Source organism: Nesoenas mayeri (genome assembly GCF_963082525.1).
Source record: "Nesoenas mayeri genome assembly, chromosome: 5".
NCBI classification, from domain to species: Eukaryota; Metazoa; Chordata; class Aves; order Columbiformes; family Columbidae; genus Nesoenas; species Nesoenas mayeri.
This window is the reverse complement of record NC_137548.1, coordinates 37,282,408-37,388,060: the sequence shown is the minus strand read 5'-3', so window position 1 is coordinate 37,388,060 and position 105,653 is coordinate 37,282,408. Positions and strand designations below refer to the sequence as shown.

At 43.3% G+C, this 105,653-nt stretch overlaps 3 protein-coding genes across 7 annotated transcripts; 1 reads left to right on the top strand and 2 right to left on the bottom strand.

Annotated features, from left to right (window-relative positions):
- Positions 1–14,870: 14,870 nt before the first annotated feature.
- On the bottom strand, positions 14,871–42,076 carry PLEKHD1 (pleckstrin homology and coiled-coil domain containing D1; the record flags this gene model as incomplete). The annotated part of the gene is made up of 13 exons (XM_080346174.1): positions 14,871–15,031; positions 15,632–15,781; positions 17,722–17,866; positions 18,446–18,578; positions 19,339–19,517; positions 20,824–20,917; positions 21,850–21,944; positions 23,900–23,952; positions 26,532–26,623; positions 31,727–31,803; positions 32,299–32,388; positions 33,339–33,432; positions 41,928–42,076. 13 exons carry the CDS (start codon positions 42,074–42,076, stop codon positions 14,871–14,873), a joined length of 1,512 nt encoding a protein of 503 aa, XP_080202300.1.
- Positions 42,077–52,374: 10,298 nt separating this feature from the next.
- Positions 52,375–75,444, bottom strand: SLC39A9 (solute carrier family 39 member 9). 5 transcript variants are annotated; one of them, XR_013922190.1, is made up of 8 exons: positions 74,763–75,444; positions 70,258–70,366; positions 64,169–64,360; positions 61,828–61,896; positions 60,567–60,652; positions 58,560–58,694; positions 56,148–56,665; positions 52,375–53,089 (listed from the first exon to the last, which is right to left on the bottom strand). XR_013922190.1 is itself a non-coding variant. In XM_080345505.1 (7 exons), exons 1-7 carry the CDS (start codon positions 74,856–74,858, stop codon positions 56,435–56,437), a joined length of 918 nt encoding a protein of 305 aa, XP_080201631.1. In that variant the 5' UTR covers positions 74,859–75,444; the 3' UTR covers positions 52,375–56,434. The 5 variants fall into 5 exon arrangements, 4 of the variants coding, with proteins under 4 accessions (XP_080201631.1, XP_080201633.1, XP_080201632.1 ...); XM_080345505.1 differs by having other exon boundaries at positions 52,375–56,665; XM_080345507.1 differs by having other exon boundaries at positions 52,375–56,665; positions 61,828–61,875; positions 64,247–64,360.
- Positions 75,445–75,642: 198 nt separating this feature from the next.
- Positions 75,643–83,481, top strand: ERH (ERH mRNA splicing and mitosis factor). Its single transcript, XM_080345732.1, has 4 exons — positions 75,643–75,772; positions 79,033–79,120; positions 80,300–80,420; positions 82,994–83,481. The coding sequence occupies exons 1-4, from the start codon at positions 75,770–75,772 to the stop codon at positions 83,094–83,096; spliced, it is 315 nt and encodes a 104-aa protein (XP_080201858.1). The 5' UTR covers positions 75,643–75,769; the 3' UTR covers positions 83,097–83,481.
- The last annotated feature ends 22,172 nt before the right edge of the window (positions 83,482–105,653 follow it).

Below are 105,653 nucleotides of genomic sequence, written 5' to 3'. Positions count from 1 at the left end.
GAAGTGATACTTCGCTCTCATGGGGCGATTTCTGCAGCCCTCATCCAGACACTAAAAGCCTCTGCACCTTTTTCTGCTCCCACCAGCTTGAAGTTGTCCTTATTTCCTAGTTCACACCTGCAGCTTGGTACCTGGGGAGCCGGCCACAAGGTGCAGCCAAGTCTCCACTTGCCTGTAGAGGCTTCAAGCTGACTAATATGTTCTGTTCTTCCTTAAACGGAGGCATGCCTGTGCGTGGGCAACTGCAGGAACTGTTTGAAGCTGAGCTTTGGGCAGTGTAGATTGAAAACCTACAGAAGGACTAAGGTATTGTGGCATAGCAAAGGGATGCTACTGTCTGACTTAAATAGCAGCGCCACTGCTAATTTGCTTCCCCTGCATTGCTTTCCTAGACTGTGTAACATGAATGGGGTGAGCACTAGCAGTACTAGAAGAAATCAGGTGTTTGCCCTCCATGGTTAGACCAGTGCTTGGCATGGGAAGTGGTGCCCCTTCTTGCATGAGAGAGAAGCTTTCCTTTCTGCAGTCATCATTGCCTGTGCTTTGGGGTGGGGTTGCAGTCTGTCTGAGATACAGACACCGCTGCAATGACTGACAGTGAGGTGTGGATATAACCAAGTCAGTGTTAAACAGGCTAGCTCAGTCACCCCTAGCAGTTTAGCAGTGCAGAGCCTAGGATGGGCTAACTGGTCCAGTATCCTCCAGCTTCTCTTTATGGGCTTTTCAACCCATCCTGAGCTCTACCAGGAAATTCATAATTAGCTTATATAGGCATGCATGACTTGTCATGATAGGAATTTTAGACATATCATAACAGCTCTCAGTTGTGATCTTGCTTTTTCTGCTAGAAGTTTCACCTGCTGCTGCACCAGGGAGGATTGTTAGAAAACCAGAGCTGACCTGCTTGCTCTCAGAAAATGCCAGGCGGGTGGGCAGGCCGAGGGATGCTTCAGGGCTTTATGCAACAGTGGATAGAGCACCTGACATCTTAGGTTTGCTGTGGATACACTCCATATCACTTTGCAGGGTAGCTGTCACTCTGACTCACATTTCTTGGGTGCTACGAGTCCTAATATTTTCCAGGCAGAAGGCACTCTGTCTTGTAACAGTTGTTTTCTCTGATTCCTACAGCATTTCTAAGAACTTGCACGTACTTCTTTGCAGTCAGGTATTTCAATGCATTTTATTTATGGTTTGATCAAAAAATTGTGGAAGTAGAAAATGATGGCAGTGAAGTTCGCACCCAGGGCTACTGTCCTCTCCAAGTGTCTCTGAACAGACCACACTGTCCTACTTACTCTATATAATTCTCGTAGCTCCTGTAGTCTCTGGGAACCTGCAGATCTCTCCCTGCAAAGACACTGTGCTATAGCACAGATGCCACGTGATTCAGTCACAGCCTATGAGTCCTCAAATGCACAGAAAATTTACTGTAATGCAGCTACCAGGGGAATCTCTGCAGAGTCTCCTGGAATCTGCAGGGGACCTGTCCTTCCATCCTGATGCCAGCACTTTATAAACTCGCATACTGCATGGCACCAGCTGACCTAGCAACGCTGCCTGGATCCTCTCCATGACAACACACTGCAATGTTCTCAGGTACAGGGAGGCATCCTGCAAGCAGGCAATGCTGGCTGGGGAGTCAGTGTATCAGATGTATAGGGTATCATGCTGGCAATGTCTTTTGTCTGGAAGAAGCTGGAGGCACAAATCCAAAGGGATAAAATGTCTTCCCAGAGGAAAGGAAAGAATTGGTACATGTGAGAGAGAAGAAAGAAATGGCAAAATGGGATATTTAAATAGCCTTCAAATCGTAGGTGATGCAGTTTCTAGGTCTCGTGCAACAGAAATGTGCATGGCAAACAGCTTCTTTCGCACATTTCAGATACCCTCAAGGAATGAAGAAAGGTGGAAGGTACTTAGGACCACAGGTAAGAAAGAAGAGGTGTTTTCCAACAAGGTTTGGGAGTGGCTGGAAAGCTGAGTGAGTGGAGAAATGTATAAAAGCTGTTTTAGACATCTCCAGTGATGATGGCTCTCATACCACTACAGCAAAGAAATAATCCTGAATGAGTGGTGAGAGTAAGGAGGAGAAAGAGAAACAAGCTCCATGGAGCTGGCTGGGATAATTGCATGGAGGAGTTAAACAAGTGGACAATTTAACAAAAATAGGACCATGATCCTAGATAAGAGTCACAATGAATTTTGCATTTTTTGAGGTCTCCTTCCTGTCAAAGACTCCTCCCATAACACTAGCAGGGACGTGTGTTCTGAAGCACCCCAGCTCAGTGCCTTCCCCCACCCAATGCTTGTGTGGGTGCTGCTCCGGTGGGGCTGGCAGGCAGCACCCTGTGACAGTAGAGCAGGAGGGAGCCTGAACTAACCTGCCATTTTTTGTGCTCTCAGGCAGCAGCCACGGGTGCACAGGGGGCTCCTGTGAAGCAGAGGGTGATGAGAAGCCTTTCTTAGTGTTTGAATGTGAGCTGGCATTAAAAGGATTTTATGGTGGGTCCGTGCTAGGATCAGGAGGGCGAGCTGCAGGAGAGTTATCTAGCTCAAGAGCAGAGGATGAAGCAGCACATTTCTGTTGAAGCTTGTTTTAATTCTGTTTTTTCTATTTTTTTCCTTTCCTTACATACCAAATCTAACATCACACTGACATGGGCTGGTAGAGATCCATGACATGCTCATTAGGAGATTGTGGGGCTGGCTGGCAGTTTCACACAAAGGCCAGATCCATGAACAGCTTTATCAGCAAGCAGCCCTTTCGATTCAGTCACCAGACCACAGGGCTGCGTTTATGCCTGATAAGGTCGATTGCCCAAAGGCAAGCACATGGTGACAACTAGCACATTCCTGTGTCCGAACAGAGGTGACGACACACCCAAAGGCAACCTGAGGCTGGGGCTGTTTCCAAGGAAGGCAGGGACCTTCTGGAAGGGAAAAGATTGAAGGCAAATCATAATCCTCAACTATGTGGTAATGGCATGGGAAGAGAGGCTTGCTCAAAAAACAAGAAAGATAGTGCCTCACCAGTGACAGGCTGAATGTTGGCTCATGTCCCCATTTTCTCCTTCTCTGGCAGGGGCAAGAAGCAGACTCTCAGCAGGAAGGGGGACAGACAGCTGGCTGGGAGGATGAAACCTCCTAGGTCAGACCTTGTCAGTCAAACCTCTGACTCTGGTTTAACTTGCAGGCAGGACCCTAAATATCACCAGGGGACTGGACTTCAACCCTTGATGACTTGTACAACCCTGAAACCTTGTCATGCTTCCACATTCTGAAGCATTTCCTGCACTTGTTTGGGCATCAAGGCAGGCTTACGGGGCTCTCCAGCACGCCAGCCATGTGCTTCACAGCCACATCCCAGACACAACTTTGAAGCAGCAGAAAAGGCTGTATCTCATCCTTCCCTGGCTCGAGTCAGCAAGGGTTACTTGGTTATTCAGGAATCCCTTCCCCCATTGACACAACAGAGGAAAAATAATTATAAACCTTCTTTTTATATATGCCAGCTAGCAGACAGGATCAATACACAGAGAGACTCCCTGATTTCTGATGTGCCTAAGCCCTCAGATGGCTGCGGGTTTTTGCACCATATGGCTCTATCACTTGATAAAATAGTGCCCTAGATAGGCTGGTTGTTCCTAGTCTGCCACCAAATTAACTTAGGAGGATGGGCATATACAGTCACAGTTTCTGTTCTGTTGCCACTGTTTCTAAGGTCTCCAGACCTATTGCAAGCTTCTGTATTTTTGCAGCCCTTTCTGCATCCCCCCCTCTTCCTGGGACCAGTTACTAAAGGGATTAAACATAGTGTGTTATCTACTGCAGTGGCTTAATCACTAAGCAAAGCGCTCATCCCCCGACCACAAGGTCAAGGAATTATCCTCCTGACAGATAACACAGCCAGGACTTGGAACAAAATGAGGAGCTTAACTGTCACTGCAAGCCCACAGGCCACTGCTTTATTACTGTTTCTGGGAGAGTAATGCCACCAAGATGCTATGAAAGTGCAGTGTGACTTTTCCCACCTGCCCTGAGGTGCCTCTTGGTGGCAGGGGAAGACAAACACAGGAAAAATGGTATTCAGCTTTGTGCACACATGTCCCCCCGCCATAAAACCCCCCTATGCCAAACCTGTCCCTCTGAGAGCAAAAGGTTTTCATGGTTGGATATATTTGGCACCATGTACTAAAGAGAGAACATTAACACAGGAAGAGCTTTTAAGTGACTGTGAAGAATTAACCAAGCACTAAGTCTGGGCCAGAAAAGAAGTGACCTTGGGTGAAACACATATGTCTTGGAACAGGGTTTCAGAGGGTGCTGTGCATTATTTTCAGCAGAAAGTGGGGGGTCTCATTCCCACGTAAGCTGTTCCGTTGGGGCAGAGCTGCAGGGCCTGCCAGCCCCACAGCTCACTCTATACAGGGGCAGCCCTCTGAGCTGCAAGAGAGCAACGTAAGGCATTGGTGAAAAAACTCTTCTTTCAAGATTAAAATATAAGGAGTCCAGGTCTGCTGCCACCATAATAGAGCAAGGAGAACTCCTGGCACAGAGAGCTGTGAAACCAGGTTCTTATTAGGACTAGCACAGGGCATCAGCTCCGGCAGTTTTTCTGTTAGCACCTTGGGACCTTCTGTGCACATCCAGGCAGGATGAGCCACTGTCCCCTGCCTGGTGGCTGCCCAAGATCATGGATGAGGAAGGTATAAAATGAGATTACAGAAAAAGGCTGAGAAGATGAGGCTCTCTACTGAAAGCTGGGTGATACAAATAGCTCACAATTCCTCAGGTGACTCCTTCAAGATCACATATATGAGAGTAACTGCAGAGGAGGAACCCTCAACTCTCCACTTCAGTCAAGAGGCCAGGTTCCTAAGACTCTGGTTGAAATTACAAATGCACTAAAGCTTCCTCGTTGTGCCTTTCAAAAGCAGCTAAAGAATTAGAGGACATTTTCCCACCTCCCTTGGTACATCTTGCCTTCTGCAGTCCAGCTGCTCCCTAAAGACCATGGTTGTTATCATTTGTCTGTGAACTACCCAAACCCTGCCAAGTCCCTGTGCCTTACCTGTGAACAGCATGGATCACCCTGCAGCCAGAGGCCCCACTCTCCTCCATCCTCCCACTGAAAGACATTTCCTGAAGCACTGGCGTGGGACATGAGAGAAGCAGCTCCCACCTCGAGGCACAAGATTAGCCCAGACCCTGCTTGGCAAATTCCACTGTTTTTCAGCTATAAATTTAAAAAAAAAAAAAAAAAAAAAAAGTTTATATTACTTTCAGCTCTGAAACATAAAGGGTCAGATCATCTTTGATATCTCTGTGTCTCTATTAAGCTCGGTGGACAGAGGTCACAACTGGGGAGAGGTGGGAGAGACAGAGTAACTGTCAACACTTTATTTCATAGGAAAGCAAGCCAGATGGGCAGTGGGTAGCTGAAGCTTCTTGAGCTGAATGTGTTGCATCCAAGGAGCACATGTTCCCCAGAGAAGGGCTTGCTGAGGTTACGTGTGTGCCAGGGGTGGTTGAGTTGGATATTAGGAAAAGGTTCTTCACACAGAGGGTGGTAGAGCACTGGCACAGGCTCCCCAGGGAGGTGTCATGGCCCAATGCGTGATAGTGTTCAAGAAGAGACTGGACAACACCTTCAGACACATGGTGTGAACTGTGGGGTTGTCATATGCAGGGACAGGAGCCAGACTCGATGATCCTTGTGGGTCCCTTCAAACTCAGGACATTCTATGATTCTGTTAATCGTCCTGCCCTTTCCACACACTCGCCTCTGACAGCTCCAGTCCAACAGCTAGGGCACAGCAGAGACACAGAGATATTTAAGCAAACTACAGGCAGGACTGGCAGGCAGAATAGATAACCTGCCTGCCCCGCAAGGCACCTGGATGAGCTAGCTGCACATAAAGGCTGCTGTTCCCAAACACCTCCTGGAGGGTCCGTGCTGGGGCATGCTCAGTTGTGTGTCAGTCCAGGCAGCATTAATGCAGGTGGGGAAATAGCCAGTAAGTTCCAGCGACAATGTGCCGCAGATCTCATTCCCGAACCTTTCTCACCATAAGATTAGAGCAACACTAAAATTCACCCAGTGATAAGCAGGTAAAACATACTTGTCTGTGAGAGACAGAAGAGATTAGAGACTGTAGTGGTCTTTCCTAACCTTAAGCTTTTCAGTAAATCTCTGAAGATTAAGGAGAGAGGAGATTCCATGAAATAAAATCTGATTTGTCTTGGGCACAGCTGTCTGCCCAAAGATGAATATTCACATTCCGCTTCTGCATAATTCACGTTTCTTCACACACAGCCTCTAGAAAGTGAGCTGAAGTAATGACCTCACTACCAGAATTAGCATCCATAACACGTCAGGCTGTGATATCTGGGCTGTAGGGATGGCAAATACTGACCCATTTCTCCTTAGAAAAGGGACAGGATTCATTTTGTATTACCTTGGGAACTCACACCCTTCCATGGCAAACATCACCTGGGCAGACAGAGAAAAAGCAGAATATAATACCGTCTGTCCTCCTGTCTCCTGACCTTATACAGCACATCCTCCTTCCTCCATAATTGATGTCTCCTGCTGCAGTAGCAGCTACAGCCTCTGCTTCTCTGGCTATCCTGTTACAGCTGTAATAAGTGCAAGCCAATTATTCTGCAAAATAATTAAAATGTATTCAGTGCCTTAAATCAGGAAGCATTTCTTTATAACACCACCTCTTCAGTTATAAGGCACATCATGTTTCACCTGAAAGTAAAACCTTCCAGTCTGCTCTCTGCCCATGAGGATAGAATATCAGAGGAAAAATTAGAAATTATTTTCAGGAAAAAAAAAAACCAACAAGTATTTATCTTATACACATTTGAGGTGTACATTAAACACACATTATCCTTTCACATATGTATGCATGTGCACAGATGTATATATGCGTGTGTGAACACGTGGCTGGGGAGAGATGAGTCGGATTCAGTGCTAGTTAGCAGCTTTCAATGGACATATGTTGTCAGCAAACTCCCCAGAGCAAAAATTCAGACTAGTCTGGCAGCAGCACCAGTTCCCAGCCTGCCCCATGAAATACACTGGGCACAGACCTCAAAAGGGTCTGTGCTGCTGGGTGTGCAGTGAGGGGGTGCCAGGCACCTCCCTGCACACCTTTGCACCCACGGGAATTGGCCCACGACCGCCTGTGGGGTGAGATGTGATGGGGAGGAAAGTGCCTGGTTAACAGCCCGGGGTGTTCACTGCCCATCTCTGCGCATTTTCTGTATGAAATGCTCAAGTCTGTAAGAGTTTTGAAGTAGGATGCATAATGTTTTCTAGACAGAAAGCCAGCATTATGAAAAAGGCATGAGCAGCTACGGTGGTCTGCAGGCCATGTCTCACCTCCTTTGCACTCTCCGAGGGAAGTGGATGCCTGGCTCCACCGCAGTGAGGCCAGCTCCCTCTTCCTTGGCCAGCTCCTGCCCCACATGCCAGGGTGACACTAGTTCCCGTCTCATGGAGGAAGCCACAATTAGCAAATGAAGAGCCAAACAGAAAGCTGATGGAGAGGGCTGGAGGGGAAGGTGGGAAGAAGCTGGCTTGCCCTTCCTGTTTGGGGCTGGTGAGATTGGTGGACCAGGAAGAGAAAGGAAGAAGACATTCCTCATGTAAAGCAATTTGTTTGCTGACTTTGTAACTCTGTTCAAGTACAGACAGGACCAAACCTCCTGGTACAGAGAATGCACCAGAACTGAGGCCTAGAGACATCTTATCAGAGTGCTTTATTCCTTTGCAGGGCACTATCCACAACAGCTATTACACAGAATCACAGAATGTTAGGGATTGGAAGGGACCTCAAAAGATCATCTGGTCCAATCCCCCTGCTGGAGCAGGAACACTTACATGAGGCTACACAGGAAGGTGTCCAGGCATGGTCTCCTCTTCCTTTACAATTAACCTGGAAAACAGCTGTTCTCCCTTCCCCATCTCTTCTGTCCAAGTCTGGGAATGAAGCAGAGCCCACGTACAACTCTTCTGACAGTCAACTGCTGGGTCCTGCCTGCACTGTGCTGAGAAGCCAAACAGAGTACTTGTGACAGAGCACCATGGGGACAGGGAGATGCTCTTGTCCCTTTAGGAAGTGGATGGGATGGCTCTCACACCTGCTGTCAATGGCCTTTCCAAAGGCTGGCTCATTAGCTCTCCTCCTTCCAGCTGCTGCTGCTGGATGAAAGCCTGGTGGCAGAAGTCTGCCCTGGCATGTGGGGAGGCTGGAATGCAGGAGCAGCTCAAGCAGTGGGCACAGGGCTCTCTGCTCCTGTGTGCCAGCCCAGACCTGCAAGCTGGGCTCGTGTTTACTCGCAAGGGCAAGCCAGTGGCTCCCGTGACATTGGGTCCCTGTGAGTTTAGCTGGGAGAGGTGGGAGGGGTGTCACACTTGTCCTTTGCTGCATACAGGTCTGGGGCTGGTTCCTGAAGCCACAACCACCACTACAGCTTTGAAATGAAGCTATTACTCAGCAGCAGCCCATCACAGGTGGAGGCATTTTCTGTGTAATGAGCAGCCACCAAACCTAACCCCTTGCCCACAGCAGGAGCCAGCTACAAGCTAAAATGAGAACATGGGCTCGGTGGACACTTTCTCTTCCAGCTCCTTCAGCATCAGCAAAAGGAAGGGGTTATGACATCTCTCTCTCTCTCCAAACAAACTCATTTTTCCTTTACTGCAAGCTAGCTTCAAACTCTGAATACAGTGTGTCTTGCTACTCCTTCCCATCCAAGCTTAGCACATGTGATAAGTACACTTACCCATCCAAGATACCTCTGAATGGCTGGGAATTTTCTGTCCTCATTTTGGAGCCTTCATTCACCCTCCATAAGGAAGAAAGCCAGATTTGCCTGCACAGGAAGCCTACATTGTTTCTCTTAATCTGAAATAAATTCCACATTAATCCATACCTACTCTGTATTTGGGTTTGAGGAGAAAACTCATGAAATTTAGGAGCAGAAGCAGAAAGAGAGAGTGTCTGGCTTCACTGCTATTCCCTGCACCCCATTATGGGTCAGAGCATCTGTTTGAAGTACTGCAGACTTATCAGAGAGGGATCTAGAGGGCTGCTGGCTCCAGGCTAGAGGAGTTACTGAACATCGAAGTCCGTTGAGAGTTGCAGGGATATCCAGCCTCTGCCAGGCAACACTCAAATACCCAAAACTTTTCCAGCACGAAAACACTGACCTCTGCCCCTCGAGCAGCCACTGCATACACACAGCTACCTGCAAAGGAGAACAACCATAAGTCACATCCCTGTATCACCCAGCTGTGTTTTCTCACCACATCTTGCTCAGCAGCAGTAAGCTGGGAAGAGGAAAAGAGGGCCTTAGCTGTAGATCCCTTTGTTCTCTGAGCACCTCCTACTTTTCAATCTCATTCCTGGTGAAGCCTCCTTACCTTCTTCTGGCCCGCAGCAAGCATGGGTGTTGTGCCTCTGGCAGAATTGGGAATGGAAAGGAGAAATGAAAGCAGTAGCTATTTCCCAAGTGAGTTGCAGTCCCTTCTTTCTGGCAATCTTTGCAATAAGCCTGCTCCTCTATCTTACTATGTAAAACGTAGCATTCATGCCTTCTTACCATGTGGTTTTAATTCTTCTCACTGACTCACATGCCACTGAGTGCACCTAAGAGCACAGCTTGCCTCTGTCACCCAGGGCCCTTGAATGCCTATGAACCCTCCCAAAGACGGAGGGAGCTCTGCCACATGTGCTATTTCCACGTTTGTGGCTGTGCTTTAAGCAGGGACTCTAACAGAAGCCTCCGGCCATATGTCCATCAGGGCTGGGAGAGCCAGTGTGTTTTGAACAGGGCCTAATCCCATTGCACGAAGTCAGTTTTCTCACACTCACCATAAGAAACTTAATTTCAAGCCCCCTTATTAAAATGGAGATGTTAAAAATATTTACTCCTATTTTGTAGAGCTTAGAAAACCCAAACACCAACAAAGCCCTGAACCTCTTTTCCTGATCCTGGAGGAGCAGGAGTTGGCATTCCCTACAGGCAGCCACTGACATATTGAAAAAACCAGGAGCTCTTTCCTGCCTGCAGAATTAACAATGTTCCAGAATTAACCTGTTCCTCTGTTTTTGGGTTATTTCCAGAAGGAGGTTAGAGACAGGGGTGCAGTCAAAAAGAACTCAAGGGTAAGCAGAGTTCATTTATTATTTTAAGCAATGTGAAGTTTGCACTTTTCATAATACAGCAAAGTAAGAACATGTGATCATGCTGAGTTATTTATTGCAACACCTCTGAATTAGCAAAAGGTGCCTCTGCTACCCCCACAAAATAGCCTTTATAATTTTTCTTCCTCTGAAGTGCCAGATCTGCCAACATTTTAAAAAGTTGGTTCCAGCACTACAGCGTATCCTGCAGTTAATACTGGTGGAAAAAAGGAGCAGAAAGGACTCACAGACCTGAGTACTCAGTTGGATCTTTCTCCATTTCAGATTTAGAGTTAAGCCTGCACTAAGAAGTAAATTAATTACTTAATATAGAAGAAGGGGGCAGAAAAGTGGGCAGAAAAGTACTGCAGGTTTTCAACAAACCACATGTAGTTGCCGACCTCGTGGTCCCACCTGGCCCCTCTCGTGGTGACTGTCACCCTGACGGGCCACCTCAGACCCAGCTCTCAGGTGACTGACTACAGCCCATGGCTCCTTCATTTCTTCCATTCATGGCCACCCTAAGGCCAGGTAGATAGCAAATGATGCATGGACGAGGTGTAAAACTGCAGGATTATCCTTGTGCCAAGGATATCAGCTGGAAGATGTTAAAAATAATGGCATCCTTTGCAGTCACAACAGTATGTAAAACCATGGGGTTTCCAGACAAGCCCCAGGACCTGCCTGAAACTAAGCCTTGGACAAAACTTTCAGAGCATGGACACCTTTTCTCGAGAGCAAACTTCTCCTTACTAGACACAGCAGAAGCCTGCTTCCCCACAAACAAAGTGACTGCATTGGAAAACATTAAAAACAAACTTCTTCTGTGAAAAGCTACCATCCTAAGTAATGCACTAACTCCCAAAGTAGAAAGCCTGCCTACCATCTTGGGCTAAAATAAAGCCACACACCATAGCTGAAAATTGCTACCATCCTATGTCCCTTGAGTGCTGTGCACAGCAATGCATGTCACGCACCAGCAACCGTTTACCTTTTGTTATTGACTTCTGACCCTGAGGGCAGTTTCCATTTCTTGTCCACTTTCTCTGCTTTAGGAGCAGCACACATGGGAGGCAGCGGGGCTGGCACTGCCTTCTGTTCTCTACAATTTACTTCTGTGCGAGAGCAAAGCCTTGGGGCTGCGAGCACCAGGGGAGCCGCCAAAGCCCTGTCCTTCAGCAGGAGCCACTCTTCTACACCAGGGACTGAAACATCCTGGAGGCTTCGTACATCTTATGCAGAGGGCAAACTTAACCCTTAAATTGACCTTAGCAAGAGCCACTGTTCACATTGTGAAAAGCAGGCAAGACAACACAGAGGAGAATCAGCAGGCTTCACGTTTGGCAGTGTCTGCAAATGAAACTGTATTTTAAGTTGTCTTTGAAGGGCACAACAGGGAAAGTCTCTGAAGGGAAGAGAAGTTCCCAGATGACAGCCAGACAGCAGAGGTGGTGGAAGAATGGCCACAAGCTTTTCAGAGCCAGTCTAGCTGTTCTGCAACTTCTGAAGATTAATCTTAGAGGTGCAAACCATCCTATATCTTCTCCTATTCTCAGACATGATGGAACAATTTAAGGAACTCTCCTCAGCAGAGGGAGTTCTCATCTCATTACCCACTTTCCCAGTGAGATAAAGCAATCTGACCCAGGACTACTAGTGGAGGTTATCTGAACAGAGGAGGGTTGCTCCCTAAGCCATCGTCCTGTTACTGTATTGCATTAAAAACATACAGGTAGCATTGGAATTAGTAATTCTGTGTCACAGAATCACAGAATCGACTGGGTTGGAAAAGACCTCAGAGATCATCGAGTCCAACCCTTGGTCCAACTCTAGTCTGTTTACTAGATCATGGCACTAAGTGTCCTTTCAAACAGAACAAGGAGACAGTCGATTAAGATGCTACAGTGCATAGATCCAGCTCTGTGTTGACTCTGGCAGGGACCTTACGTGGTCAGGGCTGGTAGATTCCTCTGCAAGACTAATATATACAGCAAGGAATGACTGATGACAAGCACATCACTGCAGGTGGCTTAGGGCATGTCTTGGTGGTTACAGAGAACTGCTCACTGGCTTCAGGTAAGCAAAACGGGCATTTCTTCTTTAGATTTTATACATCCTGGGTTTATACACATTTTAAAAATGGAAGTGGGTAGCAAGGGTAAATCATTTTACATACAGCCAGTCCTTTTGAGAGGTGATGTTCAAGCACATAATGCAACAACTCAGTGAAGCAGAGGAAGCGCACTGGCAGTAAATGAGTATGTCACAATGATTTGTCTCAACTCCTGCAGAGGCAATTTAACATCATTTCAGTGACAGTGTATCAAGAACAGACAGAAATTCACTCTAGTGTCAGCATAACTTTTATTTATTTATTGCTGTCAATATGCACAGTAAAGGAAGACTTGATGTGGCTACCTCCGGAGTACAATACTTCTGTAAAGTCTGATATTGTGGCTTTTGATGGTAATAGATCAAAAGGTGCTGCATTCCCTAGCCACAGGGTGATTTTTTCTAACTTGCCTGAATTACAGATATGCTCCCTGGCTGTCCTTTTTTCTGTCCCTTCCAGCATCACATAGTATAGGCCTTGTAACTGGAAAATAGCCAGAGATTATGTGAGGACAGTGTCAAGGGGAAAAACCAGCTCTGGATTGCTTTCTCACAGCCATTCACCCTTGTAGGAGCAAGAATTCATTTGTGGCTTTCTAGCACACAATCATGAGTGGAAAAGACACATAAAGATCAGGAGAGATGCAAATTATTTTTTCCGATTTTATCATCTGTCATCACAATAATGTCAGCCTTTGGTGCTGGACCCTCAGATTATATAAAACCTTCCATTGCCTGGCAGAAGTATACTGGTCAGTAACTGCCTGAAATGGAAAACACAGGCTGTGCCTTCAATGCTTTTCCTCTGGTCTCAGCAGAGTTACTCTCTCTAGGAGCATCACACCCTCTCAGTACACTCCTCCACCCAGCATCAGCACCTCTCCTGTGGCTGGCAAGCCAGGGCTCCCTTCCCTGCCTCATGCCTGATTTCTCCCTAGAAACAGCACTGAATTGGTAGGGAATGAGTTAGGTGGCCAGAAGTCAAAGCCTGGGACCAGACAGCATCACAGTCTGCATGAGACATGAAAGGAGCTACCCCAGAGTCACTGGACATATGCAATACCCAGGAGTACTGATGAGAGGTACAGGCCAGAACACCCCAGTAAATCTGCACTTGAGAGCCCCTGAGACCTAACTGTATCTCTGCTGGTAACTGCATCACCTTTGTGTCGTTTATACCTTTGTTTCCCAATTTATACCCCAAGGATAACAGCGTCGCTCTGAGCATTCTTGTCACATACCCTGTAAGCACCCCGCAGCCAGCTGCGTGCTTAAAGAAGGTGGGAGAGGCTGCAAGGTTTCCACAGAAAGTGTTTCCTCTCCTGTGACATACATGATGACCACATGCAGGACAAGCCTCCCCTGTGATAACCACATGGTGAGCACCTGGGAGGGGACAGAAGCCAGCCAGAAGCCTATCACTGACAGGGCTCTCCATAGTGTCTCTCCCAATCCAGCCTTGACTTCCTAAAAGTCCCAGTTTGACCAGGATAACCTGGATTGCAGTTAAGTGGACTGGTAGAGAGCAGTACAAAGCCTTGGACATAGGTTATTGACAGCAGTACATACAGAAATTACTTTCCCCACCTCCATAGCCCTGACAGCTTGCTACTGCCAAGGTTTAATTCTCCAAATGCTGATGGGGTTTGTTGCTGGACACTCATCCATGTGAGTTTTAAACCCATCAGTGTTTTACAGAGGTGATGAGGAGGCCATCCGAGCTGAGTTAAAGGCTCCTCCACACTGAAGTAGCCTATAGATTGCTCCTCTGTCTGTCAATGACACAGCCAGATGTCCCAATGCAAAACAAGTACAAAGGTGGTTCCAGGATGTGCTGCCCACAGTCAGCACAAAGCAACCCTCCCTCTCATTTGCATTGATGTCACTGCATTACCTATAAGCTTTTCTCTGCACATGATCATCCTTGGAGCCAAATCCACAGCACCCTCAGCTTATCTTCACCTTGTGTTGATAATATTTGCTTGAAATGATGTAGCATCAAGAGATTGCTTTGTGTTTGATACTGTTGCCTGTGCTTCGGAGGCTGGAACTGCTGCAGTCTTTAGGAAATGTGTCCCACTGAAGTGCCGATGACTAGGGGTGTGCAGTGAGATATTTCCTAGAGGAGATGAGGCAGAACAGGGTAAGCTGTGTCCAGTCGGGGAGGTCACATTGGCTGGAGCATAGGCTGATAAAGGGCTTTTGCAGAAGCACTTGTGTTTGGCAGACAGATTGGACAGGAAAGGAAAGAAGAGGCACTTCCTAAGCCACGGTCTGTGGTTCACTTTAACACTGACCGTGGTATCTTGGCAAAACATGGCTTAATGTAAGCAGCTGAAGCAAACAGATCTGGAGTGATCAGCAGAGGTCTGCTAGGGTACAGGGAGTGTTCAAACTAAAGCAAAGCCACTAACTGAGGGAATTACCTACACACAACCTTCCCCCACTTTCCCCACCCAGAGGTCAACTCTCCCTCTGACGCTATCACCTGACGGTGTAACTTTTGAGGGGCTGAATGGCAAGTTGAGATCAGAAGCCCCTTTCCACCAAGAGTCACTTTTCATCCCCTGAAGCAGAATCCTTTTGCGACCTCATGATTTGGTAGAGAGTTTCTCTGAAGTGCTGGTCCTGGCTCAGTCTTTTGGCCGCTTCTTTCAGCTCCTCTATGCTTTCAGCTTCTGAATGGGAGAAGATGAAGGACTGGGACTGCTTCACTGAAACAAGAGCAGCACAGAAAGGTCAGCACTCTCCATCAGGAACACAAACAGAAGACAAAGCTGCACTAGAGCACAAGCCATGTGATCAACACGACTGTGAACCTGGCAAGGGATAAGCTAAGCACTGCACTTCAACAGCTTCATTGTATTGTTTGCAGAGGAGGAAAGTGCTGACAGCATGGAAACACACTTGTCTTCTTGACAGCTATCTCTGTTTTAGGGTTCCATATAGAACCTGATCTAACCTTGCAGGTAGCCGCTCTGAGCACTAGATTGGATTGGACAATGTCCAGGTGACCCTTCCAACCTAACTCAGTTGATGATAAGCATTCAGATGAAGTCAGCTTTGAGCACATGTTGTTTTTAGGGGCCCAGGACCACCACAGCAGGTACCTTTCAGCCCACATGAAGAGACATGTAACCAGTACATAGACTCTGCTCTCTGGTATAAGGAAGTTCCAAGTTTTTCTGTGGCTCCATTCTACTACTAGGGCATATGAAATATGAACCACATTTTCAGACCCTACTGGTCTGTCAGCCCCATCTGCACATATCTGCTCCTGCAGGATGTAGAAGCAGCAGCTACCCAATACCTACAGTCATTCCATGAAGTGCTGGCTCTCCGGCGGTGGAAGCGGCAGCTCTTTATGCGACGAGTGGCAGCCTTGTGGAGGTACACAGAGTTCTTCATGATCACAGGCATCTTGGCCTCCAGCTCGGCATTGCGGATGCACTCTTCAAAGAACTCTGAGAAAACACTACTGTGAGCAGTGACAGAAGAGACACATCAAGCAATGAATCAGTCACAAGGAACTGTACTCACTGATGGGCTGAGCCAGGTAATGACATTTAACACCTCCCTAGATCTTCACAAACAACAGTCTGTGAAGCTCTGAACTATCATCAGAATTAACAAGTTCAAAGTGACAAACCTCCAGTCCCCAACAAATGCATATTCAAATTATAGAAAGAACCACAACCATCCATACCCCATCAATCATTCCCACAGCTGCTCATGGTTCAGCTTCCAAAAGCCTCTGATATTACGATAAAACTTCTCAACTCGCTTGCAATACAGGGGTCTGAAGTCTTGCTCATTGCACTTTCTTTGAAGGACACTTAAAACTCATCAAGTTTAACTGCAGACAGGGAGGTGTTGGTGACAGTGGCACAGGCAGACACACACAGGCCATACATGAGCAGGGATTTCTAAACAGCATAGCAAATACTAGCACATATATGCATATATTACAGGCTCCATAAGAAGCCCTATGTCCAATCTATGGCAATGTTATTCTATTCTGATCTGCCACACAAGCTGCTTTTCCTGGTTGATTTCCCCTCTCATGGTCTAAAACCAACATATCTTCTGCCGTTCCAGTCTTGCTGTCCTCCTGCCTGTCACTGATCCCTTGCTGTTCAGAGGGCTCGCATGTCAATGAGCCGCAACTCCTACATGAAAGGGCAGGGCAGAGCTGCAGGAATCACTTGGAAGGACTGAGGCAATCTGTGCTGGGTTCTGACGTTAAAGGGAACATTGCTGGTCCCTCACATTCTCTAGGGTTTTGCTCATCAGTACACTTTTACTCTTTTGAAGAAAACATCCCCAAAATTCTGAGATGACAAATGAGTGTCAGGAGACATTCAGTGCCAGAGGTTACTCACTTATGCCCTGTGCAGGCAGCTCAGATCTAGTTGAACGCTGTAGCTCGACACATTCACTTTTTCTTACCATGGCTCTAAGCCAGTGGGATGAAGTTCAGAATCATGCCCTTTTGTCTCAGTTTAGAAATCTGATGCAGAAACTGTTGAATATACTTCCATATATTTATATATAAATTATAAATATGTGTGTATATATATAAAAACTATTTAGATGTGTATTTATACTTGTATATGTAGCAGTGCTCAGAATGCCACAGGACTTTCTGACTTTTCTATATTGGCCCAATACATCCACCTTTCACTGAAATGAAGCCTTAACGGCATAAATGCAACATCTTCATAACAGCTTTCCCCTGCACTGTATTTGAGGATAGAAAACGAGGAATATTTCAACCCGTCGAAACTCCTAATGTCAATTCCTGAACCTGAGTCAAGCCAGATGCTAGGGTAATGTTCCATCTTACAGAAGAGAAAGGGGGGGGAAGAAGAAAAAAAAGGCAAAGAAACAGAGATAAGCTGCGAGGACTTGAGTCTTACACCTGACATGTGGACTGCAGTTGTTTCAGCACTGCAGTGCTGCAGCTCTGAGTAAGGATCCAAACTTCACCTGCTGGGCCACCTACCAGCATGTTCCTACAGCAACTGATATTCTTGTAACCAAGGCTGAGAAAACAGTTTATCTTGAGGGGAATCAGAGGATTCTTTATAACTCAGACCCAGTCAGTCTTTACAGCTCTGCCATAGCTTCCCTGTTTGACATTTTGGAAAGTGTTTAGTTTGTTTTCCACTCAACAGGGTGGGGTGGGATAATTTTGCCCTCCTTTGAGGGCAAAACACCAAGTGCCTGCAAAGCACATTCTGACTCCTCAAAAGGGAGATGTGGTTGAGGTACAAGGAGTTGGGAGAGCACAATGGTGCAGTTTTGCTAATTTGGGAACTTATTTTGTGTCTGGGAAGATGGGTAGAAATAGTTCCTCTCTCAGGACTTGCTCATTAGTAGAGGGGGTGGATGACTGACTTACTTCTCAAGTTACTGACATCTGCTTTCATCTTCTCCTCTTTCTCCTTGTTGCGATCCAGAGAATTTAAGCCTTGCTCTAAGCTCTGCAATGCTTCCTCAGCTTCTCTCAGCCTCTTCTCCAGATCCATGCGCACCTTCACCTCAGCCTGAGAAAGAGAATAAGCACTGCTGAAAAACAGCTTGTGTCTCAATAACCATTCTGCTAACTCACAAGGTCTGTGAAGTACCCACAAGCAGATAAAAAAATGAAGAAACAACAGTAAGGAGAACCAATAGAAATACTGTAAGAAAACAAAAAAGCTGTTCCTCATGTCTTCAGACGGAATCTGAATTTGAAGTCAAGCTTATCTTAGTAATTCTCCTTTACTCTGCCTTTCATTTTCATAGCTTTCCTCTCATTGTATGAGCCATGTGGAATCAAAGATGGTATTTCAATCTGTGAATTTGTGCTTATGTGAGTACTTGCAGCTGAGCAGAAACAGGAGGACATCTTTCCAGCTGAGATGGACTTGAGATAAAGGCACTCAGTTCCCACAAAGGGATGCACAGTACTTAGTTTCAGAAACAAAACGCAGGTTAGAAGAGGAGAATAATTTCAGTAGTAGCTTCACAAATGAGAATAACTAATAGAGCTCAGGTCAACTTAGCTTTAATTTGGCCAAGTGAAAGGTTCCAGGAGAACTCTGGGCCCAGGAACAGCAATATGCAACATAGGCAGGGGATACCTTGAGGTCCCTCTCCGTCTGCTGCTTCTCTGCAGTCAGCTCCGAGAGTGAGTTCTGCAGCACTTGTGACTGGGAAGAGTAAAACTCCCGCTCCTCCTCCAGCGCTCGAGACCGCTCCTCATTCTCCTTCATCCTGGTGCAGGGCACAGCAAAGGAAGACAAATGAAGATGACCATTCTCACCTCAGCACATCTCACAGGAGGGAAGGAGCTCAGTATCGTGATGGAGCATGCTTAGCTACCTGTTTGCCCTGAGCGAAGAGGCACTAACAGGAGCACTGTCTGTGTTTCACCTCAATAACACAAGTGTTGCTGGAGAAAATCAGGTGAACAGTTCTTGAATGGAACATTCTCAACCTCACATAAGGTCCAGGAGCACCAGACATTTCTTATGGACAAGTGCACAAACACCACATGGATTCGTGTTCCTGAGTCCTGACATGAAAGGAGCAGGCCCAAGCAGCAGCAATGAGTTCAGCTGCCCTGCTTCACTGTCTCCTCTGAAGTATTTATAACCTGAACTCCTGCCATGGGAACCAGACGAGCTTCCAGACTTGTTTTTGTGCTGGCAAGCAAAAAGCAAGTCAGCAGATAGCCACGTCATTTGGCACCACTAAGCCTGAGCAGGACCGAAGTGTCCTTTTCCTTTTACTGCACCCAGGAAAGGAAATTATAAAGGATCTTGCCTCTTTGCAGGTCTCAGGTGAAACAGGGGAACAGTTTTGAAGTGATACTAATTTTAAGCCTGAAAATATTTAGCCATACCTTTTCTGATTGCCTCCCACCCGTGAGGAGGAAATACTTCTTTTCCAACCACCCTCTTCACACTGGATCACATCTTATCCCTCATCCCTGTCTCTGACACCACTGTAAGACCCTCTGTCCCCACTTCACCTCTTCTCTGCCATGAGTTTCTCCTCCAGAAGTTGTTGCATCCTCTCTTCAATCTGTCGCAGGCTGCAGCGCAGTCCCCAGATGGGGCTTTGCTCTTTGCTGGGGCTGATGGGAGGTGGGAGCTGACTCTCATTTTCTTCCAGCATCTCCAGCATTTGCTGCTTTTCCAGGGAGAGCTCCTTGAAGAAGGGCAAAGATTGTATCAGCCAAGTCTAACATTTCTGCTTCTGTTCCTACCTGTTTCCTCCCTATTGAGTCCCTCCATCCTTACATCCACATTCTTCATTCAGGTTAAAACCAGGAATAACAAAATGTGGTCTTCCCTTCCTACCTGCCTCTTCAGGAGCAAGCCTCCACCATAGCCTTCCCTATGCAAGGTGTGATAACCTGTGGCTCCTTTAACACAACATGCTAGTAAGGACCCAGACCATGGACTGGAGCCTGGTGCTTCCCCAGTGCATCATTGATGCAGGCAGCTTCCCTGCCTTCCCCTCTCACCTTGCTCCTCAGTGTGAACTAGAGGCAGCCTCTTGGTGCTACTTCTAACTATGGGGCAATAGGACATGTCATGCTGCTTTCCTGTGAATTGTTCAGTCTGCTGTGCAGACTCCTCCTCTAGCTTTCCAGTTCTTTTTTTCATACCTATAACTGCGAGCAAGGAGAAGAGCTCAAACGAACATCACCAACAGATTTTTGCACAAACTTGCAGGATCTGACATGAACATTAAGGATGACATTGAAGCTTCAGAAGGTCAGCTGCGTGGAAATTTCACAAAAATACACATCTAGAAATTTCCACCAATCCACCAGAGTGATACCAAGTTAGGAAAGGGTTTAATACACTGACACTCCATTTCCTAAATTCCTGTGTTCCAGGAATTCCATAGTTCCCTGGGAACCATGCTCCATTCTGTGAAGAAGGAATACCTTTCTCCTGCTCCAATTTACAACAGGACATAGGGAGTTGCAGTTTTAAAAAAAAAAAAAAAATCAGAAAGCTATCACAGACTTACAGCCATGTTGGCTGGAATATTCCTCTGGTAGGCTCTAGTCCAGCTCCCTGTTCAGAGCTGGTCTGTCAATACAGCAAGATATGGTCATCTGTGGCTTTCTAGAGCTGAGATGTGAAAACCTGCCAAGATGGAGGCTCTTCAGCCTCTCCCACTGCCTGCCTACCTATCCGGTGAAAAGTCTCTCCCCAGTGTTCAGCCTGAGGTTCCCAAACTGCAACTTATGGTCATTGTGGTGCATCACATCACCTGGTTTGGTTCTGCTGGGCCCCAAGTCACTTCTAGTCCTTTTCTGCAGAGGATTTTGGTCTTGATATCGGCTAACGAATGAACTTGTTAATCTGCACAGGACTTAACTCCAGCACTAGCAGATGTTTGATTCATTTCCACAGGACAGCATCGCTTTCAGCCCTGGGCAGTTCTCATGGATTGTTCCCAAAACACTGTCACTCAGAGGGGAGAAGTGGTCACTCACCTCTAGGTTTTTCTGTAAGGACTGTGTCAGGCTTCGCAACTCTTTCTTTTCTTCCTCCACTCCTTTAAGGGAGCGGGCTGTGAGCTCTAGCTCCCTAAAGAAGCAGAAAGGGTGACAGCTATTGCAGGGGAACACTATCCCCACAGACTGCGCAGGCTGTGGATCTCTTTGTGCAGGACCTGCGAGCGGTGGTTGGCACAGGCAGTCCTGGAGAGCCAGGAGCCTGCCGAGAAGCATCATGCCTTAAACACACTATGGGTGTCCAGGAGCTTTACTGTGCCTCCTGATCCTCAAACCAAAAGCAACTGTTTGTGTGCTTCTCTAGCAAGGGCAGGTCTATGGTTGCAAGTGGCAGAGCTCAGACAGGGCAGTCATATCTAAGCAGATGTAGGTCTATGAAAAGAAAAATGGTTTACAAAAATCAAACTGGCTTTTCTGAGATGTTGTTTAGGGAGAGGAAAAGAAAAAAATAAGGCAATGGCAAAACATACCCTTTCAACTAAGGGCAAAGCATTTGCATCCTTCCCCTTCTAAATACATTTGCTGTTCGTATTTTGCATAGTGTAACTCTTAAAATGACAATATTATTCTTGATAACACAACTTCATAATCCACCCAGTGTCATTCAGCTGATGGTGGAAAACAAGATTCAGATGTCTGGAGCTGACATGGCTGGTCAGTCAATCAAACTAATTGCCTCTCTGAAATCCTCTAGCACCTGTACATTGCCATGCTACCCCAACTAATCTGGGGTCTGCTCATGTCCCAGCCCTTTGAAAATTAGGTTGCTGGAGCCCTGAATGCATAATGAAACTAAGCTGAATTCTATTGGTCACACAAGTGATAGCAACTGCAGATAAACTCATCTCAGCCATTCCTGTTCTGGTCAATACAGCATCGATCTCCTTCTCACATGCACAGAATAGGTGGATTTCACAAACTGTTTTGATTGGCCACTGCAGCAGAACTTCTCCCCAGCACAGAAGTTTGTGTCCTTTTCGTGCCCTGCGTAGTTTGCCCTCTTACCGTCTGATCTGCTCCTGCTCCAGCCGCAGCTCCTGTACCACCTCTTCAAACCGCTGCTTCTCTGCTTCCAGCACCTGGTTCAGACGCTCAAGTTCCTGGACCAAAACAGAAGACAGAAATGTACTCTGCTGGCCCACAGGTGGGAAAGGCTTCCCTGTTAACGGTGACTGGGACTTTTAACCTGAGCTATGTAGAGCCATGGGGTTTCCAATTCCGCCACACTTCTGTCCAGGGGCAATTAGAAGGGACTGAATGTTGGTGGAGGATTTCCAGACATCCAGAAGTCCCAGCCTCATTACCAGGCACCTGGAATTCCCTGGCATGCTCCTTGCACAGATCAGCTCTGCTGCACATATACAGAAGGTCCTAAGCTCCCTGGGAAAGCTGGACTCAACATGCATGTACCATTTCCAGTCATCCACGTGTGCAGATACAGAAAGCCCAGACAGGAATGTGACAGCCTCAGCACTACTACACCTGGAGTGTGATATTTCTACTAGCTTGGCCTTGCTTACCATCCCCACTGGGACAGGGAAAGACAAACTGCACAGCTACAGCTTTGCACAGTCTAAATGACCTGTCACTATCTTCATACTAATAAAACCATGCTTAAAGAGCGTGGAATACCACAAACTGTCCTCGAGCAGTGGAACAGTCTCTTCCCCTAGTTTAGGGAAAGCAGTGGTATAGAAAGACCTACTGCTGATGGAGAGAGACAAGGACAAATCACAGTGAGGGTCCTGCTCCTGGTCAGGTCCCCTTGCAGCTTTAGCTGCTAAACAGAACTCCTGCTGCAAGCCCAGACAGGTCACAAAACAGCACTGACACCAGATTAATTCATAATAAGACTCTTGCTCCATGGTGCAGATACATGCTTTGAGCTGCTTTCCCAACATATTGCTCTGAAGCCTTCAGGCTCACAGCAGGTCACACTGCCACAGCTCAGCAAGCTATGTATTCGTTCCTTTATCAGTACCAAACTCCTTCAAACTAAACTGGCCTTGTTTGCCCTTTGTGGGCAATGAAGGCACTGTGCACGACTTTGTAAGAGCAGAGATGTGTTCCAGGGTCTTTAGACAAGGGCATTTCCCTCCCTATGGCTGTGGGTTGTGCAGCAGGCTACCTCACCAGAAAGGGATGTCTCCCTGCAGAGGCAGAAATAGCTCAGCCCTAAAGGAGTATCCAAGACACCTCTGAATTTTAGCTCTGCAGAAATGTACAGAGGAAAAACATAGGAGGAAGAAGCCCAGGTTGGTATTGCCATCTTTTGCTAAAGAGGGGCAATGGTGATTTTGGATTAAATGTGAAAGATAACATGCAACAGTTTGCAAGATTGCAATGTAGTGGTCTACAGCCATGCAGGCTTTCCCAACATGTAACAGGACAACCCATTTGCAAAGCTATCTTGCAGCAGCTTTATGGTGATGCTATAAAAAATCTGGTATAGATCTGGGGTAAATAGGAGAATAGGTTAGTTTAAAAATATTAAGAAAATATAAGTTAGGAAAAGTTTGGAAAAAAATAATAAACTTCATAAATTAAGGTATCATAATTACATCTAAGGGAGTGCTCTCAAGTCTTCCCCAGTGCAATGTTTGTTCTCCCCATCTCTGGTGTGTCCAAAGAGCAAAACATGTTGCTTTTTGCTGCTCCTTTTTTCTCACTATGGTATCTCTACACTAGAACAATGTCAAGTCTGTTTATTTGCTTTCTAACTGTGGAGACAGACAAGTTGATGGCCACAGTCTTCTTGAATCTGCCAAATAACAAGTGTGTAAGTCAACCCAGTGAATATTAATTTAATCTGATCTTTGTCCTGGAGACATAATCACAAGCACACTGCATGGAAGAGGAGCAGGGTTACATCTCCAGGATCCACCTCATGGCACAGCTCTTATTCCTCTCTTCATCCACATGGCCCAGAGGTTGGCTGAAGACTATTTTGGCTCCACAGAATCCCTACCTGAACCCTGAGATGCCTTCAAACCAACAACTCCCAACCTCCCAGTCCTGTCATGCTGAAGGAAATCAGCTTGTGATGAACACTCACCTCTTTTTGCTCCCTCTGCAGGCACAGCTCTTCTGTTTCTTCCATTAGCTTATCTGCAAACACACACATACACACACACAGAGGCCAAATGCAGAGAAAAGCAAAGAGAAATGCAATTTATATCCTGGGGATATTTATGAGTATGAAACACTGGCTGTTTGAAGCCTGAAAATGCAGCGTTCCCTATTGTTCTTTGTGTATCTGTCTGGGAGGCTCCAAAGGCTGAGATGATGCTAATGGGATGTTCTATAGTTTCCCTTCTGCCAAATAACTTGAGAAACTAAACAACCATATTGCTGTGTACTCCTTCTAAGGTTTTCTCTCTGTGTTCTTAAAGAGCATTAACAAACTAACCTTAGCAATCCTGTAGCTGAGTCAGGAAATATTCTTATCTCTGCTTCACACATGAGGAAGCAAAGGCACAGAAAGGTTAAGTGGGTGCACAAGGTCGCACGCCGTGTAGCAGCAGTCAGTCCTCCTGCAGCTCCGTGCCCCATCCCTACCCGCCTAGCACATCACCCTCTCCATCAGCCCCCTGGACATCACTGCCAGCTCCTTATTGTCACCTTGGGATGTCCCAAGCCAAGCACAGAAACAAATCCCCTAACTTAGCCCCAAAACCTCTAGCTGTTAATAATAGTTCCCCTCACCATGAGTTGCTCTTGTCTACTGAGGACACGTGCCCACCAGAGACTGTGACCCGATGTACCTACATTGTGCTACCTTAAACAGAGGCCCTGCCTTAGGCAGCTCTTAGTCATGCTCACAGGGAACCAAACAGAAACACATTCCTTATGGATAAGCCTGGGGTTTAGCTCTCAGCTCTGCCACCTAGCTGCCATGTGAGCAGGGGCAGATTCACTGCAGCACTTTATGATTAAGTCTTCTCCATACCAGGTGATGAAGATGCTACCAGTTTCCTTTGTACTAGGAATTGAGGAGATTACTACTGCTGGCAGGATTACTACTGCTAGGAGGAACGCAGACCTCCTACTCCTGCCCACAGCAGGGCTCCTGGATCCAGAGCAATAGGGTTGTGTTACTGAAGTTCTGCTGCCCACCACTGCTGCCTTTCCTCCCCACTCCAGCCCTCTCCCTCCTTGCCGGGACCCAGCGCAACCTCACTGCAATTACACAGAGGTTGTCCCACCTTCCCTCTTCTACCCCTCTTTGGGGGGACCAAGCTCAGGGCTTGATGGGCTTCTGCAAATTCCCTGCCTGAGAGAGAACCTGCATCTCAGCTGTTTTTGGGACAGGTGGAAGGTAACGCCGGGGGATTCAGGGAATTTCCCAGAACATTGTTTCCTTCATCCACAGAGCCTTGAACTGCTGTAAGGAGCAGTTCCTGACCTCAAAGCTTCAATACAGGATGGACACAGATCATTGAAGGTCAGGCTAATGAGGTAGAAGCCTCAGTAGTTATATAGGAATATATAGACAACTGCTGTCAGAAGAAAGTAACCAACTGTGACAACTGACCAGCTCTGAATGTTCTTGTCATGGACCAAAGAACCCAATGAAATATATATTTTATTTATATTTTATATTCCAGATATCTCCTGTTTGCCATAGAACATGCATTCCTCTGTGCCTCCATTACCTTTTCTTTTATCATACTGTGGCCCTCTTTAGTTTGTTATGCTCTTCAGTCTGCTCTGATGGTTGCAAAACAATGTTTTGACAAAACATTCTTGTTTCTAATTTTCCTCCTATCTCTCCATGTCCTCTCCTCAGCACTCTGTGTTGTCACTCTGTCAGGTATGGAACCATTCCTCCCTGTCTGCCTCACATACGAGCACATCCATCAGTTCATATGTGCGAATGGCACTTAGGTGGCAAGATGAACATGCCTTGATACTTGAATTTTGATCCCTGTTACATGTGAGACCACATACTGAGATCACTGCTAATCAACATGGATGCAGAAATGCAAAAGGCTCTTCAAGATTCCTCCAGTGGCTTGATGATTCAGAGTGGATACCACAAGCCCCTGCTTGTGATTTCTTCCAACCTAAATAATTCTTTGTTCATTTGGAGCAACTGCTCTCTCTTCATTGCCCACAGAGAGAGCAATGACAATTTAGCCACTACCATTAGACAACTCAAACGAGCCCATGCAAATGTTCCAACTTCCAATATGAAAAATGTGAACAAAGGCAGACAAAGACCAAGTAGAATAAGACCAAAAAAAAAAAAAAAAAAAATCCAAACCAGCTAGAAAAGGAAAACCTGGGCACAAAAAGTTGTGGTCAGCCTCTGAAATACCAGTCCTGTGCGATTCAAGGAGACAAAGGTACTGGCTGTTTGCCTGGTGAGCAGCTGAAATCAGCACATCCAAGCTTCTCAGGGGCAGCAAACATTTGTGCAGTCCAGCCATCAGGAGCTGCAGGACTGCAGCATGCTGGCCAAAGCACATTCTTCCTTTCACACAGATAGCCAGATCCTACCTTAGCATTTTCATGTTTTGACTCCTTTCAAAACCTGAATTTCAGCTGCTGACTGCTCAAAAGCTTCAACCAGTAAGAGTCAGCCATAAGAACCTGTAGCTGCTTGGCTTGATGACACTGACAACTCCAGAAAAGCAAAATGGCTATTTTGGGGCTTATGGCTTTTGTAAGTAAGAGTTTCCTACCTAAATACTCCTGTTTCTCCTTGGCCAGCTGCAGTCCTTGGGCTTCCAGGCTCTCAATCATGGCTTCTCCCAGCTGGGCATTCTTCCAGGTCCTGGGGAGAGCAGACACAAAGCAAGCAATGTAAGAGAGCGAGGGGTCCCACCGAGCCAGGCAGAGGACTCAGCCCAGCAATTGTTCAGTTCAAACATGGAGACTTTCATCAGTTGGGAGAAAAGTTCTGTAAACTTTTCTCCACAAATGAATGGAGAAATTTCCCTGGAATTCAGTAATATTTATATCTATATATATTTCTTTATTTATTTAAATACAGGAGCAGTATCTCAACAGTTGGCAGCTATTCAAACTTTTTTTTCCAGTGTTTTTGAGATTTCTACAGTGAACTTAGTGTTCAGGACTCTCCAGACTGGCACAGCACATGCACAGCCTCCAGCAGTACCTGGAAACCATTAAATGAATCCTGACAGACTTTAGAACTAGATTTTAGCTTTTAACTCAACTAGCTTCCCATCTGACAGTTACATTGTCTTCTGCGGCCTTTCCAATACTTTGCTGCTATAGCCACTCTTTCCCTTCAAACACTAACTGATTGACTCCTTCCCACAGCCTTCTATCATCAGACTTTCTGGTATCCATCATCCAACCTGAGACCAATCAATCCCTCCTCTGCTAAACTTGTAAGCCACTAGGCTTTGGTGCCTGCCTACACTGTGAGTTAAGTGCCTCTCCCTGTAAAACAAAACAAAACAAACCAACCAACCAAAAAAAATCCAACAACCCAAACACCCACAGCAAAACCAACCAAAAAAAAAAAAAAAACCACACCAAAAACAGAGATACAAGCCAAACAAGATGCTGGCAAGTAGGAAGAGTAAAAGGAAGCAGACATATTCAAAGAGTACCTTGTGCTATTGTAGGACCATTGGCCAGGGAACCTCAAGGTCTGTTGAACACATTATAAAACTAAGCTGCAAAAAGGCCTGTGGAGCAGATGCCCGTTACCAATTGAGTTGATGGACAGGGTAGGCTTTAATATACGTCTTAAATACCAAGGACAAAGACACACAAATCAAAAACAGAACCAGAAATTGAGTTTGCTGCTGATGTCCATTCATGTTCCATTAGAAAAAACTATCTACACACATCAAATACATAAAATGCATATGTAAAATGAATCCAAATCTATTTATATAGATGCACATACAGGAATAGCAATTACTGCCGAGAAATTCTGCCATCTTTGTTAAATCCTAAGGGAGTTCATTAACATTAAACACCTCTAAGCCTTTCTGTACCAGGCCTCTTTGAGAGCCATTTGAAATTGTAGCTTTTCGGAAACCATTAAGTTGGCAACCTCTTATAAAACAATTTCAAGGCAACCTGTACTTCATCTCTTACAAAAGCCAGACAAATATATTAAACACACATCACCCCAGGGACCAGGCAGATCACAGCTCCAGCAGCCCAAGCACTGCCTTGTGCTCTTTGCAAACAGCTGGATTTCTTTTCAGCTAATGAGCATCTAGGATATTTCTAAAGTGCAGAGGATATTAGCATGCTAATTAAAAAGGTGATTGTTGTGCCCACAGGTAGACATCTTCATCTTGAGTGAGAAGAAGTAGCTGTGAATGTGTTTTTCCCCTGACATCCTCTGATACAGGATGAATCTGATTATAAAGAAACCAACAGCAAACAGCTCAAAGGTGGAGACACAACAGAGTTTATCATATGATCACTAGGAGAGATTCAAAATAGCTGTACCCTTTAAGGTGTCTGTTTATCGAGTTCCACTATTCCAGAGCTCACTTCCTTCTGCTTTCCCAGCCTATCGAGATAATTCCCTCTCCATAACTCAAAGTTTCTTACACTCACTACTGTATAACTTAGAAGATGAACCCTTATCACTGTGTAACATTTCAGCTTTTATTGCCTTCATCTGCTGGAACCTGTGCCAGTATGTAAGTGCACCTGGAGGGAGGTACAGGCTCTGACTGCAGCTGAGGGGCAAGCAAGTGCTTTTCTTCTGTACTTCTTAACAATTAGTTTCATCAGAAAAAGCCACATTGCTTCAAATACTGGAAAGTGCAGGGTCAGGAATGCCCTTGAGACATGTAGAAAGTGCCCTTATAATCTAACTCTGCAAAAAAACCCCAAAGCTTTATAGTATTTTCATTTGCTATACAGCTCAAACACCAACTGTTCCAGTCCTTTCACAGCACTGGGAGCATCCTTCTAGCTTTGCCTGCATTTTACCTTTCTGAGGAGCATCCACAACCAATTTTGAGACACTTAGCACATACATCCTGTGGATCATGAAGTGCTATTTTACCTAGTTCATTCTAGGTAAGAGCCCGGGATGGATAATCATCTATAGTTATGGGGATTAGGAGAGAGGGGACACTAAAGTATGGCCATCCAAGGAGACAGGCTATATGAAGGTAGAGTTGCATAAGTAGGGAGTGTGACGGTCAAGAAAGGAAGGAGCGTGGTTTTGCCAAGGGCCTAAAGGGATAGAGGTATAGAACAGATTCTTATCCAGCAGCAGGCACAAATATCTTCCAGAAAACAAGAGAACCGGGACAACCTATTTTTTAATCCTTCCCCAAATGTCAAGTGACTTTTTTTTTAATGCCAATCACAAAATGTTCCCAGCAGAGTGTCACAGATAGGCATGCAATGTGGCAACTGTTTGCATGTTTCTCAGAACAAGCGCTCAGCATTATTCTCAGCTGGGCTCAGCCATGCCCTAGTTCATGCCTTTCTCCTGACAAAAGGAGTTGGTGATGTGGTTTTTCTTACCCATCGCCCACCAAATCTACTTTTAACTAGTGGAGGGGATGCCGCTATGGACATAGTGAGAGCACGTGTGCCCCCTTCCCCTACTTACAGCAGCAAAAGCCTCTGGGGTGGGAAGAGAGCCTGGTCAGCTGGGAGTCAGGGTTTTGTGCATTGCCCTCCTTTGTGCACTTCTGAAAAGCTTTCAAGATCTGGTAAGTGTGGTAAGTCCTAGCCACAACACATTGGAAGGGTAGAAAGATCATCCCCTCCCCTCCACACTGAATAAGCAGCTTCCCTATTAAACCAGGAGGGTTGGAGAGGAGTGGAGAGCTGAAGGCATCACTGAGCACACTGAGGGTAGAGGTAATAAGCTGTTGTGCAGGCATTGCCCATTGCCCCCCACCTCCCCGCTCCAGCCACAGATGTCAAAAGGCAGCAGAGGAAATGGAAACAAAGAAGAAAGGACAGAGGACCCTTTCCACCCTGGATTCATTTTTAGCTCTTTCCCTTATGTAACATAATCTCAGTCTGTGAGGTTGGGGGTTTTTTGAGTGTGGTGTGGGGTTTTTTATCCTTTGGTTGAGCTTAAAGAATGAGGGAGACTGTAGGATGATCACAATAAACTGGAAATTCTGCAGTGCCATCAGCAGTACAATCTCTGTCTAGGAACAGGGCAATAAAGCAGGCTGCCTAGATTTCAGCTGCATAATTTTAGCTTTCTCATTCATCGCAGTTCAATTTACTGGCCCCTGCTGTGACTTTCTGGCTGCTGCTTGGCTCCCAACCTGACCTTTGGAGCATAAATCTGTGCTTTTCCTCACGTACATGTTATCATCAGCTCTGATTAGGCTGGCACGGGAACTGCATCACTCTCCTCCTCTAATGCAAGAACAGAAGCAGAGAAGGGAGGGAAGGGGGTGTCACGAGTGAATTTTCAGCTAGGTGCAGGTGGTCTTCTGTATGACAGCAGCCACTACCTAGCTCCTGTTTTAAACACTGGTGCTGGAATACTGGAGCAAGGACTTGCATGTGAGAACCCCTCTTGAACTGTGCAGTTAAGTCTAATGTTGGTAAAGGCAAGTGGAGACCTGTGCTATTGAAGAAAAACCTCTGAATTACTCAAAGGCTAAATCTGGATTCCTCATCCTCTGCAGTGGCCAAGCCTGCTCATGCTGAAGGGGTGACAGAGGTCTGCCTTGGGTCTTGTGTCCCATGGGGCTCATGCTCCCATCAAGCTTTAATGGACAGCTTAGTGTTGCAGTGCACACAGTACTGTGGAGGTAGCTGAGCTTGCCCCCGCACCAAAGCCGGGCTCAGGCTCACTGCAGCAGCACAGAGCTTGACTCAGCTTGATCCTCCATAACACTGTGTTACCCATTAACTACAAACGAAAATTTTCAGCCTCATAGAGTTGCAATTAACCAAGACACCTCCTTTATCATGCATACATGCATGCATACATTGGTATTACAAGTTCAAGTTGCCTGAAAGGGCAGCTTTTGTCCCTACAGTCACAAGAGATCATGTACAAATGCTGTAACACAGCTGCGAAGGGCAGAGTAAAGTGCTTGTTGCTTTAAGTCTCATAGCTGAATAGTAGGCTCTGCTCTACAGCTCTGGAAGTTTCTACTTGGCTTAGGAAAGTCAAATCCCTGTTTAAGGGTTAGTTCTTCCTGCATCTGGTGAAATTTAGAAAAACCCTGCTCTGGTTTCACGGGACAGCTGCTCATAGTACCGTCAGGATTCTGAATGCTGAGGGATTACAGAGCTGGTGGCCAACGAGCTGCAAATCTCTCCAGCTCTCTCGGACTATAAACTCTATTGTACACACACAGCAACCAAAGCCTTTCATCCATCTGGGTGGGCTGGAAATGCTTGACTAAAACCTCCTCCCCTGGGATTTAGCCTTCCTCTGCATTTCAGGATTAAACTGTCTCAAGAGTCCAAATCCTGTGCAGCCTGAGCACCCCAGATGTGGGCACGGGGATACACACAGCACACGATTGCCTCGGGGCTATTACTGACACCTCGGTGTGGCAGGTCATGCTTGGGAGAGCAGGGACAGGCTGGTGAGGTCCCTGCTCACCAGCAGCATGTAGAGCCACACAGGCAGCTGCCCACCAGCATTGTGCCTTGCCTGTTCTGCTCTTACCCCAAATTCATACATCTGCGGTGTAGGGAGTTTTTCTGCAGATGACAGCCTGGGCTTGTTATCAGTCATACTGCAAACTGACGTGGAAAGTTTTGTGTCAGCTTTTTCATTTAGGGAAGAAATGGGTCCAGAAGGCAACTGAAGGTCTCACTAGCCTTGAGGAGCTTCTCTTCCTCCCATTAGTCCTTCTAGTGAGGCTTTTTCCTCTTTATCCTTTATGCATCTACAGAGCAGACCAAAGAGAATATGGGATAGAAAGCAGCTTACACTTTTCCAGACTCCTGTAGCATCTCTAGCCACTGAGCCTGCTCAAACTCTGATTCGGCTGCTAGAACAATGTTACCCTAGAAGAAAGGAGGGGAAAAAAAATTGGTTAGAGAGGCTGGTGGCTGACATGCCTCTGTGCACAAACTGGACATAGCTAACATCTGTGGCAGGAGGAGAGCCCACCGCAGGCTTCCACCTCCATGGGAGCAAATATGACCCATGCCTACCACACATTCTTCCTTGGAAAGAGATGCACACAGCAAGCAGCCACACTAGGAATAAAATGACAGGGTGACATGAACTGTAGGGCTCCTGAATATATGTCCACTGGTCTGCTAGTGTCATAAGACCTGCTGTCAGAAAGAGCATGTTCCCTTGTTGGTTGTAAAAGCAGGAGAAGCAGCAAAACCTTGAGGTGACTTGAGATGCTAAGCCACCCTCTCTCACAGGATACTGTGCCCAGAGAGGGAAGGCATACCTTGGTGGGTTGGGACAGACTGTCAAGCCAGCTCTGCTCATCAGCAGTAAATGCTTCATTTATTTATTTTTGAGAAGAATAAGAGTCTACTTACATGGAAATCTTCATGAGAGATCTTTATGGCATAAGGCATGTTGGGCTCTTCTTTGGGCTCCACAATGCAGCCTCCCAGGGGTATGACACCCTGGGGATGAACCAGAGCACTCCATTCAGCAAAATAAAGCAAAAATATTAACTAACCAGGAGATGAACTTTCACTTTTGGTCACAAGTGGGTCCCTGCTCTGCCTTGGCTATTCCAGGAGTGGCAGTACACACAGCTGCTGAAAAGCAGAGGGACTCTCACCACCACTAGGAGACCTTCAAGTGGAGAGGGGGTAAAGATGGGTCTCCTGCATTCAGCTTGGAGGGAAGGCTGCTATCTAGAACATGAAAGTGGGAGCTCTTTTATCAAGCAGGAGGTAATCTCCCAACAGGGGCAGATGTTGCAGAGTCACAGTGTGGTAGCACGAGAGAGGTTCTGCATCCATTACCATCACCATCAGTAGGTCAACAACCCACGTGTGCTGTGTGGGGATGGATGGATGGCCTGCTGCCCCTGACCAAGCTGGGAGAAATCAGCACCTTTGGAAGTACACATGCTTCACCATCCTTCAGTGACTACAGAGGATAAAAGCAAACTCAGGGCACAGAGTTCCCCCCGAAAGCTCCAGGAGGCAGAGCTACAGAGCGTGCTTCTCAGAGTTGAGGGCACAGGGGTTAGCAGGGGCTGGCTGTGATCACTTCCAAGTGCAAATACAGGTTAGGAACAAGCAGCAATCAAAGCTGCTAGCCCCACCACTGGCTTTGCCAACTGTATTCTCATAGCCACAAGATTAGTTGATTGAGAGATCAAGAAAACAAGAGGAATACATGTACTATCAGGTTAAAAAACAAAAACCAACCAAACAAAAAGTCATGTACCTGCTGAACCATTAAGGAGCTTGAAGAGGTGCTGACATGATCTTGGTTTTTTTTGAGCCTTTCCTGGATCTGTGAGAAGTTTGTAACTTACCTTGTCTTCACTTGCTGGGCCCGAGGAGAGGGTAGGAGCTAGAAACAGAATAACCCCCTCTGCCATGCAAATGCTTCTCACCTTGGGGTGGATATTGAAGTATTTATTGCTTTCAAAACTCTTCTTCTCACTCTCAGCATAGTAGAGCAGGAAACTCTCCTTAATGATGAAGAACCTTGAAGACAGAGAAAGGAAATAATTTATGTTAGAACAGAGGTTGTCCTTCACAGCACAAGAAAATCTCCACCTAACCAAAGCAGCTTTCTGAGCGGAAGGGTTTACTATTCCCATGCAACCCTAAGGTGGTTCCTGACTCCTGTTCATAGCCAAGAGCTACTGCTTAACACTGAGCATCAAATTCGAGTGCTTCAGGCTTCTACTTTATCACAGTGTGCACACGCCAGTGTTGGAGGCAAACCATAGCATCGTCGCTGACAGGGGAATGGGGCAGTGGTCTGCATCCAAGACAGGAGCACAGCCAAAGCCTTTTAGCATCTCGACCTGTGCATACTCTATCTAGCCCATATGTTGGATTCACTCTATTGGAAGAGAGCTGCTCCTTTTTTCTCTCTCATGTGCTAAGAGCAACTAGAAGCTTATTTTTGCAATCTATTCCCTCCCACCCTTGGCATAAGCCAGAAGGGAAGAGTTCCTGCTGTAACACGGAGTCATATGTCAGGAACAGTCACAGGCTGGCACCCCAAGCAACTCTCGAGGCAAAAGCTTGACCATGAGAGCACTCAGGAGCAGAAATAAATTTTGGGGATATTTTTAAGCAGACCTCCTGGCAAAGTCTCCTGTCATTGACCTTCGTAAATACAAAAGAATTTATTTTTTTTTTCCTCATATGTATCACATTAAAATGTTCCCTGTTTGGGTCAGTTAGCCCTAGGTATGCTCTGATGAACACTCTATAGTAGCCAGAAAATATCACACTTCTGTAAACCAGCCCTCTAATTTACTGGAGCATGTCCTCAAAATTGTGATTAAAGGAGTACCACTTTGTAGCTTATTTGGATGTTCAAAATACCCCTGTAAGAGTCCCTTTTTGAAAACTGAGTTCCAATTTACCCTGCAGGCAGTGGTACAGGGGAGATATGTCCAACTTAGCTTAAAATCAGTCTGAATCTCTGCAGCACTCAAAAATGCTGAAGAGAAGCTGAAAAAACAGGGATGAATTTAGTAGGGAGGTTTCAAAAGAGTTAATGACAATGTTTGCACTGTTCTGTAATGTATTTTCTCATATGAGAAAAGAGGGATTTGGAAGGCAATAAGCCGAAAATGAATAAAGAATGTGCTTTTTGCACTGCACAAAACACTGCTGTGTAAATCACTTTCATGTGGTTCTGAGGACAAGAACTCACGAGGAATTTGGAAAGGATAAGGCATTTCTGTGGATCATGAGAACATCCCAAGGAAATCCCCCTGCTTCTGGGCAGAAAGCCTCCGCTCTGAGGGGTCAGGAAGAGACTTCTCCGGGCAGCGCGTTCCAGCTGTGCACCCCAAAGATTCCCACACCGCTCTCCAAAGCCAGTGTTAACAATGGGCTGTGGGCTGAGCTCTGATCCACAAGAGCAATTCTAACACCTCCACAAGCCCATCCCACCCCAGTCCTCTCCTGCAAAAGAGGCCCCATCAGATGGAGCTGAGCACTGCCTCCAGCACAGACTAGAACATCAATTGATTACCAGTTTAGTTTCTAAAGCTAAAGAAAGAAGTGGAAGCTGGCAGAGAATTACCAAGTGCAGACTGACTCAGGGGAAAGCTTTAGCACTTCCACCAGTTCCTGTTTCTTGCTCTTCTGCTGTGGCTCTGGCAACACAGATGAAATTGCCACATGCCACAGGAACATCATCATAGGCTTGCAGAGGGAAAGGCACAACACAAGAGAGCTAAAACTTCTGAAATCCTGCAGCAAGCTAGAGCTCTGGACCTACTGTGCAACTCCTCCAAAATGTTTAAAAGGGACAGTCATTGAAAATCTACATATTTCTATCCAGAAATATTCAGAACATACAAAGATCAGCAGCAATTCCTGTGCCACAATTTTTTTCTTCTCCTTGTCCACTCATCTATACCTGCTCATGTTGGCATCAGAGGTGGGGAGAAGCAGCCAACTCGCTGCCTCAGCAGGACACTGTCTTCTCACTTGATACTCCAGGAACATCACAGTTGACTGCCTAACCTCATCTCTTGTTCCTGACCACAGCCTGGCAAAATCTCTGTAAGCAGAACAGCATGACTGAGGGGAGGGTGGGGGGGAGAGGGGGAGTTAGGAGAAAAAAAGAGGGGAAAAAAAATTTCTCTCTTCTTCATTGACCTCATTTAGTTGGTAGAGGACTGAAAAGGTGCTCATTCATAGTATAGCCTGTCCAGCAAGTTGTTTGAGCAGGAACAATTACGACTCACCTTCCACCTGGGGGATGCGTTTCCCTCCCAGCCATCCTTGTGTTCCAGTGCATCTCCTGGAGCAGTCACAGCTAATGTCCCCTCAGATGGGAAAGCAAGGCATGACCCCACCTGTGGAAGAGGTGCCTAAGGTGCACAGGGAGATGGATCCAACTTGCTTTCCCTCTGATGGGAACTGCCATCTTCAAAATCTCTTGCCAGAGTCCCAGATCAGGGACCAAAAGGGTTTCCCTGTGGTGGCAGGCAGGGATGGGAAGGAGTGTCCCAGAGAAGGTGGGGGGCTGAACCGCTCATGCAGCTTTGGCCACTGGCCCATTTAGCAGATGCATTAGGCACATCTCTGTGGGACACACTCCCAACAGAGAGGATTCATCAAGGCCTCAGGGTCTGTGTGAAACAAGGATTGGTATTTTCTGATATATTTGCATTAATGCCAAAGGCAGCCACAACCCACACAGGCTCAAAGCTGACTCTGGCCAAGGTGGGTATCAGAGAGACCTTCACAGAGCAGACAGGGCTTGTTCCTGGTTCCTCCTGCCAACATAATTTCTGTGAGCAGCAGCGTTTTGTCTTCCTGCTTCATTTTTCCTTCTACTCCATAATTAGCTCTATGACAAACTTTTCTTATGACTTCACTTTGTATCTCTAATGTCTAGTTCAAGGAGGACTTGATTTTTTAGAGGGATATGTTACCCCATCTGCACAGTAAATACAGAAATAACATATTTAAAGAACAAACAGATCCTGCCTGGTTAATGGGCTTTGCTTGATCCAGTGGGACAGAGTGAACTGGATACTGTGGGCACAAATATGTAACTAATTAATAAAAAACAACACACCATATGAAATGGAGAAAGTCTGTCCAGCCTTTTCAACAGTCTTTTCAGTCTGAACATCCTTGAGAAACGTTTGCAAGACACATAAAAATACTGATCTTTAACCAAGTGAGATTTTTAACCTAAATGCCAACCCACAGTTAAATCCAGGTTTTAGTTTGTTACACACTTTTTGTCTGTTCAGTGCTACTGATAATGCCCATAGTATAAATTATGCTGCAGTGGAGGAAAGACACACCACCCACACCACCCCATCCCACCTCCAAACCCCAAACAAACAAAAAACCCCAAACCAACCAAGCAACCAAAAACCCCACACACCACAAACCAAGATCAGAGCACAGCACAGATGACTGAGAAATGATGTGTCTTTAGCAGATTGATTAATTTTTAGATACCTGAGCTCACAGATGTGGAGAGAATCTCTGGGGATTTGGAAACAAAATATAAAAAATAGGAGTTTTAAACTCCTGTTACAAGAATAATAAGTATCAACCCCCCACAGGTAAAAATGAGGGAAAAACATTGAAAAACTGGTTAGCTGGTGTACATAATGTATTTATGCTCAGATCATATTGCCTCATCTATCCTCTACTAGAAGGCAACATCTAAGAAACCAAGATCACCACTTTAACTTTGACTTTCAGGACAATGTCTCCACACAACAAAACAAGGACAAGTGATGCAGCATGATAGAAAGAGGGACAAAGTGAGAAAGAAAAGAAGAAAGAGTTGCACAACTCAAGAGCAATGTAAGGATCGAAGCAGGAACCAGGTGAGAAAGGGCAAAAGCCCAGAGGAGAACAGACAGAGACACCCAGTTAGGGCTGAGACTGAGGGGCTGAAGATACTGAACACATATCTGAATTACACCCAGATATGCCAACAGAAGTAAAAGGAGTGTGGAGAAGACATGGGAAGACTTTGAATAAAGACAATAAACAATAACAAAAATTAGAAACAGAGCAGTATTCAAAAAGCCTGGAGAGCAGCAACAAGCATGAGAGGTAAGAAGACCATCCACACTCACCTTGTGCAGCACAAGGAATACAAGAGCCATTCACACATGGTTAGCTCCTTTGGGTCACTCACCCTGTCCTTAGATCCTGCACTATGAAACCACTGAAAGTTCAGTGTAATTAAACTGGAATAGAGGAGGAGCAGTAAGAGACTGACTTGGATGAAAATCCAGAGATGTCATCTGCAAGGATCAGACACAACAGCTCCATACTGGACAAGTAGAAATACCTGGTCTCTGGTATGCTTTCTTTGTGTTGTAGAGGGCTAACGAGATTAATCAGCTGATCTTTGCAAAAGTTTTTGAAGTGACAATGGCCCACGTTCAGTATTTACTTCATAAAACTTCAGCAGTCTCACTGATCCTTGCTTCCAAGGAAGGTTTTCTGGGCACCAGTCCAGGAGCACAGGAAGCAAATCCCAGTTACTAGGTCAGCCCAGTTCTCTCTCCCTGGGGACAGCTCAGGAAAACCATGAGCAAAAGATCTTTATCAGCACATCAGCTCAGAGACCACAATACTCGTCCCTCACTTTTCCTGCCCCTCTGCCTGGCAGCTGCAGCAGCGCCCAGCCAGGCAGGGAGCGGGAAGAGGCGCATGCTTCCTGACAGCAACCAGCCAAGTGGGAAATGCACAAAGAGACATGAGGGAAGCACAAAGCACACGGTCTGTTCAACTCAGCCCCGCTGCCTCGGCAGTGCCGGCTGCCCCTGTGCTGCACACTGGCACGCACATGCTGCTCAGCAGCGGGAACCATGCTGCCTATTTTCTAGTCTTTTTTAGAGCAGAGAACAGCCTTAAACAATTACCCTTTCCATCTGTCCTGTGACTGCATCCAGTGACCGCTGGCAACCACTCTGCTGGAAAACAAGGTTACGTGCACGCTTTGCAGTGCTTCAGCCAGAACTGGTCCAAGAGAAGAGAAAATCTCTCTTCACTGTGCTGTGCTTCCCTTCTTCCAGCAGCAACCTGATGGATTTACTTGGAAGCACAAGCATATTTTGTGTTTTCTTAGTCTGCTCTTTTCAGTTCTTCATGTTCCACCTTGCTTTCTGACTCCGTCTGGCCACCGAGCAAATGCCCTCCTGGAACTGTCCTCCTTAGCCTGGGGTCTCACACCTGAAGGCTGACAGTCAGCTCAGAGTCTGACATTTCTGTGTGGGGCTGGGATTATTCACAGCAGAGAAGGATTTGTCACCTCCTACCTGCAAAGTTGCAGAGCCCCATTCACGCCACGTCCAGGGCAGGTACGTACCTTGTGCGTTTCATTCCAGACCCCATGCCAGGCTGATGCTGTTACCAGAACAACTTTTGTAGTAGAGAAGAGGCTAAACTGCTTGTTGTTAATTGGAAGGAAGAATGAAGTGCAGCTTTGGGGAATAGGAAGACCGGAAGTCAAGGACAGAGAGTATGACTTGCCAAAGTCACTCCAGCAGTGACCCAAGCTTAAACTGTGCTCACCAAAAGTGCCAGTAAAATCAGAAAATGGTTGCATGTCTCCTGGAAGGATATTACTTCACAAGGAAATAAAATTCGCATTAGCCAAAGAATAAAACTTCTTCTTCTGGAGAGACAGAGACATGAGCTAGGATGCTGCTAATGGCATTTCAAAATAAATCTCAGGCATTTTGGTCCCATGCAAGGAGCACCCAGCCCACTCTTGGTCAGTACCTGAGGCAGCATACAGTTGCTAAGACTGCAGAATAGACCATTCTGTGGGCAAGGGAAAGGGCTGAAAGTGCTCCAGACAACTGCTTCATATCAAGTCTTGCTGTCCTCACAGGTGCCACCAGATGCCAGCCCTAAACCAGGGCTCTGCTACCCCTTCCTGCATAACCTCTACTGCTGCAAAATCCCCAAACCTGGGGTTTCAATCACCAAAGCTCTGGACACCATGCCTGGACTTTTTTTCCTTGATCCAGTCAGCCTCCATCCTCACCTTAAACATTTGTTTTCCTTCTCAGTGTCTCCAGCAGCACTGTTGCTACATCTGAATGAATGGGATCAAGCCAGAAAGTATCATGCATCTCTGAACAGCTACACAGACTCATTCACACGGCTGATGGCCTGATGTGATTAGTCCTCCCCTTACAGGCTGGCTTATCTCCTGAAGCTTGGAAAGACTTTTCTTGGGACAAGGAGCAGTACAAGGAGTAGTACAAGGAGTAGTCTGGTGCAAAATTACTTCACGGCAAAGGTACTACCTGTAAATACCAAATAGATAAAAAGGAGTGATCCAAGATTTCAGAACAAAATCTACATTGCTCAGAGATCAGATCCTCAAACGTATCTAGCAACAGTCAATTTTTTCTCTTTATTTAACCAGAGTGGGAAACATCTCCTTTTCATAAAATAATCTTTTTTCTGGGCACGGGGGATAGGTGGGGGAATGCATGAATTGCTCCTTATCCCCCCAAAATGACTGACATATAACATGAAACATTTTTTTACTTAAATCAAATCTCTTGTCCGATTTAAAAAAAGACTTACCAATCTTCCTATTCCAGTCTTCTTACTCCATAAACCCCTTCCTTCCAAACCCTACTGATTCCCTGTGTTTGTCTCCTACTGACACGTCTCTGGTCCCCCAGGACCCTCAGCCGCCGTGCTTGCAGCTAACCTTCCACATCACCCTGCCCCACTGTCACCTCCCCCACCTCTGCCCGCCTGCTATCACTAATATATTTACCACTCGCTGAAGATGGCAGTGACTTCTAGGAATAGAACAGCACTAAATAAATAATGACAGAGAGAGCAGAGATGGGCCATTTGCCTGCAAGAAATTTTGATTAGGAGGAAAGCCTTTTAAGAATGTTTACTCCATGGCAAATTACATTCCCCTCCGTCATTCTGTGCACTTCTTTTCTATAACAGTCACATCAGTTTCCAGACATAATTCATTTAAATATCAATGTCTGGGAGCTGAATAGGGAGCATCAGCACAAAGTCTCTCTGGAGTGAAAAAAGGCCATTGTTTTCAGGGGGAGAGGGGGAAAGTTCAGAATAAAACACGCACACATGTCAAAGATGGCTACAAACAGAAAACTGCTTTCCAAGCAACATTTAACTATTTTTTCAGACTCTGCTGTCTTCACAGATTTAGACTGGACAGCACTGTGGTTACACAGAGCAGAACTGGGAAAACTGGCTTTAGGAATGGATTGCATGTGTTGTGTCTGCACTGCAGACTGCAGCAAAGAGATATCCACAAAATGTAGGTACCAGAGGTAGTTAACAGACATCGCTCATGTGCAAGTTAATTTATCCTTCCAAAAATCCTTGAGACACTATGCTATAAAGGCTACAAAACTGCCTCTCAGCTCCAGAGGTAACCAGGCTTCCTGTGCTGCCTTTTGTTGATGACTCATTTGTGCCTTTCCCCAGTGGAAAGGTGAGGGGGGCAAAGAAAACAACATTATGTTGTTTTTCTGGCAGACTTTTCCACCTGCAGCTATCAAACTACTAACACCGGGTAAGTACTACTATCTGTCTTTCATAGATCACAACAACAAATCCTGCAGTAGGGTGAAAATGCGAGTTTCTCAGCTGCTAGTCTTTTGACTGAGTCATTTGCCAATGATGTCTATCAGCAGTGACATTAACCTGCCATCCAGGAATGCTGGAAGGCTTAATCCATTGGATCATGTATCTCCAGTGAGCAATGAGAAAGAGCCGTGCCATGTTTCTGTGCGAGTTCCTATCCATAAACAGTCACGTCTTATCATTTGACAAACAGCAAAAAATTCTCCTATGAGATTCAGCAATTCACATAAAGAAACTGCATCAACTTTAAACCTCAAACTGACCCATCACTTCAGTATTATAGAACATACTCTCATCCTTGGTAAAAGGTTATAGCAAATGTTATCTGACTCCAAACTTCCTGGGTGTGGATACACAACACACAGCAGCTTACAGCTCCCTGGCACCACACAGGAGAGAATTCAGAGCCACCTTCCTGCCAGGGAAGGGAGTCTGTATTTGCTGTTCCCAGTACTGATGCTGGTCCACAAACCCCTGCAGACCACATACACACATTTCAACTAGACATCTCATACCCAAAGAACTCAAAGAGCCTTAACAAGCACTATTAAACAAAGTCAAGCTGTTTAGGGGCAAAATATATGAGCTGACTCTTCCTCTTTCAGGAAACAATTGCAGGATGATTATCCAGAGAAGGCAGCCAGTCCCTATTCCCACCTGGAAGGGCCTGTGGCACAGGGTCTGGGTGGATGAAGAAGACAGCACACTGGGCTGCCATGTGTGTAAAGCAGACTCAGAACAGCAGGGAAGGTACACCCGAAGTTTCATTCCCCGCCCTTGAAGAGCTAAGCACTCAGGCTCTAACTCACCCCAGCACCCTTAGGCTCTGTATTTCACCAGAGCATCCCCAGGTGACCGTGGCTTACCTCCTGGACCATTTGGCCGACTGCCTCCCAAAGGGTCTCTTCCAGAGCACGCCGTAGAGCTGCACCTTGGTGCTGATGTCCAGAGCATCTGAATCTGCCTGCTCCATGGATGGAGAAGGGGAAACGGAGCTGGATTTTGAAGCAAACATTATAGCAGGATCTGGTTCTAACTCTCTCCCTCTGCGTGGCAGCTCAGGGAATCCGATTAAATGCAATGAACCAGAAGGACGTAACCAGCCACTCCAAGCGGCAGACGGAGAGACTGGGCTACGGTTTGAATCAATAACTTGACTGCTCAGCACTCAGTCAATAATTCTCTCCCTGATGCACAGATGATGAGAGTTTCCTCATTGCGTATTACTTCCTGATGCATTACAGACAGAACGCATCCCAGGCAAAGAAAAAAAAAAAAGAGCGAAGAGAGCCAGAGATCAGGAACGCAGGGAAGCAGAAAGAGCTCACCAGAGAGAAAGCGCCCAGCAATAACATAAGCCAAAATACCGCTGCACCGGAGCCAGCTTGGAAGGTTATGTCACTCGACAATGCAGAACCCTGGGCAGAAATCAGGGCGAGACAGACGTTTTAGTGTCAGGCATCTCTGACACATACTCCCAAAATCTTGTGCTTGGAGACAAGTTCTTCTCATTTGTCCTGAGGAAAAGAGAAGCAGAGGGGGTGGGAGCCAGCAAGTTCCATCAGATACCCCCTGCCAACAGGAGGCTTTTGCTGTGCCAGACTGGCACTGCCCACCCAAGTCCAGTTCACGTGGCTACTGGGTTTGGACTGGGCAGTGTCCATGCTGCACGCCATTCTCAGCCTTAAAGGGCCATTGCCGATCACTGTTAGAGCACAAAATTCTGCCTGTCTCTGTGCCTTGCTGCATCTTGGAGATGTGACAAGCACAGCCTCTGCCCTGCCTCTTGGGTACCAGCTCCCTCTTGGCCACAGCATAGAGATATAGGAATATGTCACATGGCACAGGTGAGTCTCCATCTCCTGTTTAGTACTCCCACAAGAAGCTTTTTATTCTGGTTCTTCAAGTCCTTGTTCCTCTTTTGAAACCCTCCCTCCCTGAAGAGATACAAACACAGTCTTCCAAAAGAACCTGACTTTTGTTATGCCCAGAGGACAGTATATTAGCATCATATTGTTCCTTCCTGCATCCTGCCTTCCCTCCAGGATTAGGATTTGGGGAAGAACTGCCTGCATTGTGCCTGGTAAAGCATCTGGAATTTTGGGGTATTGTATACAATACAGATGCATACAGGCTGTGAGGCTTCTGCTCCTGTTTTAACTTGTTCCATCCTATGCAAATTGATTTTGATGCTATAACTGCCCTTCCAAGGCAGATGTTCAGAAATGACACACTGCGGACACATGGTCCTTTCTCCTTCTCGGAGATTAGAAAGCCAGGACATACCGTAGGCTGGATCACAGCACCAGACACAGGCTCACCGAGCTTTATGTGGTCACAGGCACTTGCAAAGCATCTTAAACAGAAGAAAAGCAGACAGTCTGCCTCAAGCTCACAGGCTGCATGTGGTATTAGAGAAATTATAGATGCAGGTCCCTGAGAAGTGTCAGTACTGGCCATTAGATGAGAGTCAGCAAACTCAGTGCTATGTTACTTTCTGTCACCCTGTCTGTGACCAGCCTTTTGGTCCCAGAAAAGACATGTCCTGAGAAGCATCAAAGCCCATCTCAGAATGACATTATGGGAGACAGTGGAGAATGGGGGAGAGCTGCAGATACTGCATCTATCTCACCTGAGCCCCAACTCTTGAATAAAACACTGCATTGAAAAAGAGAAGTATTAATACTATAGTGACCATTCCACACACTGCACTGAGAATAAAATATTACTTATAACCAGGAAAGGGAAAAGCTTCCCCGGAAATACTTTGCATAAAGGGTAAAAAAGATTCTGGGCCCAACAGCATCACATTAATTTACAAATGTGGAGCGAAAAGTCACAGAACATGGGGAAGTAAGGGTGATCCAGAGTCCCTGCCATTGTACTGAGCCAGCAATGCAATATCCTATAGCAGTGACTTGCAAGTGAGGAAAAGCAGATTTTCATCCTTTGCTTCTTTACTTATTTTTATCTTTCACAGACTAAGAGAGAAACCAGCCTCTAGTTGCCAGCATCAAAAAAACTGAGATACTGTCTCCTCTGGAGACCTCTAGGACAAGCAAGGGCCTGGATAGTCACAGCAAATTGTTCAGAGTGGGCAGCGCCAGGAAAGGAAAAGAGCAACTTGCTTTTGTCAAGTGACCAAGAGTTAAACATGGGCAGGAGCCAACAATATGAGGGTAATAAACAGAAGCAGGGTGAATTTCCTAACTGCTGGTGTCTTGGCAAATTAACTTGTAATAACAGTGGTTATGTTAATGTTTCCATGATGTGTGTACTAATCTAAATAAATCAGGGGCCTGTCTGAAGGAAAGAACAGGAGAGCAACACAACAGGTCCAAGCAACTTCTCTGTCTAAACCAGAAGTTAACGGCATAATGGTCAGCTTAAAGTTCTTCAATGTTCTGTCAGATACAAAGCTTTCTTCAGCTGGCCAAGATCTTCAGGATCAAAAGAACTCTGTCATAAAATGTAGCCAAGAGAAAAAGGTTACTCCAGGGTAAGTAGGGTCCTACAGAAGCACCTTCTCCAAGTTCCAGGAGACAGAAATCCTTAGGGAAGCACAAGCAAACAAGCAGATTTGTTTTTTGCTGCAAGATCTTGGTGAAACCTAACAGCCCAAAAAGCACATAGACATGTATACAGAGATAATAAATGTGTATTTAATCTGGGACTTCATCATTTCATAAGAGCAGAGAAGAGACTCAAGTACATGAGACCTTAGCAGGACAATTGTGTGACACCAGGGCACCAGAAGAATGTACCATTGTCTGCACCAGAACCGAGGGCAGACATAAGTCCTTGTACCAGACCCAGACCTGATCCCTTCTGTATCATTCTGGCAGAACAGATTTCCTGGCCCTGAAGAGATGCACAAATGTACTTGAGAGATGATCACAGGTATAGCTACTCATAGTATGAGAGGAGACTAAAAGGACTTAACTTGTTTAAATGAGAGCAAAGGGGAAAAATTGACCGCTGTCTAGTTTCAAGTATTCTTTACCCTCTTAATGCATTGGTAAAGGTCGATACATGCAATAAAACAAATGGGCCTAAATTGGTCATGAATAAATGAGAAGATGTGTAACCATCACAGCAAGCAGGTTGTGGAATTGCCTCTCAAGGAGAGCGGCAGAGGCAAAAAGCCATTACTTGGTTGGACCAAATACACACAGAGCAACCTGAGGTGGCCCTGCCTTCCAGGGATACAGATCAGGCTCACTTGCTTTCTCTGGAACAGTTTTGTTTCAGAATAATAATCTAAAGATTTTAGATGGATGTTTCATTCTTGATGGCTTGTAGGGGAAACACAGCTGTACATCCTGGAGAGAAACCACCGGAGCTTCACTCACAAAACCTTCCTGTGGAGAGGTGGGTTGTATTGATACAGGAATTATTTGCTAGTATGTTGACCCTATTTTTCTTACACATCAAGCCAATAAAATTTTGCTAAAAAAAACTTTGAAGCTGACAGTAGTGCAAGCTGGTACAGAAATAACACTCTATCATCACAGGCCACCCCTCAAATGGAAGGTGCACCCTTTCAGTTTAAGGATACAGATACTGGCTAACTGCAGCCAACAAAGTGGTTTGGTGGGTGTTTGTGTTTGTTGGGGTTTGTTTTGTTGTTGTTGTTTTGTTTTGGGTTTTTTTGGTGAAAAGTTATACTATTGTAAGGCTGCCCAGAACAGAAAGGTACTCTATGCAGAAAAGAACAGCCTAATACTTGGGCTGGGGCCAGGAAGTTGAGATTTAGATCAGAGTTGCTGCAGAGTTGGAAAGATTCAGATCTTGCCTTCCAGTATAGATTCCCTTTCCTCTTACAGTTTCTGGTAGGCTCTGTAGCCATTTTCAACCCAGAGAACCATTAGCAATTACGAGAGGTATTAGCAGGTACCTGGAACACGGAGAAATAAAGAGGTTCCCGCTCAGGTTTCATTTATGGTGTATCATTCTTGCAAAGACAAAATGTCATGTGTACCTATCAAAATGATGCTCCAGCTTCCCAGATGTACAGTTGTGTACAGAGGCTATTTTAAGTAGAACAAAAGCAACCGGCATCAATCCATCTCTAGTGTGATACATTGACAAATGAGGTTTCTTTCGCATGTAATCATATTTTTAGTGCTAGATGGGGTCAGACCTGTCCTGCAGAGCTCAAAGAAAAGTTATTCAGCAGATGGGGCATTAAAGTAAAGAGCCTCTGTAGATTTATAACCCCATTTGACATCATCCCTTGGTGACAACCATGTGGTCTCAGTGCCCTGTTCCAAAGCCCTCCACCAGTCCCACCCCTTCAAACGCACACAGATCCACGTTGGATGGTCCATGAGTCATATTAATCAAACTATTCGCTGTGGATATAGCACCACTTCAGGAGACTTACAGGAAGACAGAAAATAAGATGCCAGTTTCCTGAAGCAAAAGGATTAGACAGCAAACAGCCAGCCCCATAGCCTTATGGGCAGTAAGTGCTCACAGCCTGGCTTTGGGGGGGTGGCTTCCTCAGGGACTAGCACCATGGTCAATCAGTGACCATTTCTCTCAGCAACTAAAGGAAATTTTTTATTTGTTATTATTTAATCCTACTAAGAGATCTCTTCTGAAAGAAGACTCATTCCCTCTGGTGGTTTTATTTGTTTGATTCTGTTTGGTTTTGGTTTTTAAGGCATTTTTAGGGACTTTAGAATACATCAGAGTGACTAGCTACCTTTGAATAAGGTTCCTCCAGAAGACAGCCCATCGGCTTCCTGCGAGACACTGGTTTTCCTCCCATTAAGCCTAAATACAATTAAGTGATCACATGGCTTACATAAACAGAAAATGCTTAGTACTGGAATAGTTAAACAGGCTGCTTCCAACCTTTAGTGCTTGTTCAACAGCACTAAATAAATACAGGTCTGCCTGCTTGATTTCTTTATTTCCGTAGATGATGAACCCCCAGCCCTCCTCCCTGCGCAAGGTGGTGTGGCCTGCCCGTGGTGACCATTGCCAGACCAGCCCCAGCGCCCAGCCAGTCCCAGCAGCCCCATCCCAGCCCCATTTCTGCGGCTGTGGGAGGGCGTAGGAGGAATGGGAACCCTCTTCACTGCGGGGAGCTGAGCCTCCATGCATAGGGACAGGGAAGAACAAACCTTTCCCCAATAAGGTTTTGTAATGGTGTTCAGCACCGGTAAGCTTGCTGCTGAGCCTGCACACCACCTGCATTGCTATTTACCTTCCCGACAGCATTGCATTCTATGCATGTCTTACCTGCTTGTGATTGACATTGTTCAACCCAATCCCAAACGTGACAGCAGTGAGAGTTGACAAGAGTCACACCAAAGACGTGGTCAGACAAGGTGACACAGCTCAGCAGTGACACCTTAGTTGGCTCTGCTGGAAGCCTTCTACACAGAAAACAGAGCCAAGTCAAGGACTACCCACGACACAGATGCCACATGAGTAGCATGGGCTACATAAAGGCCAGCTCAGCAATTTTAAAAGCCTTTCTTGCCTTTTGCATCCTGTGGTGCCAGGACACTCAGAGATCCAGCAACATATCGGAGACAAGGTTTACAGCAGTTATCCTGGGGGTCAGCGTAGAGATCCAAGGCGCAATTGCTTACTCAGTCCTGTTAATTTTGAGCACAGGAAAAGTGCTGCTTTTGTAATGAGGGTGTAGAAGCAGAGTTTAGTACACTGAGGCTTAGTTTCCAACCCTGGCAATGTTCCTACCTGACTTAAATGTGTAACTTGATTTCTCACAGCCGCAGTTCCTCACCTATGACACTGATACTAAATCGCCAAAATCACAAGAATACATATACCCATGCGGTATTTTGGGTACAATGGTCAGCCAAATCCTGCATAACAGAAGGATTTGTTAGAGTCTCCTTGGCAGAATAACAGAGGGGAAAAATGAAATACCTCTATGTATTAAACACAGGCACACAACTGGAGCACTATCAACACTTTTGAGATGTGAGAAAACAGCCCAGCAAGAAGTAAACAAGATCCAGGGCGGATGGCTGCCCACTCTGGAGAAGCACACTCCTTCAACACTAGTCAGTAGGTCTGAACTTTCACTCCAAGTTTCTGAAACAGGGTCAGGTGCAGGACTACTTCTTACAAGGTGTTTCTCAGCTGTGAAAGTTTAGATATTGATTGCAGTCCACTAGTTTCCACCCACTTTGTTCTCTGTGGTCAAAAGAGGGAAAGAGGTCATAGGCTTAATTTTTAAACAATAAATACATATCAAGAATACAGGATTGGCTAAACTCTGTTTTTATTTAACCTAGAGTCCATAAAATGCCCAGCACAGGCACACAGAAATCATATTTGCTCTTGCACACACATTCAATGTTTTCTTTACCCCTACAATTATTATGGTCATTGAATATAAGGCCTTGAAAGCTAAGGACACTATACAACTGGGACATAATTCAGGAGTGGAGACTGCAGGGACCACAACACCAAAATTCTTTACATCCTTCACCTGTACGTTCTGTTATGATATGCTATGATCAGCTCTGATCTGCAGCAGCCTCCACTCCGAGTTTCTCACTTTCCTGGTCCTGCACCCAGCCAGTCACTGTAAGGTCAGAGCTTGTGCTGTATGCAGACACAGGACAAGAACAAGACATGCATCTTGCCTCCTTCCCATCCACATTCTCAGTGGTTATCTAAATACAGAGGCACAAAGATCTGCTGGTGCCATCTATCATGGCAAAAGACCATGACAAACTTTGTGCATTGAGGAGAATGGTCAACCAGATGGAAGATAAACTGCCTGGCAAAGAAGGACATCAAAACACTGTTCTCCACAAAATACAGCAGGCTAAGAGGGCCACATCCCTCACCCATCTCCATGTACCCTCCTGTGAGCCATGCTGCCACACAGCTTTTGTAGATGAGGCCTCTTTGATACTGCTGAAGCGTAGACTGCAGGGACAAGCACGGAAAACCTCACAGCCAGACCCATTGCTTAACCTTCCATGTGCACCAAAGCATGTTCACATGAAGCATCTGCACAAAGCAGATACCAGGAGAAAAGGTTTTGTTAAAGATCAGCCATCCCTCAGTTTCTCTATCAAACAGAGAAAACAGAACATGGGAAATCCATTGCAGTTCTAAAACGTGATTCAGCCTATGTACAGCTTCACCCTCCAGACACAAGCAAGGAGAGCGTGACTAAGAGGTGTTACAGCAAGAGTCATTCAGATTAGTACTGTAAGCAGGGTTTGTAGCAGCCCTTATCAGCCCAGCGCAACAACGAGTATCTCATTTAAAGTGTTTCTTCAGATAGCAGAAGCCCATTAACTTTCAGACTCCAACATAACTGTGATCATGTATCATAAAGTAATTGCCACTTCAGACACTGGATGTACATTCAGATACCGAAGAAGCAATTTTCCCCTACTAATTTCACCTCGCCTTTTAGATTTTCTAAATACTATATAGCTTTAGTGTCAGTCAGCAAGATAGAGCTTACTTTTAATTAGCTCTACAAGTTTTCTGAATGAGGCATTTTTCTTAACTCGCCATCCACCAGAAGGGTTGGTTTATCTCCAGACATCTCAGACAAGAGGCAGAAGTGCCGTGATAAGGAGGGTGGAATGTTGTGCAAGTCTGCCTGCAGGGATGTTTGGATAAGGCTTGCGCTTATTGGTAGGAGAATGGCTTAATTTGTAAGCTGGAACAATAGATGACAGCTCATCATCTTCTTGCTGCTGTGCTCATCCCTAATGAGCCCCTGATAAAAATGCTGATGAATTTTTTTTTTTCCTTACCAAATGAAGGATCACTCTACAGCCACCATCAGGAAGCCTGCAAAACCACAGCTCCTCAGTATTTTTTAGCGGTAACTCTTGTAACATAAATGCACTCAAAGCACCTCCTCACATCTACAAAAGGATTTAGTGCAGTGGTTAAGGTCTCCACTTACTAAGACGACATTTTTATTAAACACACTAAAAGAATGCTGGTATACAACATAATGCTGCACCATTAAAACTGAATTTTACTTGCCAAAAAAACAAGAGCCTATCTGGCAAAGTACTGGCTTCCCATCCTGATTGTCCTGCATCCACCTGTGCTAGCTACAACAGCAACATTGTCATTTGCTCGAGTTCTCCTACTGACTTTATATTAACCATACTCTCTTGTGATTAGGCCAGTATCAAGAGATTACACTGTTTTGTAACCACACAACTCCTACGAGTTACCAGGAAAAAATCAAAAGTAAGAAATTATGTGAGAAGATTACTTATTTCTTGTGTGAAATAGCTAAAACACTGTTAAAGTGATAGAATCCTAGATAAGTCTGTAGATAGCAACTGAAGAAAAAAATAAATCATTTTAAAATGAATTGCTTATAAATCCTCTCCCACAAGAGTATCTCTTAAATGGACGCATGAAGATTTCAGGAATGCATACATCACCCATCCTATAAGAATATCATTCCCCTTTTCCTTTTCTGAACATCTATGCCTAAACCCCAAACCTGCTTGCAGGGCAGCTGGAGAGTACAGAGAGCAAGAATCTCTATAAACACATCAAGTCGGCAACTATAGGAGTGATCTCATAATTGTATATAAATCTCTGAAGGGAGGGTGCATAGGGGACGGCACCAGGCTCTCTTCAGTGGTGCCCAGTTACAGGACCAGATGCAATGGGCACACACTGAAACAGACGAGGTTCCCTCTGAACACCTTGTTACTGTGGGCATGGCTGGGCACTGGTACAGGTTGCCCAGAGATGCTGTGGAGTCTCCATCCTTGAAGATATTCAAAAGCTACCTGGACATGGTCCTGAGCAACCTGTTCTAAGTGGCCCTGCTTAAACAGGGGTGGTGTTAGACCAGAATCTCTCCAGAGGTGCCTTCCAGCCTCCACCACTCTGCAATCAGTGCTCCAGGCTGGATTCAGCCAGTCCCTTCCCACCATGTGCTATGGAACTTGGCAGGCTGGCAGGTACTATCCCCATATCAGGGAGCTGAGGGCGAGTCTTAAGTGTCCTATAGGAAAATAAAGACTGTCATGCAACACTTTGCTCAGTTAAAACCTAATTAATTTTCAAAGCTCTCCTCATAAACTGCCTGAGCAGCTCTTAGAGACCACCACTGAAATTTAATTTCCAACTATTCTTTGGAACTCGCAATTACATTAGAGGCAAATAAACCCCTTCCAGATAAATTCAGGTACCACTACTAAAATTTAATTTCCAGCTACTGTTTGCAACTCAAAATTATGTCAGAGCCAAATAAAACCCTTCCAGAGATATTCAGGAGCCTGAGAAGACTATTATTCTTCACAGCAAGAACACAATCCACTCTAAGTTGCAAAGACCACCATTAGTAGCATTAGAGAGAAAACTCAGGTAGCTAGGGATTAACATAGGCTTTCATTTCATCGTATGCTGCAGGAAGAAGGCAGCTGCCTTCGAGAACAACTGCGCCAGTTGTGAAGACAGAGAACAGCGAGGAGCTGCAAACATGCAAGCAGTAGGATCACAGGACAGTCAGAGGAAAACTGAGCTGCAACTCAGTGCCCGAAAACAACAAAAAGATGGTAGGAAGAAAAATACAAACCACAGAACAAGGGCAAAAAAAATTTCACCAGTGTTTTTTCCCCATAAGACAACAACAAAAAGCAGGCTAGGCTTTTCTTCACATCTTTGCAAATGTATTTCAAGTTGACTTTTAATCCAAATCACCAAGATACCTATCTATCTATCTCTGCAAAAAAGCTACCTTGTCACAAAGCCTCCATAAAGAATGAAGCTGATATTTGCATTTCGGTTTGGGGCTGACAAGATTGTTTTCACTCCATCCTGTGCTCTCCATTTTCTTTAGCCCAAATGTGTCCTCCAGCCTTTTAACTGTGGCCTGGAGTAATCCCAAGGCCCTCCAAAGAGGTCTCTGCCTTGTAAAGCTTCAGAGATGGCCCTGGGAGTGAGATGTGCAAGAGAGAGCCTCAGGGCAATGCCAGCTCCTAAACACTCTGTGGGAGACAGTTGTCAAACCCCTCTTCTCCAGCAGAGCTGTCAAATCCCTTCTGCATTTACCTGTAAACTCATTCATACCCATGTTCAAATTAACCTGCTAGACTGCCTCCCAACAAGCAGTTTCACACTTCATGTTTCCAGGAGGTGCTCAGACGTCACCAAGAAAAGCAGCACATACATAAAAAAATAAAATGTACTGTCTGCACCGCTTGCATCCCATTTAAGAACAGGATTTCTTTGTCAGAGCTGTCACAAAACCCCATGCAGTAAATGACAAGCCAACTCCAAAGCACCGCACCTAGTAAAAATTTAATATAATAAAACAAAATTGAAAACAGCAACATTATTTTAACCATTCACAATTTAAGTGGAAAAATTATAAGGCAGCCATTCATGGAATGATTTTGTGTACAAATGGTTTGGAAAAGAGACGAAATTACAGTTCCATACATGAGAGTCAGGTAAACAGAAATGACCACGCAATGTTTTTCCTTGGAAAGCCAAGGCTGCTAAGAGATGTAATAAAAGGACAGTAAGAAAAAAAAATATATTTATTTTATTTTTAAAAGAAGATCGAGGTGAACAGGAATCTGAAATTCATCATGAAGAATCTGAAATACATCATAAACGTTCTCCCCATCCCACAACCACTCTTCCTCCTTCCACCCCCAAAAGAACACAAAGACACTGACCTCCTCTTCTTCCCAGGTCGAGAAGGGAGCAGCAGCAGCATTTACCCCACAGCATCTCTCTTATTCTGCATAGAGCTGATACCACACAGACACATCTGCTACTGTCAAAAGTTTCTTGAAGACTCTGAACTAGTTCCTGAATAAGCACAGTAGTTTTCCTGGGTCTCTTGGATAACATGATCCTTTCAGACACAGAACCATTTCCAGGAGGACTGAAGTCAACAGTGAGTTTCTCTGTTTAACACCCGGCCATCTGACATGCCATAGCTATCAAACATTCCTATCTTGGTGGGACAGCTCTGCCCTCCTCAAGTTAAGGTCAGTGCAGCTTCCACAGCTAACACCAGGTGCTGAAAAAGAAATATTTCCCTTCTTTATATAAGGAACAATAAAAGAATTAAACAGTAGGGAAAGTACCTGAACGCACTGGGATCAACAGAAATGGGCTTAGTCCAATTCCTATTGCCAATTAAGAAATCATTAACTGAAAAAGCAGCTGATGAGAAGATTATGGATCTCCTAGAGGGGTTTATAGAAGGAAAGTGCCTGGCACTTGGTTAATTACCTACTAGACCTGCTGCCACCTACCTCACAGGAGAACAGAGGCAGAGATGGCTGTTACAGAAAGAGCAAGAGGAATTTGTTTGCACCAAGGTCCCCTGAGGAGTAGAAAATGATACCAGATGGCCCTGACTACATGCAGTGCTTGGATTTACTGTGACAGATGGGGAGATAGGTTAAAAAAAGGAGATATTATAAAATGGACCATTTTATTTAGCTCACTAAAATATTCTCCCTCAAGAAAATAACTATATTCTCCTTCTCACATAACCAAAAGCTTTCTTAGTTACTGCAGTTTCAGCTACAGAACTGAAAATAATAGTTCAACACAGATATAACAGAGGCAGCCAAAAGAAAATGCTGTCATTACTTATAACAAACCAAACAACCAAAACACAGAAGTCTTCTATCACTTAAGCAAGTGCCAAAATGACAAGTATATGTTATCAGAATTTTGGTACCAATTTTAAGCTGCCAATGTTTTTATTTAAAGTCCCTCACCTGCTGCTGTAACTTGGCATCTATAGTTCCTGCACCAATAAACTAAGTATTACCATTTTGGTGGCTGCCTCACAAACTGCAAACATGATCTGAGGGACAGGAGAAAAGAAAGACAACAAGACCTCTCAGCAGAGGTTCTGTCAGCAGTGACAAGGCTGGTTGCCACCTCCTCATCAATGCACAACCATCCATATGAGAAGGTACGATCCACATGCTCCAAACACTAGAATACAATGGGTGAAATATGACCTGACCTCGATGCCTCCCTAAACTGCTGCAGTTGTTACACTCAGGAGGCTGCGGCAGAACACAGTCCAGACGCCAGCTGACCTGGGGAGGTGGGGTGGACAAGCAAGTAACAGGTGACAATTCAACGAAAAAACCCAACTGTTTTACGAAACAACCAATCTCCTTCTTCTGCTGCAGACCCCATGAACTCTCGAGTTTTGGGTAACAAATCATTTATGTGGAAAGATTAAGCAAGGTAAAGCAGTGAAATTATCAAAGAAGAATGTAATTGGGGGCAATCAGGAAGAACACTGGGAACTCTGGTGTAAACATCCCTGCGTATCATTCTCATCTGTCAACAACCTGTATCACTGAATGTTTTAAACAGGTAACTTCATAGTTGCCTATGTATGTTGTAAAAAAACCAAAAAGTAACAATATGCAGGAGAGGACCTCATCCATGCCACTAATTTTGCAGTGGCTTTTCAGAACAGAACTAACTTTTGAAGGTCTAATGTCAAAAATGCTTGTTTATGCCTGAAACACTAACTACATGTGAAAATACTGCCTCGTGGGAAAAGTGGATTTCTAATAATTTTGCACTGATTTGTTTTAATTCGCCTGTTATACAATAAAACACACACATGAACAAATGCTCCTGGGGATCAAGACTAGGTTCAGTCTTGGGATACACCTGTATTGTTACAAAGCCAACAGACAAAGCAATCACCAGTCCAATAGCCAGGCCATACTCATTGGTAAACTAGTAGACAAACAGGACAATGACAAATATGTGAAGAAGTTAAGAGGCACAATCGCCTGTGTAGTATAAGTAACAAATGTCATGAAAAACAAAACACACTCATTCAAATAGAAACAAGAAGCACTTCAGTTAAGAAGATATTTCAAGCCATAAAAATAAAAAAAAAAAAAAAAAATCAAAAGAAAAATATATTTGGCAATATCATATTTTAAAAGTGCAGACAGAGTATAGCTTAAAAAGGGTACGGCATTAAAAAGTTTCCCCCTAAAGAAAGAATTTCACGTTCAGTCTGTGCACATCAAACATTCCTGACTTTTCAATGCACTACAGTTATTAGAGTATGTTTTGCATAAGAGAAATGGTGCCTGACAGGAAAAGGCTGTTCCTTGGAAAGGGAGGGATCTTTAATCACTCTTCTGCAATGAGACATCAGCACTTGGCAGTGAGTCCTCCCGCAGATTCACCAAAACAAACACTTATCAGTAACAGGCGAATGCACAATTCCCAAAGGAAAAGCAAAATGTCTAACCAGTTTGGTTTTGTGTTTGTTGGGGTTTTTTTTGTTTAGAACTGCTTTAGAAACACCTTGTACTCTATCTACAGCATATATTTAACTAAACATCAGTTTTGTTAGCCTTAATAACTTTCAATTAATGAAAAAAAACCAAAACCACACCACCACCAATTTCAGCAGTTCACTTCTGAAAATGAGCTAGTGAAGTTCTCTGGTGCAGCTGTCTCCATCAGATTTCTACTCCTCAGAGCCCAGAACTGCTCGTTTTTGAAGGACACTATGGATCTCTCTCTCAACAGTAGCAGGAGTATAATCACAGTACCCAATCCTTAATTTCTGCTAAAATTTTTGGTGCCTGTGTTTCATTGACTCGGCTGAAGACCAACTCCCAAGAAATACTGCCTTTTCAAAATGTATTAACAATTGCATACAAACAATCAAAACAATATTCTCCTTGCTTCTATCCTTTGTCTTAAATAAAGGAAGACACTGCAAAAATCATTTGCACTTTCTTAACCAGCTGATTTCCTACTCTAATCCTACACTTTGTTTACCTCACCTCTTTCCTATCAGTGACACTTCTGTGACAAGAACAGTGTTGTCCAGAATTCCAAGTGTAGACCGTTTTTCAATACAATAAGTGACAAACATTACAAGGACCAGTCGCACTGTCAGGACAACACAGAACTGATTGGGGGAGAGCCCCCTTCTTCATTAGTAAGACTTCAGCCTCTCACGAGGCAGCCATCCTTTGTCTTTGCTCTCAGCTATGAAAGTTGAATTGCTGGATACTTTGGTGATCGCAATTCCATGACGAGTCGCTAGGTTCTTCCCCGCTCACCTTTCTTAAACTCCAAATTCCATCTTCCCTGAGAATAGGGCCAGAAGTAACAATTAAAATAGCAAATGTCTTCAGAAACAAAAGTTATACAGAATTTATGTCCGGCTGCCAAAGTACATGTTGCTACACTAAAAACTTTCCCAGTATTCCTCATTTTGCAATCAATGTTCCCTCTGAACTCCATAAAGTGGATGGGATGGATGATGAGTAAGAGACAATGATAAAGGGAGCAGCTGACATTTACTGCTCACGTCAGATCAAGGAGGAGAACCGTGAAATTCGAGCGTTTAGTGATGGTGTCCAATGGACAAAACAAGAGGAATAAGGCACCCTATTACTAGGGCTGCCACCTCCAGGCGACTGAGTCCTTTTCCTCCAGTTGATTCAGGTTTGTGGCTATGAGCAATTCCTCCTACTTCTGGGAGGACATGAACTGTGGCAACATAAAGAAAAGTCCCAGCAGAAAACAGCATAGCAACTCCGGTGGCATTGACTTCTGAGAGGGCTTCTTTGCTGCTCTGAAATTGAGAAAAAAAAAAAGACAAAAAAAACCAGAATAAGCAGAAGCCCTTTAACCAATACTAAAAGAAATTCTGTAAGTGTCCAGACACAGATGGATTTCTGCCAACTCTTGTTCTCTCACAATGACAATAGTTTAATGAGTTGGTTTGTGTTTTGCACTTTCCGCGTAACAACCAGCATTCTGAAGTTGATGTAGGGGCAGAAAGACATATCTCATCCTACTTAGTTCACTTCAGACTTCTAGGAACCCTTACAGAAGAAAAGTCACAGTCTGTGCAGAAGCATCCTGTTTGATGATGTCACAGCAACTTCCAAATGGCAAAATGACAAAATGTGCTTTGCAACAAAATAAAATTCATATTGCAAAGCCACGAATTTTAGGAAGGACATTCAAGACTGACTTTTTTTTTCCTTTTTCTAAACAAGTAGATGTTAGCCTTTAAATATCTGGTGGCCTGCTGGTCAGAGAAGATTTGCTAGATTTAAGTCCAAAATCATCACTCTTTCAATATTTCATTTGTATGTACAAGTAAACATGGAAAACTGTTCCAGAATTTCCATGCAAACTTCATAAGGAAATTCATCTTCTGCATCAAAACTGTGCACCTCTTCACACTCATACTAGGATCAAGATCATATTATACTACACATCATTCAATGTAATCAAATGCAAACACACTTGTATCAGTTTCAAAATGGTTCCTGAACCATTTCCAGCTCAAGTGTGATGTTAGTTCTCTGGTATACTCTCAGATTAGTTTTCCAAAGAACAGAGATACACCTTGTGCTCTGGAACTACACAACCACCATGACAGCCCTTCTGGCTTATCTATTCTGTTCTTTCTGAAGTGCAAAACGTAAAACCAGCTCTTCGTGAGTCTACATCTCACTCACGTGAGTCTACATCTCACTCACGTGAGTCTACATCTCACTCACGTGAGTCTACATCTCACTCACGTGAGTCTACATCTCACTCACGTGAGTCTACATCAAAAGAATGCTCAAACAGCATTCTTATATCTGTTTACAAACCCCACCTTTTCTGCAGTGTCCTGTACTGCAATATCAAATATAACTCCTTTCCAGAAAGTAAAGGGATTAGCCCAGGTGATTTACTTCATCTTTACTCTCATAGAGTTTCATGAAATCATGTTAAAATTCTTTACAAAACAACACCATAGTCTGTCACCAGCATGGCCCACAGCAGTTAGAAACACAGGAGTGTCATAGGAAATGCTCTGAGAAGCAGAAACATTTAATTTGGATAGAGATAATACAATTATGCATAGTGGCCATTTGCAGTATAGACTCAAGACAAGAGTACACTTTAAGGAGTATGAGAAGCAAAAGAGGTTGTTCTCGCTGAGGATTCAACTTCTGACACAGTGTGAAATGGACTTCGAACACATAGGACTGATTCTGGGGTGGTGGGGGAAACTACTAAAGATTATTTTCTACCTGCATATTAAAGTCAGAATGCACACAGCAACACTGAAAATTACTCAGTTATACAGTCATCAGATAAAAGCTGGTATATGAGTAAACTGTTAAGTTCTCAGTGGGGAACAGCAGAAAAAAGACAGCAAAGAACCTTCTAAATAAAGCTATACAAAACTCTATAGTGGAGTTGTATCACTGGTTCTGATGGAAAGCATGGGTTATTTTTTGTTTCACACATTCATATAGTTACCTTTTAATCCATTTGGTTTTGTTGCCTTTTTTTTGTTTGTTTTGGTTGGGATTTTTGTTTGTTTTGGTTTTGTTTTTATCTCCATTCTACTAATTTTTTCAAGCAGTTTGGAATTATGTTTCATGAACCTCTTATGATATTCTTTGCCCCAAACCCCACCACTAAGCTACATTTTGGGCAGAACAAAACTGCAGACCTACCTTGCTCAGCCCTAAGTATGTCACCATGGACATAACAGGTGCTGCCAACGCAAAGACCAGCAAGTGTTTCCTAATTCGATTCCGTTCCAACCCAGCATGCATCAGGAAGGAAACCAGGCCAAAGGCAGCTGGTGCCTGCAAAAAACAATATTCACTGGTAATACAATGCCTTCTAAAATCTCCTGAAATCTGAGATGAAGTTGCAATACGACATACTACACTGAAATTAATTGAATTGGAAGAAATTCAAGGAGAGTATGAGTATGCCACAGTTACCCCAAATCAACAGAATTCCGCAGACTGCCCTACCTTAATAACAGTACCTCATGGAAACCCATGTTCTGGCTATCAGAGTAAAAATATTTGTGTAGTCATTATAAATACTAAAATGCTTACTCTGACATAAGTCATTGGTATAATCCCTAAATCTTCATTAACTTATGTAATTTCTTTTTCATCCAGATACTACTATGCATCATTAGATGGATGGTTTATTTATTTACAGCAGAAAAATTCTACAATGAACATGGAGGGGGAAAAAAATTCCCAAAGAAAGGTAATTGTCAGCCTTCACATGAACAAAGACTTAAAAGTTCTTTTAATTAGTTCATCATTCAGTTTCCTTTCTGTTCCCACTGGGAAGCAAACAAATACTTCCTTCTCCCTCTGCTGGCATCCAGTCTCTTCTCCACTAGTCATTGCTGTTCCACTACTCAAGGAGTTTACTATATTTTCGCTTGCATAAAGACAATAGTAGTCTACCCTGACATTTTTAAGATAAGATATAAACTAAAATATATTGAATATTTTCTATACACAGAATCTTTTTTTTTTTAACCTAGAAGAAGGAAACCATGATTGTAGGAAACAAGATAAGACAAGAGCATCAATCAGTATCAGAACACCAGAAAAATAAGACACCAAAGAAGAAACAAATTTCTCTTTCAATACCAAATATTTCTTGATAGTCTTTCATAGGAGAAATTAGTAAAACTTCAGAAGTCAGTTAATTTGAACATTAAGAATAATAAAAAGCAAGTTTCACTTGGTAATAGCCATAAACTAAAATTCACAGCAAGATGCAACATTGACTTTGACACCTTTGAAGAGAGTTATGTAAACCACAATTTATTGTATGAACAGGGAAAAAGACATGCTAGATCTGGATTTCCTAACATTTTCAACATGCAATTACAAAAGCAAGATTCTGGATTAATGTCTGTCTAATTATGGTAATATATGCATGTGCTACTATATGTCAAATATGCATCTGCACACATTTAGCTAATGGATACCTTTGCACAAACATTAAGGAAAAAAGATCTTCCTATTGTTTGCTTGTTACCATCAGAAAAACATTGAAAATATTTTCCTGCAGAAATGGCACATGACTGATGTTGAAGTTACTACAATAGAGGTAACCAGAAGTTGTAATTTAGTACTTTGATATTAAGTGGTTTCAAAAGGCTAACCCTTTACAACAAATATCCCTATTTTATTAATACATCACAGAACCAAAATGCTGTTATAATCAGCATAAAACTGCTTCTCATCCCTGAATATACTAGTACATACTTCTGTGCTTCACCCCCTAGAACTTCTCTGAATACATCTCTTACAGCAGTAAGAATCTTGGGGGTTTTTGTTTTTCAAAAAAAAGTCCCACACCACCACACTAGCTTCAGAAAAAGTCAGTGTGAAGCTGTCACATTTCTTCACAAGCTTCTCACCCTTCTTCTCTCCCTACTTTTAAGAGACTTTTCCCAACCATTGCAACAAGGTAGGCAGCCAAAATTCTCTCTCATGTGTACCCCATTCAGACTTAGCATCCATCAACTGCTGCTCTGTCGCACATCATACCATTGAAGCTATACTGCTAAACTGTTAATTTCAATGGTGTTACAGATTTCCAGTTTACATCACTAGGGAAACTTAAAGCATACAGAAATTACTGAAGATGTTAAGAGTCTTTTAAAGAAAAATAAGATTTTTTGGACGATGACTTACCTTGTGCAACATAATCGCAACAAACACTATCAACTGGACACTAGTCTGAGAAGTAGAAGCTGCTGCACCCAATGCAACACCATCAGCTGAAACAGGAGCACAAAATCATGGATTATTCCTCCACATCAGTTTCAGCTTTCCCATCACCCCCCTCAACGGCTGAAAGCACAAAACATGCTGATTTGATAAGTCGTGCTACTCAAAATGCCATTAACAATACCAGCCTAACACGTGGTTCATTCCCCTTTGTTCCTTCAGCCACACCAGTTTCAGGATTTCAGACAACCCTCAACAGGAGCTGTCTCATATTTCCCCAAGACCATAAAAACCAAACTGAGAATCTACTCAGTACTGACACACTTTCGACAAATCAGAACCAGGTAACAAGTTTAGTTATTTTAGTTTTCTGTAGCAAAGTGGCTTCCTTGTCTAAATTTTAAAAAATCTGCTTTAGCTTCTAAACATTAAAAGTTTTAATTATTACCCTGCAAATGAATTTTCAAATATAATTTTATCGTTTAATATTAATATATTATATATATGAAATAGGAAATGGATATTATATTAATCCTAATGTATAGACACCTTGTTTAATGAAGGAATATCTTTCCATTCAACATCTTATGACTTATCTAGACAAAAACTTTGACCAGGAGAGATTAAAAAGCATCATATTTATACCATACTTATACAGCAAAGAATTACAACAAGAACATGGATTGACTGCAACACATGCATAACTTTTTCTGTCCTTGCAGGTCAGCTCAAATGTGCTTCAGTCAAATCTTTGTGCTCCACCCTATAACATACTTTTTTCCACAAGATACATTTTTTAAAAACTTTATATTTATAAGGTCAACTGACAAGGAAACCCAAAGGTGTTTCATACTACTCATGAAACATGTTAGGATGTACTAAAATTTAGTAGCTAAAGCAGCCAGCAAAGGAATTGAAGAGGCAGAGAGTGAGCATCAGGCAACTTTTCAGATGGGAAAAATAAAGGAGTGAAAATCCTGTACCCAAATAAAATTCCACAGAACATTCTGAGCACTGTAGTAAGTTTTTCCACTAGGTTATGGGGAAGATCCCTAGTTCTCCCGATCCTGCCTTTTTTTTGTTTTGTTTTCGGTTTTTTTGTTTTGTTTTGTTTTAATAAAATGCCGCCTTCAAGAACAAAACCCAAGTGTTTCTATCACATCTAAAGTCGGGCAACACAGCAGCCAAAGTCCTTGTCAGGTGCTAACAACAGGTCCCACATTACCTGCAGCATGGACTACTAGTCCCAGTGTTGTGGTGATTTTGGAGTTGCCTGATCTTGCAGCTTCTGGATCTGAAATAGTCATGAGGCAATTTAGGATAAAGAGAACAAATACATAAATTATGCTGGAAGAAAATTTTTAAGTATCACTGCACATGTCTCTACCAGCTGCTTAGGCCGTTATCTTCAAAAAGTATCAGGTCTCAGATTTCTGCATTAGATTTACTTTAAAGTAGTCTGATACCCAACACCTTCAAATCACCCGAAGTTCTGCCAACCTACAAGTGGCAGAATCACAGACAATTCTTTGCAATTTACAGGAACATTGATACAGGCAGAAGCAGTTGTTTCTCTTAACCTCTTGAAACCAAATGTTAAACTTCCGTGCTACCAAGGGGAAGAAAAAGATAGTTTTGCATCCCCAGAATCCAGAACTACTCCGAAAGTCAAGATTATTTTTCCCCACATAGCCCAATGTTGGTGTTCTCCTTCAGGTGATAGTCTAAGGCAGTTTCTATTGCACCGATTCTCTGGAAACACCCAGTAAGCAATAAATTCTACTCATCATGGCACCAGTAGTAAAGATGCCCCTTCAACATTATGCACTACGGAAGAGAAATGCAGCCAGTACTGCCTGAGATCCAGTGTTTTGACTCCAATTGTTTGACAGCCCCTCTGAGGACTTTTACAGGTTTGCGCACTACACAGCTCAACAGGGCAACCACCACCACCATGCAACCAGCAATGAAACTGTTACTCAGAATTACTGCAAAGGACAGGGAGATAAGTCCTGCACAAGCAGACAAACATGTTATTACTCAACTGTTTAATTCCAAACAGCTGAACAGCTGTTTAGTTATACCTGTGGTCAGTAAGCTGACTGTAAGCACACTTACCCAGGGCCACCAATACAGAAAGTCCAGTCCTGCTCCTCTCCTCCTGCCTGTTCCCCTGCCCTCCAGCCCCTCTCTTCATGCCCAGGCATCCACATAGTTGCCCAGTGAATCAGGTCAGCAAAGTGAGCTGGTTAAAAACTGATGTATTCTCTTTGGTCAGATTGACCTCCTGAATCAAGGGGAACCTATCTGAGCAATTGCATAAGCTGCATTTGGATGACAGTGATAGTATACTTGTGTCAAATAGGAGAAATTCACAAATAATATTTCCATTAAATTGGTTTTGAATTGACCAGAACTAAAATTGTTCAAAGAGAGAGTTCACATTTAATTTCATATCACCATTCTGGTCTACAGAATTTTGCTAGTTTAGACAAAAGTAAAATCTAGCCATTTAGGAGATAACAAAACTACCAGATATTTATTCAAAGAATAAAAATGTTTTTCTTCAGTAGCTTTAAAGAACGTTACAAAAAACACTACTACATTTCCTGTGACAGAGGTACAGACTAGATAAAACTTTATTTAATATTCTATTTTATAGTGTGTATCTGTAATGCAGATCATAACCAATTTTCTCCTGGTATTTGCTCTGATCAGAGACACATGAAAGGGTCATAACCTGTACAAAACAAAGATTTTCCTGAATGTTGTTCACCTGCATCCCCTTGTCATTCTCACTGCCCCTGTTTCCTTTGAAAAGCTCCATTTCTTCTCCAGGAACACAAAGGTGACACAGCCCGTGCACCGGCCTCCCATCTGTCCCCACACACAAGTATCTAAACAGCCAGATCCACCCAGAACACATTATGTGTGTGTTCTACTCCTTTTTCAAGATCAATTCCTTAACTTTTGAGGGCCTGACACAAGCAGGAAACAAAGCAACTGTAGGCATTTTGAGAGTCTTGCAATGAAGTTGAGAAGTTTTTGGACTAAGCAGGAAGTATATGAAGAAAGTGAGACTTGAGGCCCGTGTGGGAATCCAACTGTGCAGTTACAGTAAAGGACCAGAGCTCAAATCTAGTCATTTCTGCAGCCCTACTTAAGAGAACTTTATGTTCTTTGCAAATTTTACCTACATGTATGACAATTAAGTAGGAAAAGTAAACAAAGATAAGACTAACCTGAAGTTTTTTGGAAAGCCAAAGAAATCCCCTATGGGTGATACTGTAAAACAGACAATAACTCAAGTGTCAAGTCACCCTCCCCCCCCACACCATACGTGCTTGTACAGTGATTTCATGTTAGAGAAGCAAGCTCTTAAATTATGCTGAATTCCAGGACAAATTTCCAGCAAGAACATTCCACACAGACCTCGCTTACGTTTGTAAAGCACCTACTGAAACTCTGCACAACTGGTAAAATTGAGTCTCAGTAGCCTTCAAAAAAATTCCAATGTGTTAATTAAAACAAATTAGCAAGTCTAATTTAAGTGAATCTTTACTTACCATCTGTAGAGTGCACATGAGAGCTGCCAATCTGATCCACCAACAGCATGAAGACAAAGCCAAGGACAAGGGACACACCGATGTAGGCGTGCAATCTGGAATGGTCATGGCCATACTCATGGACAGCTGGGATTTCCGCTGCCTTCTCAGACTCAATCACACGCTGCATCTCGCTCGCTGGGTGATGCTTCCCTGTGGCAGGCAAGCAAACGGATTAGGAGACAGGGGACTGAACATGGCATGGTCACTTTTCTCCTCCTATGCTGAAGGTATTGCTCACACTTTCTTGGACAATACAGGTCTAAGATCAGTCTTAGACCATTTACTTAGGGAAGCATGCATTTGTGTGGTTGGCCTCACCCCACACATTTTCAGCACGGAAAAGTAAAGAAAGCATTAACACTTGATAAGCCAGGCTACTTCATTTAAATGCTACATTTTAAATACAAATTGATTGATAAACATTGCTGAATAATTCCTTTTTTAATTTAAGTTGCCAGGTGTGTCAGTATTCAAAGATACTGTCAAGCAGTTGAGTCCTAATTGTCATTGAAATGCAAAAATACAGGATGAGATCAAATAGGTTCCATTTACTAAGAGATCTAATTTAATCTCTAAGAAGATGAAGTTTGTATCTCAAAGCATCAGTGTCTAGTTAAACAATATAGAATTTATATATTCCATTGATAAAGACTAGAACAATAGTCAAGTCATCACATGGCCCTATAAATGTCAGTACCATCCTAGAAACCCAAAGTCCAAGCCCTGTGGTTGAATGTTTTGTGGTTGTTCCCTTTCCTTACACAAGCTTTAATTCCATAACTACCACAAAACTTTTACTTTGTCTCACTGAGCTACCCTGAAATTAGATGAGCTTGGAATGACTCTAAAACTGCAAGAAGAAGGAAGACAGCTGGACAGGTTTTTAGTTAAGTTTCCATAGTATAAAATGCTTTATTTGCTGCACACTTCATAATTTAAAAACATTTTCAAATATTTCATAGGTTAGTAAGTAATAAATGTGTCTACCTACAATGATTTTAGAAACCAAAGATGTAAAAGCTTTACCAACTTTTACAGGTTGCCTTTTATCTTTATCACAAGCAAATACTCACCATGCACAAAATTCCCACCCATTTCAACAGAAATTACAGTCTTGCTTTGAATTTACACAGGCTTGAAGAGAAAGAAGGCTTTTCCAGCACGTGTATTTAACATTTCCAGTAGTCTTCAGCCTAGCAGCTCCCTAAATTGATCCATGAGATCCTCTAACCTTGCTCATGACCACAGGAAATTATTACTTCTGCAATCCCATCTGACACAGAGAACAAACAGTGTCCAAAAGTACATAACTTTTTCACCAAAGACTGGCAAGAGTTGCCTTAGTACATTTATGTAAAAGAGACTGAATAGAGCTGGTTTTTAGCAAAATTCTAGGTATTGTTTCCAGCTGATACTAGCGAAGACTCACCTCTAAGCTGCCTTCTGCCAACAGCATACAGAAATACTGTTAGAAATGTACAAGCAAAGATCAGGAATAGGGAATTTTCAATTAAGTTCCCAGCTACCATGTAGAGCACAGTAAACATCTAATCTCTTGGTTTCAGACTCTGCTCACCTGAATAAGATTTTTTTTTTTTTAATATTTCCCCTTACGGCCTCTGGCAGAGACAAGACAGGCTAGAAAGCCCTTTGTGTGATGCAAAAGAGGCATTTAATGCTCCTTGGCGTATTTATTATTATAAACAGTTGTACTTGCACAGCAGGTAAGGTGCTTTACACACAGTATACTCACATGTTTCCAGTGGGAGAACAGACACAGTAAATCTACATCTCCTACCTCAAGCCAAGTCAGGTGTCTGAGTTGCATGCTATACTCCGAGGCCCTGAACTACCTACCATTCAGTATATGGTCCATGCTTACAACCACATTTGGCAGCTTCAATTAACATTAGTAAATCTCTTTAATGTTCTACTAAGAAAATGCTGCTGCTTCTATGTTTCTGTGCTAGACCAAATGATGGTATCACAATCTCTAATTGTAATTATTTTCATAAAATCTCATGTCTCTCCCCTAGGCTTACAGAACAGTTACTTGTACAAACAACGTTCCTGCTGGAACATGGGAACTCAAGAGAAATTTGTTTTTTGAATAAAAACCAGAACTGATTTGCAAAGCCCCAGTGCCCTAGAGAAAATACCAATCACAGTCCAATATAAAGAAGCAAGTCACACATGAATTTCCACTTCCTCACAAAGCAACACTTAACACTACAGTATAACCCAAGAACATGAAGAGGACTCTGTTATATTCAAATGCTTGATGAGGAACTATATTTTCTCTTAAGATCTGACTTGATTTTAAGATCTGCACTTGGGGAGGAATAACTCCAGATACCGGTACACTGGGGGCCAACAATCAGAAAAGCAGCTTTGCAGAAAGGACCTTGTGGTCCTTGTGGACACAAAGTTTACCATGATCTTAAAGGTCTTTTCCAATCAAAATGATTTTATGATTCTAGGAGCCAGCAGTGTGCTCTCTGGCAAAACAAAACCCAAAAAAAACCCAACAAAATCATGCAAGCCCTGTGCTGTGCTCAGAAGAGCACTGCCAGCAGGTCAAGGGCAGTGATCCTTGCACTGTACTCAACACTGGTGAGGACGCACCTGGAGCACTGGGTCCAGTTCTAGACTCCCCATTACAAAAGACACATGGACATACTGGAGGGACACAGAGATGACTATGGGACTGGAGTATCTCTCCTATGAGGAAAGGCTGAAAGCTGGGACTGTTCAGCCTGGAGAAGGCTCAGAGGAATCTTACAAATGTATATAAATACCCGATGGGAGGGTGTAAAAACAACAGAGCCTTATGTATTAATCACTTGTTCCTATCTATCCCTTTTAATTCTTCCTGAAGTTTGGAATAACTTACTCGACCTTATCCATCAGATGAACTCTCTCTTTTCTGAAAAAGACTTCTTCCAAAGTGACTTGAAAACAATAACATGTGCAACCCCCTCCTGGTTTCATTTTGTACTTCTTGCTATTTCACAGGACAGCAATGCTTTGATGACAATATTGCATAGAAACAACATTGATTAGGCAAGAACTTTCCACCAGAAATAAAAAAAAAAATCTTTCATAGAAGCAAGTTACCAATTTATTTTTTAATCACATTCAATGGCAAGAGAACTAAGAGGACTAGTGTATAGTACATAAAAGAAACTAGGGTATTTACTAGATTATTTCATAGGTCTAACATAGGTCTAACAGCAAGCAAAGTTTTCTTAGTATGAGAACGAACTATGCTTTTGGAGGAGTCATTTAGCATTTGAAAGCTTTTTGATTTTGGAACAGCTGATTTGTTCTGCTTGAATCAAGATAAGGATATTAAAGTCTAAATTGATTATAATAATTACAATTCAGCACAGACTATCGCTCCTGATTCAACCTTGCATTTTCGAAGTTCATTCTAATTTTTTTTTTTAAGTGACTGACAGTGCAACAACTTTCATGCACCTACCTTAAAAGAAAAAGAATGGCAACACACAAAATGGAGCATATAATACAATAGGGCTTTCCCAAGATCTGCGGCTTAAGTGACAAAAGTAAAACTTTCATCATTTTGGGGAGGTCTTTTGGTTGGCAACTACTCTTCAGAAGTTTTAGACATTAAGAGCAAAAGCTTGACTTTAGCACATCATTTCTTGCTGGAGTATTCACACACCTTTGTGGATTAGACACAACTGTGCAGCCATCCCACTGAGGAAAATATTGGCACAACACCATCACTACAGACAAAGCACATCAGAATAGATTTAGTGGTCCTTGATAGATTTTGCAAGCATATCTTTGCTGAGCAAGATAGATGAATAAAATAATTTTAGACCACCCAAAATTGTTGCCACATACATTAAAAATGTAAATCTTCAGATCACTTCAAGCCGCAAAACATAGTGGGTAACCTAGGGTAATCTTTCTGACAGCGGTTATGTAGTTTCACCAGTTAAAAAGAAAAGGACTGAAGTTGCCAAAGGAATTTGATTTGCTGGTAATACTCAAATCAAGGTTTCACTACACACACATAGCTTTGTGATCAAATAATGATCTGTATCCTGATACACTATTTGGTCTCAGCCTATAAGGTCCAAAATTAGAAATTATTTATTCTATGGCCTATGAGAAAATACTTCACTTTTTTCTTCCTCCAGTTTTATGAATATACTTCAATGTTCCGTTAGGCATATTTCTAGGTTTAGGATGAAGTTATAAAGAAAGTTTACTGAAAGCTGTTGAGTTCTCATAATCCTAAACTTAACTTTGAATATCCTAACTATTAAAAATATTTTTTTTTATTTAATCTATAATAGCCATGAATTTTGCCCCTCTGCAATACAAAAAAAAAAAAAAAAGAAAATCTTTACAGATAGAGTAGCTTTAGTCACGATGCTCTGAGTTAGAAATTGAGTGTGAATTCATTCACACAACAAATTACTTTTTCTTATGTAAATACTTCTGATATTACTACTGCAGTAATGGGAAGTGCCTTTTTTATCCACATACTAAACTAAGTTATATAGCATATGGCTCTAAACAGTAGGCTGTAGATTTCATACATGAACAGTATGCCCCACTCAGTGGAAAAAAAAAAAACAAACAAAAAAACCCAAAAACCCTCACAGCAATTGTATTTACTGCTAGCCATATCATTACAAGAAAAAAATTAGTCTACTTAAAATTAAAATTGAATGGAGAGCAAACCCACAACTACAGCTCATTAGAGACACCCTGCATTAGAGTGCACTAATTACAGTACAGTATAAAAGCATAATCAGAAGTTCTTTCAATTTTGATTAAGATGATTTTATGTATTATATTCTGTTTACTTTAAATCTAAGCTCCACAACATAAATTTAGTGGAAACTGAAACAGTACAAATTAAAGTATATTATTAAAAAGAAACATAAACCAGCATAGAAACAAGAAAAAAAAATGGTAGCACAAGAAAAGCAGAATATTACAATTATCTCTCAGTCTCAGATTAGCAACAACGGTAGGCACTTGCAAAGTTCTCTACAGCTTCAGCTTTATAGTCCTCTCTCCTGTGACCGTGAAGTTGTTGCTGTTTACCTTCAGACAAATTTCTGATTCTGACAATACTGGAAAAATCTCATACATGCAATGGTAATGTAACAGCACAAGACTCTAAGCTAAATCAAGATTTAAAGTGCACTCCAAACAGAGGTAATGAGTCCTGACTATTTAAAATAACATCATAACCTCAAATTGAGTTTTACTAAGACTTTTGGGTATAAGATATGCCCCACACTCATGTCCCTACAAGACACATAATCAGCATTAGCTTTGAGCTATTCATTAGGGGCTATGAGGTTTTGAAGACTGGTGACACCAGACTAGAACTGTGGATGCTTGAACTTGGAAACATGCACAGATATCTATGTGTAATGGACACTACCACCCAAGAAAGAAATGCCTCTTACTCTGAGAATTAGCCCCATAGAATGGTAATTTTCAGCCAACTGTATCAAGGTAACTTAATTCCAAGATGTTCATCAGCTTCAAATTAGGAAATTATTCTGATGCAAGTACATACAGATCTATAAAACACTTCCTGCAATTGCCTTAATGAGAACTAATCTGAACTACAAAAAGCAACAGCAAATAGCCCACAATTTCATTGTCTGCCAAAGGCATCCTTACACCTCCTTTGAAGTTGCAGTGAAAGTTAAGTTTTAACTCTCCCCAGAATAAGGAATGCTACACATGACCTGGCATAGAAGGCTGTGGTTCTGTGAACAGTACCTAGACCCACAAATGACTGGATCACTCAGCAAGAGTCATATGACCAACAGCCTGACCACATTTCTCTGCCAAATCACCATAAACATACAACATCATGCCTATGGCAGTTTTGTGACCCTATGCCAGCTTTGTGTCATGCTGCTGTGAAATTCTCCCCTCGGTTCTCATGTTAAAAGCCCTAGAAACAAGCCTCAGTAGATCCTAACACCATGACCTAAGTTATCTTGAACAAGGCCATCTACAGATACAGGTTTGGTTCTTACCCTCCAAAATGTCTTCATAAAGTGCATGTACTCCTTCTGGCACAATGACAGCCAAGGCAGTTCCACACAGCAGCCCAGCGCCCAGAACAGTCACCAACTTTAATCTCTCCTGCAACAAAGCACAAAGCAAGGATCATCCTTAAGAATGAAAATACTTTCTTTACTCTCCCTCATTAACACAGGAGGAAGGAAGAATGATCTGTAAAACCTCTTGCTGGTTTTTATTTAAGGCTCCCAGTTGCATAGTCCAGTATTTCTAATTATTAACTCTCTGAAAAGTGAACATATCCAGTGTCTGATGCAATCAATTGAAGGAGGAAATGAAAGTTAAAAATGACCCATTCGACTCTTAACATCAGACAAAGAAATGAAACATAACATACTTGAAAATAGCAGCAACTGCTATATTTGGCACTACGGTTACTGGGGTGTAATTCACCCTTTAGGCCCTCAAACCATAAGGCCTGCAGAGACAAAGAAAGTTTAAAAGAGCCTAAGTTTAAAGGCATGTGTGCAACTCTACGTTTTATCCTCATTCTGAGTTTGTTTTCAAATACATTCTTCCTACTAGGAACCATACTTAAAAATGAAAGTTCCCAAAAATCTCTGCTAGGTATGGCACAGCACAAGGTAAACTGCCTGTTCCCAAAAAAAGTCAATCAAAATAATAAAATACAAGCAAGCAAACTAAATTACCAAAGCAAATACAGAAAGACAAGAGAACCAATAATGCAAATGCAACTACAGCTAGAAATACATTAGTCAAATAGTATAAGTATAAACTGTTCAGGCAGCTATAATGTAGAAAAGGGCTAGGAAAAGTTCTAAAACTACAGAAACCGAATATTTTAGAGAGAGAAAAAAGCAGCAGGAGCTCTACTTTCACCTGTAGTTTAGAGACACAGAAGAAATTAAGTTTTTGTAAGGCTGTTACATGATAGATTAACTATTATTTCAGTCTCTAAACCAAACAGTCACTCTTGTACAGAAGCTTGTCGTTAAAACTGCTGTACTTTAATGGTCTTCTGTTTAACAGGGTATCATTGAAGAACAGACCTTCTTTAAAAACATAAAACTGTGGATAAAAAAGTAATACAAGAGTAAGATACTTTAAATGTACTTGAAAGATCTGACGATGTGTTCCGTGTATTCAAAAAAAAAAACAAAACAAAAAACAAAGGTGCCAGATAAGTTTTAGAACTAGTTATCACAGCACTTGCAGACTGTCAGGTGGCTACAAAATATGGTAGAAAGGACTGAATTTCCAAAATAAGTCCAAAAGCAGAATTATAAAAAATAATTTTAAAAGGCTTACTCACATGAAAGTTTGAACTGCATCTGTCAAACTAATAATGGTGCTAATACACATTTCATGTCATTCTTTTTTTTTCTTTTTAATCCAAATGGGAGATGCATAAATGCAGACCAGTGTTTATTGGTTTTACAACCATTTCTAAGCCTTCCAGTAGCATTTTAAAATGAGTTAAAGACTGTAAATGCATTTAGGGCAATATAAAATGGTATTCCTCTCTCCAGGTAGGTACAGACAACAATAATCCCCTTTCCCTCTGCAAAGACAGGTTCTAAAATAGATTTGCAATTAAACTCTAACAACAATACATCAACTTAATGTTTTTATAGTAAAGAAGAATAGTTTAGTCCATATTCCAGGAAGAATTTCTACAAGAAGATTAAAAACCACACACAAAGAGCTTATAAGTACTTGCTATTATTAGTAAGGGTTATCTTTCTAGTTATATTCTCATTTTGGGCAAAAGCTTAGAGAGATCACCCCTCCCAAACTGAATTAAATTGTGTTTTACCAATATGAGAACAGTTTACTATTACTTTTGCTTCCATGACTACAACACTGACAGGCTGAAGTGAAAGCAATGTACTGAAAATCCAGTTATATAAACATTTAACCAAGTCTAACATGTATCAACTTGCAGAGGTTGTTTCTCATCATTTCTGTAAAACCTCTATCATATCACACGTAGAAACCATAGGAGTTCAGATCCTCATCACAATGGTGTAGCACACATTTTGTAGCAGAACCGTCATAATCTTCTGTGCACAACCTGGGTGCTACCAAAATACCAGCATTAACTACTGAGGACCTGGAGACAGAGGTCAGCGTTTGACTAACGGGATGAGTAAGCTGTTCCACTGTTCAGTGTTTGGTTTAAATCTGCACGGCACTGAAAATCTTACTTGGACCTATCAAAAGCTCACACCTACTTTCAGCAGCAAGCCGTCTCATCCCAGTCAACACCACCCACGTGTTACACCAGCAAAAGACTCAAATTGCAAGAACTCTGGTTTTTTTTAAATGTATTTTTTTTTCTGTATTTAGGCTACAACTGAAGAGATAGTCTCAAGAGCTAGTACAGTGCTGTTTCCAGTCCAACAAAGTACTGTCAATTAGGATTAAGTTGAAAGGGTACATCTGCACATAGAAATAAAGTGAAGTCCTGTTCAGTCTGTAACTTTTTACCACCAATGTTTAGTTACACCTGGCTTCACTGAAATTTTATACTTTCAAGAATGTCCAAATCTAATTAAAAGAAGACAAACCAGCATGAAATCAGAATACAACCAATATGTTCCATGACAAAAAAACTCATCTGAGAAAAATGTATTAATGCTAATGGATAATTTTATTGTTCTCCAGCATCTGGCATTCATTTTTGTTTTCTAACCTTTATAGGTGGTTAGTGGAAGAAGACATTTTTCCTCACTAAGGCCTTCCATGAAACTTTTTGAAAACCATAGAGTGCACAGTTCAGTCATTTCAGTTTTACATGTCCATGGTGCATAGGCCCAAGCAATCACTTTAAACAAAACAATTCTAACTTCTAATTAGACACTTCCAGGATCAGTTAGCATTTGCAGATAATCTGCAGAGAGATTCTGCTCCCCTTTAAAACCAGCACAACACAAGCATCCTTAAAATATCCTGTTTAACACAAGAGTAAAACTGAATCAAGAATTTCCGAGAGCTTAAGATACCACAATAAACTTGACTGCACATTTATGTACCGTTGGTAAAATACTGCACACACAAAAGGCTAATAGATATGTGACTATTACTTAAGCAGAGTGCTACACTTCTGGATCCACAACAGATCTGTATTCCTGCAGCTGTTGGGAGCCCCCTGATCCAACTACATAAATAAGCCACATAAATATAGAACAAGAACTCTACCTTCAAATAACACTGAATATAATGTCAGAGACAACAGGTAACTATTAAGCACATACAGGAGGGAATGCAGAATTAAATAACAAGAGACAATATTAGCAGGCTAGGCAGTGTTCTCAGCAAACGTGCAAGAACATCCTTTGTAGTCTTCAGGGCAAAAGTAAGTTTTGAAGAGTGAGACAACAGCTCTGAAGTCATATAAGAGAAGGACCATCCAAGCATTAGACAAAGCACTGGCAAAACAGAACTATGCTCATCTTTATGTAAAGACTTCAGAATATTGTAATAGTGTTATAATCAATTTAGCTGAACTGTACTCTTAGAAAAATGAACACCCTTCCTTCCACACTGTCTAGAGCCTGCTGCTCTCAAACCCTCCTAGTAATGAAGGGACCAAAGGACAGGGACAATCAGCTCTGACTTGATGCAAGAACAAGTCACATCTCTCTTCCAGAACTCCACTTTCCAAAAGCAGCACTGGTCCCAGCAAAAACAGGAAACCTCTAAGACAGCTCTTACTAGCTCAGAGGAAACTAAACTCTCACTACACCACATCTGTATACAATTATCACTTAGAAAGATGAAAACCCCTCAGTTAACAGAGGATATTAGGAGACTGTCAGAGCCTGTAACAATCATAATCCCCTCAAGAATCATCTCTTAGCCACATACATTCATTTTTGAACTCCTGTACCACTTAGAAACTCATTCAATCCACAAAGGTCTCCATTTCCTTTAAAAATACCTTACATATCCAAGATATTTTTCCAAAAGGGTGCCTTGTGTTCCACAGGACAGAAGCGCAACTTGAAGCTGTGTCAAGAGGTAGAGCTTAATTTTTCAGCAGCATGAGTTGTGAACAAAATTGTGAACCAAAACTAAGTTTTCTGAGAACGCTCTCTGATTTGTTTTTAGAAACCCTAACTTGAGGCATAATAAAAGTTAATCTCTGACATCAGAAGTTTCTGACACAAGCATCTATGAATAACTATGTCCAGCTGCTACAATGCCATTCCACTACATGCTGCTACCTTGCTTCATCTGTAGCCAAGATGCTTCGATCAAATTTGGCCCACTTAAATGGCTTTTGTACACATTGTCAAATAAGCATAATTTTACAATGCACTTTTGAATGAAAGTTCCTTAAAAACCTTAAAAAGTTACAACATCACCCCTAACAGCACTGCTACACTTGGAAGGGGACGGCACTAACCCCTCCTGGTTGATCTCTCCATCCAGTTTCTGCTGTTCCCCCTTGGCAACCAACGAGCAGCCTGGTAATTTGGCAAAGCTGTCTTACCTCGGAAAAATTAACTGCCAAGGGGATAATTCCTGCCACATAGCAGGCGACCAGCATGGCCAGCGACAGCAGGCAGATGGAGCGGAAGTCATCCATTTCGCTGCTTTCCCTCCGGTCCCTTAAAGTGAAATTCAACAGCAACTTTTCCACCTCGCCCCGCACGCCTTAGCCCGTGCAGACACCGAGTTCCCACGAGAGGCTGTCAGCCATGTCTGTCTTGCCCAGCGGCTCCGGCCGGCTCGGCCCCCAGCGGCGGCGCCTCCGGGCCCGGCGTGCGGCAGCGGCGCTCCCGTCGGGGCCGCCCAGCACCGCTGCAAGGGCGGGCAGGGAGCCCCGGCGCGGTGACACCTGCGCGGCTGAAGTGAAGGAGGGAGCGGCCTGGCCCCGGGCAGGCCCGGCCCTCACCTGAGGCAGCGGGACCTTCCCCTACGCGCCGCTGCCCGCAGGGAGAGGCGGGCGAGGAACGGCGGGCGCCGAAGCGGCTCCTCGCGGAGGGGCGGCCTGACGGGGCCGCGTCCGTGGGGGGAAGGCGCGGGGAACCTGCGGGACCGGCGCGCACCGCAGCGCCCTCACCCACCGCCCCCGCCGCTGCCTCGTAGGCCAAGTGGCAGCTCCAGACCCGGCGCTTCCCCTTCCGGGACACGTCCCACCCTCGCTCACGTTGACCCACGCCGTTCCCGACTTCAAGATGGCGGGCGACGCCCCAGCCACCCAACGCCTCGCGCGAGCCGCGGCAGAAAGTGCCGGTTCCCTCATCAAAGATGGCCGCGCACCCCGCCCCTTCCAGCCTGGCGCCCTCGGCTACTCCCGGCATCCTCTGCGTCTCGCCGTGTGGCACAGTGCGCTCGGATGCCGGCCTGGGCCTGTGTGCGCGTGCGCTGAGCGGCACTCTGGCGCCACCAGCTCTATGGTCGGCCGTTAGCGCAGCGTTTCCGGCGGGCGCGGGGGCTTGTGGGGGATCGTCTGGCGCCTCTTTTCCGCGGCCGTGCTGAGGAGCGGGAGCCGTGATGGTGAGCGGGACCGGGCCGGGGCCCCTCGTACCTCGCCCCTGCCCGGGCGGTCGGCACCGCCTGGGCAGCTTTCCCTTCCCCCTGGGGCAGGGGGCCGGGCGCCGGCGCAGGCAGGCAGGCAGGCAGGCAGGCAGGCGCGGCGGGCAGCGGGGCAGGGCCGCGGCCGCGGGCCCGGCGGGCGGCAGCACGTGCTGGCGGGACAGCGGCCTCGCGAAGCGCCGCGCGCCGGGGCCTCCCCGCGCGGGGGCCCGTTGCTCCGGGAGCGGAGCTGGGGGGCCACTCCCGGCCCTGGCGTGGGGCGGGCGCGCCCGGGAGCTCCAGCCGCTTCCCCGGCGCTCCGGGAAGCGCAGCCCGGTCTCGCGCGCGCCGGCCGCGCGGTTCCGTCCGGTGCGTCCGCCTTAAATGGCTGATTGGCGTTAATTGCGGCTGCTTCTGCCCGCGCTGCTTTCCCCGCTCCTCCTCAGCACCTGGGGGAGGGATCTGAGTGGGCTGTTTGAATGGCTCGCTGAAGCACAAAGGCCTACCAGCCACAGCAGTTTGTTGCGTTCACCTAAGAAATGTGAATATGGTGAAGCAAGTTTTTGCTCTGTGATGGAAGGACGACTGCTTCTGGCTTTCCAGCAGAGTTCTACATCTGCCTGGCACTTGCTCAAAACCAGTTAGCTTCCACTAGAATGAGCCGCCACAAGGCCTCTCTGTTCTCTGAAGTGAAAGGTGACACTTAAACCACTTCTTCTGCCTATCAGAAGTCTCTGAAAGGCATTTAGGTGTGTGCAGGATCCTACTTGTATTTGCATCACTGCGCATCTTATAATACCTGTTAATCTTTAATTGTTTAGTCTTTTCAGTAATCAGAGCAGTTTCTAAAGTGCTCTCGAGGACTTCAGCATTGGTGTAGTATAAACCATGTGGTACCTCATTCAGCGTCCTACTTAGCAGCACCCAGTACAGCAGCGCTTTTAAGGAAAACGCAAGAAAACCCAACATATGCATCAGTATAATAAGAGTGTGTATTGGGCTCTTCCAGATAACCTGGTCCTAATGCATGAAGATTTATGGATCTTCTCTTGGTTTGGTTTTACTTTTTCTAACAACAAGATCTATACCTATAGGAAAACAGAATAGCTTTTAATCGCACTGATTTTTTGCTCTGTCACCTAGGCACATATTCAGTAGGGCAGGTTCTAGCCAGAGGAAATTGCTCTCAGCCTTCTGAGGTTGTCACTTGCTTGTACTAGTTCTATAATACAAATGGTCCCAATGGCACTAATTTTAATAATTCGAGGTCAGTATCTGATATGGATATTATAAAGTGCCTGAAGCGATAAATGGTTTAAAGTCAGAAGCTAAAATAATTTCTGCCATAAAGTTCTGAAAGAACTGGCTTGCATGTCTGGCTCACTGATATTTTTTTCTGTGATCTGATTATTGGGATAATTTCAGAATCTATACATTCATTTAACACTTAAGTAATAGGAGGGATAGCCCAGATATCTGCAGGCCAGAAAGCTTAAAATCATTCACCAGTGAGATACTGAGAGGCCAAATACAAAATTCACTCAGTTATACAGTTCTGTAACTCCTGCTCCGTTTCATCTGTGCTCTCTTAGGTTTTGTCAAACACACACAACTTTTTTTTTTTAATACTGATTTTAGTTGAAAGAGATAAATATGTCTGTTTAATCAGACACCACAAATACAGTTTGCAAGACATTCTGATGCTAAAATAACACAGCTTTTTTAAGAACACACTGCCTGAACTGGCTGATACACTTTGTGTGTTCTTGTTAATAAGAGATCCTTAGGCAAATGCTCCCAGGAAATCAGAGTTGCAAATCTTAGAACCAGCCCTTGTCATCAGCAAATAAAAATGATGGTGCTGGGAAAAGTATTTTATGATAAAGTTTGGTAATCATTTGGACTCTGTGGTAAGACAGGCCTGTTCAAATAGAATGTACTTAGGAACAGTGACATACCAGCCCTGCTTGGGGAATTCCTTTCAAATCTAGCGTCCTCTGGCGTACACCAAAGTGGACTGAAATGGTCTCATCTCCTTTGTATGTTTTTTGTTACAGTGTTTGGCTCTGAATTCCTCTCTTTTTCCATTTATGACTGGGAAAAGTCTTACTGCTTTTGTTTCTCTGCCTTAACTTTTTCCTGAGCTTCTCTGAATCTCCTACCATGTTATTTGAGACAGAATTTAAAGTAACGAAACCTACAGTTATGTATAAATCGTGTACTGTTTTCTTACACATTTCTTTTAAATCCTAATATTTGCCATTTTTCTTTTTCATCACTGCATTTGATGGACACTGTACTGGTATCCTCACTGATATGTCCAAAGTGCCGGTCAGGGTTTTTTCTATCAACAGCTGATTAGTTTAAGCCAAATAATATGCTTTGGTGTTTGTTTCAGTGTGTCTTACTCTGCAGTTGCCTCCATGAATATTACATGTTCTGTGCTCACCTCATGTATCAGCATTGAAAATGTCAGATCCAATTAGCAGCACTGGAAATGGTGTTTTGTAGTGTGCTTGCAAACTTTCTGTGCTGTGTAACCTGTTAATTGGATCACAGATTGTGTGCACTTCAGAAATCTTGCTTATTGTTTGCTCAAATTACTTGCTGTAGCCAAGTGAAAAATATTACAGAATTAATGCAAGCTGCAGATTCAAGTCTTTCCTGCAGAAGAACAAGCTTACAGACTCTGACATTTGGAACAGTTCTCTGTGCCATGATTACAGGTTCAGTAGACTCACTGAAGTATGAAAAATCAGTGCATCTGTTCTGTAGGAAATAATCTTGAATACTAAGCAGGGATTTATTGTATAATTTGTTTTCCCTAAACATTAGATAAATAACTAAAAAAGCTGTTTCTGTTAAAATCTTTAAGGTGAGTCTGACAGTGAAGTTGGACTCCCTCCTTGTTCTTTAATTATTTTAATTAAAGTCTTACTAACAGCTTGCGTTTGGAATAAAATAAGTAAATGCACTAAGGGCATAACTTTCATACATTGGCTTTATAGCTTTGCTTTTGTATTTAAATAAAAATTACTATTTCCGTGGTATTTTTTTCAACACAGTAACTGCTTTACTGGTGATTTTACACATTTTAAAGTTACATAAGGATTGATAAAACTGAATAGAAACAAAAATTATTAACAAAGCTTACATGAATAGTAAATGTTATTTCGAAAATGTCTGTGTCAGGTTTTGCAAGTAACCTGTTCTCTTCATGTTTATTTTGGTTTTGTTTTCAGTCTCACACAATTCTACTTGTCCAGCCTACCAAGAGGCCAGAAGGCAGAACATATGCTGATTATGAATCGGTGAATGAGTGCATGGAAGGTGGGTGCAGATCTGGTAGTCAAAAACTGTTGTTAAAACCCTGTTTTTTACATAATCCCAAAGTTACTTAGTAAGAAAATAAGTTGCTGTTTATGTTTTCCCAAGGTAATTAGAAAAATGCAAAAATGTCACATGCTTTTTAGTTTACTAATGTTTTAGCAGACTAGAAAATAGTTACTCTTTGTTTTAAAACTTTCTTTTTATGTTAAACATCTCTTTTTGATTTAACTAGATTGGACAATATTCAGTCCGTGAGAACAAGCAATATTCTTGGTGAGGCCATGCGGCAGGCTTGCCTGAATGCATTTCATTGCAGGATCAGAGCCTAACTCTCTCACTAATTTTTGTGCTAGCCATATAAAGGAAAGATTGCTGCTGGAAATAATATATAAAATTAAAGTATGTGTGCAGTTGATACATAATTTGCAGCCTCATGGCATATGTTCCCAAGAAAAAAATCCTGTGTGACTTAAAGAGGCACATAGTAAGCTTGGAAAGAAGATTGAAATACTACAGCTGTATGATTTCAAGGTGAAAGTTTACTTAATTTTAAAAATTCTAATTCCAGGAAGTTTTGCAAGGCAAACAAAAGCATTACAAAGACCACATAAAGCCTCTGTGCTCATTTGAATATTATTCTCAAATGTATCTAAATTATTTATGGGCTAGCTTAGATAAAATGGATTTAAATTCATAGACAGGCTTGTGCTGTCACTCTTACCTCAGTAGTCCTGTTTGACTCTTTCATCAAGAATGATCTTTCTTCTGAGATCTGAGTAGCCTTATTTGACATTAGTTCTTCACTTTCTAGAGTGTTTGTACAGTAGGAATTCATGTTGCAATTGCTGTCTTAAAATTATTAGAAAGATTTTCAGGTTTCTGTTGAAGCTTACAGTATGGAAATTACATCTGTGACAGAATTAAAACTTTTTCCTCTAGATTATGGTAATGCTTCTTTCCATGCATCTTACCTGATTTTCTCATATTAGTATAATGTTTCAATGCAAACAGCTAGAACAGAAGCATTCAGCTCTGCAAAATCTAAGAAGTGTACGTCTCTATTTTCATGGTAGACATCTCTAAACTTCCCTGATATCTGTAGTTTAATTGCTGAAGAAATTTCAGCCAATACAGTTATTGGTTTTTTAATACTATATTGTTAATCTTGTTTCTCGGTAGGAGTATGTAAAATGTATGAAGAGCATCTGAAGAGAATGAATCCCAACAGTCCATCCATTACGTATGATATCAGCCAATTGTTTGACTTCATTGATGACTTGGCAGACCTCAGCTGTCTTGTGTAAGTGTAGTTGTATGAGTCCGTTTCAGTGATTTAGAGAAGTCAGAATCTTCCATCTAAACTCTTAGATGTTTTCTGTGAAATCTGGTAAAGTTCTGGGTGTTTTTTGCAATAACTGTTTGCAAGGCAGCAGTATTGCAGCTGGCATGCCCTGTTGCCCACTCCAATTAACTGCGTTGGAATAAAGTTATCTCTAAAGAAAGCTCAGGAACTGACAGTTCTACTTGGGTTTTCGTCACATTGAAGCTCCCAGCATTTCAAATACTGAAGTCCAACAGTTTAATTCAGCTTCATATTTTATTAATGCTAGAATCTGTTTAAATTGGGGCTGTATCTGCCTTTGTGCAGTTGGGCTGATTCTTAAGAAGGCAGAATGATTGCGGAATTTTACTCAGCTGAGGACTGTACTGGTACAGTAAAAGTCTACAGAAGTGCGTTGCAGCCAACTGTGTATTTTACTCAAGATACCACAAGATGGAAGTTTCTGTAAATCCTAATGAAGTGATTGAGGAACGGATCAATCTCCCGGGGAGCCCTAGCTAATTGTTTAAGTGTTCTTGTGAATATGTTATCTCCAGTTCTCTACATGTTGTGGGTAAGCAAAGGTGGTCTTGTGTACTTTCCATTCTGACTGCACTGTGAAATTAAATGCTAAATTTCACTATTCAGAACATAACATTGTAACTAAATCTCTTAGTCCAGATCATGAGTATTTCCCATACCATAAATTGCAGGCTAATGGTTTGATATGACAGTGGTATCAACTTTGTGGAAATTCTGTAGGAATAAGGTTACAAATTTCATATTCACATAACAAAAGTCATGGTATTTGGCTTTTGAATCTCAAAATTCTAGAAATTCTTTTTCAGCCAGTGAATATCTAGTGTGGACATTCCTGCAGCTGTACTGCTGTGTCAGAAATCCCTGTGTGAGTACTTTTGTAGCTGCACAGTGAACAGCCTTTGCCAGTTAGTTCCGGTTTATAGTAAAAAGCTGTTTAAGAAAACCCTGAGCATCAGATTGCTTTCCTTTGCATTCTGATGTACATACAGAATCTGTTACTGATAGTGACTTGTTACAAATGCCATTTACCAAAGTTTTCAGTAGAATAAGTAAAACAGGATTACAGTTTTTGCAGAGTTACCTTGTCCTTAGACATTCTGCCACATTTTATCTTCAGGTGTCATAGTGCTGGGGTGGTGCAGTTTGAAAAATACACTTTGTTTTTGTTTATCTAACAGACTGAAGCTAGCTGCTTGCTTTAGGAGGTAGCAACTGCTTTCTAGTACAGTCTTGTACCTTTTGTAATGAGGCCTGTAAACTCAATGTCATGCCAAATTCTACTTCAGCTATAGAGTTTTCCACCAGATGGCACATGGAGCACATAGTGCACCAGGCATGTCTATGTTCATGGAGATTCCTAAAGTACTTGCTATCTCGTCTCACAGTGCAAGATTATGAATGGATTGAGGCAGGGGCAGGAATCCTTTTTCTGAAACTAATATTTCTTATAGTGCACTGAAACTACTAACTACTACTATATCAATATATACTGAAAGTCTTTCTGTGGCCTTGAAACAGTCATGCTGGGTTTTAAATAACAAGGCTTTCTTAGAAACAGTATTCTTGGGGTTTTTTTCCTTAGGTAAGCACTGTAAATTATTCTGTATTTCGTTAACTCTGGATTTTTACTTAGCTTTTTACTAATGGACATCTCACCCCTCTTATCTGGTTAGACATACGTGTACTGAGATTTAAAGACTGACTGGGACTTCAGTAGTTCTTGAAGCATTCACTAAAAGTACCACCTTAATCAAAAAGCATTTGACTTTTAACAGCTGGGGGGAAAAGAGAGCATGAATCTACACAGATAACTTAATGCAGTTTGCTTTCATTTTTCGGTCTAATTCTGCTTCAGTTCAATAGTGTCTTGAGTAACTGAGTTTTCTGCTTTTCTCAACTGTCCCTGCGTAGTGAAGAAAATATGTCTGTAGGTTCTTGTTTTCAGTTTGTTTTTTATGAAGTGTCCTTGTTTGTTAGATGTAAGCAGGAATCCTTTGTCATTCATCTATGAGTGTATGTTGGCTCCTGGAAAACTGTGCTTTTATTCATTTTCTCAAAATTTCAGACAGAAGTGGAACCCTTGAAAACTCACATGAACACTTGCTTAAAGTAGTGTTAAAGAAGCATTTGGCTCATTAAGATAAATTAGATTGTTTCCTGGTAGAACTATTCTTCATTCTGAGCTCCAGAATATTAAGGTGCTCCATTTGTTGTCTCCTGTTAGCAATTATATTCATGAATTAAAATGTGAAGACGCTGTGATCCAGTCACTCAGTAGTCCTTGGAGCATTTAGTTTTATTTTGGGTTTTTACTGATCTGCTAGGTAAGTGTTTTTCAGGTATCAGGATAAACCTCTGTTAAATGTCAATTCCCATGTACTTCTGGTATAACTTTTGCTCTGTACACAACTTTCTGCCTCATACACTTGAGATGCTTAATTGTGAAGTTTTTCTGATAGATGTGCTACAGAACAGACTGACATTACATTAATTCTTTTTTTCCTCTCCAGTTACCGTGCTGATACTCAGACATACCAACCGTACAATAAAGACTGGATAAAGGAGAAGATCTACGTCCTCCTCCGCAGGCAGGCCCAGCAAGCAAGCAAATAATGGGGGCACCAGCATTACATGGGGTTGGGGGAGGGCTTGGACAACAGGTGTGTACAGAGTGTAGTAGTGAACGTTTTGTATTATAGTCATCCTGTTGCCATCTTGTTAAACTCTTTAGCCAGGACTGAATGTATTGTTAGAGATGCAAGGATTTTGTTGGATTTGACTTTTTTCAGTGTAAATGGAGAAGAAAGTGCAACATCTTTAGCAGAGTTTTGTTTTTTTCCTCTGGTTAGCTAATGGTCCCACCTTGTTTGAACCCCTGGGGCTGCTCACATTGTACTTCACCACATTCACTGTATGTGCCCTTCTGTGGGGTTTCCAACATTTAGTTATGTCCTTGAGACGGTCTTCATGGGGAATAAAAAAATACCCTTTAGTTAAACTTGAGTGCTGAATGTTGTGTTTTTTGCCAAACAACAAATGAAAACTTGCCTGTTTGCCAAAGAACAGGACTTGAAAGCTTATGTGGACAGAACCAACAGTTGTTTGCTGCATCACAGAATGGCTGAAATTCTGGCCTGCCAAGTTAATTTCTCTGGCCTAGTCTTGACTACTGTCTTTCCTGGGGATCTTTGGGAAACAAAGCAACCCTCTCACACTTTAAACTTGATCTTTCTACCAGTCATTTTTATTCAGGTAAGTGTGTCCACTCTGGGATAGTGTCTGGGATAGACGATGGATAAGTGCAGGCTGAATGTGTGCAGGCTGAATGTATCACATCACAGACCCTGTGAATTAGTCTTATTTCCAACCTTCCCCTCATAAGGGAACAGGCAAAGCAAATTGTTCTGATCGGAATCTGCGCCAAACTGCATTTTCTCTTTACAAAGGATAAGGACTGAACTGCTTGCACACACCATAAAATTATATTTGCCCCTGGATATCTGAAATGCTGATGTCTTTGTAATTTTGCCTACTGAGAAACTTTGGATTGAAGGATATGTTAGACCAAAAAGTGCAGCAGGTAGAAAAGCAAGGCTGGCTTGTTGCTTTGTTCCTTTGTGTTAGCCTAGAGTTTGTCTACTCTAAGTACAGATTAGAGTCTTAGACTGTACAGGTATACTCAACCAGGAGCATTTCCAGGATTCATGGAGGAATGTAATTCTCTCTAGTGCACTTAACTTACTGATACACATCAATAGTCTCTGATGGACCTCATAGCAAATGGACCAGCTTAAAAGAACATGAGGTCAACTTGACTGTCTACAGTAGAGCTTTAATGAAGTAGCTTCACTTTAATGAAGTAGCTTCACTTAAGTGATACGTAATAGCTGCTGAAGACTTGGAGACTTCACCAGTTGTAGGATTTTTTAGGTTGGAAGAGCCACCAGATTTTTCACTTGCATTAGAAAAAGGCAAGAACATTGTGAAGTTGCTGGTTGTGATCTCATAACCAAGTAAGGTGCTAGTTTGTGATGCACTGAAAGCAAGGACGCTCCTCAAGATGACTTATTCTCAGAGGGAGGAGGGGAATGCTCCAGCTACTTTGCTTTAGAGCATATGAACAGTTACGTATATTTGCAATTGCTGCTTTGTAAGGGCCACATTTTACTGGAACTCAGCTGTGTCGGAAACTCAAACAATCCATCAAGCTAATAAACTGAAAAATCAACGGTAGCTGGACTACAAATACAAAGTAATTTCCAGCTTCTGTTTTTCAGCTGCTGTTAAACTGTTAAGTGTCTGCTAGACCCTGGAGAGCATTAAAACATGAATTATAAGTTTCCTGGTTTACCATTATCATAGGGTTGGGGGGAAAGGAGTATTTGGGGAGGCAAGGAGCATAATTTAGCAGTTCTCCAGCAGGAGACAGGTTGTGGCTAGTAACTGTGGAGAGTCTCAGCCTCACTGGGCATCATCTGAACCACTCACCGTAGGTACCCACTTTCACTTGAAATTTGGGAGCGCCAACTTCATTATTTGCCTCAAGATAAAATGATACATGACTTGTACTCACTATTCCTAAACTGCAAGAGTAAATCTGTTGAAATAGAAAATTATCTTAAAGTTCTGCCACATTAGTCAATTCTCAGGCTCTCTACACTGGGAGTCTTGTCTGCTGTAGTGTTACTTAGTGTTGGCTGAATATAACGTTCCATTCACACAAATAGCAGGGGAATTAATTTGCCACTGAAATACGCTGAATGGAGATGTTTGGGTTTGCACAGTACAAGGCATCTCTCTATTCTGACCCATTAATAAATGCTTCAGCCTCACAGTCTGAAAAGGATTGGAATTAAAGTAAGACCCATCTGGATTTGTTTCAGGGAAACATCCTGTTCTGGCAATTTGTTTCCTCATTACTGTAATCTGAACTATGCCTGTATGAACAGTTTATCTGGATGAGGTTTGTGCAAAGCTCCAATTTATATGTTTTATTCCTACTATATGTGCTGAGTTTGCATATGACACACAAGCAAAACTCCCATGCTGCATATCCCAGCTCAGTGCCATCTCTGGTGGAGCATTAGCAAGGGGTTTGTTATTAATTTTGTATGCACCCTAGTTGATCTGCTGCTGTCTCCGTAGTCCTTTCAACTAAGATTGTTACTATGTGCTGTTGTCTTAGCTCAGCCACCAGTGATACACACACAGCTTTGCCTTTGTGCCATGTAAGTCAACAAGACCCGGAGAAAAGACAAATTGGGCTGTGTACTTAGGGGCTGTGTTTCTGGACTCTGCCACTGGCTGACACCTGTATGGCCCTGATCGCTCATGCACCGGAGCTTCCATCTAGTGCATTTGATTGCTGTTCAAACAGCTTCTGCATCGCTCCATTTACTGTGCAGGAAACAGCTCCGAAGTTTGAACTACTACCTTCTTAGTTACCCAAAGGGTGGTGTTTCACACACCCCCAACACAAACCCATTGCCCAGAGGGGTTGGTGAATATCCATCCTGGAAATGTTCAAGACCTGACTGGACACAGCACTGAGCAACCTGATCTGGTTAGAAGACCAACCCTGAGCAGGATTTGACTGGATGACTTCTGGAGCTTCTTCCAACTTAAGTTATCCATCATCCCATTGGACTCACTACTGGAATGTCCTGTCTAACAAAAAAATGGGAAACCTCAGCTTTGAATCCCTACTCTGACCCGTATCATGCAGGCATTTGAGTCTGGCATTCCCCAGGCCACCCAGGACAATGCTGCAAACGGCAGGCTAACGAGGAGTCATGGGTGAGTTTGTGTGACACAGCGATAGTGTTCACTGGGCTAGAGACAGTGCAACTAATCCCTGGTGACAAAGACAGGGTGCAGAACAGTCAGATTTGATCTTGTTCTGATGTTCTCTTTGAATGAAAGAAGATTCGTATGGGACAATGAGGATAATGCCTTGTCATAGAAGTTTTATTTCTGAGAGGTCATCAGACCTGCCACCCAGCAGCCCCCCCCTCCCCCTCCATACACTTGCACACACAAAAAGCCTTTCCAGCCCCCCACAAATTAAAAAAAAAACAAAAATCTGTAAGAGATGAAAAGCCTCAGAAATCTGTGATGTACTGATAGGGAAAGCTCAAGGACACTACAAAATGCCAGGAGAAGGGAGAATAGGCTGTGCATGACAACAGAGAGAAAAGCAATTGCGCCGATGCCCCTGTCTCCATCCCAGCACGCCCCGGCTAATCTCTTTGGGAGGCAAAGGTATCCTAATGCAGTATCCAGGAATGTACTTGCAGGGGGAAGAAGAAAGTCAGCACTACGAGGCCTAGAAATAAACCTTAGTCTGTATTTTGTTCTTAGCTACAGCTACTCTCAGGTTCTGAGCAGGAAGGAAATGTGAACAATAAATAAATCTCAATATAGTAACTTGTTTTCTGAGGGCATTCTTAGGTTGTACATCTATTCCATTGTGACACTGGAATGCAGCAGAAGCACCAAGACATAACCAGAGTAGATTCAAGCCTTCTCTTTGAAGAAGTGCAAGAAGTTCTCAAACCTAGAATTGTTTCCATCCCCACCATCTCCAGAAGCTCAGCCAGTGTCAAACCCATGTAGCTTTTCTTGCCTCACTTGTAATGCTGTTCCAGAACACACTTCCCAGCTCATCAACATCTGTCTAGAACCTGGGCCAAGTGAATTTAATTTCAATTTCCATCCACTTTGTGCTAGTAGCATCTTTTTATATTCTTTCTCCAAGTACTTCTGTCCTTGTCTCCCAGGAAAGCAATCATTCCCCACCTCAATTTTGCTAAATTAGCAATATGTGATTGGCATTTTCTTCTTGAACATCAGGTTACTCTATCTTCTGCTCATCTTAGCAGTTTTCTGCGTCTTTTCCTGTCTAAGTTTGTCTTTGATTGAACACAGTTATCATCCTGGGCACCTGCAGCTCTGAACGAAGCTTGCCAGTCTTTTCATACTGTGGCAATGATATCTCCATAGTGTTAGCCAGGAATGAATCATTTAATGCCTCCTAGAGTTGCATGTGGGTTTTTTGTGTTTACAACACACTTAATTGTTCAGTGATCACTCCGCACCCTCTACCCCTTTCCTCTGTCATCTCCAAGTGAAAGCATTCATTATTCATACAAAATGAAACAACTTCACCTAGAAAGACTGAGAAAGAGACCCACGAGAATAACAAAGCACATGACCTTAATGAGGACACTCAGCTGGGATATTCCAGAGGACTCAAGGTCTGTCTGAAATGAGAACGGGGGCTACATTAACCGCAAAATTGTGCTGCTGTGTTTCTTGGCAGAAAGGCACAAATATCAGGTCAGCTGTAGCTCCAGAAACTATTTCCCTTCCAAAAATCCCAGTGAAAAATAGGCACTTCCCTCCATCTTATACATAATGGATTAATCATCTTGTTAGCATACTGCGAAACCTAGGCAGCTCTCTGCTCGGCACACGGGCTCCTGTCTTATCCTCAGACCCTATTCTCCCTCTGTACAGCCTGGGCATCTCACTTGCAGCCCCAGATTCCTTCTGTAGGGGTAAATTTTACTGCAGCCAGTAAATTTTTTATCAACCTTCTTCTGTGCACCAAGACACCTCAAATAAAGCATTTTAAGCTCCATAAACCTGAGTTGTCCGTTTAAACTGTTTCTGTAGAAAATCCATAAGTACCTCCAGGCATGCTGTCATTAGAAGTTAGAGATCACTTAAATCTAGTTGCAGGGAAAAGGGAGGTCCACCCTCAAAGGATGACTTGTAATTCAGATATTGACAAAAAAAACCCCTACCTGTGTGACTTGCCTGAGCTCTCTTTTGGCTCCTAGAGTAATATAAGAGCAAAATCCATTTCCCAGCCCAATAGCAGATGAGCAGTTTAATACTGAGCACTTTGATCCAGTTCCCCCTTTCCTTCCTCACACATGCATTGACCTAACTGATAGCTCTTGCCCTACCTCCCATCAAAAACTGATGCTCACCCTATCTAGTAATAAGAAGTGCTAATTGGTTAATGCAGAAGATCCTCTGAGAACTGAAACACACCCCTCTTTCTATTTACATAGCTAAGCCCAGTAAAGAGAAATCCACAAATGACTGTTAAACACAAAGATGCCACCCCTGGTTCAGGATGTCGATGCATCAAAAATCACTGAGGGCCCTAGGAGTGTTTTGGGACAGCAGCACCATGGAATTGCCATGTTCTTATATTTTCCCCTAGACACTTGGTCTGGATCATTGGCAGAAACAGGTTAATAGACTAGGTGGCTCTTTTATCTGATCAGATACACATAAGCACCCTATGTTGGGGCTTTGTGTTGGATTTTTTTATTCAAGTAATGTTTTCCACAGATATTTTGCAGGGAAGATGAAAGTGTGTATATAGACCCAAAGCAGATAAGGAGTTTCTCAATTTTTTTTTAGCGTATTTTCCACAAGCTTGGTGTTTTGGGTATGGTGCCATGAGAATGAGAGAACTGGAGATGATGTAATTCTAGCAGGTATAGTTGCTGTTTAGGAGCTGTTTACTCATGGGCTTTATGAAGAGCCAGAAAATACTTCCCCTAGAATGCAAATGGTACTACAAATTAATTGAAATATCTACTTCATGGCACTGAGTGTTTTTTAGAGTGACTCTTAACTCGACAGATAACTTTTTTTGTAAATTTAAATGCAATTAATAATACTGATTTAGCCGCATCAGTGTTTCTTTGAAGTCTAATACTTCAGCACTCTTGCAATTACTTCTCCAGATGAGTTCTAGGGCTTTGACAATTGCTTGCTGCTGCTATTTTGATCCTATGCCCTGGGAGTATAAACTCAGTTATAAAAACTCCATCCGAGTCCATTTAATGAACTCTATGTGAATCAGAGCCCTCCAATAAAGCCCAATTAGAAATGAGAGAACAGAGAATATTGATCCCCTTAAAACCTTTTACACTTCCAGGATCTGCCTGGTCACTCATTGCTAGAGCAGGCACAGAGCCTTTCCTGCCAGCTCCCTTCCATTAGCTTGCTGGGATTATGGTCAGATTAAGACATGATTGAACAGGTCAGATGTTGGGGCCCCTGGGATGTGAGGGAGAGCCCCCAGATAACCCATCTCACGCATGCTCACCGTCCTCTGTGTCAGGTTTTACTACTATCTAATCAGAGGAAATTTCTGCAGCAGTGCTTGTGTCTCCTCTGAGCAACACCAAAAAAACCCCTTTGAGATTTTTTACTAATGGACATGGTAGTCTGGAGGTTCTGAGTTCACAGAGGTCACAGATGATAGCATTACCATGCACAGCACACCCATGAAAGAGTTCCATGAACTCCACTAACCTAAGACTTTCAGTCTTATTTGCGGTATATTACAGGATTAAGAACCCCTGTGGTGATGAAGCACAAGTTATTCAAATGAGACATTTGAATATGAAACTGAGAAGCATGCATTAAGAAGGATGTATGGAATCCCGGCCAAAATATAGGGCTCAAAATCAGATTATTTCAAATGCTTTTCCAGGCTATACCCCAGGTGATGTATGGTGTCCAGAAGCCTGGATCCAAAGGGTGTAGTTGTGATTTCAATCATTAGATCTCACACTAGAATCCAAAAAGCCTCTATTCAGCTGTTGTCTGAAGCTGGATTCACCTCAAACATGTATATCTGAGTCTTCACGGTTCAGGATCTGCTCCAACACCTACCCAGAAGTGCTTTAGTCTCAGCTGTGTTCAGACTATCTCTGTAAGTGCTTAGGTAACTCATCAATAAGGTGTTCTTTGATTTGATAAGCCTTCCCAGAGCACAACCATTGTGAATAAACACAGAAATAAGAGAATAGTCATGGCTTTCTCTGTTTCACTGAGCTGTATAGGCCTGTTTGGGGCTGGCAGGGGGATTAGAGGGCAAAACACTGAATGTCTTATGGTGAGGTATGGAATGGAATATCCGAGGATGACCTGCACCAGAAAGAAAGTAATCACAGTTTTCTAGCAGCAGCTGGGGCATTTGCATGGCAACAAGGTCCTGCATTCCAGGCACTCCTCCAAAGGCTGTTTATGAACTTGAAATTAAATGGTTACACAATAAAAATGCAAAGTAATTCCTGAAGCAATCTCGGGCTCCAGGCCTTATTCCAGGGTCAGAAAGCTCTTGAACCACTAGGTTAGAATCATACATGCTTTGTCCAACCTAAGCTTTACTATCATGCGAGGTGTAAAGCAGAGCAGGTTTAGCAGTCAGAGCTAAGAACAGCTCCTCCAGTTTCCCAGAGGGTCCGTTCCTTCATTAACTTGTTGCATTGGGACAAGGAGGGGAGTGATTCCTGACAGACATATGAGGTGCAGTGAGCAGCCCTCCTACGGATTTCCCCTGGCAGGAGGCTCCTCTTGCTGTGGGAAAGTCGCTGTAACAGCCCCATGGGGTTCACAGTTCAGTGTGTTCCTGGGTAAAGGGGCTGCTGTGACCGTGTTGGCAGCTGCTGCCCCTGACAAGGGCTCTTCAACGCTGCAAGCAGCCAGCAGTGACCCAGCTGTGTGCTCTTCTGACCTGGGAAAGAGGAGCTGCAAAGACAGGTTGAAGCCAGCTTTTCTGTCGCCCTGCCCCTCACAAACTCAGTGCTAAGCTCATCTCCAATATGAGGACCTGGTTTTGGCTGGTGTCAGGTTGGTGTCATTCACCGACACTTTATTTTTAATAAGATCAAAATGAAGCTGGAAGGAGGGATAAAGGGAAAAGATTTGCTAAAATCCACAGTCTTTCTCTTTCAGGACAAAGGACTTGTGCTCAAGAGGCTTCCCCAAGCTCTTCAGCATTGGCTCAGAACTCGCAAACACTTCACAAACTCCTGCCAAAAAAGTTTAGAGTAAACAGAGGTGAAGTGTGACACATTAAATATTTCTAATGAGCATCAGGTGTTCGCAGGGGAAAATGGCTCCTCGTCTTAGATATGGTAATTATTTTAAAGATCTATTTAGCATTTAGATTGCTGGGGGAAAAGAGCTTGGAGCAGCTGATTGCCTTGAAGAATGCTCCGGTATTAAGTGGGTCTCTTTGAACGTTGCTTTCATCTACTCAGACAGAAAGCAGAGGCGACACTTCAGCTTTGGATAATTAGAAGGACTCTGACATCATTTGGTTGTCCTTGTCAACAGTATTAAAAGGCATAGGCTCTAGTTAAAAAACAAAACAAAAAAACACACAACGAATCTCACACAACAGCATTTAAGAGAATTAAAATACAAAAGATTAACTGTGCTGTACTGAAGCCTTGAGAAGAGCTGTGAAAGGACAAGCCTGAACATTTGTACTCTGTAATTTAACCCCAAGCATAAGACCCTTCGGTGTGGTTTTAGACTTAGCTACATCTGTCGCATTTTTAATGCCCATTTTCATCAGCAGATATTTATGGCTGCAGCATCATCGGCTTTCACGGGCTGAGGAATTTGGACTAAAAAAAACTCCTGGAGGTGAAAGCTCCCATGAAAATGCCAGATGTGGCAGGAGTTAAAGAGCAACTGCTGATCAAGGGACCAACCTTTCCCTCAGGGCAGCTGAGTATCTCAGCCCACAGCCAGGCTGCACTGTGCACTGGTTTAAAACTCTTCAGGGCCAGCCAAAAGGACAGAGTAGCCTGCAAGCCTAATACACCAAGCTGAGCAAAGCCAGCAATTTGGAATCAAGCCTCTGCTCCAATTTGCTACTTTTCCTCAAAAATCTGAGAAATGACCAAGAAATAATGATTTCTGCCTCCAAGAGTCCCTTCCTGCCTGAGTTGCTGAAACACCATATACACGCTTCCTGCCCTGCAGCATGTTCAGGAGCAAAGACAGTCCAGAAGATATTATAAAGCCCATATAGCTAAGCCTTCATCTACACAGCAGCTGTCATTGAGCTGATTTTAATGGGGAGAAGTATCAGTGTATTGAGCAGTATTACAAATGAACGACATGAGATAGTGTAGTTGTTACAAATCAAGGGAATGTACCCTGTCAGCAATTACTAACCTAAGGATGTGTAGGCAATATACATCCTGTCAGCAATGACTAACCTAAGGATATGCAAGCAGTGGACCAGTACATGGTTACTCTGCTCTTTAGACAAAGATAAGAATGATTTAAGGAACTCCTTATCAGGAGCTGCAGTTTGAACATCCTGGAACATGCATAATTAGTTAAGTTTATTTAACATATATCTCAAGACTGTCAGATAGTGTCCCTTGGATGAACTTTGCTCATTATAAACTCATTATAATACTAAATATCACACCCACAGGTTAAAAGACCCCTACAGGTGAAGACACCCACAGGTGAAGACCCTAACCCATGAGTATGCCTAGTACAAGAAAATGATTGTCTAACCACATGTAGACTACTAACCAGTCCTGGAAAGGGGGTGAAAATGTGGGGAGGTACTAACCAAAATCTAAAGTATAAGTGATGTAATTACTGTGAAGAAGGCATGCTCGTTTTGTGGTTCTAACACCCGACACTGCATAATCTTGTAATAAAACGATAGCTCAACTCTGTGTGTATGACTGGCGCATTGCACATTGGGTAAAGAACCCTGATTTTCGGACAACATTTTCTGGTGACTCAGATGGGATGTGCGGACTGCCTTGCCCAGTTTGTCTTGCCATGTTTGCTGGGGAGCAGGACACTGTGTGGACTCCAGCACACACCAGCCTTTTGATTGGGAACTCCAGCAGTTCCCGCTCCACGGCAGGGTGGTAAGTGACACAACGGTGCAACGCCATAGAGATGTCAAAAACAGAGGGTTACAAAGAGGACTGGTACATAGGTAAATCTGTTTCTGGATTCTGTATGTAGCTCTGCACGTCATTCCATTGAAGGACAGCAGCAGGGGCTTAAGTGTCTACAGGCAAATGCAAGGAAAGAGATAAGTATCCTCTTCCTTGAATAGCCAAGTATATGAAGCCCTGGTTAAATGAATTTTTCTTAGGAAACAATTCTAACATGGGCTCAGCTTCCTCTACAGATTCACCCCCTTGTTCCCCTTTAGGATGTATCCGGAAAAAACTGAATAAATTCATCAGGGATTCCCCAAATAATGGGATGGGGTGACATTCAAGCTCTGTTAAATACTTCCTTTACTACTGAAGAAAAGAGGTTAGTATTAGAAAGAGCCAGGGAGGAGAATGAATGGCGAAATTCCAGTGGTGTTCCCGAACAGTACACACCTAAAGCAGAGCCAGAGTGGGATCCGAGTATTAGTGCAGAGATAGCAATGATTAAACAGTATCAAGAATTGATTTTGAATGGAGTACAGCACAGTGTCCCAAGACCAAAAATCTTGTCAAAATTATACGAGGTAAGACAAGAAGGAGGTGAAAATCCTTCAGCGTTTAATGAAAGACTCTGTGAAAATGCAAGAAAATGGACAGGCTCAGACTCTGAAGATTAGACTAGCAGGAAAATGTTGAATATGCTATTTTTTGGACAACCAGCACCAGATATAAGGTGGAAATTACAGAAAGTAGATGGAGGAGGGGGTATGACAATTTTCCAATTGTTAGAAATAGCATTTCAAGTGTATAATAATCGCAATGAAGCAAAAAAGAGAGAAAAGTTAAAGGAGAAATGGAAGTGTATAAAGTTGGAAGTGACTCTGTTGGCAGCTGCTATTGTGAAAAATTCTATGAAAGGAAGGGAAAGAGATAGAGTATCCTACCATGGGAGGGCATTAAGCTGAGGAATGGGCAGAGGGTACAATTCTGGATATAATTCTGGGCCACTAGGATAGAACCAATGTGCATATTGTAAACAGGAAGATCATAGGAAAAGTGAGTGTCCAAAGAAAAGAGGGCAAGAGAAGCTGGTAAGTCAGAGACCAGGTTCTGAGGCTAATATGATTATGTTAGAAGCCACAGATTCAGATTGAAGGGGACCAGGGGAGAATATTGAAGCCTCCCCAGCTGATCCCCTCATGCCAGTTAAGCTGGGGAATTAAATAATAGATTTTCTAACAGATACCATAGCATTCTGTTATTTCTAGCTGCAATGGACCTTTGAGTAAAATGTACATGCCAATTGTTGGGGTCATGGGAAAGTGAGCTCTAAAGCCATTTTAAAAACCAACGGAATGTACAGTTGGTAACACAACTTTAACTCATGAATTCCTATACATGCTGGAGTGTCCCCTTCCCCTCCTAGGACGAGACATGTTATGTAAGCTGAGAGCTCAGCTAACCTCTTCTGATAAATCAATACAGCTTCATCTACTACAAGAGACCACCTGGAAAGCTCAGTTATGTTTACTGATGGAAAAGCAATCAGGAAAAAACAGAAATGCCTCAAGAAGTCCTGGATGCCGTGATACCTCTTGTATGGTCAACCAAGAAACCTGGATGGGCAAAGAACACAGTAGCAGTAAAGACTGAACCGAAGCTAGGAGCCCAACCAGTAAGAAAGAAACAATATCCTGTTAAATTAGAAGCCAGAATAGATCTTGAATCATTGAAAAACATGTTTGTTCAATATAGACTGTTACATGAATGTCACTCTGAATATAAACTCCCTATTTTGCCAGTAAAGAAACCTTGAACTCAAGAATACAGATTAGTACAGGATCTAAGAGAAGTTAACCAGATAACAGTTGATGTGCATCCAGTGGTTCCGAATCTCTGTACCTTGTTATTGTCTATGCCTGAAAATGATGTTTATTTTACAATACTGGATTTGAAGGATGGTTTCTTCGGTGTACCACTGGAAGAGGAAAGCTAAAAGATATTTGCTTTTGAATGGAACAGCCCTATTACAGGCAGGAAAAAATCAACGTTGCTGGACAGTTCTGCCCCAAGGCTTCAAGAACAGCTCAACACTCTTTGGTAATGCTCCTGCTAAAGAATTAGAAAACTGGCAAGGAAGAATCCTTCTATTATACTGTTACACTATGTGGATTACATTAATGTATGACTGCCACAATTGATTTATTAAACTTCTTAGGACTAGCTGGGTATTGATTATCTCCGAAAAAGTCCAAGTGGTACGAACTACAGTGGTACGCTTGGGCTTTGAAATATCCCAAGGTGAAAGGAAATTGCAAACAGAGCAAAAATAAGTTGTATGCTGAATAGCCCATCCTAAATCAAAAAAGGAACTATGGGGTTTTCTGGCCATACTGCAGACTCTGGATACCAAACTTTAGCTTAATCGCTAAACCATTATATGTTGCTACAAAAGGACCTGGAGGAATCTTGGATTGGATTCCAGAATACTGAAAAAGCTTTGATGTTATAAAGACTGAATTAATGAGAGCACCAGCACGGGGACTGCCAAATCTAAATTAGCCTTTCTCACTGTACGTACACAAGTGACAACATGTGGCATTGGGAGTTTCAACCCAGACTTCAGGAGAACGGAAAACACAGGTTGCACATTTTTCTGAACAATTAGATGATGTGAGTAAAGGATGGCCAGCATGTCTATGAGCAATCACAGCTGCAATATTGCTAATAAAAGAGGCATGAAAACTCTGGGACAACCCATTACTATAACCCATTACTATGTCAGTGCCTCATGCTGTATTAGCAGTGCTGGAACAGAGAGGTCACCATTGTCTCTCTCTGAGCAGGTTGTTCCAATACCAAGCAGCTCTAGTTGAATAGGATTATGTTACCCTAAAGGTCTCTTCGACTCTGAATCCTGCTACCATGCTGGTAATGAGGGACAGATGAAACATGACTGCCTTCACATTATAGAATAGGTTTATTCCAGTAGACCTGATCTGAAAGGTGAACCTTTGGAAAGCCCTGGTTGGGAATAGTTTACAGATGGAAGCATTTTTCTGACCGAAAAACAGAGAGCTGGATATGCCATGGTGACTCTGCAGGAAAAGGTAGAGGCATGTGCTCTACCCCTTAATACATCTGCTCAGAAAGCAGAAATTATAGCTCTAACCTAAGAGCTAGAGCTACCCAAGGCTAAAGGAGTAAATGTTTACCCCAGTTCTAAAAATGCCTTTGGAGTGGTCCACAGTCATGGAGCAGTATAGAAAGGACAAGGTTTGTTATCCTCTAAAGGGACCCCCATTAAATATGGACCAGAAATTGTAAGACTACTGTAGGCAGTATTAAAACCAAGAAAGTGTCAATAATACATTGTAAAGCTCATCAAAACAGACAAACAGAAATAATAAAGGGAAACCGAAAAGCAGAAACTGCCAAGAGGATTGCCCTATTAGGATAGACGATAGGAGTTTTGATCCCAACTAGGTCAATCCCAATGGATCTTCCTAAATACTCTGAGAAAGACGATCAACCAGCAAAATCATTAAAGTGCACAGAGTCTGAAGATGGATGGTGGATTACAGATAGTGAACAAGTAATAGCCATGGCTCAAATAATGACAGACTTAATAACAAAGGTTCATCAAAAGACTCATATAGGAACCAATGCCATAGTAGACGGTATCAGAATATATACTATAGGACCATGAATGCAAAAGCTGGCCAATGTCCCTGTAAGACAATGCTTGATTTGCTGTAAGAATAATCCAAAAATACAGAAAATACCTCCTCCATGTCAAAAGGCAACTGTCTCCTGGAGAATATTGGCAACTCGATTTTTCTGAACTACCCAAGTGTAATCAGTACAAATATTCGCCAGTGTCAGTATACACTTTCTCAGGATGGCCAGGAGCTTTCCCATGCTGTATCAGCAAGTCTAAGGAGGTAATTAGACCTCTGTTGAAATAAATAATTCCCCAATTCAGAATCCTGGAAGGGATGTCCTCTGGTAATGGACCTTACTTCATAGCTGAGGTAGTACAAGTGGTTGCTAAATTTTTACAGATTAAGTGGGAGCTACATGCTCCCTGGAGGCCTCAGTCATGAGCAAAAGTAGAACAAATGAATCCAGCTTTAAAGAGAGAGGTTTTGAAACTTTTTCAAAAGAATCCCATGAAATGGGTAGATGTATTACCAGTGGCATTAATGAGGATACAAGTTACTCCTAGAGTTAGAGAAGGGTTAAATTCTTTTGAAATTCTGTATGGTAAGTCTTGTCCTGTAAATAACTTAGCAGGGAAAGAAGACCAGATGCATGAAACAAGGAAGACAATTGTTAACTGATAATTTATTATCATTAGGGTGTACCTTATCTTCCTTTCACAGGTATCTAAATGAAAGAGCGCCAATACCTTTAGATACTCCAGTGCACACCTTCCAACCAGGGGACAAGGCGTATGTCTGGATATAGAAATGATGAACCCCTGAAGAAACGCTGGAAGGGACCTTATTTGGTACTGCTAGATACCTACACAGCCATTGAGGCAAAGCATATAGACTCCTGGATGCATTATACCTGAGTAAAAGCTGCCCCAGAGGAGAATTTGACTTCTGAAGGAGTCTGTCCCCTAAAGCTGAAGCTCTTCAAAATTTCATGGACTGTAACTGGACTGATGCTAAGTCATATTTGAATTTAGAGTGTGTGCAAAGATTTCTGTTCAGCATATTGTTAATATTGTTAATTCCTTTTCTCAGATATGTGTTTAAGTGTTTGTACAAGGGTGATAATCTGGCTCCTAATGAAATATTAAAATCATAAATTTGCAGACTCAATCAAAACCAGGAAGTCCATGGGAATTGAATATATGTCATGGTCTCATTCAAAAGACAGCTAAAATAGTGTGCTGGTTTGACTGAAAGCCAGTTAATTTTCTTGATGCAGCTAGAAACTTCTATTTTTCATAGCTAGCACAGTCATTGCTTGGATTTAGTTTGAAAATAAAAACATAACACTCCAGAACACTTTCAGTGTTTTTTGAGTTGGAACAAAGAGAATGTAAGAACTTACTGTCGTTGTCTGGGAGCCAAGGTCTTTCTGGGCTCGCTTTCTGCAGGTGTGAGGCATTGAGGAAGGGGGGCACATAGATGGGGCAGATCTTGACTGACAACTAGGCTGATAAATAAGAATATTCCATGCCATTAGCATCGTGCTTCATATTTAATGACAGTTGGGTTTTCTGGCTACGAAGGTGGAGATCCATTCCAGCTCTGCTCTGTATTAGTTGAGTTCCATTTGGGAGTTCTTTTAGTTTGGCCTTTTCCTGTTCTGCAGTTTTGCAGTGGCCTCTGGGCCTTTCTGCCTTTTTGGCCTTTTCCTCTCTTCCCCCATGATCAGCTGTTCGGGACCAGGGTGCTCTCTCTCTTCCTGGGACTGGCTGTTCAGTGTGGACGGAGTTCATGAGGAATTGCATTGAGTATCTTTTATATTGTTTTCCATTTTATATATATTAGTAGTAGCAGTGGTATATTAGTATTATTTTGTTATTCTGTTAAGCTGTGTTTATCTCAGTCCATGAGTTTCTCCCTTCCCTTTCAATTCTCTCCCCTGTTTGGGGGTGTTGGTGGGGCAGTGAGCAAGCAGCTGTCATGGTTGTGATTGCTAGCTTGGCTTAAACCGTGACAAATAGCTAGGTCATCTGATTGCTGGATCCGCACCCATCCTCTTGAGCACAGACAAAAGGAAATCCTACTCATTGGAATACCGATCCTCACAAATATATCTTGGCAAATTTATGGAGAGGGACTTCATTCAAAGGAAATTAATTATGAAACTATGTGGGAAATAAAGGTCCCTGTCCCAAAAGAATGCTACTGTACTTGTATACAATGAGGTAACTTGATTAAAGGAGACCAGAAATTAGACTCTTTATTAAACCCAATCTTTGTAGGTAATTATTCCAGCTGTGTTGTAACTGCTTGCTGAGGCGAATGCCTGAGGGACAACTCACTTTCCTCACACTGCACAGCAAGCAGAGCAAACTTAGAGAATAATCAAGCAAAGAAAAAACTCAGTGAAGAATTAGACAACTTGCAGGAGAAGATTGATTAGGAAACACCAATTACAAAAACGGTTCCTCCTTTCTATGGAGAAAGAGCTTTTCTAAGTTGGCTGAATTACAGTTCACTTCATGTGACAGGCAGATGGAGAAGGGAAGAGAGTACTGGGAGCTGATGTGACTGGTCTACAGTCACTGAGGATCACAGCTGACACCAGATCATATCCTTTTTGCACTGTCCCTTGGTAAGATGAGGCAAAACTCAGTATTACCAGTCCCCATTATGTGTTCTCCACTGAATTTCCAGCTGTAGCACTGGTAGCTCCTGTGTTTGTTCTAAAAGGTAAGGAATCACTGGGATGATGGGTGGAAAAGATCATCTAGCTCAAGCCTGACCAACATTGGACTGTCTGATCCTCACTGAGCTCCTGAGAAATGACACTCAGACATATTTCAGAGACCCTCAAGGAGAGGAGCAGGTGTGTGCAACTAGATCCAACATCTGGGCTGGGACATCAGCTTCAGCTCACCCCCATGCCCTACTTTCTGCTGCAGCCTGAGATACAGACACCCTCATACAGGTGCAGCCCTGCTGCTGGCTGCATAATGTCCCTCCTATGGGAGCCAGGCTTGAAAGGCACAGCCTGAGCACCCTGCTCTCCAGTGCTGCTGGTTGCCTGGCACAAGCCAAGCTGTCCCCCGAAACAGGAGAGAGACATCTTGCAGAGGGCTGGGGAAAGCAGAAATTAGAAACAACACACAGGTCTATGTTGCCGTCCCACAGTCTTCTTATCCTAGAAACACCCTCAGCCATAACAGGCAGACTCCTGTTAGTTTCAAATCCCTTTCTTCTTTATCCTGTTGCTGATCAGGCTGAAAGGCACTCATCAGGCATCTTCCCATTTTTTTCTGCACTGGGAACTATGGCCACATTGGAGTGTATTCACACCTATTTCAGCACTTCTCCTTCCACTGCTTTTCTGCTTGCCACAGCACTGGGAACAATGCTGCTTCTCTTTAGCAAGGGCAAAACGCAAACCATCATCTTCAAAATATAGCAGCATTGACATGATTTCTGATTTGCCTTCATTATGTTTTGGGAAGATTGGGAAACAAGGTATCTTGGCGGGTAAAAAAATTCACACAAACACATAAAAATATGTCGATTCTTCAAATCAACTGTTTTCTCTACTTTGTATGCAACTGCCTCACTTCTCCGAAACCTTTGTGATCACTTCCAAAATACAGTTACGCCACAGGATCGGTTCTGGTCACCCAGCTGCCAAAGGGAAGTAGACAGGAGATCTACAGGTTAAAACTAAATAGCAATCAGGAGACCCCATGGCAGCCCCATGGGGCAGTGACATGATGTGCCAGGGCACAAGGTGAAGAGAGACTCAAGAGCTGTGGTGAAGCCTGTGGGAGCTCATGACGACCCCAGGAGCCAGCAGCCACCACACTTAAAGGAAGCTCCGGCTGCTATGGACAAGGTGATACTGAGATCCACCCACCAAGACTGAAACAGGGAGAAGGCAAAGTAGCCCTGGACTCTGTACACAACATTCAGGGAGAAGAGCCCTTGGCAAAAGAAAGCTGAGACAGATCAGGAGGTGCAGAGGAACCCATGGGTGGCTTTTTGGGTCAGTGACCCCATTTTGTTCAGTTCACACTCATGAATTGGAGCATCCCTCAGGCACAGGCCAGCTCATCACCCAGTGTCCCGCTGCTGTTGTTCCTGCCAAGCTCAGGCCTGCTGCAGGCAGGGGTAAGCAGCGTTGCTGGACTAGTTTCCATGGAAATCAAAACCAGAGAAGCTGTTTTCCACCAAAATCACATTAAAACACAATTTTGTCTCAAGTGGATTATTTTGTTCTTTTCTCTCATTCTTCCTTTTTGCACCATGCAGTACAGATGAAGCTGGATTTATTTTAATGACTCGGATTTGTAAAGCACATGCTTCATCGATATGTTAAGCAGAAGCCACTATTTCCATTCAGATGGGATGTCCCCGACTCAAAAATAAGCAGGTCTGAACACTTATCCAGTGTCATTTCCATCACAGAAGTACTACCTCTTTCTGGCCTGGTTTTGATTACTCGTTGGTCACTAGTGAGATTTAAACAGCATTTCTCAAACAGATACAGATCAGTCAAAAAAGCAAAAGGTCATTCATTTCCCTCCCAGTCTTTCATTGCCCAGCAGCACCGTTGCAGCACGCTGCGGCACAGGAACATTTTTGACCCAGCTCTGGACCGTATCACAAATGTTCACAAATCGCTCTACAGCAACAAAGCCCTAGAAATGTGGCTGACAGCCCTGCTACCTGGTGCCCAAGCTGGGAGAGTGGTGAGGGGCAGTGCCTCCTGCCCACACATGGGCACAGAGTTCTCCACTGCAGAAGCAGAGCCAAAAGCCCACACGCTGCAAACACAAAACATTTTCACTGGGCAGTACACTGCTGATTTTTTCTAACTGCCACAGCAGCAAAACAAACACTGAAATGAGTTTTTGTTTCAGGTAGATCTAAACATCTAATTTCAACATGTGCAGTTCTCCAGGGATTCTTTGCTTCTGTTTAAAATGCTCACAAGTCACAACAAAGGAAAGAATCTTAGGCCCCCTTAGAGGGAGGGATAGAGGAATTTTTCAGCTGTGTTGGCCAAGCAGTAGAGATTGACTGAAAAAAAAGGATGCAAGAAGTGTGTTATGATGCGTGCTTGAGGGGAAAGCAGCAGTCAGGTTTCCAGAGCTTCTGCAATTGGTACGTTTTTCTAAAATGCTGAAGAGGTCCAATTAGAGGGCTAGAGATATCCACCTCAACACATCCTACAGACCAACAGCAGAGGGTTTTGAGAATGAAGAGACACTCACTTAAGGTCTCTGTATCAACCTAGTCCCTTTTAAGAGACTACAGAAAAAGAAGATCTTCTAGTACCTAGCTTCTTACTGAACGTGGCCTGGACAACACCTCTGTTCCTAAGAAAATAATCTGCTTTGTGCTTTTGAGTATTAAAAAGAACCAACCAAACAAAATGAAACAACAAAACACAACAAATCCAAACAACAGTTGATTTGCCTTTTGAGACAAAGCATTTATTGAATTTGACACAACTGTGTGACTACTATGGATTTGGTATTTCTATATTTTTAACCTCCTGCAAAGAAATTACTCCCCTATGATTTTCCCCACACTTGGTACCAGGCCCCTTTGATGTAACTGTTTCTACTCCAAACTCTCCTCTACCGCATTTATGTGCCGGACCACGACATGTCTGACCCTGTCCTCCTCAGAGGAGAACCCATTCCTCAACTCATTTCTCCTTTCCACCCTAACCCCCGCCCAGTTTGGCTCCTGAAAAGATCGGTATTTCATTTTCCTAGACAGGATTAATTAAAGTCTTCCCAGCCAGCTTGAGAATCTCTTGGCTTCTGGGGCACTTTGGCAGTCATTGCTCAGGGTATGTATGGCAGGACTCCAGGAACACAGCCCAACTGATGTCCTGCTACAGAGCCAGCATTAAGAAAGCCCAGGCTCTTTTCCTTTTTGTTGAGTTCCCACAGCACCCAAACATCAGATCCATTACCAGGCAGCATGTGGAAGCACTGATTCCCCCCACACCAGCTAACTTCCAGCACACCTTCACCCTCCTTCTCCAGGCAGAGCCTCTGTCTCTGCTGCTTTCTACAGAGGCAAACCCAGCTGATCCTAGTTTGAAAAAGCCTCTGTGGGTGAACTAGCAGGCAGTTAAGCTCTGACTTTAAACTCAAAGCCCCCAAATTGACATTGCTGGCTTTTTTATAAAGTGAGATTAGGAAGGCTTACCAGCCTGCTTGGGGAGTCACTGTGTTCAAGGCTCAGCAAGGCACATGCTAGGAGACATCTGTGGGTGGTGATGCTTCCCTGCCCTCAAGTCAACAGCAAAAGAAAAGACCTTTGGGAGGCTTAGTGAGGAATAGGCAGGCTGATAGCCTGAGGAAAAGATCAAGGAGGGAGTACCAGGAAGAATTACTTTCCCTGGAACCCAGCTACTTCTTTCACCACGTAAAAGCTGGTCCATTAACTGCTCTTAACTTTTGCCAGAAAGGATACTTTCCTACCTAGCCAGCTGTGGAGGGCTTCTTCAGTCATTTTCAATTGATATGCCATTGTGTCCTAGAAATCTCTCTGCCAGCTTCTGCCGTATCCCTCCAGAAGCAACCCAGGAACCCAGGCAAAGAACTGGGGTATGTATATTTGGGGTAAACAAACCCAGCAAGAGATAGCGGAAAGGACCAGGCAAGAAAGGATGGAGGCTCTTTTCCAATGGGAAATGAGGGGGAATAAGAACAGCTTGAAACACTTGTTTCAAAGTGGATTTTATTCCAGGCATTAAACAGATTCTGGCACATGCTTTCTTCAAGAAAATGGAAAACAAATCTGGGCTCCACATAAATTACATCTGGCAAAGTACAACTTACACGTGAGTGGGGAAAATAAACCTTTCGAAATTGATTTCTGTGCAACAGTAGTTTCAGCTCCTCTTAAATAAACCCCCATTGGTTCACAGCACATGAAATTACATTGGGTAATCTAACACAATAACAGCTTTCTTAAGAGGCATTACCAATGCAAATGCTCTGTCTTGACAGTCTAGGGGGCTGTTTAAAGTAAACAGGAAAACAAGGGTGAGCAGCTGCTTGTTCTGACTGATAAAGAAACAAATCACTAGGCCAAATTTGAGAACTCGGTCAGTTTGCTTTCAAAAGCCCCACTGGAGTCCTGTTCCAAAAAACGGTACTGCATGGACCTTGGTGGGTAAAAAAAGAATCACAGAAAAGACCAGATAACATCATTTCTCCTTCCCTTCAGTGCAAGAGAAATGCAAAGTATGCTGATAATGCATTTGGACTGACAAGACTGTTTATTCTGAGAAGTTTAGTTTGCCCATACTTGAAAGCAGCCTTTAGTAATGCACTTCCTTGGCCATGTGGAGGGAGGTCTGCACTGGGTCTACAGGAAGGCCCTGTGAGCAGTGCATTAGCTGACAGCAGAATAAGCCATGGGGATGTGACCTCAGGAGAACATGTCCAAAAACAGGTACAGTTAGGGCTCTGTTAGCCCCTGACTCCAGCAGCAATTTCAGTTATTGACATCCAGCATACGCCCACTTCTTCCCTTTTCTTTCCCAGTCTGAGGCAGCTGAAGGAGGGTGTCCAACATTCAGCTGCCCCAGCTCCCAGCCCCATATGGATGCCAGCTCCCATTCTGTCAGGTGGTGAGGAGCAGTAGGAAGAGAGGCACGAATCAACACAGCTGGTCCAGGTACCTCTGCTCTGGGAGTGGTCACTAACCTCCAACGTTGGAGCCAAGCACGAAGTCAAGGGCAGTAGCCAGTGTATTGTAAGAGCCTTTTTGAACCGGGGCTGGCCCAGAGCTTGGAAACTGGATACAAGCAGAGTTTCTGTGGTCTGCAGCAGTCAGGAGAACTGTTTGTAGAGGAGCTGGGTCCTAGTTCCAGCACGGTTATGAAGAAGGAACTGCAAGAAAGCAGTGGGAGCAAGGAGGAAGGAAGCAGTACCTGGTGGAGGAGTGAACACGCTGTTAGCTGCAACCCTTCAGCTGCTGGAGAGTGAAATGGGGGAAGCTCAGAAGGTCCATTTAGGAGGCATTTTGATGAAAACACGTAATCCTTTAGCACATAATTGTATACAGAGCTTACATACAGAGCCTGCTCAATGGCCTTTCACCTATCTTTGCATCAACTTATTTTCAAGCCAGGTATGTGAGAACTTGACTGTTCCTGTCTCCTACTGCCTGGAAGTAGCATCTCCTGCATATTCTCATTTAAAAAGGCAGCTGGTAGTAGGATGGCATCTTTCTCTCCTGATGGAGTCTGTCTGCTCTGCTCTCTTTCTGTTCCTAGGCTGTTTTCTTTCCTTCTCTGCTCTTTCATGGCCTCAGTGGTTCAGGCCCAAAGCACCTCTACAAAGGGAAAGAGAAATCTCTGGAGAATCAGTGTCCCCATTCCCACACAGAAGGGTAGCTGCACCGTGCTGTAAGCTTGGGACTAAAAACTGCCTCTAGAGTTTTTACAGTGGGCAAATCATTCATCTGGTTAATTAGCATCAAGATGATGAGCTGACATCAAAAGTGAAGGGGGAAACAGGAAAAGAGCTCCTGCCACATGACTGATTTATTTTTTTTAAATGAAAGAACCAAGAACAGAAAACAAATGGTCTAGTTCTCACACAAGCACTTCTGAGGACATGCAATGTATGAAGAACAGTATCTGTTCTTTTGTCAACTGTTTGGGCTAATACCAAGCCAGGAGAAAGAATGGAAAAATGATACAAACATGATTAAAAGCAGCCAGCTGTTTAGAATCCAAA

What these genes read in the sequence shown, in the direction of transcription:
- SLC39A9 (XM_080345505.1), bottom strand. Translation starts at nt 74,858, where the DNA reads ATGGATGACTTCCGCTCCATCTGCCTGCTGTCGCTGGCCATGCTGGTC. An exon ending in TGGCAGTTAATTTTTCCGAG is followed by an intron (nt 70,367 to 74,762) that starts GTAAGACAGCTT and finishes GCTTTGTTGCAG; the next exon opens with GAGAGATTAAAGTTGGTGAC. An exon ending in TTATGAAGACATTTTGGAGG is followed by an intron (nt 64,361 to 70,257) that starts GTAAGAACCAAA and finishes TGCCTGCCACAG; the next exon opens with GGAAGCATCACCCAGCGAGC.
- ERH (XM_080345732.1), top strand. An exon ending in GGTGAATGAGTGCATGGAAG is followed by an intron (nt 79,121 to 80,299) that starts GTGGGTGCAGAT and finishes GTTTCTCGGTAG; the next exon opens with GAGTATGTAAAATGTATGAA. An exon ending in GCAGACCTCAGCTGTCTTGT is followed by an intron (nt 80,421 to 82,993) that starts GTAAGTGTAGTT and finishes TTTCCTCTCCAG; the next exon opens with TTACCGTGCTGATACTCAGA.